Source organism: Brachyistius frenatus, unplaced genomic scaffold, assembly GCF_029030835.1.
Source record: "Brachyistius frenatus isolate BFR_SWC_R1_liver_20210118 unplaced genomic scaffold, ASM2903083v1 Contig_253, whole genome shotgun sequence".
Classification (NCBI taxonomy): Eukaryota; Metazoa; Chordata; class Actinopteri; family Embiotocidae; genus Brachyistius; species Brachyistius frenatus.
This window is the reverse complement of record NW_027210852.1, coordinates 376,854-504,849: the sequence shown is the minus strand read 5'-3', so window position 1 is coordinate 504,849 and position 127,996 is coordinate 376,854. Positions and strand designations below refer to the sequence as shown.

At 42.5% G+C, this 127,996-nt stretch overlaps 3 protein-coding genes across 7 annotated transcripts; all 3 read right to left on the bottom strand.

Moving 5' to 3' along the window:
* Positions 1-7,434: 7,434 nt before the first annotated feature.
* nfatc1 (nuclear factor of activated T cells 1) lies at positions 7,435-45,182 on the bottom strand. Its single transcript, XM_069720860.1, has 10 exons — positions 45,133-45,182; positions 42,610-43,633; positions 42,168-42,327; positions 37,012-37,214; positions 34,864-35,036; positions 33,078-33,218; positions 23,793-23,848; positions 20,815-20,947; positions 17,677-18,297; positions 7,435-7,806 (listed from the first exon to the last, which is right to left on the bottom strand). Exons 1-10 carry the CDS (start codon positions 45,149-45,151, stop codon positions 7,751-7,753), a joined length of 2,586 nt encoding a protein of 861 aa, XP_069576961.1. The 5' UTR covers positions 45,152-45,182; the 3' UTR covers positions 7,435-7,750.
* Positions 45,183-54,438: 9,256 nt separating this feature from the next.
* Positions 54,439-95,505, bottom strand: atp9b (ATPase phospholipid transporting 9B). 5 transcript variants are annotated; one of them, XM_069720843.1, is made up of 32 exons: positions 95,408-95,493; positions 94,911-94,984; positions 90,072-90,245; positions 87,011-87,161; positions 85,784-85,897; positions 84,599-84,707; positions 83,800-83,858; positions 82,986-83,037; positions 81,245-81,339; positions 78,800-78,880; positions 76,872-76,947; positions 75,257-75,333; positions 72,096-72,256; positions 71,680-71,822; positions 69,612-69,724; positions 69,368-69,412; positions 67,483-67,734; positions 64,245-64,406; positions 63,937-64,029; positions 62,565-62,648; positions 61,786-61,956; positions 61,408-61,506; positions 61,182-61,271; positions 60,696-60,840; positions 60,214-60,278; positions 59,652-59,807; positions 59,349-59,413; positions 59,122-59,230; positions 58,923-58,980; positions 57,644-57,847; positions 56,950-56,982; positions 54,439-56,348 (listed from the first exon to the last, which is right to left on the bottom strand). In XM_069720843.1, exons 2-32 carry the CDS (start codon positions 94,940-94,942, stop codon positions 56,212-56,214), a joined length of 3,405 nt encoding a protein of 1,134 aa, XP_069576944.1. In that variant the 5' UTR covers positions 94,943-94,984; positions 95,408-95,493; the 3' UTR covers positions 54,439-56,211. The 5 variants fall into 5 exon arrangements, with proteins under 5 accessions (XP_069576944.1, XP_069576941.1, XP_069576942.1 ...); XM_069720840.1 differs by lacking the exon at positions 94,911-94,984 and having other exon boundaries at positions 95,408-95,505; XM_069720841.1 differs by lacking the exons at positions 56,950-56,982; positions 94,911-94,984 and having other exon boundaries at positions 95,408-95,505.
* A 929-nt stretch (positions 95,506-96,434) lies between these two features.
* On the bottom strand, positions 96,435-106,356 carry sall3b (spalt-like transcription factor 3b). The gene is made up of 4 exons (XM_069720853.1): positions 105,473-106,356; positions 98,775-101,711; positions 98,377-98,690; positions 96,435-97,274 (listed from the first exon to the last, which is right to left on the bottom strand). The coding sequence occupies exons 1-4, from the start codon at positions 105,552-105,554 to the stop codon at positions 96,882-96,884; spliced, it is 3,726 nt and encodes a 1,241-aa protein (XP_069576954.1). The 5' UTR covers positions 105,555-106,356; the 3' UTR covers positions 96,435-96,881.
* Between the last annotated feature and the right edge of the window lie 21,640 nt (positions 106,357-127,996).

Here is a 127,996-nt window from a genome sequence, read left to right as displayed (position 1 = left end):
ACATGCTATAGTATGACTTTTTTGTCATAATATGGAAGACATGCTATAGTATGACTTTTTTGTCATAATTAAGGAAGACATGCTATAGTATGACTTTTTGTCATAATTTGGAAGACATGCTATAGTATGACTTTTTTGTCATAATTTGGAAGACATGCTATAGTATGACTTTTTTGTCATAATTTGGAAGACATGCTATAGTATGACTTTTTTGTCATAATTTGGAAGACATGCTATAGTATGACTTTTTTGTCATAATTTGGAAGACATGCTATAGTATGACTTTTTTGTCATAATTTGGAAGACATGCTATAGTATGACTTTTTTGTCATAATATGGAAGACATGCTATAGTATGACTTTTTTGTCATGCTATAGTATGACTTTTTTGTCATAATATGGAAGACATGCTATAGTATGACTTTTTTGTCATAATTTGGAAGACATGCTATAGTATGACTTTTTTGTCATAATTTGGAAGACATGCTATAGTATGACTTTTTTGTCATAATTTGGAAGACATGCTATAGTATGACTTTTTTGTCATAATTTGGAAGACATGCTATAGTATGACTTTTTTGTCATAATTTGGAAGACATGCTATAGTATGACTTTTTTGTCATAATTTGGAAGACATGCTATAGTATGACTTTTTTGTCATAATTTGGAAGACATGCTATAGTATGACTTTTTGTCATAATATGGAAGACATGCTATAGTATGACTTTTTTGTCATAATTTGGAAGACATGCTATAGTATGACTTTTTTGTCATATTTTGGAAGACATGCTATAGTATGACTTTTTTGTCATAATATGGAAGACATGCTATAGTATGACTTTTTGTCATAATTTAGAAGACATGCTATAGTATGACTTTTTGTCATAATATGGAAGACATGCTATAGTATGACTTTTTTGTCATAATTTGGAAGACATGCTATAGTATGACTTTTTTGTCATAATTAAGGAAGACATGCTATAGTATGACTTTTTTGTCATAATTTGGAAGACATGCTATAGTATGACTTTTTGGTCATAATATGGAAGACATGCTATAGTATGACTTTTTGGTCATATTTTAGACGACATGTTATAGTGTGACTTTTTTGTCATATTTCGGATGACATGCTATAGTATGACTTCCGTTCAAGTTATTGAGGCTAACACAGTGGTGCAGCTGTTAGAGGTGTTGCCTCTCAGTTGAAAGGTATTGAGTTCAACTCCTGCCTGTGACGTTCCACATGAATTCCTTGTTCCTGCTAAACTAATGACCGTAAAGTTTGTCGTCCATAACATGGATGACTAACTTATGCATGTTGTCCATAATGTAAAACATGACATTCAAGCAAGAACATGCAATCCTCCACACGATGTTCCAGACCCCCTATCGAACCCAGAAGCTCCTGTTTGTGAGAAGACAACGCTGGCTTGGAACTTCCACATTTTTGAAGACTTTCTTGCATGCTTGTCTGACTTATATAACTTTTAAACATGTTAGGGAAGAGAGTTCTACGGTGCAGTGGTTGGTGCTGTTGCCTCCCATTCAGAAGGTTCCAGGTTCGAGACTCTCCCGGGAAAGGATGACATTAACATCAACATCCTAGATGAAAAGCCACGGCAACGGCAAGAATTGAACCTGCAACCTTCTGACTCGGAGGCAACAACATTAACCATTACACCACCGTGCTTTCTTCAAGAAAATGTTTAAAAGTCATATAAGTAATATAAGTCAGACGAACATGCAATAGAGGCAGCACAACTTTGCAGTTGCTAGCGTTGTCATCTCACAGTCAGGAAGTACTGGGTTCGATCAGGGGCTTGGAACTCTGTCTGTGGAGGATTGCATGTTCTTGCTTGGAGTGTGACTTTGTCACAATTACGACTACATGATGTTTGTTTTACATCATGGACTATATGCATGATAACATGCATAAGTTAGCCATCCAAATTTTGGATGACATATTTAAATTTACTTATTACTATGCAGGAACATGCAAATTCCACATAGAAAGTCCCAGGCGGGGATCGAACCACGGACCTTTAGACTGTAAGACGACAACGCTGACAACTGCACTGTTGTGTTGCCTGAAATAATTTAAACGGAAGTCATATTTATAGCATGTCGTCTAAAATATGACAAAAAGTCACACTATAGCATGTGGTCCGAAATATGACCAAAATGTAAAACTATATCGTGTCCTCCGAAATATGACCAAAAAGTAAAGATTTCATTTTTCGGACGACATGTTAGAGAATGACTTTTTGAACATATTTTAGAAGACATTTTATAGAATGACTTTTTGATCATATTTTAGACGACATGCTATAGTATGACTTTTTGATCATATTTTAGACGACATGCTATAGTATGACTTTTTGGTCATATTTTAGACGACATGCTATAGTATGACTTTTTGATCATATTTTAGACGACATGCTATAGTATGACTTTTTGATCATATTTTAGACGACATGCTATAGTATGACTTTTTGATCATATTTTAGACGACATGCTATAGTATGACTTTTTGGTCATATTTTAGACGACATGCTATAGTATGACTTTTTTGTCATATTTTAGACGACATGCTATAGTATGACTTTTTGATCATATTTTAGACGACATGCTATAGTATGACTTTTTTTATCATATTTTAGACGACATGCTATAGTATGACTTTTTTGTCATATTTTAGACGACATGCTATAGTATGACTTTTTGATCATATTTTAGACGACATGCTATAGTATGACTTTTTTGTCATATTTTAGACGACATGCTATAGTATGACTTTTTTATCATATTTTAGACGACATGCTATAGTATGACTTTTTTATCATATTTTGGACGACATGCTATAGTATGACTTTTTTATCATATTTTGGACGACATGCTATAGTATGACTTTTTGATCATATTTTAGACGACATGCTATAGTATGACTTTTTTATCATATTTTAGACGACATGCTATAGTATGACTTTTTTATCATATTTTAGACGACATGCTATAGTATGACTTTTTGGTCATATTTTAGACGACATGCTATAGTATGACTTTTTTTTATCATATTTTAGACGACATGCTATAGTATGACTTTTTTTTCATATTTTAGACGACATGCTATAGTATGACTTTTTGGTCATATTTTTAGCGACATGCTATAGTATGACTTTTTTTTTTATCATATTTTAGACGACATGCTATAGTATGACTTTTTGGTCTTATTTTAGACGACATGCTATAGTATGACTTTTTGGTCTTATTTTAGACGACATGCTATAGTATGACTTTTTGGTCACATTTTTGTGACATTTTAGACAACATACTATAATGACATTTTTATGACATTTTGAACAACATAATATAGTGTGACATTTTTATTACATTTTTGACGACATACTACGGTATGACAGTTTTTGTGACAACTTAGACAACATACTATATAGTATGACAGTTTTTATGACATTTTGAATGACATACTGTCGTATGACTTTTTTTTTTTACATTTTTATCGACATATTTTGATTCATTGTTTTTTACAGTTTGGTAAACATACTTTAGTACATCTTTATTTTCACAAATGTTTGGAGAACAAACTTCTCCATGACTTTTTGGAGGACACATATCATGTTTATGACCTTGGAATTAAGTATAACTATGCAAGGCCATGATAATAGACAAAATACACCATATTGTTAAAAATTCGGGGGGGCGGGGGGGTTTCATGCACTTGTTCTATTATATCAAGCTGTCAATTTTAAACATAATCTTACTATGAAATAAGACTGAAATATTGAGTTAGAGCTTACCAGGTGTGTTCAGGTTCAGGTGTAACTGGATGTTGCCAAAGAATTAGCAGTGTAAAAGAGCAGAAACCCAAAAAAAATGACACCTGATTTTCCTAACGTGCTAAAACAGGTGCGAGGCAGCCGAGCAAAGTCAACAACACAGTCCTGATTTTCATGACAGAAGAGTTTCAGTGGCTGTGACATAACGAAAGATTGTCACTGAAAGTCCTGAGAATTTTTCTGTTAGATAAAGCAGAAATCCTTCAGACCACAAGGTGTCAGTGCACCGTAACCTAAAAGAAATCCTTCATACGCTCACTGCAGCGAAGAACTGCGCTAAACAGCACACAGTATATTACATAATGTAAAAACCAGCTACAACAATACATGTTTTCTAATCTCTGGAATTATCCATCATATAGACGAGTTTTTCTGTCGTGAAATTAATGGATTTTAGTTGTAATCAAACATCTTTATTGATGGAAGCCTTAATATCTGGAAATGTTGGTGAATGTAGAGATGTTAATGGATGTAGGACTGATTTCTGCTTTAGTTTTAGCACTGCAGACTAATCAAACAAATACAATACTTTTGTTTTTTTTCTCTCCTCCTGGAGTACTCTCTTTTCTCTTTATCTTTATCTACGTGTACATTTTGTGAGTAAGATTTTGTTGTTACATGTTGATGTCCCAGAACCCTCTGGGTTTTCCAGCCTTTCATTGCACACTGAAGTTTGCATAATTTAAACACTGCAAAATAAACACTGCGCTCTGTTGGTTAAACCTAAAATCACGTACGTGGGTTTGTTGGTAAGCAAGATCCAAAGCAAATACGCTAAAGAAGAATTCAGTTTATTTCAAATCAACTTTAAGTTGCATAAAATTAAACTACTGTTTAAACATTTAACATACTGAACTTACATTTTGTAGCACTACATCAGCATCTGTGATTGTAGCTTTGCTTTGAGAAAGTGCCCATGCACAGCTGTTTCTACTGCACTCTTTAATTTTGGGCTGAGGTTTCAACAAGATGATGTAATTTTAAAAGACCTCACCAGTATTCTCTGCGAGCTTTAGCTCTTTGCAAACCAAAAAAGTTTTGCGGGGTATTTCAAAATGTTTTTCATTTTTTTAAAATGTCATTTAAAAAAATATATTTTCATTAGTTCCAGGCCTTCATTTTCCATTCTTTTCTGTATGATATGGAAATAGATTAGGAGACTCTTGAGCCATGCTTTGAGCCATGATTTGTAACATGCAAATCCACTGGTACGGTCCTTCAGCTTAAAATCCTGCCCAGTGCACTAACTATGTCTGGAGATGATTATAAAGGCACATGGGACTTAAACTGCTAATGTGGTGTGTTTTTGTCCATATTAACTTAATCTAAAGGTATTACGCTTTAATATGATGACACACTGTACATTTACTGATTTCATGTCATGTTCACAGTGAGACAGAACATGCAAACGAAAGAGATGAAGGCATGTTTATTGACAAATACACAAAATATCACAAAGTAGAGTTATGAGTTTTTGACTGACATTAACTTGTGTGGTAAACATTTCAGTATGGCTTCTCTCATGCTCTTCAGTTACACAGATTAAGACTCATAAATACATAGAAAACTGGGAACAAAAGCCCATTTGATTTTTTTTTCTTTTTAACGCAAACAAATTACTACATAAACCACAGTATGCAGGTAACCATGTAAAAGGAACTGTATGATAAACATGAGTTAAGAGAGCACATGCGAAGAGAATAAATATAAAAAAATACAAAAAACAAACATTTAAAAATGTATATATTTGTATTGCTGTTCACCGTTGTGAAGTATTCTTTGGTTTACAGAGCTTCTCAGTGACGACGGTCATCGTTTACATTCTTCAAGACACTAATGCTACGTTCATGTTGCATAGCTTCCAGGGAGTAATAAAAGTCAAGCTTTGTCAAAACTGAGATGATTCCTTCTTTGATTACAGACAAACACGTTTTACTGCAGTCAACATTTTTACTCAAAGGTTCTTGTTCCATTCAAGGCAGTTTGTTTTATTTCTTTTTAGAAAATTACTCAAGAAAATCAATTTTAATGTTTAAAGATTAAAGGACTCAATTTGAATTTTTGCTATGGCTGTATGACTTCAGGTGACGATAATTTAATGCGGTGATTCTGAAACTGTGTTCGCGAGGCTCCCCTCTGCTGGTACACAAAAGCACTGCTGATGGGCAGAACAATTGTACTCCAACTGGGGCAAACATCATGTAATTTCATTTTATTACAGACACAAATGACGTTAAAAATTAGCTGTTAATCATTCAAATATTTAAGAAATAAAATGTGTCTGTAGGTGTAGGGTGATGTGATGTCAGATGATTCGACAGTTAAGCTGCCGAGTGGCGCCACTTCTGGCAGGAGATGTAAATGTGTTCTTTGGTTTTTAAATAGTGGCCATTTGTTGATGTTATTTTGCCTTTCTCAGGCTATTGCATGGTTAAATAAGTGAATTTTATTTAATGAAAAACAAATGACGGTAACTGCAGTGGGAAGTGGTGCATGATCTGAAAAGTTTGAAGAACCTGTGCACTAACGGAACAACAGCAATTAATACCACTAGTTTAACGGTTAAGTGCTTATTGTCGGTTGTGAATACAGAAAATGTATTCAGTTTCATTCATCTTTACTTAACCCCCCCCACCCCCCAAAACATTTTTCTTCTTTGTGATGTTTTTGAAAGAAGAAATAAAAACACTAACTTCCGTTTACACAAAAAAAGTTGAAATGAAACATCCTTAATCAATTCAGTACATTCAGGGCTTTTGGTGCTACAACCTCACTCGCTCTGGTTTGACCAGTAACTTCTGGTGTCAGCTTAAAGTTTGGATAGACGTCACTGTATAACCAACCCAGTGTAACATTGAAGTCATGTGTTACCACCTGTTAGTCCACTAGATGAAATCTACTTGGTTAGGTTTAGAAAAAGATTGAGTTAAAACAGCATTTTTTTTTCATGCGTAATATTGTGTAAGTAATGTGGGTTACTTAACGTACATTAAGCAACTTAAATATGCTACGCTCTGCATGTTCCTCAAAGAAATTTAGGTTTCTTGCTTTCTCCTTTGACTCAAACATCGGGTAAAAGTTCTGTGTTTGCTCCATTCAACATCCTTCCTATGCATAATATATTACTCGTTTCTTCAACCCTGGTCACTCGTGTGTGTGTACTTTTCAAGCACAGGCGAGGCAAAACATGACACTGACATCCTCTAGTGGACTGACGGGCGTACTACATGTTTTTGTGTGATAGTGGGCTCGTGAAAGAGACCACATAGTCAGTTTGCTGACTTCATGACTGTTACACTATCGTTTAGCTTTTACTGTAAAATTATTATTGTCACTTTTACCCACAGCAGTCGCTGTTCGGGAAAAGTGACATGACCTCACCCTATCTTCAATTTGAGGTTGAATACGTGAAACCAAACTCTTAATTTCCAGTCAAAAAGGCACTTCTCTTTAAAATGGTCTCTTTGCAAAGGCAGATATGCAAACTGAAGCGTGACACATACTGTATATACAAATTACATAATTCATAGGCACTGATTCATTTACAAACTGCAGCAAAAAAGACATAAAACAAATCTTGGTCCTCTAAAAGCACACTTTGTTGAAAGGGGTTGGAGATGGCAGGTTTAGTTGCTATATACTTAATTTACATGTCAGTCATGTGATCTACTCCTTTGGATAATTTCTACGTAAAGGCATTATATATGAAAAACAAGGCACATGTTGGACCCTGGTCATCTGGACAATACATTTACAATTGTTCTCCTTGCATTTCCTTCTGCTGCTTCCTGCATGCTGTAGTCCGAGCATGTGAAGCAAAGTGTCAGATTTATTTGGTGCTTCCTTTTTCTTTTTTCTTTTTAAATTTCCTGTGTCGGTTTTGGAGGCGACGGGAAACTACGCATGGCTGTGGACGGAGATGCTCGACAGGTCGTTCCTGATGATCTCGTTGACTGCAAAGGAAAAGAGAAAAAAAGGAAGGTCATTATTTGGAGTAAAGTCAACATGATGAAAGTAACATACAAAGGTGATAAAACAATTTCTTCAATTGTTTTTTTCACCTTTAACTCAGAGTAATAGGAGCTAACGAGCTTTTTTTGTGTGTGTGCTCTTCTCGCTGTTTTAAAGTGCAGGACTCGGTTGAAAAGGGCGTTGACAGTGTATTTTCATGCATCAAACAGAATTTAGAAACATTTACAGCCAACCATGATATCTGCTGCACTGGTAACTTATGTTGTAAGAAGCCGTCAATCAAAACTTATCAAAACACACCCAACAAAGTTTTAAACTGCTGAACTCTTTCTCTAAAGGATTCTTTTGGTTTTCAAAAAATTTAACTGAAGCCGAGTTTTTCACTATAAAAGAACCCCTTTCGCGTTACACATGGTTATTATATTTAGTACAACAGATTCAATGTGCTACTTCTGCAGATTCTCTGAGCCAAACAGGAGGTGTTGTTTCCTCGGCGTCGGCCAAATTAAATCACTTTATATCGACGATCCCCAGACATTTTTTGTCAAGAGAGATGATGCAACCTCTCGCTGTCTCGAAAGGATCCAGGTGCACTTGTTTATCTGTTTTTATCAGCTGTGTACTGATGGTGTGGGGTGATCCAGGAGCAGCTACGCAGGCTGACTGAAGCTAACGCTGAAGAATACATTAACATCAATGTGCTGATACCAGAGTAAAGGACACATTAGTCTTTTTTTCGTTTTCTTCCTAAAGGTGATTGAGATGGTTCCTTTTTTATTGCTTTTTGCTGTTTTTATCTGTAACTCATTTATCACTTTAAGGAGATAGTTTCCACAGTTTCTCCTCTTCAGCGTGCCTCTTTCTTTTGTTAATCAGCCTCTAGGTTCGGGCCCCTCTTGCCCCCTCTCACAAAGATCTGAAATGGGAGAGGGGAAGGGGAAGACCCCTGGAGCCGGCCTCGAGAAACCGAGCCAGAGGGCCGAGAGAGGAATTCCCTCTGACTCACTGGACGCTAAAAAAGCAGTCTCGGAACCTGAGGTTCCCCTCCATACAATTGAAGGAGTTTTTTTTTTCTTTTTTCATAAAAACATCTATTCTCATCGCAGGCAGTGGCGCAGCCCTTCCCATGGCACAGAAACTTCCTACCAGAAATACCACTCACTTCCTATCACAAAAAAGACGACGGGTTGTACGTGCCTCGCAAGAATTCTGCACCAAAAAACATCTGCCGACAGAAAAGAATTGTGTGGGAGGCTGCCATGGTGAAAAACAAAACAATAAAATGTGTGTGAGATAACAGACGAGGAACTGTGGATTAAAAACGTACAAAATAATTATCCAAATTCTGACTGAAGCTGTTCACAATTACAGAGCAAGATGTCGCACTCGTCTAGACACGAAGCGAACGTGTTTGGCTGGAGATCTTGTGACGGGTTTTATAACTAGAGCAGCGATATCACACGAGTGTGTCAAATAAACACACAGACACATTGAACCTATTATGAGACTACGAGAGTAAGATTCAAAGCAACGCGTCTATGTGAAGAACTTGGCAGAGCGGAGGACACTTGTCAAGACAGCAGCGATATTTATACTCAGGTTCTCTAAATCACTTCCTCTGGAGGACGCTGAAAGAATGAACCTCTCGTCCAGGCGAACATTTTTAAAGCTGAAGGACCGTACTCGTGTTTTCACATATTACTTTGTATTTTACTGACACTTTTCATGACACACCACACGTTTTTCCAACTGATTTCACACCATTAAGGCAACATTTGTTGGCATTCCTTCACCTCTGTATCAAAATCCACTTGCAGAGATTAAAACCTGCTTGAAGTTTGTTATGTCTGGTAATATTTTAGCACGTTAATTGTCAAAGATGTGCGATATTAACAGAGATGTCTGACCCAACACTTTTTTTTTTAAATGTACTACTTTCACAATTATTTGTTAAAAACAAGTTTCTCTGTGCACATGACAAATCAGGTTTTAAGGGGTGGGCCTACAAACAGGATTTGTGACATCACAAACAGTTTTAAAGACGATTCTGGTCCAATTCAACTTCGACAAATATGATGTGGAAACCTGAAGCCTCCAGTGCACAAACGCTGACTTTACTGTGAGGCCTGAGACATCCAGCAGTTCAACTTTATATTTGTGCATTGAGACAGCTGGAAAGTGGGAAAGTTTCTATTCGGCAGCACCCACCTTCAAGTTGGGAGCCCATTAAAAAAAAGTGTCAAATAACTCAGCATCGATAAAAAAAAACAACACTGATGAAATGAAGCTCAGGGGGTCAATATTATTTGTACAATACATATTTAAATGTTTTGATGTACAACGTTCTGTTCTTTCTTTCACTACAAACGCTGCCACCTCAGTTAACGTAAAACCTACTTCTCTGAACTCTCCAAAACCTCGGACTTTAGGAGGTCAGAGCTTTCCCACCTCTCAGTTGCTCATGAACGTACCATTTATTAGCATTTTCATAGAACGTAGAATCTTTAATGAGTAAGAAGGAGAACGATTTTAACGATTTTACAAGGTAATTGAATTTTTTTTTGTGAAAAAAACCAAACGGACACAATTGATTATTCAGAGTAAAGTATTTTATACACATCTTAAAAAGAAGGGGATCTTTAATTTGATCGTAGATAAGTAGGTAAATTCATCTCCTAGATATCCCTCATAACTTGTTATACAACAGCCCAGCTGTCCTGCAGCGGGGAAGATGAAACGTCCTTCCTAAATGAGCCGTGCCTGAATAAAACCTAAACTGTCCAGAATTTGGCTTCAGGTTCATCAAGATCAGCAGCAACTCTCTTACGGCACCACTGGGATAAGAATGATGTTTTTCTGTATATATGGTAAGGCAAGATGCTCTCTAACATACGTCATCGGGACAGTCATGTGAATGTGTGATGAGTATTACCAGAAGACATACTTGAACCTGAAGAAATAAACACTCCAACCTCATCTCCACCCTCCTACAGTCTGTGTCTGCCATGTGTGCTCCTCCCGGCACCGACTGAACCGACTGACCTTCTCGCCTCTATTTGATCTGGCCGTGACCTTCTGTGGGTAGCAGGATATGATAGCTGAGCACGGACCTTAAGGGGATGTGATTAGTCTGCCCTCTCAACGCGCACACACCGAGCCAGGATGCCGGCTGTAAATCTGGGACATCAAGACGTCGTCAGACCTCCACATCATGTCATCGCCTGTCCAGTAACTATCACAATCACAGATGAGTTACGGCGTTCAGACATTTTTCTTACGTGCCACATGCGGTGGAATAGCTTTCACATCATGATGCAGCGGTAAAAAGACAGAACTCGGTTGGATTCAGCTCCTTCTGATATAAAATGAAGGAAGACCAGGCAGTAAAAACTTTATCTTTCGCCTCACTCAGGCCACAACATTTACTGTTTATGCGTCTGTTGCCATGGCCCACTTTTCATTGTGCCGTCACATTTGAAGCGGAGGATCTAATTGAAAAAAAAAGAAAAGAAAAAAAAAGTCAATCTATTGATCTCTAAGTGTGTTTACACCAAAGTCCTAAAAATAGGCACAGCACCAGTGTGACATCTGTGTCATGTGGGTCACATTGATTCGCTCAAGAGAGGCAGCTGAGTGATAGAGATGGATTCAAACAAGTCAGCATCCGGAAACACAGAGAGGGAGATAATATCTGTCCACATTATCCGACTTCTAGTCTTTGTGGTTTCAATTGGACTTAGAGAACCAATAAATCGTGTTGTTTTTTTGTTTTTTTTTAGACCAAATGTAACCTTGAAATGGAGTAGTTTTGTGAAAATAAATAATTAAAAAAACAACAACATCAAATTAGAAACAGCAGTTGAGAAAACTTCCCCACCACAAGATCCATTCAGTAGCTGTTCTGGAGCTTTTAATCTTATCACATGGTCTTCATCAGCAGACTCAGTTTGCCCTCTTCTCATTGAATTTATTAATGTGTAAATTTTCATATTTCCTTCAAAGATTTGTGGTAAGACTGTTTTACCATCAATGTCTCCAAGGTCAAGAATGAACTTGGAAACATGCAGTAGAAAATTTTAACATCTCCAATTTGACAACAACTTCATCTGCTGATGAGCATCATCTGATACGATCAAAAGTTCACATCAAATGGGTGTTGAACTTCTGTTTTCAAAGGCAAGAATAAACTCTGAAGCTCCAGCCTGTAATACACCCATCAGTCCACTAGAGGATACCGTGTCAGTGTCACATTTTGACTTGTCTAAACGTGAAAAGTACACGCATGTGTGACCAACCCGTTAAGGAGGTCATGTGATAAAGTCCATGCGTGGAGGAGGTAACTTTTCCCCTTGAGACCGATATTCGAGTTTGTAAGAAAGCAAAAGCCAACATAGATTTCTGTCTTCGTAAAAAAAAGTAAGTTACTTACATAAACTATCATATCGTAACGTACATTAAGTAACTTCCGTAACATACGCTGTTACTTGTGAAAAATGATGTTTTTCATCCAGCTCTTTTACTAATCCTAACCACGTGGGTTTTCGTTGCGTAAACATAATGCACCCCACTTTTGATGCCCAGGCGATGTAAAACGTGACACTGACATGCTGTCCTCTAGTGGACTGACGGGTGTATTACATGCTTTGATGTGATACCGGGTTGGAAATTCAGACTAAATGGAACTCAGAACGAAAGGTTTAGGAAAGGTTACTTCTTTGTAACTGAATAATTTTTTTTTATAAATATGCACTATTAAATATACATTTTTGTGTTTATTTATACGGAATGACTCTGTGTTTAGTATAAGATCAGGCATGTAGTATTGAGACAAATAACTTGGATTAATCTGACTGTATTGCTGTTCATTTAACACCAGACGCTGCAGTATTACTGAGGTACTTTGTGTCCAACTGTACAGTTATTCAGGCGCAGGAAGGTGGGTTTGATATTGGAGTAATCCAGGAACTGGTTTCCTGTCCCAAGGAGGTTAAGGGCATCTGCAGCTGACTGATACAGCCTGGCTGTCCGAGCAGGAAACACCCGACAAATGAGGAACTCCCAAACAATTAGCAGGGCAGCCCTGTTTGAACTCATTAAGGACCGAAGCGCGTCAACATGATCCGGTCTGTAATAACACAATACTACAGAGGAACCGATCAGTAGGCGAGAGATTCAACGGCCTCTTGAACGCTGTGAATAAATCAGCTGAGAGAGCAGCATGAGACAATGAGAGAAAAAAAGCTGGGGGGCTGGGGGCAGAAAACTCCACAACCCCCCCTCACCCCTCCTCTAGTTTACTGCCACGTCAAGTCCCGGCCACAAGCCACGAGATGTTCTTGGCCCATTTTAAGAGGCTCCTACTGGGTTACTGCAAGTCGATCCCACAGAGCGGTTCTGTAGTTCACCACAGATTCAGCCAAATTTTTGATTTTTTTTTTTTTTTTTTTTTTTAAACCCAGGTATTATTTAAAAAGTAAATGTCTGAACAATAGCTCAGTGGAAACTTTGGCTGCTTCAAGAAAATAGAATCAAAGAAAAGGAGAAGACTTCAGCAAAATACCACCGTAAGGATAAAGCTGAGAAACCAGGAAAATGGAGACCAGTACAGTGATTCTGTAAAAACTAAAAACCCTTGTGAAATTTTTGTTGTCGACATTTTGTCTGAGCATTATTAAACTCATCTTTAGCCGTGCTAGGGGCGGGAACGCTGCTCCGCATGGTCTCTGGTCCAGACTGAAATATCTCAACAACTACTGGAAAGATTGTCACAAAATTTTGTGCAGACATTTATGGTCCTCGCTGGATGAATCCTTTTGATTCTGGTGATCTCCCGACTTTTCTCTCTTGCGCCACCATGACATTTACATTTGCTGTTTTCAGTGAATTGTCTCGACTATTATTGGATGGATTGTTGTGATATTTGGCACACACACGCACTTCTCAGGGTGAAACTTTTAATTTGTCGAGTGCTTTAATACTACTAAATACATGTAAAACTAATAACGCCCTCCTTCAACCGTAGCATTTAAGAAATGTTAAGAATGTGTCTCCATGAATTTAAATGAGGAAAAAACATCATTCCGTATAACTTGAATGAGTAGAGAGAGAAGAAAAACAAGCAATTACAGCTTTTAAGTACAAGTGAAGAAATCTCTATTTAAACTGAACATTATAAGTAAGGTAAATTTGTATTAACCTAGATAGCTCCGCCGTCTTATTGCTCACAGCTTCAGTCTTCCCTGCGAATACAGTCTGGGAAACACGCCTTGTATTAAGGTTTGTTCAGTCACTCTGAAGAGCAGCTCAATAAATGGCCAGTGGGGGGGACTAAGTGCAATGATTTTGGATTAGTCCCAACAATGGCGCCAGGAAAGCTGGGTGAAGTGATGTGAACAGTTATAGCAATGCTAGCAAATATCAGGGAATCGAAGCCGGAGCAAAGCAATGTTGATTTTTTTTTATTTTTTTTAAGTCTGCAATAGTCATTTACCGACATGCTGTTGCGCTCACAGTGGGGGAGGATCTCTGTTGTTTACAGTTTGGTGAGGTTCAGCATTCAACATATTCACAGCTAAAGGCTGCTCCAATAGTTTTAAAATTTGCCTGAAGACTACGTCCACGAGGGTGCAAACAATCCCAATAGAGCCATATATTCATGAGGTGAAATTTGATCTGGCAATATAGTCTAGTTTTTTTATTGCTGGCCTGTTGCATTACAACATACAAGTCTTCATTTCCCTCTCTGGCCACCTATGGTATTTAATAATGCATCACTAATTGGCAATAAATAGGCTAATACACAGCAGATGTGGATGAAGATGAATATATAGTAAACTAGTGATATATGTTTCTGAGCAAATCAATAAAAGGAGACGCTGGTAAGAAGCTGATCCAACCACAAAAGTAATGATACGTGTGCAGTTACATTTTGTTGTATGAAATCAGACAGTTTCAAAAGAGCCTTCTTTCAGGTATGACTCACAAATTTACGCTCGAATACTTTTCCGATGACCGTCTGAAGTCTCTGGTCATCAATTGTACTGTTCTGACATCTAACAAGGCCACAACACGCTGTAAAAAAGCATTTCATAATGCTCTGGCTCGGCTCGGACTTTCAAGACACACATGTTTTGCTCATGTTACCTCACCGCTGACAAAAAAGTCTTGGGCACACTACTGTGCAGTATAACGTATGGCTTTCGCCACCTCCTCCAGACTCAGTCCGGGCCAAAGGGAAGCATGCAAACCTCTCCAGTCAGCAAGTTTTATGGCAGCGTGGCCGGCCTCCATCTCCATCTCCCTCAGCCTCAGCAGCAGCGCAGTTCAGAGCGTGCACCCTGCAGCCTATACTGGAGCTCCGGCTCGGGGCCAGACACCACGATTCAGACTTTCCATGAGCAGACGTGTTTGTAACCTCTCAGGGGACGGTGTGAAGAAAATGTGCAACAGAAGGGGTTTCCTGATGGATATAAGAGCTCTGTGCAAACACCGATAAAAAGACGAAAACAGAACCGTTCAACGAGAGATGAGAACCGTTCAACGAGAGATGAGAACCGTCTAACTGCGCCACTTTCACTTCAAACTGAAGTACACTGCGGCTTTTAAACGGAGTAAGTGTTTAAATTGCTGTGAAATTAAATTAAATTAAATTGAGTTACATTGAATAAAAGAACGGCAAAGATTAATGCTTAGCTTCTGGGAATAATGTAAGAAACATTATATACCGAAAACAGCCCACAACCATACACATAATCGCATTTGAACTAATATGTCTGTGACCGTTTGCGCCACAGCTACTTAAAAGTCTCAGATATAGTGGTCTGAGTTTTAACGACACCACACCTGTGCGAGACCGTAAAGTCAAATCAAACTCTGCCAGAGGTTTTAATGAAGTGAAAAGCAAATTGAGTTTGGAATGTTTAGTGAAATTTCCTTCAATTTGCCAAAGAAAACAAGTGTGACTAGGGGCTCCTGCTCCTCGGGAGAATCCATTAAGGTTGTGGTGACGCACTGAAACACTTTGATATCGTTTACTGCACCTGGTTTGAACCTTACAGTCTGCAAGAGACACGAGAGGTGGTAGCGTTATTACGAGCATAATTATGAATCAAATCTCGACCTCGGACCAGCTTAATGTGACCGCAGACGGGACTGAGAAGTGTTAATGCATTTACCCAGACGGTTTGGAGGAAGTGGCACGGGAACAGTCTGCAGTCTGCGGCCCGACAACAGCGTCTCGCTCGCCGTCATCAGGAAGCCCGGCCAGATGATCCGACAGGGGCTCCGATGACGGATCAAAGCCCCGCCGCTCTGTCTGCTGATAGCTGCTGGTTAGTGTTTCTTCATCTACTCAACTCCTCTCCACCACTGACCTTACACACAGCCACAGACTGGTTTTTTTTGTTTTTTTTATTGTTTTTTTTGCCCCGAGGAGGATCATTTATCCAATTTATTTCAAATCACGGCAATCCAGAACACACAGCCACCGAAGCTCAGCGGTGAGGGCAGAGGGCCAGAGCAGTGAGATCATAGAGATGGTGCTGCTCAACTGCTGCTCTCGCTCAGATAAATAAAAGGGGGTCGCAAAAAAAACATTCACTTTCTCAAGGAGCTCTGAGCAGGCCTGTCTCCTTCGAGAGTTAAAGTCCAATGGATCAAACACTTGACCACCAGAAGTTAGACAACAAAGAAAGCAACACTTCTCACAGCTTCTTTTTGAATTGCAACAGCAGTGATAAACAACGTCAGTCCACAAATATCTGCTCCTCCGGTGGCCTTTAACTGACACAAACAGTGACACCTCAGACAAGCAACATAAAACACCAACTCAAGAGTTTAAATATGTCCGTGCTGAATTATGTACCAGTAAAACTAACAACATTTAATTAAATTTAACGAAAAGACGTTTTTCGAAACAAATTGGAAGTGCCTTAAACTGCAGTACCACAGACTGCCACCAGAGGTTGGCTCCAAAAAGCCTCACGCTCCATAGACTCCCATTCAACATCTCTTATGAAATACGAAGTCAACACATTTTGCCGACTAGTCGTTTTGGTGTTCCTCGCTAAAGTCACTCCTTCTTATTAGTTTTCTGACGGTCAGTATTTCTGCGGGCGTGTCTGTTTGATTGACAGGCCTGTGGTGCAGTCAGGTTACCGCTATCGGTAGGCGGGACGTAACGTCGTTAGGTTTCCAATCAGACCAGTCAGACCCACCGTTCACTCGCCCGCAGCTCGTCCAAATATGGTCACATCTGCCTCTAATCTGCTCCGAACGCTTGGTAAAACTATTCTGCGCAGAATGGGTTTTTTTTTTGTGTTTTTTTTATAAACCCCTGCACAAAACCACGTGTCATTTTCTCACTTTAATTTTGTACCGATAATACTGTACAAAGAAGATCAAATGTGCTAACTGGCGAGCTTGTTTCCAGTGTTTATGCTAAGCTAAGCTAACAGTGTGTGTGCTATAGCTTCCTATTTACCAAACTGAAATAGGAGTGGTAACATTCTTCTCTTTTAACTTTCGGCAAGATGTTGAACTTTTTCCTTTTAATGACAATGGTTGAGAGGATTTGAACAAAAAAAAAAAAAACAAAAAAATCCGAAATGAGATTAGAGGGCCATAAATTTCAGCTGTTGGCAAAGTGATTAATGAGACATATGATGCGAATCAAAACTGTTATCAGAACTTGCAGATATATTACGGTAATTTTTTAGCAGGAGGGCAATAAAAACCTTATTGTTTCTTTAATTAGGGGATTGGACGGCTACTTGGCTTCATAATTTTTTTCCATTCACTGGGTTAGAGAGTTAGCCATAACTTTGTAGAATAATAAAAACCTTTCTTCTCACCATCATCGAGGTACATCTGATCCAGCTCCTGTGGTTCCTGTTTGATGCTGACAGCCAGCGTCGGCGGGCTGCCGTCCTCCTGCAGCGAGGAGGGACCCCTCTCCGGGACCTTGGGGTGCTGCTGGGCGCCCGGGCTGCTGCTGCCGCTGACCGGCTGGGCGGGCGTCATGCAGTGGCTTGGAGAGAAGGGCGCGTCAGTCGGGGTGGAGGGCTGCGAGGTCGGGGAGGAGGAGGAGCTGCTGGGCGGGTAGAGGCCGGGCGGCGGGAAGCGGCCGGGATTCTCCTGGATGATGGAGACGTGAGGGATCGGGGACTGCGGACCCGGGTGTTGCACCGCCGGGCCGGCAGGGAGGCACTTGGAGAAGGGTGACGGTGACAGATCGTGCAGTTTGGGGCTGGTGCTCGGAGAGGAAGAGGAGGGAAGCGAGGAGGGCTTGGCTACCAGTCTCTGCTGGCTGACCGAGTAAGCCCCGCCGACGACACACGGCCTGAGGTCAGACATCGGGGTCATGGCCTGCGGGGGGTAGTATGGCTTTGGGTGCAAGGACAGGCCGGGGCCGTGCTGGGTGCAGACCAGCGGGGCGTCGTAGTCGTCGTGCGGCTCCGTCTTTATTGTGGGAACTGAGAGGAAAAGGAGAGGAAACAGAAGAAGGAAAAGCTAAATGAGTAAACACATAGTCCAGCCTTTCCTGTATGTGTGAGCGAGTGAGTGGGTTTGTGGCTAGGATACCCACTGCCAAACAAACACTCTCATCAATGAGTCTCTGTGTTTGGGCCCGAGCTCCCCCACCCTTCTGAAAATATTCACAAAAGTAGAAAAAAAGCAGAAAAAAAAAAAAAAAAGGGGGATGACTCATCAACACGAGAAAAATCTGGCTGCTTTTATAATAAAAGGCCTATTTTCTTTGGATGTTGCTCTGGTGCTAATATCCACTGAATGTGTGACATGAAATATGTCGCAGCAGCTTCATACTCAGCGGGGTCCAGTCATTTAAAATAAAATACCGCTCACTCTTTAATTCAAAGAGAAAAAGTTCAACTTGAAAGTAGCCGAAAGGACAAAATGGTGTCTTTATTTTGTGCTGATCGTGTGCGCGCCGACCAAACGCTGAGTTCAAATGAGGCAGGACTTGTTCTCATATCGCCGTGTTTTTGGACGTTCGTCCAGATTTCAGAGCTGAACATGTTGGACGCAGAGTTTGAAACGCGGGCCATCAATCGGCTGCAGCTCATGACACGACATCAATCTTATATAACAAGCGTTTCAGTCCAGTTACAAGCGAACGACAGCGTGGCTGCGACCCCGAGTTTCATCACCGCAGCACTGAACTGAATCTATTTTCTTATTTTCTTCATCGTGGAGCTGCTTTAGATTAAAATATGTGCTTGAAATTGAATCTCAAGCAGTAAATTACACAGACTTTGTGGCACGTTGCTGATTTTCAACTGATGACAAAATGTTTGGTTGTTAATCTGGTCTTTTTTTTCTTTCTTTTTTTTTTTTAAACCTTACCAGGCTAAATAAAAACGCTAATTTGACTAAGAGGAGTGAAACTAGGACGCACAGTGCCTGACAGAAGCCTCCACTGTCAACAAGTGTAAAAAAAGGAACTGCGATGAGATGGTTACGGCGACCGCAGGACTAAAATAGCAGAGGCACCCCTATTTCAGGCCTGTTCGGAGGAAGTGTGTGTGTCTGCCTGTGGAGGATAGACTCAGCGAGGAGCAGGAGAAGTGCGAATGTTTGTGTCGCCACAAAAGAGAGACTGCTGCTGGGTTTCCGGAGTGTAAAAATCCGCCGTGTATACTGTATGTCCCAAAATAAATCTGCTTTTTTTTTGTTGTTGTTGTATGAGCTGTGGTGTCACCTGCTGCTGCTGCTGCAAAAAAAAAAAAAAACCCGAATGAAAGTAAGTAAAAGTGAAATTTATTTGCATTCAATTACTGTAGAACTCAGTTTGATCCTTTACCACCTGTTTTCACTCAGTATGTGCGTTTATTTAAACCTCTCTGTGATTTTCTCCTTTTCCTTGCAGGCTGGCAGATCATTTTGTTGGTGGTTTGTTGCCTTAATACTTCTCACCCTTTAGGAGACACTGACCACGCTCGCTGTCCCGCGGTCTGTCCCCTCCCTCACACTCTGCGTCCCGAGGACAATGCTCCACTTTCACAGCGGGGCTCTCCGTCGCCTACGTACAGGGCTGGGCCCGTTCAGTTGAATCGCAGCTTTGAACCACCCACTGGATTTTCTGGTCCAAGCCCGGAGAGCAATTAGCAGTGGTTTTTTTTTACATTTCAGTTGGTGGGTCAGTGTTTATATTTAGCTTGGCAACAGGTTCCCTATTCAAATAACATGCCTTTCCCATGCCCCCTTTTTCTCCACCCTCGTGTGTCCAGTCGCTGCGGCGGTCACGAAGCTACAGGTACGGAAAAGAACACATTTTATAGATTTATTTTTACAATGGAGAAATAATAGCGTTGCTTTGTTCCTCCCAAACAAACCACCAGACAAGCGGGAATACAAACTATTTGTTCTCGTTTTCAGATGTTAAATCCTGCCTAAAGTGTTTCTCATTAGTCTGGGATGTGAAAAGCAAAGAGCAGACTCAGAGCGGTGAAGAAGTGCTCGGGTGATGACGAGAAAATCAAAAACCAAAAACCAAAAACCGAGCCTAAAGGTTGGAGGTTAATGGAGGGATATTTATTTTTACTTGCCTGTTAAGTTCGCTGCTGACAGTTTCTTGGAGTTTACCAAATGTCAGCCCACACCAAAGTCTAATGAAAGCAGCTGTTTGTTGGTCATTAACACAACAACGGGATTGTTTATGATCTACAACAGTAAAATGCTCAGTGATATTGCCGACCCCTCCCATGCCATATATCTAAACACTGTTTCTAATCATATTCAGATCCTTAATTAATAAAGTTAGACACTGTTCCTCCATACATATGTTTCAAGTTGCAAAATGAAAGCAAGTAGCAGCTAAAAATGTCTTTTATCGCTCTGAAAAGTGCTGAAAAATGATGCTTCAATACAACTTAAATACCTGCAACACAACTCAGCTTAGTTCTCCATAGTTCCACATCTTTTTAGAGAAATGGTGACTCCACCACAAGTGAGTAGAAAGAGAAGTTTACCGCTGGCCGGGACGTAGGTGAAGCGCTGGTACTGGCTTCTTTTCCTCTTGCCGTTGCAGACGTAGAAGTTGACGTGGACGGGAGTGGACAGTCTTTGGTTCCGATACGGAGGGATTTCAACGAGGAGCGAATTCTGCAACACACAAAATCAACAGCATCATAACATCATTCTCACCATAGAGACAGATAGTTTTTTCACTTAATGTATGCTTTGTTGTACTTACTTTTTATCTGTATAAACAGTGTCTAATCTAGTTCTAATATTTGACGCTCTTATTTTTCTGCTTTCCTTTTCACTTTGTTTAAGTTAAAGTAAAAGTTCAAGAAAAAAAAAGAAAAAATAACCAAAACTGATGTTTAGGATCTTGCGCTTATTCATCTCTTATTATAAATAAATAAATTACCTGTAATTATCTGAACCACAAGGGGCACAGAGTTGTGTTTGCAATATATGACTAATAAATCCACAGTAACTCTTGTGTTTTTTTAAGGTGGAGAAAGACTATTTATTCATGTTTTCTTGTTTTTAATTCCTTTCATTTTGTAAAGTTTCTGTCGTTGCTTGGTGGACATATGGGGCCAGCGAAACGTAGCAAAAAGAAAATTTCAGATACAGATTGAATCTGTACCCTTTAAGGCGGTATAGATTAAATCTGTAAATCAGGTTGTTATCCCAAACGAGGGAGCGAAGCCACAAAGAGACCGCGAGGAAAGGTTGGAGTAAACCCTGGTTGTTCGCACAACTCTGCCGATGTGAATAAATTGTACTCGGGAGTGTCCAGATAGTTTATTTCCCCGGCAGAGCTTCCTGCAGAGAGAGCGACCCACGTTCCCGGGTTCAGCCGGTGGACACGGCAGCACCACGTGCGTGTTTCTGTGCACACGTGTGTGAGTAGATATGACTGAGTGTGTTGTAGGTGCTGCTCGGTAGCGAGGGAGGAAGTCATCTGTCTACAAAAGTGCGCTTCGGAGGACGGCCGGCCCTGACATGTACAGGTGAGAGCTGACACACGTGGTATTAAATCACCGCGGTCGTAAAGCCAAGTGGAGCCAGATGAGGCTTTTCTTACTGCGATCCATCTGCCCTTCAAAAAATTAACTGATAAAATAAAGTCTGGAAACGTTTCACGGTGTGTGCCGGGCTAAACTCCAACTGTGTCCAGGTTGAACAGGAATATATGCAGCGTGTCACCGGTGTCGCTTTTGTCCAATAATTTACAATTATTACCAAAAAAAACCCCCTAAAAAACAAGCATGAATTTCAACACAAAACCAGGTGCAAGTGAAATCATTTGCTTGTTTCTGAGAGTTTTATGTGCGCACGTATTGCATTTTAAAACTACTCACTGAGGACTGAGTGGATCTTTTGTGTTTGTGTAAAAAGCACAAAGATTACCTTCTGAGATGTTTCACCTGACAGAAGTGATTTGTCTCATTCATACGTAGCAAGGTCAAAAAAATAAAAAAAACGACTAATTGAGCTCAGAGGAGCCTTTTCGGTCTCCCTCAGTGAGTGCTTCAGGACCATTTATCTTAATTGTATATGAGCGATGTGTATTAAATTGTAAATAACTTCGAAAAGGAAAATTAAGTCATCCCCCATTTCCCAAAATCCCCTCTCTTCTGGGAAAGGTCAGTCCGTGCAGGTGAGAGTGAGGTATTCTGAGTTCGCGGTTCCGTCTGTGTTGTGATTCAACAGCAGAGGTTAAACCTGGCCGAGGCAGCGTCACTGTTTGGTATGGGACCCATCCAGCAGACTGGGCTGAGAGGGGAGAGAAGGAGGGGAGTGGAGGCTCTTTGTCTATTCAAGCAGACAGATGTGTCCCAGCAGTCACTGTATGCGTGTGAGAGTGTGTGTGTGTGTGTGTGTGTGTGTGTGTGTGTGTGTGTGTGTGTGTGTGTGTGTGTGTGTGTGTGTGTGTGTGTGTGTGTGTGTGTGTGTGTGTGTGTGTGTGTGTGTGTGTGTGTTTTGCTCTGGGAAGACACTGGGAGCAGGTGCAGCGCCTCACATAGACGCCCTCTAATCCCCTCGTCTATCTCCCAGACTCCCACCACACCTCTTTCTCTCTCTCTTGCTCAGCTCGAACTCCCACAAGTTCAAGACTGAACTCTTCTCCACACATTTCAAACAAAACAGAGAGAAAATCCAGTCGTTTCACAGTCACAATTCTGGACGTGGGTGTCGTCTACTAAATACGTAGATGTATGTCTGTCTAATGTTCATGTATGATGTGGCTCGAGCGCACGGTTTGAATTCATCTGACCGCTGCTTTACGTTGACGTTTGTATGACTTCACTGTAATCTGGTAAAACAGAAAATTCAACCATTTGTGTTTTTATTGAGATACTGCGTCAGTGTCATGTTTTGCCTCCCGTAGGCGTGAAAAGTACACATATCTATTACTGGGGTTATTGAGGGTCATGCAACAAAATACTAATACAGTCAATACATTTTTTTCCACGAGTTATCTCGGTTTTGCGATTTGAAGTCGCTCCTTATTATTTGTTTTTCTGGCGGTTAATCGAAAAAATAATCCGGTCATCAACCAGAAAGGAGGCCTCAAAAAAAAAAGAAGCTGTTTTTGGGGGCGTGCCCGTTTGATTGACAGGCCTGTGGCGCAGTTTCGGCTATAGGCGGGCGGCACGTAGTATTGTCGGGTTTCCAATCGGATCAGTCAGATCCACCGCTCGCTCCGAACCAGCAAAATGGCGACGGCCAAATTCTGAACTCAAGGCTTCAAAACCCGCGTTAATAAACCACCGGGTGACGTCGCTGCTAGTTGCCGCTCGGTTTTAATTTAAGTTATCCCACACCAGGCTGAACGGAGCTCCATTCACTCTCAGCTCACTGATCTTTTTATAAATGTGAAGATAAACATTTTGGCGCCGAGTTCAGTTAAATGATCGAGAACAGCTGCTTCACACGCAGCACTTTAATCCTGAAATGAGACCGGATTGGTGTCACATGTATCACTTACAGGCTTTGAGGCATCCCTGTCGATCTTGGCCTCGGTCTCCCAGAGGTGGTGACCATCTGAAAAACAAACAAGAGACAGAGAGGGAGGGGGGGAAAAAAGAAAAGAAAAAGGATTAATTCACCGACTCGGCTCCCAACAGAAATGAAGAAATGGAACGAGTGTTGTTATTATTATCGGTTACATCAGTGATATATAAAACAGCCGCAGAGAGCCGAAGCTATCGCGAACGTCATGCCGTCTGACCCACAAGCTCATGAGCTCATATCTTCAGTCTCACAAACCTGAGACAGAAAGAGAGACGACAAACTCAGAGAGAGAAATCTGATGCAATCCTTTCAAAAAAAAAAAAAAAAAAAAAAAACGAAGTCATACCAAACAGATGAGCGACATCTTTGGTGGATGAGAGAAACCTTGACCTCATCACCGTGTGGAATCCCAACATGAGCAGCTGGTCGGCTCGTTAACACACGATGACGGGAAACTGACAACTCAACTTCTTATTTGTGTTCTCGGGAATCTTTCTGTTATAATGATTTTTCAGTGGCATTTTACTCTTTTTTTTTTTTTCTGGTAATGTGTTTTTATTTCTTCTTTTAGTTGGCACATTAAAGAGGATTTCCCATCAGGCAACGAAACAGGGCATCATACGAGCTTGCTGGAAACACAGAAAAAACAAAAACAAAAAAACAGGTTTGATTTGTAATTCTGCCTAATGAGGTGTGAGTAAAACCATATTTTTTTTTTAACCAATTTATTAGACACAAAGGGAAACCGTTGCGATTTCATTCGACCCCTGACTCATTAACAAGGCCTTAAAACGGACTGTGAAAATGAATTTACGTGGAAAAGGAGCAGCAGTTTAAAAAAAAAAAAAAGGGTCAGCTGTGGCCACATTTCTTGAAGAAAATGAACTGAGATATGTGCAGCGTTGCTCAACAGGCTGTCTGCAGTTTGACAAGTGGAGCGTTTGAATGGAGAAGACGGCAGCGTGCAGACGGACAGGACACTGCGTGTTTGTGCAGACAGGAGGAGTTGTGAGGTGGAGGAGATGGAGGAGGTGCAACTTGGCACTGACAGCTCCTATTATGTCTGAGAAGACACCGGAGAGCTGTTTACCTTTCTCTGCTCTGTTTTCATCTTAATTTGCTTTGAGTTTTTCCCCCAATGCCTGGCAGGTAAGGGTCGGAGAATCCACTGCTGCTCTCCAGGAAGAAGTAGATTTTAATGTTTAAAAAAAAAAAAGAAAAAAAAAAAGGGGGGCTTCAAACTGAGCTGTTTGTTCTGGAGGCTCACAAATAATCAAGAGGCTGATTTTTTTTTACAATGCAAACTTTGCAGATATTTAATTCTGTCAGCGCTCCAGTGCACCTGCTGTGAATTACGTTGCAGAACTGGGACACAGTTGTGGTTAAAGTATTCATTTTTGGTAATGCTAGATTTTCTCCAGACCTTCTTGATCCTGATATGACAGACTGAGCACAAGTTATTATTTTGTACTAAACGCCATGTGGCATGTCTGATTCCATTTTTCTGCATTATGGAACGGTAAAAGTAAGCGGTGGAAATGACTGCGGAGGATCGGAGAAAAGGTTTTCTGCTGAGGCGCAAACTTGAAATGAGGAAAATGAAACGATGCGTGTGGAGCCGCTAAACAATGAAGACACATCGACAGGTTTTATTAATTAATGGGATCTCTGGTGAAGATGGAAACGTCCCTTCTAGTATTACATACAACTCAATGCAATTTATCACATATCTCTGCTATCGTCGTAAATTTTTTTCCGTATTTAAATAAGCGTACGTGAAAAGAAACAGGTTCAAGGATGAGAGAGGAGATCATATGCAACCAATTGTCAAATCCAAAAAAACACCTAACAATGAATTTGTAACAACCTAATTTTGCAATTTTGCTGAATTTACAAAAAGTTAAAAATCCCCCCCACCTCCCAAAAAAAAAAAAAACAGAGCACGGCTCAAAGAAAGGCATTGTGGTGCACATGCAAGGTGCAGACATCTGGCAAACACACACACCAATGTGTGACATTATGAATTAAACGTAAGCTTTGTAAACAGTGTGGTGAGGAAACCTCCCTATAAACAGATATGAAAACAGCTTGTTGTACAGGAAGTCGTACAAGATCCTCGTTCTGGGCTGCAAGGCTGTCTCTACATGAGGAGCCCGCAACGTCCGGTGGATACTGGTTTTATGTTCTGATCTATGTGTAAGGAAGCTGTGTCTGTTGTCAAATGGAGAAAACATTTTTATTCTCCTTTCTGATATTAAAAAAAAAAAAAAAAAAAAAGCGCGCAGTAAAAAACAGAAGCAGAAACCTTTGAGTTCTTCCACACGTTTGAATTTAAGTCCAACAATGATATCTTCTTTCAAGCAGCTTCAAAGGTCTCATGTTGTATACATCTTTTTGATTATAAAGCAGGTTTAGGGAGTTTGTGCATGCTATAAAAGTGTCAAAACTCTCAGTTCACAAAGAAATGCACACAGCCCGTAATCAGAAACTCTGCCAATGGGACGCTGTAAATTTGTGATGTCACAAACTTGTGCTTATCATACGTCCACCCGCAGCCTGGCCCACTGTCCAACCTTTTATTAAGGAAGAAAATACTGAGTGGTCATTCTGTCACAGACCCAGAAAACTACAAGACCTAAAGAAAACCTGTCCTTGGCCACTAGGTGTGTCACTCAAAAAAGAGTCAGCCAATCAGAAGAGAGGATCACGGATGTCAATGCACCTTAAAGACACAGACACAAAACAGCCTGTTTGTGGTAGAGAGAGATGTAAAAATACAGTGAGAAGGTTTTAGGTACTTCAAATCATCTGTACTGCCAACTGATCATAAGGTTGGCGGTTCGATCCCCGGTTCCCCCTGTCTGTGTTCTTGGGCAAGACATTCAAACCCCAAGTTGCTCCTGATGGCATGTTGTAAAACGCTTTACGGACTGCCAAGGTTAAAGGGCACTCTATAAGTACAGACCATTCACCATTTAAAAACACAAATGTATCTTCTTATGGATATCAAGACGGCAAATAAAACACCAGAGACCTTTAACAATAGTTTGAAGGTCTAAAACTTCATTCTGAGAGTCTGTTTCTGTCCCACTGCGTCTCCTGCTGCCTCTTAACTTCAGGATTCTCTCCAGAAGGGAAGCCTTCGCTGTCCATGTCAGTCCGCAGGAGGTAAACGTGTTTTTCAGATCTCCCTCTCTGACTCTCCCTGTCTCCTTCTCTCCTGCTCTCTGACTCAAACACACATCATTTTTCAACTCACTATAGAGATAGAAATATTAAATTGAGCAATTTGTTTTCTGTGCCCATCTACCTTTTGCCAGGAAACTTCTCAAGAGCTGAAAGAAAAAAAAAAAAAAAAAAAAGAAGAAGTTTTGAGTAGTTGAATGCGTGGGATGCCTTTGTTTGAAAAGAGTGTAGCGGATAATTGATAACCACAGAATGTAATTGATAACCGCAGAATGTTCCAGAGTTATAGGGCAACATCTGCACAACGCCTGCGCCCGGCCAATGAAAAAACTTCAGCTGCAGTTGCTCTCCAGCTTCCCCTCCCTCCCCTCCTGTACCAAACTTCAGTGAGCACAATATGGTTCCTGACTCCCCGGCCCACTGTGCTGGATAATATCCAATATTAAGTTAAACAAAACCTCTCCTCCAAAGAAACCACCCCGACCGTATAAACCCAGCACCCCTCTCCAACTCTCACAACGCCCAGAGCCCCGGCGGCGTCCAAGCCCCTCAGAAATCTTATAATTCACATTTAGTTAGCGACGGCCTATACAAATCATTATTTTCTCAGGGACAGACATAACACAGAGCAGTGAATGACACGGCGGCAGTGTGCTGCACAGGGGGGGGGGGGGGGGGGGCGGGGAATCAAACAATATACAATAAGGTTATTTGTCATGTTGTGTTTATAAATGGAATCAAACAGTTCCTTGTGCTCCTTAATTGGGGCTGGGTGGAGTAAAAGTTCGGTGCCCAGAGCGAAACAGCGGGGTGGCATGTGCCCAAAGCCCTCATAACGTACAGTAAATATAAACACATGCTCTATCCAGCGCCCATGCGGCACACTGAAAGACTTCCCTTGTCCTCGGACTGATGACTGAAACGTCTTCCTTCCCGCCGCCCTGAAAACACGTGGATTTTGGAGGTTTGCATGCAAGCTGCTGCTGCTGCTGCGGTGTGGAAGCGGTGGCGACTGAGGCGAGCACCGAGCTGATAAATGACAGTCGGCCCTCAGCAGCAGCACCGCTCGCAGCTCCGGTGGCGCCTGTCACTGCACAACGTCATCCGCACGCAAGGGGAGCGCTTTCATCAAGAGATCAGTTCTCTGGAGTTTCTCTAAAGTCATTCTTTTTTTTTTTTTTTTCTTTTTCTTTTTTATGAATCGTACGCTGTAATTTATGAAAATATAATCCCCACTGTTTATGTGGCTGTAATTGATTTGTTTGTGAAAGCAGCCATTGTTCTCAGAAGTGTCAAAGGCAGCCAAAACCACCGAGCAGCTCCGAGTGGAAGTCATTGTTCTGTGAATGTAATGAAACTGAAGCCCGCTGACCACGTGCACCGCCGAGGAAAAAAAAAAAAAAAAAAAAAAAGCAACCCTCCCTCCCAAACAAAACCGCTGCTCAGAGTTTAACGGAGATGCCACGGTCCAAAAACAGCCTCCTTCCCTCCGCTGCTACATTACTGACATATTACTCACAGCTCTCAGGGGCTGACTTTCTAACTTCAATGAGAGAAAATTGTTAAGTTTGCTCCAGTCAGACGAGGGAAAGCTCGGCTTCTCTACCTGTCTGGAGCTCCAAGGACGATGGTTCAACATAAACAGAGCTAACCTGGAGGTTTGACAGATCAGGGAAACTGTTATTCACAGTGATTGTGACTGGAGCCGACCAGGCAGCCTTCCAGTGCAGCGGGCCAGATGTGAAAGTGCTCTTTTCATTTAGGGTTTAATTTTTTTTTTTCCCTCTGCAAGGATTTCCTCAAGGATCTCTTACTGAAATTACTCTTTTATCAATCATCGTAGGGAAACACAGAAAACTGCACTTTACTCTGAATACTGAGGGAAACTAACAAAGACAATCAGTGAATGTACTCAATGAAAAGCAAAAGGAGGAAGAACGCAACGTTTATCCATTAATTTTGTATTATAATAATAATACATTTCATACCGAGACCACAATATGAAGCGCTGATCAGAACTGGTTTCTGATTGGCTGGAGGACAATCATTATAACTGAATGGCTCTAAAACCGCAGTACCATTATGGTTCAGAATGGACTCATTTACTTTCGAAGAACATTTTAATTTTCTCGATAGAAAACATGGTCAAAACAAATAATTTATTTATGAACCCTTGACATCCTGCATCTACTGAAATCCCGTCAGTCAGGTGACAGCGTCTGGCCTGGAATCAGAGCGATGCAGGACACAGGAAGAGAAGTGAAAACCTTTTTAAACTTCTTAATGTTCATTCAACAATCAATTTACCAATATCAGGAAGCAATTGTTCAGAAGTGGCTATGGCATAAGTGCTATTGACAGAAGATGCTTTATTTCAGCTCCGGATGAGTAAAGACTAAGAATTTGTCTTAATTCGCATCCTTAACGTATTCCCACTCGCTATTTGAAGTGCATAAGTGAGTTTTTATGCTAAAAGCTTCATAAATTGACTTGAAGCTGAGTATTTTTTTTTTTTTTTTAAAGAAAACAAAGAACATTTGAACCCCTCATTGAGAATAAATGACATCTGAGGATTCTTCTGACACCAATCCACAAATAATCTGAGGTGAATAACAGACAGCGGGGCCTAATTTCCCAAATGGAGTGACTGAGACTTATCAGAGGCAGCATCTTCTGGGCAGAGCAGGTCAAATGAGAGCGAGGTAAGACTGAGTTAGGCTTAGATTACAGGCTGATGTCTGCAGCTCTGAGGCCGTGCAGTAATCTGTTATGACTGATTGGCTGTAACCAGGAGTGACAACCGAACTGATGCAATCGCTGGTATTTCTACTGGAGACGGAGTTGACGGGGAAGAAGCAGGCGGGCGAGATAAAGCAAAGCCGATGTGAAGTTACTGGTTTCAGGTCTGGTGCCGAGGGCCAGGTGACAGAGTGAGTGAGTGAGTGAGTGAGTGAGTGAGTGAGTGAGTGTGTGTGTGTGTGTGTGTGTGTGTGTGTGTGTGTGTGTGTGTGTGTGTGTGTGTGTGTGTGTGTGTGTGTGTGTGTGTGTGTGTGTGTGTGTGTGTGTGTAGGAAAAGGGATTTCCTTCAGCATGAGTCAACAAAAAAAACGTGAACATGAAACTGCACATGCAAAAAAAACGCTGACTCGAGGTCAGCCTCTTTTCCTCTTACACACACACACACACACACACACACACACACACACACACACACACACACACACACACGCACACACCAGTTTTTCCCTGATTTGTCAACATGACTTTAGCCATCGGACACTAAAACTAAAACCAAAATAAATGAAACTTTTAGCCTGTTGGCAGCTTCTTAAAGCACGGGCACCGATCCTGCCTTTAACTGCAAGGGAAACTCTCTCTCACACACACACACACACACACACACACACACACACACACACACACACACACACACACACACACACACACACACACACACACACACACACACACACACACACACAAACACATGCTTGTAAGCAGAGGATGCAAATGAGCAGCTCATGGGAACATTTGCATCTGTCAACGTGCACATGTTCTGTTACCGCAGCTTTGTGAAAGTTATTTTGCGAGAGTGCTTTATTGGAAAATTTCATCGGTAAAATTAAATGCTTAAGTTCTTTATGGCAACAAAATCCACCAATCGGGATTTACGAGTTTGATTGTTAAACGGTTTCTCGGTGCTCTGCTTTGGCACGAGTCAAATAACAATAAAAGCAAGATTACATTTCCAGAGTCTATCAGCTCTGCAGGACGATTTGAATTCAGAGTTTCATATTTTCAGGATATGCAAATCTGTTGTTTTTGCATCTTGCTTCATGTCACACTTTATTCTGCTGTATCTTATCGCATCAGTGACGGCGCTTCACCCCACGAGAGTAATGACGTCCCTGCTTGTCTACTGTGTCTATTGACCCATCTGTTTACACGGAGAGCAGCTGTAAAGACGATCCCGTGTGATCCGCGGGGAGCCCGCAGCTCATGGAGTTAATGAACTGAGAGCCGGTGGCACGGAGGCAGCTTTGGACGGAGAGGTGGAAGGGATGGAGGGAGGCGGGAGGGTGGAGGAGGCGAGGGGGAGGGGGAGGGGGAGGTGGGACAGTGTTGTGGAAGCCTGGCTTAAGGGTGTTTCCATGGTAGGATTGCCCAGGAATCTGATGCTGGTGCCAGACGCGGGGAAACCCTCATCAAAAACAAGCGAGCACACCCATCAACAGCAGTCCCAGAGCTGCACGTGTTCCCGAAGACGCTTCGATTCAGAACTCAGGACAGAACCTGGAGCAGCCGCTGACCCGAACACAGACCGAGTTTATGCTTCTTAAGCAAAGCAAATCGACTGATTGCCTGTCTTTAGATCCAAGTTTTAGTGAATCAAATATTTCCTGGAGGCAGAGCTACTCAGTGAATTCAAAATTATGGAGGCTGGTAAACGGGACATGCTTGATTGGGTGAAACCTGAAAGGGCGGGGCTAATATTTATCCGTTTTCCCCCCCCAAAAAATGCGAGTAGTATAAAACAGTAGTTTTTATATCGCTGTCTGGAACTTTCCACCACATCTCACCGTCTTCTTCGAATGTGGTCAGAGTTTCCTCGTATTAACATAATATAGCCGAAATTCAATGATTAATTCATTTTTGGCTATAGGGTATATTTTACAAAACATTTTAAATGATGGCACGTCAGAGAAAGAGAGAAAATAGTTTGTTTTATAAAATTCAAAAGCCAAAAAGTAGCACAAGGAAACTGTCATTTTAGCAAGTTAGCCTAGCTTAGCATCTTAGCTCAAACTAATCCAGTGACAATCCTAGGTTAGGTTAGGTAGGTAGTTACTTTATTCATCCCCAAGGGGAAATATTTTCGCTACAGCAGCATACAGAAGCAATAAAATAATAATAAAATAATAAAAAGCAATAAAATAAAAGTAAAAAATATTAAATATAAAATGCACAGTATATACAGTACAGTATATATATATATATTATATACAAACAACCAAGAAACACAGACTACAGTGTTACTGTTGTGTGATGGATTTTGCCAGAGGGGAGTTATTAAACGATTAACGGTGTCTAGTTGACCCTCCACATTTTGACATAGACGGGAAAATATCGGAAGCACATTTAAATTTGCGTTTAAAGTGGAGCTTCGTCTTTGCTGCTCGTCTAGCCAGCGCTACAGAAAGCGTTTCTGTGTCGTCAGCGCTGCCTGAGAAACGCTTAACGACTCTGATCTGATCTTTGGTCCTGAAGAGATTAAACAAAGAGGTCGTGAAGAGGGGAAAAGACCTTCGTCTTGTTTTGATAAACAATCTCACTTCTCCACTGTACTGTGTGTGTGTGGGGGGGGGGAGAGGTGGGAGGGGAGGGGGGGCATGAAGTCCTCCTTTCACAGGTGGAACAATGAAAAGGCTTCCCTCTTCTTGTGTTTTTTTTTTTTTTTTTTGAATGAGTCACGGGCCCGATAGGATCACACGTGTTTACGCTGCTCAGCCTCGGCACAAACTGGAGCTCACGTTGCTTTGCTCGAGCTAATCAAGGAAATTGCTGTTTGTAAACCTCCTCGCATCAACATCTGGGAGCGGTCGCTGCTGCCTCCAAACCAGAGCGGCAAGAAGTCAGAAGAACAGAAACAAACACTGAGGCATGGCACACGCACGCACACGCACACACACACACACACACACACACACACACACACACACACACACACACGCACACGCACACGCACACACACACACACACAACACATGCTGCATTTGTGAGCCATTCCTCTGCTGAACAGGCAATGGAAACTTCTGCAAATGTAAATCTGCTGGGTTAAAAATACAGCACATTAATGTGCACCACATGTGGCACTCTGGCAGAATGGAGGATATTTTGACGGCGGGGGGAGAGGAGGAAAGGGGGAGGAGGAGGAGGAGGAGGAGGAGGGGTGGAGAGGGAGGGAGGGAGGGAAGAAAAAGGAGACACACACACACAGCTGCACCGAGAGATCATCCCCCCCCCTCCCCCCTCCACTCCCACCCTTCTCTCCCCCACCCCTCTCCTCCTTTACCTTGAGCCTTCTCCACGAACACCACCTTGGAGTCGTGCTGGAAGTTGTGTCCGTCGAGGAGCATCCTCTCGCCGCCGGGGGCGGGGCTCGTCTCCAGGCTCTGCTTGTCCACCAGCGGCAGCTCCTGGGCCGATCTCTGGGCTGCGGGAGGGAAAAGAAAAGAGAGACGGGCCTCAACGCTCGGCTAATACACACCCACTCCCCATGCAGACCTGAGCATCCAGACCGAGGCTGACTCACTACCTCAGACAGCTTCAGCAGAGCTGTCAGCGAGGCCGTGAAAGCTCGACTTCTTCTCTTGTGAAATTAAGATCCCTCTTTGGCAGCAAGTAGGGAGACGCTTCATGTTGTATTTATTTGTGTTTTCTTTAAATTACAGAGGATGTTTTTCCTCTTAAATATGCTCGTCTCTCTATCTTTCTTACCTTCCGCGCTTCTCATTCTTTGCTCAGTTTTTCCAAAATGATCCGTTCCTCGCCATGAAATTCTTGCAAACCTTTTTCCTGTCTTGCGCTAAATATAATTCTGATGTCTTGTCCAGGTGTCTGCTGTGAGACATCTGTACTTTCATTGTCTGGGATACGTTAAAAAAAAAAAAAAAAAATCTTTCTCAGAGGACGATCGCCTTTTAGTAATTCCACGCCGCCGCTTTCTGATTTTGATAAAACTCATAATTCTCTGTCTTTGGAAACGATCAATCCTCCCCACATGCCCCTGCTTCCCCTCCGTCTGTCCGTCGTTCTGCCTCAGTCACACACAAAGTGAATTTTGGTTGAAAACAATTGCCTCGTGGCAGTCGTTCAGAAACTAACAATTGTCTATTTCAGGGGGTTGAGATCATGGTTTAACTACTGTCTTTCATTTACCTCATAAGACTTAATCTGCATGGCAGCTCTCGGTGCCAGAACCACATGAAGTGGTTGATCTGCTTGAGTTTAAGTCGCTCCGCCGAGAGGTCAACTGCAGTGCAGAGCAGGGAGTCAATGCAGTTTATCGAGCGAGGCCTGAAGATTCTTTAACACCGACAAATACTGTCAAATTAAACCAAAGTTTTATGGCTGCATTATCCTTATCAATGAATTCAAGGCTGACTTCCTTTTTTTGTTGTTGTTGTTGTTTTTATTAGGTGATCCAAAAAACAATATTGACTTTCCAATGATTAAAACAAACAGAGAAAAGCAGAAAATCTCTGATTCGAGAGGCCTGAACCCGCGTCTGCTTCATAACTCCATAAAAGTCTTTATGGATTCATGAATTGTCGCTGTTTCTGGATATTCACTAATTGATTAATCCGTTTCGCAAGCTTTTCGGTCTTGTGATCTTTTTGAACGGATGGAGCATCATCTGCTATCAACCCCTCAAGTCACATCATGTTAATACGCCCATGAGAAGTCTTGAAGCGGGATTTTGGTTTTTTTTGTTTTGTTTTCTTTCAAACTTCAAACTGTTTGATTTGAGAAATCATAATTTTTTTTTTTTAAAAAAAGCTTGAAACTGGAAAACAAGACTGTCTGCATCCGGTCCGCCGGTACCAAGCGGTGGATCGAGACACCGACCTACAGGCTGATGTGATAAAGGTACAAATTATATTTGAGGAAAGAAAAAAAAAAAAAAAAAATTCTCCAGAAATACTTTTTTTTTTTTCCTTCTTTTTGATGATCTTGTGACTCATAAAATACGACCACCGTGTTGGTCATCCACTAATCGAACTAATCACGCGGTATTTAAGCAGCTGCAGCTGCAGGTGACTGATGAGTGCAGGGTCGACATCTGCAGATGTACTTACAGCACTCTATGGGGTTGGATGCAGCCTGCAGAGACACCGTCCTCCCCGTGGCCTGGTTGATGTGAACTCTGTAAACCATCCGCACGCGCGTGTTCTTCCGGCCGATGTCGGTCTCCCCCTTCCTCAGCTCGATGTCCGAGTTACGCAGCTTCAATATTCCCGCGCAGTCGATTCTGTGTTCGGGGGGGGGAAGAAGAGAGAGTCGGTCACGAGTATTCTTTAAGGACATATATAATCTCACGGTCGATCAGGCTGCGACTTATGCAGCACTGCAGCCAAATAGAAAAAAGTCGATTTTCACTCTGGAATCCATCAGTACGGTCCTGACGGAGGAAGCTGTCCCGTCAACAGGAGATTAACACCGCCAACCTCAGCAGAGCTTCTTTCTTTTTTTCCCCACCTCGGTGCATCTGCTCTAAAACAAATGCCTGGGAACATTAATAACAGCGTCACCATGTTTGTTATCATCCACACGAGATGGCTCCTAAAATGCTGCACAGATCTCACCACCAGGCATTCACCATAAAATATATTTTCATCAGGCACTTATTAAACGGCCTGCTCTCTCTCTCTCTCTCTCTCTCTCTCTCGTCTAACTTTTCCAAAACGGTTTCTGGCTTTTCCATCGCCGTGCTACTTGATGCCGCATTCCTCAAAGCCTAGTTAATGTCAACTTTTACACACATTCGAACACTCCCTAAACATTCTTCTGGGCAGTCTGCTGCGCTGGTGAAGCAATCAGGTGTCGATGCTGAGGACCCCAGCTGCTCGGCGCTCCCGCCTACGCAGACAGGCCGAGTGAAAGATCGCACACCGAGGTTCCCGTTCAGTTCCTGTATCTCTAGAAGGAAAGACGATACCGAGAAGCGGGGCTGTACTTCAGGAAGAACTGTTATCGTTCAATTTATTAAGAGTTAATTGGAGTCGTACCAAGCTGAATGATGTTGCTTCACTAAAATCTGAACTGATGTTGCTTAACAATTTAATTTGAGACTTCTCCCCCTTAAATCATCCTGATGAACTATTTCAGAAATATAATATTGCCTGTAGTCTATACACCACGCCGTAAAACATCTAGATGTCACATGTCAAAAGGAATAAATCCCCCGGCCCGCACCGTCCGAGCCGTGTCCTACGTGAGAGAAGAGAAACCGTATCCCGAGGAGAAGTCGTTGTATAAGAGGAGCTTATGTGTTACATCCATTAAAGAAAACTCAAGAGAGAAAGTGCTGACGCGAGCAGGATGCTGCAGCCTGCAGCTCAGACACAAACCCCAGGTCCCTGTTAGCAGCTCCAAGCTTCCCCCCAGTAATCTGATCTCTGAGGCTTATAAAAAGGGAAAGCAAAGCCACCGTCTGTGTGCAGAGAGCAACACTTTTTTTTATAAAACTCCAGGTCCTGAAGGAGGCCCGCATGCGCTCAGTCATACACGGATAAATCAAAAGCTTTTTTTTCCTTGTTTAGAAAAGCAGCAAGCTAGCATGAGTTCGTTGGAGTTTGAAAAGCACAAAACAAACATAATTCCCTCCGGTAGATGGGGAGAGGGACGTAAATACCCTAAATTTGAGTAAAAGCAACAGTGAAAGACAAGTCTCGTGGTAAAAGAGAATGTTTCATGAGAGTTAAGTAACAAAGATGTGAACTTGATCATCCTAAGACTCAGCGCTGAAATATTAAAGTCTCAAAACAAGTCAAAGGACGTGTTATGGACTTCAGGAAATTTTGAAGGAAGATGGTCGACATCTTCTTGGGTTTGTGTCAACTGACTCAAGACTTGATGTGGACTCGTCCGGAAAGACTTGAGACTTGGTGTGGAGTTGTTTCAGCGAGCTCAGGACTCAGGGTCTGAAATGACTTGACATTTTAGTTGGACTCGGTTTGAATGACTCAAAACTTGACACGAACTTGACGTCAAGTTTCTTGTCATTTCTTGGGCGTTAAGCCTCAAATAATTCAAGACTTGGCGGGAATTGTCAGTGTGAAAACAGGTTTACATTTTTCCGACCAGATTTATCCTATTTTATGTCTAAAGTCTCTTAAGTCAGACTCGTTTAAGAATGCGTGCACGTTCTTTAAAGATTGGAGATGTGACGTCCAAGTCGGGTCTTGAGCTGCATTTTGACACTTGGAGCCTCTGGTTGCACTCACATGGCCCGCATGTTGTTCTCCGGCAGCAGCGGGATCTCCAGCACCTTGGTGTTGTTGTGCAGGGCCTCGTGGCTCGGCGTGGACACCGTCTTGCCCGTGATGCGGTGGACCTGGTAGAAAGCGTGGGGCCTCAGCAGCCTGTCGTCGGCCGTGCCGATGAACAGCTGCAGGGTCAGCGGCTCGCTCTCCATGTAGCCGTTGAGCTAAGAGACGAGACAGAAAGACACGCTGCCGGTTAAAACCCTCAAAAAGCATCCACTTGTGTGCAGTGCAAAACAAACATAGATCTTTCAGAGGTTCAAACAAAGAGCCCTTTTAGGATCTTGTAATCATCACCCTCTCGTCTTCTTTAATTTACGAGCGATGGCCTGTGTACATTTCCTCCATCCGTTCATGTCGGGCCTGCCAAGATGTTGATCCTACAGTAGCCGAGTCTCAGCCGCTGCCAGAGAGCAGTGAAACCACCTCCAGCGAGCGGCGCTGTGATTTGCGAGCTCCGCGCTCGACAACACTGAGGCAGTATTTCTGAAGAGTCGGGGTCACGTCAGTTCCCGACCGCCCCGGCCAATCAGGGTCAAGCAAAACTCCTGACGTGACCTTGCTCGGATGTGTATCAGTAAAAAGATCCCGGTGTGAGGCGGCACGGACGTGCTCGCTGGCTGTAGCCGGTGGGCTCGACCCACAGCTTCCAAAGTAATCCCAGACCTCCGTAGGTGTTGCTTGACAGGAGGCCTCCTGCCAAGATGACCTCAACCACCCAGACTGCAGGGTGCAGGCAGGGAGCCCGAACCCGCAGGCTACTACTGACACACTGTCTGAGAGCTATGTATGTTATCCATACAGCGTGACGGCGGAGGAATGAGGGCAGAATACTTCACATGCTGAAGTCAAAACGTTGACATTTTTCAGGTTTAAACCTACGCAAATATGGAGGAACATTTCACGGTTGTTGTTTTTTAAAAAAAATATTTTTTTTTAACCCCATTGTTGCTGTTTTCGTGCAGTTCTTACATTAGAGGTCTTACAAGATTTACAAATATTGGAATAGTCGTTACGATAATATAAAAATGAATTCGTATGCGCGACTATCATCTTTATTTCCCCTGTTTTTACCAGCGCCCGGTTGTAATACATTACTCCCGTCAGAAGGTGGCGGTAATGCACCTAAAGCCGTTTGCCGGCCGCCATCAAACAACGAAGGCAGAAGAAGAACACGTAGCTACAGAGGCTCCGGACATTTACGGGTAAAACTGTAAGATTAGATGCCGCAGTGTAAAACAAGAGAAACACGCAAATACAAACACAAACAGTTCTGTGTGGAATAAATGGAAGATGAGGCGCAGTTCAAACTCTGCAGGTAACGGGAGAATAGTCCGTTTCTAGTCAAATAGCTCCCAGCAAATTTCAAATATTATTTTAGCTTGAAAAGCATGTCGCTCGTTTACGTAGGAGAAACCAAATTATCAACATCTTCATCATCTCAACATACCGATGCATTTAATTATGATCTAATAATTGAATTTTCATGCTTGCATTTCTGCCCAGTTTAGCCGAAGAATCAAAACGGGACTTTTTCCTGTTTGGCTGAACTGTCTTCAAGTCTTTCCATACTTTTCACTTACGTTAGGCAATTTTGTGGCTTGAAATACCTCCAATTATCAGGTTTCAATGAGGGCATTGTGTATTGTTTCCCAGTCGGGATCAAGTATTATTACTGTTTTCTGTACGGGGGAGTTCATATTCAAATGTACAACATTTAACGAAATGCATCTGATTGCGTAATATCGTAGAGAATAATGTTTTATCTGACAACTTAAGACAAGGAAAATATCTCAAACCGAACGTTACATGCCCGTCACCATCCTCGGACTGTGACAGAGCGTCATGGAGGCAGACACTCGACCCCGCCTAACAGTGTCAGTCGAAACAATCAGCGTGGAGATGTTGAAACGAAGACCGCAGTTTTCACTTACATAAGGGGAGCACTCGAGGCGAGCGGCGGCCGCAATGAGAGCGAAAGGCTCAGACCGGGGAGGCACAACATGTGATTTGGAGGAGGATCCCTGTCAGGGTTAAGAGCCTGCAAAAGCCCTGTATATTTGTGTAAGGAAATGGGTTGCTGCCTAGCAATGCTGTTTATTCAGGCAGCAGGAAGGAGTGTGATGAAGTGAGGTGAGGTAGCCTGCTCGCAAGGTTGCTCTCAAGAAGTAATTACTAACAGATTACTGATTATCTGCTTTGAATTATTATCGGCAACAAAGTCTAGACAAACAGAAATAATCAAAACTCCACAATATCGTCAGACTGCTTTCAGCTGTTTTCGGTTGCTTTGATTCGAAAAGCTCACAAAGCACGCGTTTGTAGAAAGATTCATAATTCACGTCACCAATCGTCAGTCATCATTTTAAGACATAACATTTTATAAGCAGCAATTTTGAAATCAAGAAATCTTTCTGGCTGTTTTTTTTTTTCCCTCCTCTCCGATGCGGATCATATGTTGTATAAAGCAGCTGCATGAGACAACGGATATGATTTGTTGATGCAATTAAATCGCTTGCGATACAACTTCATGTAAACCCACCGCTTCCCCGCCCGGGCAGCTTGACATTGACAACACAGCCGCCCCTCCCCAGTTCGCATTATCACCCACAAGAGGAATGTCGAGACTGCCGACTGCACAAGGCAACATAAGAGAGGGGAGAGAGGGGCGAGGGCGGCCGGGCGACCCTCCGTTTCCCTGAGACCATGATCGCACAAACAAACAGAGAGGGAAAGCCCAGTGTGACGAGCATTTCATCCTGTCACATGATATTTGTTCATTACTCTTTGTTTAGAAATCCAAATTTGATCACAAGGACGAAGGCCAATAGAAGACACACGATTCTTGAAATAATAACAGTTCAATCTACAAAAAATGGTTTCAAAACAGCGAGTTTGGTGAGTTTTCAGGCAGTACTGAAAGAGAGGACCTCACAGACTTGAAGAGGGAGTATTTCCTCTCCACTGAAGTACAGCAAGAAACCCTGAGCATTAACTGCGGTGAGGGCTGCACACAGCACTTCAGAGGGGCATACTTCAGTCTGCTGCTGGCGTAAGGGCGGGTGTGGTTGAGGCAGGCAGCGGCGATGGCATTGAAAAAGAACAGAAAACAGCCGGCTTAACTGTGCTGATGCGGGCTGGGGAGGAGAAAGAAAAAGAAAAAAGGAAAAAAGAAAAAGGGCACCGCACAGAACGGGGCCGTCCAGAATAAACTCTGAGCGGGGTTTTGAGTCGGAGGAGCGACGGGACGAGCCGCCGAGGCCTCGCCAGCCGGCGTCCGCGGCGTGAAGCTGCAGCGCCGCGTGCACCGTGTAATCAGGAAGTCGGAGAGATGGGGCTGCCTCGTCTTAGGCTCCCTCCGACATCTCCATCACGGGCTGCCAGAAACGTGTGTGGTTTTAGTCGGCTGCCGCCTCCGCAAGACGCAGCTGATGATGTCAGCCGTACACACGGGAACTTTCCTAAACAAAGGGAAGTCTGTGTGGTTGGGGCGGTAGCTGGCAGAGAAGCAGGGGGGGAGGTCTGGGTTTAGGTTTTAAAGAGAACACACTCTTTATTTCAGCTGAGGTGAACCCAGACCCCTGTCATTAAATCATTAGCACCTTCTCATGGACAAAAACAAGAGCCCCGTGCAGATGTGTGGCTGAAGTTGCGACGCACTGAACGGTGCAAAATGTTTTGGTTTCCAGATTTTTTTTTTTTTTTATTCCACTGCTCCTTACAAATATAATATTTCTGTTTCCTTATTCTGCTGTTGTCTGTCAACAAAAAACAAGAAGTTCCATCCAAACGCTAATAACTTGAACCGTTTTGAGGTTTAATTATGATGAATGCTACATACTCTTAGCATACAGTGTGTACAGTGTACTAATCGTCATATTATACTGTCTTTGCGGTAATTATACGTTAAATTAGTACATGAAATGTATTTTCTACAGACCATTAAACTTGCTAAACTCTCAAATTAAACTTTAACCGCAGAAAACATTGAACGCTAACTTTTGAGGGTCTTTGAGCCAAAATTATTGGTCCAATCTTACACATATCATAATAGATATGTCAGCTGATGAGTAACTCGAAACTGACGTACAGAAATGCCATTAAATGCCTGTAGTTAATTTAGAAGCTAAGCTGCCATTACATAACTTGTCCACCAGATGGCACTGACAGGTTCGTTTTCTTTTTTAATTCTTAACTCCAAAAATTCTGGGAAGCGAAAACAGCGTTTCATCAAAACTGAAAGTCAAACACAGAAAACTCTGCTCCGTATGTGATGAATGTCTGGTAAACTTGTAGATTCATCGTAATGTATTCATAAAACGTCAAAAGGTTTAAAAGTGAAACTGACGGCTCCGCTTCCCACTCACTTTCCTCAACCCCTCGCTGGAGACCCTTTATTTATTCTGAAAGTGAGGTCAGCGGTGTGGAGTAATGCTTGGGGGGACCAGATGGGGTTATAACCAAAACATCTGCAGTCGTCCACATTTTTTTTTTTTTTTTTTGCTGCTTTAGACTCGACCACCAGAGCTACTGTGGTTAAAGCTCATGACTAAGCTCTTACTGGCCATGCTACATTACTTTGTAACCGTCTGCGCTGCACTCGAGAACGCAATGGAAAAGTCTGAGTCACTCTTGTCTGGACAGGAAGTGACTGAGTGGACCGGTCTGTCTAATAACATACCTTCGGTATTCCATTCAGAAATGTGACATCTCTGAATAACATAACGACCAAGTCATGAAACACACGTCGGCCCGATCCTTCTTAACACATGGGGTAAATGACAGATGGGGGGGAAAGGGGGGAGGGGGTGTTGAGGTGAGAAATGACGAGGTAAGGAGCGGGAAAATAAGCCTAATGGCCGCGCCATGTGTTGGTCTAATCGTTACAGGAAACTGAAGCGTCTAGCTGGTGGTTCAAAGTGAGGTTCAGCCCTCAGAGGAAGTCCAGAGATGATAAATAGGGAAAATGATGTTGCTATTTTTAAAGAAATCTGGAATTATTCTACCAACTAAAATACTCGGTCTCACAATCTAAGAAATGGGAAATGGGGCAGATACCGGTTTGCTTAAAGTCGTCACGTGCCAAAGAAAGTTAAGAAGCTCTAACTTGATCAGACCTGAACGATGGGGTGCCCTCCTGCCAGAGCCTTCACCGCTCCCCTGCTGCCCTCCGTCTCGTAGTGGGCTCGGTGGTGGGACTTGGGCTGCACTTCGATCTGCAGGCTGTACGGCCCCGAGCTGGACGGCAGCTGCCAGTCGAGAGCTGGCAGAGATGGGCTGTCGAGACACGAACACGTCCAACGCGTCAACTTAACAAAGGAGGCAGGACGGTTTATTTCAGGTGCACGTACGGAGGTAGAACGGGCAGCGTGTGGAGACGCCGAGATGCCGGACTTCGTCATAAAGCCGATAAAGGAAATGTGCTTTAATTCAGCGCAAGTCCACGGATATTAAACTCCTCACGTCGTTTGCCAAAAACACCGAAACAATTCTAGATTTATTTGCAGCGTAATGCTTTGATAAACCTCCAGCACACACAAACAGTCGCCCCTTCCTTACCTGACATATTGCTTTGGCTTGGACCAGGAGTACAGGTGTTGAGGCACATCCAGAAACCCCCCGGAGTAGCCCTCCTTCTTCAAGAGCAGGCGGTGTTCGTCCTGACAGAGCTCCCCGGGACTCAGCTCCTCACCTCCGGGCTCCACCTTCAGGCTGTGCTCCAGGGTGGTTTTTCGGGCCTTCATGGGGATTCCCTCTCCGAGGTCGGTCACGCCGTCTGTGGTCAGGGCGTTGATGGCCGCCAGGATGGCAGAGTTGGTGTACTGGTTGGTGTTCGGCAGCCAGGTCTCCTCCGTCACGCTGAGGCGAGGGGAGGTCTGCGGGGACGGTCCAGGCGAGTGGTTGGGGGAATAAGGGAAGTGCTTGTGTGACGCACCGCTGCCGTTGAAGCTGTACTTCCTCTTCGCGCCGTAGGGCGAGTTGGGCCGGGAGCCTCGCTGACCCATCCAGGTGTCGTCTGTTACGCTCGTACGAGGGGAGGTGGAGGGGGAGTGGCGAGGAGAGCCGCCGGAGGCGCAGCCGTCTCCGGGCAGGGCGAGGGTGGAGCCCTTGGGGGAAACCGAGGGAGACTGCCAGGGGGAGTTCTGGGGGGAGTTGTCGTAGTTGTAGGAGTAGCCCGACTCGTAGGAAACGTCGGAGAGGCCGCTGCGAGATGAGACGCTGCTGGCCGGACTCAGGCAGCTGGGGTCACGGTAACCGTCGGCACTCGGGAGGGTCAGTGTCACTATGGAGTTGACTCGCTTGGCAATAGGGAGGCTGCTCTCCTCCACCTCTTCCTCAGGAAACTGACCGTAGGCGGTGATCTCGATACGAGGGCTCTCCAAGGTCGGGGCTCCGTTGGGCCGGACGCTCGAGGATGAATAGTAGCCGGCTCTTCTCATGTCGTCCTGGGAGTCATAACTGTGAGGCTCGCTGACAGAGACAGAGATGGTGGGGCTGGACTGGAGGCTGTGGTACTGGGAGGGAAGACACGGGGTGCCCAGTGGGAGGGAGAGACTGACGTTTGGCGTGTAGCCATATGCATCTGGAAGGCAAACAGAGTGACTTTGTTAGCATGATAATCAAACACACATTCCCTGGCTCGCTCACCGAGAGGGACGCCACATGCCAAGTTAAGTTGTAAGAGAGCTGCTGCAGAGGCGTTGCCTATAATGGCAAGAGAACAACTTGCCTACCGGATTTGGCCTCGGCCGTTTCCCGAGGAAGAAAGGTATGCGAGTTCAAACGCGCCGGGATCCTCAAACACACCGAGGCCGGTGATATAAACCGTCTCTGAATGGATCAAATTGTACAAAGCAAATTGGGTGGGAGACCCGGATAAAAGGAGCCAAAAATAACTCCAGTCTAAAAATAACCAAAGGCAGCACCTGGTCGCTTTTTTTTGTTGTTGTTGTTTTGTGTTTTTTTTTTTTTTTTTCCACCGCACTTTGCCAGATTTATACCGCTTAATGCACACGGCGCCCATAAACTGTAACATTATGAAAACACACCGACGCTTTCGTTGGCCGGCTCCTCGTCCGTTCAGCCATCGAACAAATTAAGACGCAGGCGGGACGCGATTCCTTTATTTGCACGCTGCTAGGGTGCAGGCCGTAACCCGGGGGGGGGGGGGGTGGGCAGGTGGGGAGCTGTGCCAACGCTCCCTGCCGGGACATATGAAACTCTGCCCATCTGTGGGGATGGCTGAGGTCACAATTAGGGGTTCGTGGAAGAGGGGGCGTGGGAGGGGGAGGAGGAGGAGGAGGAGGAGGGGGGGGGTGTATGGGAATGGGAGCTGCGGTTATACGGTGCACGAGGCTGGGCGACTTGCGACCGCACTGATACGGATGGAGACGGCTGCCGCAGACGAGACGCACGCAGTCACCGCAGCTGCTGTGTGCCGTAAATTAGAGAGAATTAGGGGCCCTGCCGTAAAGACGATGACATCAGCGCAGCGCCACATGACTCCTTGCAATAAAAGAAAAATGATGCCTGCATTTAAAAAAAAAAAAAAAAACACAAAAAAACCCCGCTGCTTGCGTGATACAGTAGCTCTGAAATGTTTGTTTTCTAAAATGACCACGGCGTGCTCACAGGTAGCCCGAGGGGGGCCATCACGTGACCCCACTCAATACTGCCCTCTGACTCGCTGGCAAGGTTACCCCACAATGCCATGTCAATCCTTATTATTGCAGCGGCTTCAATTCGAGACTATTTTGGGGCACACGTTGTCAGTCATGAGAGTCACAGCAGCGGCGGAGCCACGCCCACCTCGTCACGCAGGGAGGGGCGCAGTGCGAAATATCCACAGCGCTGCTTTAACGCTGCCGTTAACCGGAATACACCGAAGCTCAATACAAACAAGTCCGAGACCGGTAATTCAAAACAACATCCCCAGCTCAACGTGTCACATCCGGGTGTGAAGTGTCAAACCCTCATGAGAAGTTGAATAAATGCCACGTCGGAGCGGTGTAATGAAAAAGAGAAGAAGAAGAAGAAGAAGAAAAGAGAGTTATGATAAAAGTCATTAAAAGTCAAGCTCACCCTCTTCAGCGGATTTCATTTTGTCCTTTGAGCAGAACAACTTGAGATCAAACTCTGAGTAAAGTTGCACTCGGGCACGACTCCTTATCCATATATTAAAGTGAACTATATTCCTCCAGCTGCTGCAGGTCCTCTGTCGCTGTATCACCGCAACAAAAAAAACAACAACAACAACAACCAAAAAAACAAGAACGAGAAATAATAATTAAAAAAAAAAAGAGGCAAATTTCGCGTAGTTGGAAAAACAGCTCAATACCGAAAAAGCGCACTTAATAAAAGAGAGAGGGGAAAAAAAAAAAAAAAAAGGCAAGACGCGTCAAAATGTTAACACGTGTAGAATAAGACCATGACTGGGATGCAGTCGTCCGCCCTCGGAACAAAACCTAATTTTGGTCGCGGTGCTGAGGTGTCTGACTGTTGGGGGGAGGAGGGGGGATCCTTTCGCTCTCCGCTGGGTCGCTGTGACGCACTGCTGCGGCGCACAGACAACTTCTGCGCTTTTAAACTCGGGGATCACCTCGACGGCGACGCACCGCCCCGCTGCGCTCTGACGCATCCGCAAAGTCCGACCACCAGACGGGTCCAGTGGAGATCCTCACTCACTCGCTCTGTCTCTCTCTCTCACGCACGCACGCACACACACACACACACACACACACACACACACACACACACACACACACACACACACACACACAGGGGTTTCCAGAGGCAAGGGATGACAATTAGCGAAGCTGGCAGAGATTGCTGAAGGAATGTGAGTAAAATGGCTCGTCATGTGAGAGCCAACCCTCTCCGGTGATTGGGGAAGGAAAGAAAGAAAAAAACAAAAAACTAACTCACCCCCCAAACAGCTCCTGCTAAACTTAATTCAGCATAACGCGAGCCAGGCTGAACATCCCTCTGCGGAATAACTCGGGAGTCGGAGTGACACAAACGCAGCAGGAAACTCGGGCGAAGTGTTGCGTAACCGACGTTAAAAGAAAGCCAAGCTGCGTCCTCATCATCCATCACTGACTTAACGAGCACGAACAGCGTCCATCTGCGGTCCCCGCCCACCTTTGATCTCCACTATCTGTTCCCCCCCTTTTTTTTTGGCATCGTTCGCAAAGGAGTCGTCAGCGCGCTGCACGTGGAAGCTCCCAAATCGAGATTTATGCGCACGCTAATCCTCGCGAGCGTTTTACATTAAACTGCTGCCATTTCCACCCAGAAGGAGCCATCCATCAACCGGGCTCCTGCAGGATGTTCGCTTAAAGGCCGCGAGGTTGTCGGATCCGCAGCAGGAGCAGCAGCAGCAGCAGGAGCAGGAGGAGCAGGAGCAGGAGCAGAAACACGCGTGGAGCTCGAAACGTGTCGGGACACACGGCTGAAGCGCTGCTTTTTACGAGACGCACATGAAGCACCGAGAACTCTCTCAGATCTTGTTCGGGCGTCTCACTGTGGGTTTTTTTTTTTTTTTTGTGTGTGTTTTTTTTTTTGTTGAAGTTATTGCATTTGAAAAGGCAAATAATTGCTTTTCCACTTCCTCCTGACTGTCTGTCTGCAGGTCTGCGGGGGCGTAAAACACATAATTATCCAGAAGTACTATATAAAAAATCAGGTCCCGTACCCGGTCATTTGACATGCCGAGCCGAGAATCTTCACAGAGCTTTCCGTCGGCCGCTCTCTCTGCGGTCGCCGTGTGCTTATTGGGCTTGCTATCTTTGGAAGGTCCGGACCTTCCAGCAGCTGGCAGCCGGCCCGCCGTGTCTGTGATGGCAATAGTCACATGAAGGCTCTCGAGGAGTCTGTCCATTTCTGTGGTGGTGGTGGTGGTGGTGGGGGGAGCCGTGTTGGATCTTATCAGCTGGCCCCATTTCTGTGGTGGTGGTGGTGGTGGTGGTGGTGGTGTCGTCATGCCTCCGCCACTCTCAGCTGAGGAGTGTTTAAGGCGAGTCTTCATTTCAAGGTCATTCTTTGAACCCCGCCTTTGCCCAAAGCCGGTAAATCGGGTGTAGAAAATGGATGGACGGATAGTTGTTGAGACTTTCGCCCCCCCCCCAAAAAAAAACAACAACAACAACAAACAAACAAACAAACAAAACAAACAAACGGTAACCTCGCGGTGTCACAAGAGCAAAAAAAAAAAAAACCCAGAGGATCGTCAGAGGCTTTATCCTCTGGAGACCACGAACCACGGCGCGACGTTTGATAGAAACCCATCAAATAGTTGTTGAGATGTTTAAGTCTGAACCGAAGGACCAACCGTTTACTCACAATAACAAATGGCTAATCACTACGTTGGAAAACATCCTGCACATTAAGCATTCGCCTGCTTCATAAAGGCCGTTAACGTGCGCAGCAGTGCGTTTGCTTCTGAGCGTCTCCCCCTTTTAGGATTTCTCATGCCGGACAATATTGAAAAAGCTGCGGAGAAGAACACCTGCAAAGTAAGAAAGGGGGAGTTTTGTCGGGCGAGACGTAAACCACCTTGTTTATAAAATACAAAACACTCCAAGCGAACTGCTTCCCGTTTGCGGGCTTGCGACCCTTTCGCTGCAGGACTGCGTCCTGTGTCCCGAGTGTCCCGACAGCACAACATGCCTTCGGAGTCCAACTCCTTCCCTCCTCTCTTGCGGGGCTCGCGCCGATTGGCTGTCGAGAAACGGCTGAAGAAATCGGCTCTTAATTCGCATCTCCGTTGCGCAACGACGTGGCACGCACGCCCCACGTCCGAAGCAATCTTCCCTCCTCACTTACTGGGTATCTCGTTCTGGCCGAGCTCTCCCCCCCCCCCCCCCCATCTCCCTCGGCAGGATATCTGAGGGAGTGACGGCACTTGTGAAACCGTAGCCGTCCGTTTCATCACGGGGACGCGGCCCGGCGGCTCTCCAGTCATTTAAAGAGACCCCCCCCCCCCCCCCCCGCTCGTTTCTTTGACCTCATGGAAATCTCTCATGGTGGCTGAGGGGAGGGGGAAGTGAAAGATGGGAAGGGGGAGAGGGGGGAGGAGGAGGAGGAGGATGGAGGCGGTTGCCACTCCACAGCTATGTGTAACTGAAACATGTGCTGCAGTAAACACTTCCCCGCAAGTCTGCAGTTAATAAATAGCGCCGCCGCTGATTGACTCGCGGACTCCTCTGCGTCAGCGAGGTGCCGGGGTGCCACGTGGTGTTTCCGGCCGCGGCCTGCTGCTGGTTAGCGGACACCACCCCCCCCCTCGCAGGCCGGATTGGATCCGGAGCCACAACCGAGAGAAGAGCAATCTCAGATAATGAGGAACGAGGCTGAAACATCCTGCGCTGATAGCGGAGGAGAACAGAAGAGCCCTCTTTGATACCGACGGAGCTGCTCGTCACGGCTGATGCAAAGCGACACGACAGACGCCGGACTGATTGAATACCGGAGCTGCGTTCAAGTCCTACGGGGGGGTGGGGGGGGAGGGGGGGGGTCGAAATTAAGCGGAGACCACATCAGAGTCCGCTTTAAATCCCGAGGCTTGCAAAGACGAGACTCAAACGGTCTCAAGCGCTCGAGAGGAAGCAAAGACATCGCTCGCAAGTCTTCATTATTAAACTGCAAGTCTGTCGGGTCTGACATTTAAACGCCCTCCTTTACGAGACGCGGTTAACGTCGTGAAACGAGCGCAGTTTGGCCCGCGCTCTAAAACGACTTCATCGGCTCGGCGCGTTCGTCACGCGAGCTGCGTTCCGTTCACGACGTACGTTCAAACGACGAAACGAGTCGAAACGAGCCCGCGGTGACTTTTGGTTTCGCGACAGCGGCCGGCGGTCGCAATGAACTCGGGACCACGAGTCGTTCCCATCGGCCCTCGACGGCCGGCCGGCCGGCCGACCGCCGCCGTCGTCTTCGGCGTGAAGCACGGGCGGGCAAAAACCGCACGTCGCCTTTCGAGCGCCGAACGTCAAACAAGAGTTCGCAAACCGCTGCCAAACGCAGCTTTTCATTCAGCGCTTCAGAAGACACACATTTCCACAAACAAAACTAAAAAAGAGAAAATAGACATTTGATGCTCGGCCAGAAATGAAGGCCCGCGTCGCTCCATATCGGCTGCATGTGTAAAAAAAAAAAAGGATTCTCCATCTGTCAATAATACCATTTGGAAACGCGACGTTTCACGCGAGTCTTCTCTGTGATTGTAGCACGAAAACAAAGATCTTCAGCTGCTCTCCGGTCGCTCTTTGTTACCGAAGGCCGACTTTCACACACAAAGCATCGAGGCTTTAGGGCAGTGAACCAGAGGGCAGCTGTTGGGCAACTCGGGAGAGGCGGCAACCAACTGGCTCAGATTGTCACTTCAATCCCACGCGGACATCTTCTTTTTTTTTTTTTAAACCGAGGAGACGAGCGAGCGGTCCCTTCGGCCGTTTGTCCGAAAGGCATCGAGGCAGTTGGAAGTCTCTCGCGCGTGCGGAGACATGACGGGATTGTCGCGTCGTTACTGCCGGCGGCGTTTCGGGCTGCGTTTACAGCGTGAACTCAGTGAGGACGACACGCCGCTTTCTTTACGGTGCAACAATCTTTTGGGCTGATGAGTGACGCAATCACATCGCCAATTTAATAATCAGACTGTCGATCATGTTGTGTCCAGGAAGCTTCTAAATACATGTTTGACCCCCCCACCCCGCGTCTCTCTGTGGGAGCGATGCCCAGCTGCTTTTCCCAGAGGTTTTTTTTTTTTTTTTTGCTCTGGTATATCTTCATTTCAAGAGTCTGGGAGGGGTGGAGGGGTGGTGTGGGGGAGGGATGGGGTGGTGGTGGTGGTGAGGGGGAGGAGGGTTGGTCTCCCTGTCACAAACCCACACATTTTTGTCGTCCGCCTCCCCGTCCTGCCAAACTCTGCGAGCACTCTGCCCGGTATGACGCGGTTTGGACGGCAGCAAGGTGGAAAAGACCTCGACTCGCTTTTCTTTCCACAGTTCGAACCCCGAAAAGAAATCCAGAGCCGGACTTTATTTGGGTCCGGACAAAAAACACGAAGGAACATTGGACGGCGTTGCGAGTTATTCCTAAACTGAGAAACAAACTGGCTCGAGGAAACGACTGGCTTCCCCGCTGCCGAATCACCTGTTTGTTTTGGAAAAATGATTTGAGACGAAACAGGGAAAAAAAAAAAAAAAAAAAAAAAAAAAGGAATATATATTACTGTACTGCCTTTGTGTTTTGTTTTTTTGGAGCCTCTCACCATATGTGCACTCGTGACTGCTGTTTTATTAAGTGTTTCCCGACGTAGAATAATAAAACATTGAAAATAGTCTCCTTCGGCACAAGTCGAGTTCAAACCGTCACCAGAAAAACTGGCCTCGGGGGGGACGTTCAGTAATCGGCGACTGGCCACGGCTCACGGTGACCTGACGGGACACGAGGGAGGAGAAGAGAAAAGGTACTTCAGACACAAAAATGCGCAATGATTGAAGTATTACATTACCGCGAAAAACACGACATGACTAAATCTGCGTTTGTCACTGCTTGAGAATGAAATGACGAAGAAGCAGAAGCCAGAAATCTCACCAGCCACTGATGTCATTTTTGAGTCATTCGTATCGATAAACCCAGTCTGAGGAAAAGAAAGTTCATTTCTCTCTTTTTGCACTGTTATAAATTCCTGTTTGTTTTTGGTTAAATATTTCACTCAGCCCCGTCAGAGGAGCGCTGACCCCTTCACCGCACCGCACCCCGAGCCATCCCCGCTCTTTCTTACAGTCAGACTTCCTGTCTCCCATCAATGTTCTCCTTTTTTTTTTTCTCCTCGGCCGCTGTGACGGAATCCCCTGCTCTTGTTTCCTGTTGTGAGGGCCCGTTGCTTGGTTACGGGCGAGGGAGGACTGTTTCGGAGCCCGGGGAGCGTTTTTAGCTGGAGGCCGGGAGGTTAATTTTCTCCGAGGCCTCCTCGGCTTACAACCCTGAGCAACGAGCTCCCCGAGGCAACACAGCACTTTACTGTCTCCCGACTGTTGGGTCGTGGTTGCCGAGGCTCTACGGGCCCCCGAAGGTCGTTTACATAAATGAAGAATGGGGCTAGTGTAACTGCAGGGTAGTGTGGTCGCCGGTGACTGGGTTGTTGCTGGGGTGTACGCACCGAGGTGGGCCCGGGGAGAAGTTTGTTGGCACTTTAGGAAATTTGCACTCGGACCGATTCTGGTCCGAAAACATCCTCCTTTTTGTGATTGTAAGAACTGACGTGAATGTAAGGAGATTTATCTTTTTTTTTCTTCTCTGGTTTGAAAAACGAATTTACATTTGAAGTGAAAGTGACAAAAATGAGCATAAGCACAAAAAAACCACACAAAAAAAACCACAAAAAAAAAACATGAAGAAACACAGAGCATGACTCAGAAAGTAAATAGCAGGATAATCACAAAAAGAAAATGGGTGTCCATGAGTCATTAAACAACTATCTAGTGGGAGCAAACAAAGCTTTTGTCACGATAATGATCAGTATGAATAAGAATCTGTTGTAATAAACACATTAGAAAAGGTTACATGTGCTCTCTTATTCTGAAAATCACAGGCAGAAACGGGTTGAAATTTCTGACCGTGTCAATTTCAGGCACGCGAGATGCTGCACTGTAGAGAAAGGTAACGAAGCACTGAAGGGGTTTGAAGCGTCTATTAAAGGTCCAGTGCGCAGGATTTTCATCTTAAATGTTTTCATTCGTTTATAATCCCCTGACGCTAAGAATCATCCTGGTTTTTCTACACCTCAGAATGAGGACTTCATATTTACATGTTTCTACGGTGGCTCAGAGGGTCCAAAGCAAACACCGGCTCTGGAGAAGTACGGGCTGCACTTTTTTGCGGCTCTTTTTGGACGCTTGGAAACGAGGACGGTGAGGCGAGCGACATTCAGTCCGTTGCAACCTGCAACTTAACTGCGAGACGCCACTAAATGCTGCGCACTGCTCCTTTAACTAGTACCAAAAAAAACACCCGGTTGAAAGTGTAAATGCTAAACGCTTCGAGCCCGACAGGCTTCCGAGTTGCCTTTTTGTATGCGAGCGCTGAAAGCAGTTGAAGAGCGAGAGCTGAAAACGTGAATCGTCCGCCGAGTCGTAAAATGAAAGCGGCTGAAACGCTCGTTGACTTCGGAGTCAAATTCAGTCTGCAGTTTGGACATTTCAGTAGCTGATATTGCAAATATTTTGTTTATGGGAAAATAATTAAATGCTGGAGATGTTTTCCCAGTTGGACCGCCGGAATCTCGTCCTCCCTCAAGACATCCGAACTCTTCTCCCCCCAATCGAGCCAGTCGGGGAATATCATTAACGGTAACTTTATCTCTGCTGGTCGCTGTTTCTTAATTCAAACAGGGTGCTGTGGACTTTTATAACCGGCCCAGTCGGAGGGAATATGGCTACAGAAGCCACTTAGCCGCTTCGTAACAAGATAGCATAATGGCATAATGGCAGGTCTTCCCCCCGCCCCCCTCCACCCCGCTCCCCTCCGGCATATAAAAAAAAAGCAGCAAAAATGTGAAAAAGAAATATACTAATTTGACAAATGTTCCACGCATCAGAAATTTCTGCTGTGTAAGTGTTTTGTATCCCACTTATGGGTCGGATAAAATCGAGTTTAGCCGAGAAGTGTTTTCGCAAAAAAAACGCCTCGTCCTGGAGGCCTTCGAATTAACTTATGGAGTCTTTTTTTATTTTTTGTTTTTTTGAATGACACGAGACAAGAGATGAAACATTAAGAGTATTAACTTCCCTTCTGACCACGTTAACAGATCCACCGTCGTGTTCTGCAGTAAAGAGACGGTGGATTTGCTGTCCAGGATTTTTTTGTTTTTTTTGTTCTCTCCTGTATATTTTTACATACCGGGTGAACTCAATGTAAACCATATTTGACTGAGGAAGTGCTGCAGGTGCTGGAAATAGAAAACGTGAGCCGAGTGTACGTTACACAGCCAAACCTGCATCTGATCTCTCGGTTTATGTCCATTTTTACAGTGGAGTATTCTCGGGGGGGAGAGGGGGTGGGGGGTTGTTGTTGTTGTTGTTGATTTGAGCACCTGACTCCACGTGTTAAATGCACAATGTTTGTTTTAGAAAAACGCAGGTCTGAAATGAAAAGATATATTCTAAACCTTTTTTCCACACACAATCCTTAAATGAACTTATTATTGGAACTAAATCGTACTCGGTGTCATTATGTCCCATTCTCGTGATCGCAATATCTCAAGAACGCCTGGAGCTAATTTCTTCAAATTTGGCGCGAACATTCATTTGGACTCCACGGCGAACTGATCAGGTTTCAGGGGGTCGAAGTTCACCACAATAACCCACCGTACACGCTGGAGGAACACATAAACGTAACCCGCACGTAGCGCGGCGCTTCCTTCCCTCCCGTGGACGCGCAGCTACGAAGTGAAAAACGTGGAGATGAAAGAGAACATTTATGAACATGTTGAAGCCATCGGACCATCACATTCATCACTGGGTCACCCTCCATCCGCAAAGTACTTCCTGCTCCGCGGGGAGAAATTGATAACACATTGTCTGTTTGCTTAATGACCGCCTTAAATTACACGGTAAAACATATCCTTTTTTCTTTCTTTTTACAGAATACATTAAATCTTCCTCTTTACTGCTCGCATGTAAAAGCACAACCTGTAATTACGGCATGGTTGGGCTTGTTTACTCTGTATATACAGTGAGGCTTCATGGCGTTACTCGGGTAACAGACATTTTCATTTAAAAAGGGTTTGTATATGAAAATTACAAATATTGAAAAGTAATTTGAGAGCTTCAAGTTGTTTAAAACATTTGTGTGTTGTTAATCTCATGTTGTTTGTACTTATTGCTCAAAATCTTGGCCTGGACACTCTTGAAAAGTAGATTGTTAATCTCAATTAGACTATCCCCGTCATATAAAAGTTAAATAATTGCTAAAACTGAAAATGGAAGTTACAAAAACAAAGGTTTTGCTAGTTTCAAAAGTAAAAAAAAAAAAAGTTATACCTGCAAGTTTGACAATATCAGAGGTAGCATCCAAACTTAATGTGATTATATCCATTCGACACGTTACTGCTGAAGAGGAAGTGAATACTTTTCTTTGAGAATGTCAACAACAATATGTCGTAGTTGTCATCTCTGACAAATCAACATTACTTTCATAAAGGCTCAACAAGAAACTTCAGTGAAATGTACCTTTACTTTAAGCCACAACCTCATTCTGTTCAGTGTTCAGTCTCTGTCGCCATCTAGTGGCCACAACATAAATCTTTCAATAAAAAATACATTTAAAAAAAACCTCAATTGAATTCGGCTCCTGTCAGACATCAAAACAGGCAACTTTTTGGCATTAGTTCTCTCTTTTTATTATTCATTAATCAAGAACAATTTTATAAATAACAGACATATTGTTAGAAATCGCAGTGTTGGACACAGAGCGCAAGTTCACAAGAAAGAAAAATGAATACGACAACAAACACAGACCTCAACAGAAAACACAGGATTCAACATTTAGAATTGCTCTTCGCAAAGAACGTAAATCACAAATTCAAACCCGAAATGCAATTTGCACTAAAGTGTCGCAGCTCTCAAAAAACAACCGCTATTTTCCTTGTTTTGCTTTTTTTTCATTCTTAAACTGGAACTACATTTTAAAATAGGTTTGCCACAGTTTAAACAAAATAATGAAACTATATTTAGGAATGATCAACTCAAGTATAACTCATTTGTGATTCAGAGAAGAAAAGACAACCCGACTAATAAACGAAGCAAAACTACATCCTGTTTTCTCAACTTTAAACTTTTAAAAGATCAGTTTAACTTTCTTCTCCCCGTTTTCTTTAAACTCACGAGTGCACGTGGAGTGAATGATAAAACTCATCCCTCCTTAAAAAGAGCTGAATGTCAAAGTCCACTACAGATCAAAGTCACACAGAAGGGAGTCATAGTGTAAAAAAAAAAAGGCCTACGAATATTCAGCCATCAACGGCTTCTTCAATGTGACTTTTTCAGTAGTTTTCCATCAGAAAAATGTTTTCTAAGGAAAGCAGCAGGATTCAAGTTCATAGAGGTGTTTAAAAAAAAACAACAACAACAACAACAACCTCTGACTTGACTGCTTGACATCCGATGCTGTGAGATGTGGCTTCAGCACATTAACATACGTGGTAATGAGGCACAGAGCGAGCTGCCGTCGTCCCGCCGAGAGGACTGGCGGCCACTAACAGACATCATACATGTAAAATATTGCAGTATAATCAAGGCCAAATATGGAAACATTTAACGTTGCTAAGGAGTGCTGGTTTTATACGACAAAGATGAAGGACTGACGATGTGCGTCGCCGTGACGGGACGCGTGACAGCAAATGTCCAAAAACTCTGATTGAAGTTCGTCCCAGGAAGTTTCTGCCCAGAACAAACAAACAGCATTTTTTTTTATTTTGTTCTTCTTTTTGTTCTTCGTTCAGATTTTTTTTTTGTTTTTTTTGGTTAATGCACGTTTGTACAGGATTTCGACACGGTGAGGTTTTCATTGTCAGCAGCGGCAATCGAAGCTGCATGTATTCATTTATTTACAGGAACACGTTGAAGCAAATGATCGTTTTTACTCCTTTAACTCAACGCTGTTCAGAGACGCGGGCCGGCAACTGCAATTAATACCTTCCATAAAAAAAATAACACTTAAAAAAATCCTGAACACCACGTATAAAAGTTGAAACAATGAAGGTAAATGCATTCGACCGGTATAAAATGACACTTGAAGCCGATTTGTTTAAATGCTTTAAAACAACCGAAGGCAGATTTGACCCTTTCTGGAAAAAAGACGGGATCAAGTGTTTCAGACCTTCTAAGGTCACTGCAGACGTTTTATTCGTCGTCCGAGTGACATAAATCCATCCTGTTAAAGTCTTCTATTATGTGCTCCATCTTTTCAAGTAATCCCAAGTCTCAGAGATGTAAAAAACAAACAAATCATTTCTCTCTGTTTCTGATTGTTCCAGTGGTTCCTTGTAACATCACCGAGGATCAGTGAGTTCATAAAAAAAAAAAAAAAAAAAAAAAAAAAAAAAAACATCGAAGCGCAGAACTACATACCAAAAACCAGAAGTAGTCCGAGTTTGGCTCACGAGGACAGTTTGGAGTAGCTCGGAGGTGAGAACTTGCGCTTCAGGTATTTGATTATGTAGAGAGGAAGACAGCTGACCAGCGTGATGGCGGACACCTTCCACAGGAAAGGCCAAGTCGTGATGAAAGACAGGTCTGCGGGGATTAAACGGTAAACGTCACGGCTTCAGAGGATTTCAGTCAATCTGAGGATATGAAGGCCGATCGGAAAAGTTCCTGTTGCACACGAATGGGGTGCGTCCCAGTAAGGCGCAAAGCAACGCCTTTCATGAGTAGCTCGAGCTGCCTTTTACGTGTGCATTTGCGATTCCACCCGGATCAGAGAAAGCTCATCAAATTGTGTCGCGCTCCACAAATCGACAACAAAGATTTGACCCAAACTTTGATCAAACGACCCACCGTGGAGTCCCCACTCATGAAAGTCATGACGTGAACTTTCTGATCGGCCTTCACTTAAAAAGCAACAACGAGCGGTCAAAACAAAAGCTTAAAGAGTCTAAATCGGATGCTGTTCTCGATGCGTTGAATCCATTCACAACATGTTGGCGTTCGTGTATTTGTGACAGCAACGACAATGAAAACTTAACAGTGGAATGAGTGGCAAGACACTAGCAAAGATCAAGTGCACACAATGTGAAAGAAAAAAAAAAAAACAACATGATATCATGAAATAAAAAGGATGGCTCGTGGTGATGAGGAGGGAGCGAGGAGATGAATTCACAAGCTGCAAACCTACCAAGGAAAGCTCCAAAGGACACCCTGCCTATCCCTGTCGCCAACGTACAGAAGCAAAAGAAGTGCAGCAGAAACAGTGAGTGCAGGACAACAAGGTTAGCGGCTACGTAGGAGGACAGAGAGGGACCAGAAATAAAAGCACACAGCCGACGGTTGAGCTACAGAACAACACCGGAGGTGCCAAGTGGCGTCGAACTAAACCGAGAGCAGGAGCAGTGAAGGAGGAGACAGCGGCGCCTTCAAAGCACTCGGTTCATTCAGTCCTCCGCTTGTCAAAGTAAAAACGTAAAAGTCCTCTTTCTCACAGCTACACTACGAGTTCATTAATATCTGCAGTAAGAAACCAGAGAAAACAGGTTGAAATGATGAGCTGATGAACTCAGCAGCTATTTTCAAGCACAATATTTACCCACATGTGGAAAACTGAATTTCGATTTGCTTTGGATAATTGTTCAGACAAAAAAGAAAAAGGAAAAAAAAAAAAAAGAGACATTTTATAAAGGAAATATGTCACAAAATGCATTATTTAGAAAATATTTAGCAGCTTAATGGATAAAAATGACTAAACTGACATTTTCTTGTGTAATTTTTTTCTCATATTTATTTCAGACTCAGACTGAAACCTTATTTTCGGTAGATTTCAAAGATCAAAGGTCAACACGTGAAAAAAAATAAAACAACAACCCGATACCTACCGAAGTATTCGTTGAGGAAGGCGAGCGAAGCGAGGTAGCAGCCGAGGCTGAAGAACTCCGCCACCACCATGAGCCAGTGCCAGGTGCGAATGGTCAGCGCCACCATCAGCAGCTCGGTGACGATGAGCGCTGTGAAGGAGATGGCGACCACGTGCACGAACTCCGACTCGAACAGCACCAGCGCGCCGTACATGAGGATGCCACCTGGTGGCGCCAGAGGAAACATTTGCGTTTGTTTCGCGTGGAAAACGTCTGAATGAAGTCAATGTTCGAGTTTCGTTTCTGGTCTGACTGACGAGTTTCCTGCAGGATTTCACTTTTTCTACCAGAGAGTTGTTTGTTTTTAACCCAGTTGAAAGAAGGAATCATCTTCAACGCAACAACGAAATAATAATTATTCTAAATACTTTGTTATAACCGTCACATTTTGTTGTCGCACCAAAGTAGCCTGAGAACTATATTAAAAGGACACGTGACGAAACATTTTCAAAATGATAATTTTTGGCCGAGTCAGCTCTCCTCAGGATAAACAGCAGAGCAGCACATCGAGTTCAGGATTCATGTTTGCACATAAGGACCGACTTAATAACTTTATTTATGATGGTGAAAGATGCACTCTGTGTTCCAGTGTGTCTCTTCAAGTGTCCAGACACTCACTCATCTTCAGGCGCCTCCTGTATCTTGATAGCCCTTCGTTTTATCACTACACTTCACAAATGGAGCTTAATAGCCTATAACTGATCACATAATTGCTTCTTCATACAGTCTTCAGCATTCCAGCGGCTCAAACTCTGGACTAAATTAAGTCAGATTGGAGCCTAATATTTTCGTCCCCTCATATCGTCTTTATGTTTCGTTCTTTTTTTTTTTTTTTTCTTTTCTCAACGGACCCGGTACCGACCCTTTTAATTAAAAACCTCGAGCTGTCAGGAAGTCACGCTCGAGGAAGAACATAGATCTTTCTCACACGCTGCATGGCTTAGCGATTACAGAAATATCGATTTACTGGACGGACAAAAGGCTGCATGTAAAAGCGGACGGCGGTTGGAAACCTAAGATACTGAGAAACGGAGCGTCTGAGAGTTTGAAGGGGGCCCGAGGACCGCGGTATTAAGACACAGCACCAATGATGAAACGGTGGGTGAAGAGTTGCTTTGACAGGCGGCTCATTAGTTAATAGAGTTAAAAAAATAAAATAAAAAAAAGAAGTTATTTTTAAAGCGAAATCCCAGTGAATGATGATCAAACACGACTTTCAGAAGGAGTCTGTGCGCCTTACCTTGATAGACACTGATCAAAACCCAGATGAGGAATGTCTTGAAAGATAATGATCGTCCCTGAAAGAGAGAAACGTCGTACATAAGTGCAACATACTCAACTTTCACGCGGAACGACCGGGGAAAAGTTGAAATGAAATGAAGACGCAGGGAATTTGTGAAGCAATGAGCATTTTTTTTTTTTTAAATGGGACACTATACCTTGGTGAGGTCTTTGTAAAGCTCGGGGTAGAGCAGAGCCATCTCCGGCTTCACGTCTTGGTCCAGAACCAAGGAGAACACAGGGAACATGGTGTAGATGGTGGCGTACCTGCACAGGACAGACAGAGACATCAAGCAAAGATGGAGGCAGCAAAACAACAAGCTGACATCACCAGATATATCGTCTGTGCTGTGCTGTAGTGAGGCCGTCATGATATGGCACGTACCCAACCATGAGGAAACCCTGGTACAACGGCACAGAGGCAAAGAAGAAGACGGAGGAGAAGACGGCCTGAGGAGACAAAAACAAAAACGGGTGTCAGAAAGTCAGCGAGTTACCGACTTTACCGGCAAAATGTAGAACAAACGTAAATCACAAACAGATGAAGAAAAACAATCAAGAACAAAACACGAACAAAGAAAAAGTCATCTTATGAACAAACATTGAAAATATCCCCCAAAGTGTTGTTCATTAACGAGTTGACACGCGTCACATTGTACTTTGCTTCGTCCGTTGAGTCCCCGCGTACCTGCATGGTGGAGATGATCATCCCTCTGTGCATGACGAACTGGCCGAGCGCTGCCGAGCGCTTGTAGCTGTTCCTGCCGTGGACCATGAGCAGCCGCCCGATGTGCTTAAACTGAGTGATGGAGAAATCTGCGGCCAGCGACGCCTGCTTCCCCTCCTGTTTAAAGAAAGAAAGAAAGAAAGAAAGAAAGAAAGAAAGAAAGAAAGAAAGAAAGAAAGAAAGAAAGAAAGAAAGAAAGAAAGAAAAAAAAAAGACAAGTATGAAGATGCTGTGCTGCAGCTGGGTTGTAAAGCCTCTAAAAGACAACAACACACAAACCTGTAACTTGAGACGTCTCTTCATGCTTTAATTGTTGTTTCAGTGTCTCGAAAGTTCTTTTAGTTTAGTAAGACATCACCAAAAAAGGTTCTAAAAGTTAAACAACCTAAAGAATTGAGTGCTTTGTAAGTTAAGTCATGATTTTCAGAGTTTATCCGACTAAGTTAAGTTTCAGGATCTCACGCTGGAGGTGTTAATGAGAAGGTTTGAGGTCAGCGTTTCTGCTGTTTATGAAGGCTTTTACCTTTCCTTCGATCCCAATACCACAATCTGCAGCCTGGATCATACTGACATCATTTCCTCCATCACCTGACACAAAATAGACATTAAAAGCACGTTAAAGAAAACAGATGTTTTGTATGCTTTTATACGTTTTAAAAGTGGCCGCTGATGGAAGTGATTCTCTCTGTGTTGTGACTGCCATCTTGTGGACACGTGCGGTAATAATCTGAAACTGTGTGCATTTTCTTCAACCGGCAGTTATGTAATTACAGTTGGGATAAAGCAGGTCGGCGACAGGACTTTAGCGTCCAAAATAAAAATAATCTCCACCGGACATCCGACAAAGTAAGAAACAGGTCTGGTTATTTAATCAGCTTCGTACATTGTCTAACGGTTTCCCCCCTGAGGGACTGAGGTGAAGCCACGACAGACTTTCCCAGGCTGTTTATGGACCGGAGCCAAACCGCATTTTCAGGCTGCTGCCCTTCACCTGTCAACACTCACCTATAGCACAGGTTCTGTTGGCCGTGTGCTGCTGGAGGAGTGTGACGATGTGGGCCTTCTGAGTCGGAGAGCAGCGACAGCAAACCACCGCCGGACACTGACATGCCAGCTCCACGAACTCATGCTCGTAATACCGCAAACACACCTGCAACACCACGAAGGAAGCGACACCAGACCTCAGACGCTGGACACTGAACGCAAGAGATGTATGTGCAATGTTTTTTCTTTCAAAGTACAATCGGCGTGACTTTTAGAGAACCGGTGAGAAAAAGTGGAAAAACACGGATCTCTTTCCTTTTAAAGATGCAATATTCTTGTTGATTTTCAGATTTATTTTTCTATCCAAGTCCTCGAGTCCTTGGGTGAACTCCAAAGTATTAGTTTTGGCAGAGAGGTACTTTTTGTATTCACTCTTGGCTTGTTTGGCTGCATCCTCATCATCATCTGCTGTGCATGGAAATGTCACCGTGCGCTGCGCTGTAGTACCTCTAAGGAGTCTCCAGAGATGACCAGAGCACAGTCATGTTTCCTTCTGAAGGCGTTGAGCTCCAGATGGGCCTCTCCTCGGTTCGAGACCTGCTCGAGAGCCACATAATGCAATTAACCATGAGAACATTTAGACTTTTTTTTTCTTTTTCTTTTTCTTTATTAAATCTCCTATTAAGTAGGCGCATTATGTTTACGACACACGAGGGGAAATAAAACGGCGTACCGGTCTGAAGACGTGGATGTCCTGGTTTCTGGAAACCAAATGGGAGCTTTTGGCGATGCATGTAGCCGTCTCAAGCTTGTCGCCAGTCAGCATCCAGATCTGAGCAGAAAACAAGGCAAGAAAAAAAAAAAAGTTTCAGATGCAATGTTAAAAGGAACAGAGTGAAATCCAACTCATGTGAGCTGAATGTTTTCTTTAATACTTTCTGGCTTATGGGGGCATAAATAAAATGAATTTTCTAGCTGTAAATATACTTTTCTTTTCCTTTCTGTGCATCCCAAATCACTGCTGAGATGTCTGGGGTTTTCATTGCTTTTTCTCCACAGGCTGATATGACCAGTACGAGTCCGGCGGCCTCGGTTACATTTCACCTCTCACCTTAATGCCAGCGTTTCTGAGCAGCTCCAGCGTCGGCCTGACGTCCGCCTGCAGCTGGTCCTCCACGCCGGTCAGACACAGAAGCTCCATCTCCCTCTCGAGACTCTCCACCACCGCTGCCACCTTCAGGCCTCGGTCGTGGATGCTCAGCTTCGCCTGGTTGTAGCGATTCTGCGCAGAGCAGGGGTGCGGAAAAGTGGAGGGACAAATTCAGGAGGAAATAACGGGATAAAGAACGACTTTGAAACTAACACTGAGCAGAGCGGTTGAATAATGCGGCTATTTTCTCAACTTTAGAGGAAGAAACAAGACGAGGATGCTGGCGATGCTAACTGAACAAATCAAGTGTTTTTCCAGTCAAATGTGAAAGCACTTATGAACAACCACAAATGAGAAATATCAAAACCAACAAAACATTTCGAGACAGTAATATTTATAATGCAGATATTCATGACCTGTTGCCATGGTGACCCGACACCAGATAAGCAGAAGAAAATGGATGAATTATCCTACACTGTTGTCTTTTACAATTTACTTAGTAGAAAATGTTTTAATTATCTACACGAAAAATAACTACATTTATTCCGATGCTGGACAAAATTTCTTTTAACAAGTTGTACCTATTACTTAATAAACTGGCAACTGAGTGCGAGTTACTGTACGCTGTAAAACAGGAAGACAACAAGAGACAAAACAAAAAAGACAACATGAGATCTGGTGAAGGATCAGATTGTACCAACAGCAGAATGACAGGCATGTACATTCGAGTTCATCCAAACCTCAAAGTCCTGATACTGCTCCTCAGACAGAGACTTCTTGGCCACCACCAGAGTCCTCAGGCCCTCCCTGGCCATGTTCCCACACTGACAGAAGAGAGGGTGACGTCAGTAAACACATGCACACAGTACCTTTTATTTAGAAAAGATTTATTTCGTGTCTGAATTCAAACTTCTGGTGTAATAATATAACCGTGTATGCTCAATGATGTCATGCCCCCCCACCACCACCTTCCCTCCCTCCAAGATGCATTTCAATCAAATATAGGGCAGATGATCGGTTCTGTTAGAGCAGCTGCTGTATACGTACACCATGTACAGTGCTGTCAATAACAGCATATTGTTACCAACACCAAAAGAAATCAATATTGAATAACAAACCCTCCGGTGAAATTCAGAGGACACAGTAAAACAAAGGGATGCATGGCGGTTTATTTTTGATATGAAACACCGATAGGGCAAATCTGCCCTGTTGATTGGTTATTGACGAGCAGAGTTACTGCGGCGCCGGCTGATTTGACAGCGGGATATTACAGCCAACAGGACATCATTAGCACCATTGTTCAAGAATATGACATACTGTAATTACTTCAACTTTATCTAGGTCACTAATTAAATCAAAAGCTGCCCCCGGTGCTAAATGACTCAATAATGCCAATATAATTATGAACACGAGACTTTCGACCACCGAACCGGTGCAGAAGGCCTGTTGGTGCCTTCGTGAAACGTCCTGATTTAGAGAGAGGATTTGAACTTAAAATGAACCCTACGAGCAGCTATTTTCACATTTATCTGTTGTTTACGTGTTTGTCATTATGCTAACGCTCTTATTTAAAATGGCTCATTTTACGTGAGCAGATAAACGTCCCTCGTTTTACTTCCAGGAGAAATGGCTGCTTACAGACACACGGGTGACACCGAGTTGCTTGTTTTAAGATACTTTTTTTTTCTTATAATATATGTGTAATAATCTTTATTTCAGACATTTTTTTTTTTTACCATATTTAGTATATATGAAAACATTAAACTGACAGGAAATGAAACCATACAGTGTGTGCACTGTGCAAAGCCAATCAAACTGTAATTTCAGAATTAAAGAGCTGAAGGTTTTTACAAAAATTCAAGTTGTGTTTCTGTTTTTTGACTGAGCCGTTTCACCCAATATACAACTTTTTTTTTAAAGCTTTTATGAAGCTACTAATCTTTGTACATTGTTTTGTGTGTGAATGGTGTACATTCACAGTGCAAGCAAAAAAACCAAATGTGTTCTGTGACTCTTCCCTCGTTAACTGCCTGTAATTATGTTGCATTTACGTCATATTATATAAATCTGTCTATAAACAACCAAGTCGGAAATGTTTTTCAAATTTCTCACCTCTTCTTCCAACCAGTCGTTATACTGGACGATGCTCGCCATGGCAACATCAGCACCCTTCATGTAGAAAGTGATGTCTCCTGTAGACTCCTCCTAAAGCAAATTGGAAATTAAAATTTAACATTTACTGTATTGATAAATGCACAAATGGGAAAAAATAAAAAACAGCAGTAGATTTTTTTCGAGACCGAAAAGCGGTGAGCAGTTCGACAGGAAACTGCACAAATCGTCACGGTAACAAAGAGTTTGACACCACGACACGCACGATTCGGACCACACAAAAAGAAGACACAACATATGGTTCAGACCCGGACGATGATGCCCATCCTTTTGCTCTCGGAGGTGAAGGGGAAGATCTGCAGGATGTAGAAGGAGAGAATCTGTCCAGAAGGAGTCTTCAGCTGCAGAGAGGTCAGGTCTCTGTTGACCAGAGTCAGGCCGACGCTCTCCGTCCACCGCACCAGCGCCACCTGAGGAGAGACATGATACAAATCATAACAGATCCACACGGGTATGGATGACCATAAACGCTAACATTTTGACCCTTTGACGGTAGAAAATAAATATAAATATGCTGATAAAAAAAAACGTGTCAAAGATTCCATTAAACACAAAAGGAAACGTATTTAGATATAATGTTTTTAATGCATTTCTTCAGAGCGTTTTTAGCATTTATTATAATTACTTAAGATCAAGAAAGCGAAAGAACATTCATTCGTGAATGATGAGTTAAACTAACAGGTTTTAGGATGATCAGTCTTTACCGAAATTAAACAAGGAAATGAGTTTATGTAGAAAATATAATGACAGATTTAGACTTGTGAGCAGATGAAGCGTAACTTCGCTGGCAGCTGAAAGACAAACGAGAGTTACGGTATCTCTGTGCTGCTGAGCTCTCCTCATTCAGCTCCACATAAGTGTTTTTCTGTTTCTCTTTCCTCTTTCTCTCCTCAGCAGGAACTGCGGCCCCCGAGTGAGCGTTCAGCTGCACACGACTCAATTCTCAATGGGTTCATTTTCAATTTGCTCACTCAAAGGTTGTTATTATACTCTGACCTACAAATTGGAACTTCCTGTTAATACCCCATCATTTCTCCTGCTCCCCCTTTGAGCTCCGTAAAAAGGGTTGCCTATATTTACTTAACACACATCTGTGTGTCATTATCCTGGTGTTGGTGTGTGTGTGTGTGTGTGTGTGTGTGTGTGTGTGTGTGTGTGTGTGTGTGTGTGTGTGTGTGTGTGTGTGTGTCCACTGCTACACACACACACACACGGACACACATGAACCGACACACACAACATGTGCCGAGGATCCTGAACGGAGCCCTTCGGTCGACTTCACCGGCTCTGCAGGAACTATTTAAAGCTTTGTCAACTTTGATACAAGCTGCATGTGAATCATGTGTTAAAGCACTGATAGAAAAGACTGCTGCTGACTACTTTACAACGACGGCAGTCCGGCTTAAACAACCCCATCAATCATTTCAGCCGAGTTCACAGCGTTTCAGCGGTAATGTAAATCACAACGGCGGCAAATGGACCCTTAACAGTTAAATTCTTTTGATGTAATGTCAGCAACACTTTAATTGGTGAATGAATTTTGGGGTCATTTGACACAGTTTAACAATCGATGTTGAAGGAGTCATACGATCTCGAGACAAAACAGAAATTGTGTGTCTGGATTCGTGAGAAAACGTGGAATCTTTGACTCGCTTTGCTTTTTCTTGCCGTATTAATCTAATCTAAACAAGTCAAATCCATCTGGAATCAAACGTTTTTGCATGAACACTTTAGCATTTGATTGTTGTAACTATGGTAACTATTATTGACACGCTTGTGTATGTTCACATACAAACATGACCAAACAAACAAAATCGGGGGTTATCGGCAAGGAGAGAACGACATCCTTATATTTTTAAAAAAACAACCTAAATTAAGATATTTTTTCCATCCATACACTCTCCATTGTTCTTCAGTACATATAAAATACCGATATCAGCCCATAAACATCCCACTTTTTCATTACACATTATGGTACATATGCCTTGGACACTCAATGAGACCGCCAGCAGCCCAACTGGAAATGACAGAGCACCCACTTTCCTGAACATGGCACTAATTAAGGGCTGCACTCAAATGTTCATGTCTGATATTATGGGGGTCAAAGGTTACAGGATGACCCGGCAAACCGGCAGGTCTGACCCATGTTCTGACCTCCGCGGCCGATCCACTTCATCTCCCTTAACGACGGCTCATTACATCAGAGGAGCTGAGCAGAGAGCCGGAGCCACACAAACTATCAGTAACACGGGTACGGTGGGCCGAGATCTGAAGCCGAGGAGCCACAAGAAGAGAACGAGGGAAATAAAAAGGACGGAGGCAGAACAAAGAGCAGAGTAGAAGGGGAAGGGAGAGCTCCACCAACGATCACAGACCTCCACCTCTCATCGTCTCTAAGAGAAAATTAAATATTGATCAATCCAAGCAGTGTGACACAACGGCGAGGAGGAGGAGGAGGAGGAGGTAGAGCAGAGTGAGGAGGAAGACAAATAAATAAACACATCAACTCAGAGGAGGAGAAAATGGAAAACTGAGATTTATCTTTCCCTGGTTTTTTGTTTTGTTTTGTTTGTTTAACCTTAATTTTGATTGCTACACTCGCCTGGGGGTTCAACAGTAAGTCTCAGAAAGGCTTTACGAAGCATCACACGTCAGGGGTGATGAACATGTCAATGATGTCGAAGTGGGTGCGTATGGGAAGATTAACTCCTCCTTCAATCTACATTAAAACCGCTCTCAAACAAACACCAACTGGAACGTTTCCTGATAGCATTCCTCCCCGCGTTTAATTATCATCATTATCATCATCATCATCATCATCACTCTCCTCGGATTTCTCCACTGATAAATTCTGTAGCATAATAAGAAGGGTTATATTTATATATATATATATATATATTATACTATATTATATTATATGTTTGCGTGCACCCCTCAGTCATAAAAGCTCCAACTCTTAGGTTACACGGAGGAACGACCAGCTTCAGAGGTGCCTTTGGGGGTTTGGGCTGCATTCTTCCTTCGGTCGGGACAGTAAATTCTCAGGAAGCAAATACAGATAATAAAATAGCTTAACCTCGACAAGGAGTTCACGACCTCTGACTTTCTGCCCATGAAATGACTATTCTGACAAACCAGGGTTATTTAGGATCGCTAATAAACGTTGAGACGGAGAGGAAACTGTGGAGAACGTCAGAGAGGGTTTGCTCCTGATAATTTCACAAATTTATTCCTGCCAGGATGGTTTAAAAAAAAAAAAAAAAAAAAAGGAAACAAAGCTTTTAATGAATGAAAAATAGATGTGAATGATCAGCAGGCTCTAAGCAGCTGATCCTCAACAAAACTCATCTGAAACCTCAAAGTCCTGGGGCTCTGACCCCATTAGATATCATATTTCTTTTTTTTTTTTTTTTTTTTTAAATCAGTCCATTTTCCATCTAATCTATGTTTTGGTGCTCAATCCGTTTCCGTGTGTTGGATGTTTACCTCGTCTGGACTGGAGGCCTGGTACGTGCGGTTATCGTCGCTGAAGTCCTGGTCGGCCTCCGCAGACTCCGTCTCTCCGTTCACGCAGGCGTGGGACTCGTAGACGGGCGTGACGTTGTGGCACAGGGCGATGGCCTTCACGGCCTCGTGGATGCGGCTGCTGACGCTCTTACGGACTTTCGGGCCCGGAGGCTGGGTCTTCCGCGACGGCGTGGCGCCGCCGGCGCTGCCAGTGGACGGCTGGGAAGTCCCCTGAAAAGAGCAATGAACAGAGTGAGCGGATGAGCGAGTTAGCCCGGGTGTCCCTCGCCCCAGGGATGTTTTCCAGCTCCTCCAGTTTCCAGATGTACGTGTGCAGAAAAACCTCCAATACACGGTGAGCATTGGGTTCCATCCATGTCCTTACACTTAAAAACAAAACATATTCGTGACTCGTGAGTGCAATTGAACTGTAATTATTCTGAAGGCTTGTGTACCAAATCCGGAAGCAACAATTAGTGTTGTCTAATAACTACCATTACCAAGCTATCGTCTGGTCTGACAAAAAGCACCGAGAGAAACAAACCCGCTCGAGTTTCTGAAATATAAATATATTACACAGCCTCTAAAAAAAAAAAAAAAACAACAGTTCTTCAAATCTTTCCAGTTATTTTGTAACTACAGGATCTCCGAATCCAGTCGACATCTGATCCCACAACTGCAGCCGATCCACTCCGACACCCCTTTTTCAAGCCAAATGACACCCTGGAGGGGAAGTGCTACATCGCAGTCTTTATCATGTTATATCAGATTTGAGGGCCTTTCATGGGTGCCGCTGTTTTGATGTGAGCCTTCAGATTAACTGTGCGGTGACTGGCGAGCGTGCCGACAGCCCGCCGTGCCAGCTCCGCCTGACAGGTGCGCTCCACTGAAGCATTAAACATCGGCTTATTATGATTAACCTTCGGTGCTTCCCGGGCAGCAAAGGGAGGGCCGATGGCGAGTACAGTAGATGCAAGCTTCATCGAGAGTGACTGAAAGATCTATGGAGACATCACGAGGTCATTTTGTCAGACAAACTCGCCGTCCGATGAGTCACACGTAAAAGATGTTCTCCAACACATCAAATACTTAACAACCGTTGTTGTTCATTGCGGTCTCATATCAGCTGTTCTTTAACTTAAATTCTTCAATTCAAATATACATATGTTACACACGAGAAGTTTGTACAAATTAGCAGGATTATATTTTGTTAAATTTACGATTAATCGATAGATAACCGAACGCTTGGCCCAGCACTACATGATAAATGATTTTAAAAAAAAATCGTGCTATAAGCAAAATCATTTTAAGATTAAAATAAACCCCGCATGTGGGCTTTTTCAGCAAATCTCTGTAAGTAACCAACTTCAAATTTTACAGTACAATTGGTAGATTACGGTACAAATCAGCTGGACTGAAGCATCGCCGCTCTGCGCCGCGTCGGCTGTTCGGCGCTAAAAAGACGAGTCATTTTTCATTAGCTGAGATCACACATAAGGGTGTGGGGCAGATGGTTTCGGCCTCAACCAGCTGTTTGGAGCTGGCTGAGAGTGAACAATATCATTCTGTCAAGACTGCAGCCAGATCTGAGCCACCCAGCGAGGAAAACACTCGCTTACAGTACGGGGAGGCTCTCGGGGACGCCACGTGATGAATGAACAATATGGGCTTCTTTCCTGGAAAATGTTTCCTTCGCTAAATATAAATATTGATTAAACGGATCTACAGAGAGAGGAGGGGGAATGAGCGGGAAAAACACAGAGTGAAATATGGGTATATATTTGTATTTCTATGCTCCCTCACGGGGCACAAATTTTCATAATGTAATTGACAAGTTGTGTCACTGATGTGCAGTTTTACTTACCAGACAATCTGTGTTTTTAATTTCAGGGGACTTATTAATGCCATACTGTAAAAAAAACAATAAAATAAGAAGCACTCACAGTAAGCACAACCCCAAAAAATGTTCTTGTTTTGCGATAAAGTTATGAAGTTAAAAAGTCTCATTAGGATAATTCAAACCAACACTGACTGGAATAAAAGGGTTAAACAGGTGAATCATCATGAGTGTCCTTTTTTTTTAACCATTTATCAGTCAGGTTGCTCACCTGTGCGTACGACCGGACTATGTGGCTCTGGATCTCGTCCATGGTGTCCGTGCCGTAGGACACTGTTCCCAGGTGCAGCCGCTTGAAAATCATTTCATTTTGTGTCAGAGTGCCTGCGGTTCAGAGAATCATGTTAGACATTAATAATCATACAGAAAAGATATCAGCTCTACACTTTATTGGATACCGGAATAAAGGAGCAAGCATCAAAAGTATGAAGCAAACAATGCTGTGTTGAGGTGAATACTAATATTGATATTTCTGAGTCTGATAACAATAAACTAGCAGCTAGTCACTTTTTTTTTTTTTTTTTTTTTTTTACTTAAATGCATAACGTAAACAACAACTTTGTGACAATTTGTTTTTTGGTCACAATTATTACCAAGATACACATTGAGTGGGACAATTTATAGTTGGAAAATCAACTTGACAGTGTTCTCTGGTTTCAGAAAAAATTAAGTAACTATTTCTGAACTGCAGCTCTTCTTACTACTTATCAGACATACACACAAATACTGATATACTTGATATATCAACTGATATATCGGTCAGTCCTCTTGCACAAAACAAGCCGTCATTAAAGGATGTATGTACAGTCTATAATACTGTCCACCACCCTGACAGTAACATTCAAACTCCTAATTCAGTTGCTCTTTTGTTTTTGTGTGCTCTCAAACTCAAACGAAAATTAAATCACTGTAAAAAGAAAAAACACCCTGACTAACATGAAGCTCCGAGTAAGATTAAATCATGGCAAAAACAAACATATCCAAAGATAACTAGCTTCTCTGAAAGCCAACTCGCACTGAAAGCAGTGTTTGTCCTTGGAGGACTGCCCACAATGCATCATGGGACCTGCAGGGTGGTGTGACTGCCTTCTCATTGACCTAATCTCATTACCAATATGGACTGCATGTCCTCTCTAACTAACGGACAAGACACAACGTCGCATACAAAAAGACTGAGTGAATGTTCGGACGCTAAAAGAAGAAAAAACAAAACATCAACAAACTGAAAACGGGGGCAATGGCCTCGTTTAATGGATGCCGGGTGCCAGAGTGTGTGCTGATAGAGCGCAAAGCTGATTAGAGGGCATCTAACTTCCAAAAACATTAGAGCCACAGGGTTAACCAATTCTAATGGATTGATCGTTTGTTCTTCTCTCCATGTGCTTCAACTACCAACCTGGATAAATAGGCTCTGAAGCTAATCTGTTCCTACCTAGATCAGTAAGACAAAGAAGCATGTTAGGCCCATCGCAGGAGTTTATCACAGTGTCTAGAATTAGTAAAGAGCAGCTATTTGTTGTTAGAGAATCAGGCTGCGAGAGCGAAATGAAAGAAGTTGAAGAAGGACTAAAGATTTCATCCTCACTTCTTTCTGCTAACCTCCTCAGAAAGTTTCAGAATTTCGCCTGTCAGTTTTAATCACAGCATTAAATTGGCTTAATTTATAGGTTAAATAATAATAGCGCATTTAAAACTTTGGATTTTTCAGTGATGTGTCACTGACTCGAGGTGTTATTACCGGAGATGTTTGTTTTCTACAGTTTACGGGAAATGTAATTGGGCTTATTACATTTTGTATTTTATCATGTGTTCTTTCTTTTTTTTAACAGAATATTACTTTCTTTGTTGGATGATGTTGCAGCTCTTTGAGTCTTTTGAAAAAAAAAAAAAATGAAAAAAAATCTAATAAGCATGTGAAGCTGATACAGAGTAAAATATTTGTGTGCTGCACTTCCTCAAAGGCAAAGTTTCTGATGGAAAACTTGGGTTTCAGTTTTCTAAAGTCTTTATTGAACATCAAACCTACAAAGTTACAGCACACATTCATTATTGTCACCTTGAGCATTCAAAGATTTTTCATGTTTTCAACTTTTTCTGTTTAATTTCATTCACGTGGTGCCAAATCACAACCGAAATCAACTCTTAGCAGCACTTAACGGTTCCCAGCATTACAGAAATCAATGAGGACTTTTACCATGAATGTCGGCTTGAATAGACGCCCGTGTTAAATACCAACGGTGACCTGGAGATATAATGTTTCTTTATGTGTGGAGTCTCACCCGTCTTGTCTGTCAGCAGGTAGACCAGCCGGCCCAGTTCTTCAGGGATGGTGCTGGTTCTGACTACGGTGCCCGGTATGTTTTCGTCTTTCATGATCATCCAGCCGTAAGCCGACTTCCCCATGTCCAGGTTTACACGCAAGCTACACAGCAAAATAACAATGAGTTTATATCAAAAACTCAATTCAATATCTGTTATGTTATAAAAAAATTTTTTTAAAAAGATCTTTGTCAGGGAAAATGGCTGAAACAGAAGCAGGCGGGGAGCTTGTACATTTAATTTTTTTATTAATTCTTTGCACAAATTTTTAAATCAAATGCTCTGCTTGGAAAAAAGACATCACTGTACAGCTATATTTATTTGATTGGGGTAAAAAAAAAAAACATTTCAAAGACTGAGGAGAATCACAGAGTACCTGATGGGGATGATGTACGAGAACAGCACGACGAAGCGGAAAAGGTTGCGGAACCAAGGACCCACGAACCCTTGCAGCGCTATCATGACGACGGCGAGAACCACCTGGGCCAGGAACAGCGCTTTGGTGAGGCGGTTCAGCTCCAGGTCCAGCAGGCCAACCTTTGAGGGCGAGAGGTCAGAGGTCAAACAAACAAAAACAAACAATATAAAACTCATCCTGCTTGCTTCCTCCAAGCCGGTGAGAGAGAATGATTTGTAAGTAAAAAAAAAAAAAAATCCGATTTATTTATTATGTTTTTATCCACTATTGCTCGAGAACTATTATGTTTCCATTGAAAAGTCCTGACTGAGAATTAGTAAACATGTTATTCCTTTTCTGATGAGTTAAACTTGAGTAGAGTCTTTGTGACTCTCCCATCTGCTCCCACAACTTTACAATATGCTTCAACAGGGGCAGAAACAAAGGCAAAGAAAGAGATTCTTCACTGCAGGCTTTTATCATGCAAACTGTGTGTACGGCATAAACAACTTTATTGGTGGCACTATTTTGTGGCAAACTACAAACTGCATTATTGCCGTGCTGAAGTATTATCCGTCAATGCAACCGAACATCAAAAGGCCTAAAAAAAAATTGAGAAAAGTTCCCATATTGAGATGGTTTCTTGAAAAAAATAAAAAAAAATAAAAAAAAAGGGGGTCAGAATTGTCTTTTATTTTTTGAGTGCATCTCCCAGCCAATGGAGCATGTGGGAAAAAGATGTCAAATAAAGAAGTGCCCTTCCCCTTTCTGGCAGTGCTCACAGCAGAGCCCTGTACACAGAGGGCTTTCATCTGACGCACCACGCTTACAAAAACAGCAGAACATAACATCTCTCCTCCCTCAAATAAAGGAACTGCTCTGAAAAGGAGGGGAGGGTGAGGGAGGGGGTGCAAGCACATATAAAAAGCAGCAAAATTCCTCCAGTGCCTAAACCCCCACCAAACCCATTCCCCTGAGGGACTGGGAGAGCTGGGAGACCGGTGTGACTGATTTATCAGTTGCTGTTAAAACTCCCAGTAGCAGAGAGTGCAGAAAAGGGAAGGGTTAGGGGAGCGGGCGGGCGGGCGGGCGGGTTTGCATCTCCCCACCCCGGTGCCTCACTACATGGTTCATGGTTGAGCTATTGAGAAAAATAGCAGGTTTGGGTGGATTAAAAAGAGGAAAAATTAAGACGGAGAGCAAAGTGCATGCCTGAAAAGCAAAGGGATCCCCTTCTGTTCGAACAATGGCTAGTCGAAATTTTCCAAGCCTTGCCGGGGATCAGATGAAGTCATTATTCATTCAGTCAAGGGGAGAAGAAAAAAAAAAAGAAAAAAGGACTCAATTACCTCAACCTAAAGATACTATCAATGAATAAAAGTGCATATTTTACCCCATTCATCTCCAAGCCATTAAAAGTGAAAAGGAATGATTCGATCTGCCTGTGTGGCTTGTATTTTAGCATGTGTGTGAAATCTGATGAAGGATCACAGCCGGGGAACATGAATATTCATCGGATGAAAAGCAAAGAATATCAGGACTTCAGTCGGTTGGTGTATTGTTAACGCTTGTGACACTGGCAAATCAAGAAAATACAACGAAATTGATCCGCGAGACGGTCGTAAACAACTTTTCCATTTATTCAGAGAGGCACGTGACGAGAGCCGAGTATTGGATGTACACTTCAAAACAATCTTTACAGAAAAGCGGGCCTCTCGTCAAATGACATTGTTCCGTCTCTTTCCTCGGACTCTACAACGCCGCAACAAAGAGTGAATCTGTGTCTGACGTCCTGTCAGATTGATCAAGTGCAAGCATTGTCCTGGCCGGTGTCACAACAGATTATATGAGGCCACAACGTTCCTGCGACTTTAGCCGCAGCGTATCGACTTTCTCCCCCAATCTCCAGTCCCCATATTGGCACTTCTGACATCATCTCCTTGAAATATTGAATTCCTCTCAGCTGTCAAGCCTACACAAAACACTGACCCGCCGTTCGACCGGCCGCATCAGCGTTCTTAATAAAAGATACTGGTGTCAAAACGGCGCTGCGGCAGGAAGGGGCTCCGCGATGCTGCAGAGAGGTTTACAGGTGCAGACGGCCGTAGGGGACAACTTTGGGTGTTAAAGTCGCCGCATGGCAGACGCACCGTAGCAAAAAAAAAATATCACCTCTTCAGTTCCTGCCTCTATCAGCTGACCCGTGTCAACCATCTTGCAGGTGAAATCTTATATTTAGCATAAAAGTTTCATTTATCTCCTCAAACTGGGGGACAAAAGGCTCAACGGGGATTCTGCGGGATTAACTTTCTGCTGAAAATGTCATTTAAATCCTCGGTTAATTTACCTTTTGGTTAATTAGCAACTGGTGCTGACCTTTAGCATTGACAGGTCCAACTTTATCTGGAAAGTCGAGGTTAAAAAAAAAAAAAAAAAAAAAAAAAAAAGCCCCTTGCCTTAGTGATTGATTGGTGATCAGGGATGAGAGGAGGAGGGATGGCACGATGGGAGTTTAGGACAGATGTTGCTTTGTGTGAGGCGTCTCACCCTCTGCAGCTTTTACAAAACATTTACATTTATGTTGGCGTCACCTCACAAGGCGGTTCATGTTTTTGGGGAAATGCGAACGAATCTCTCATAAAGCTCAGGTATCCTGAGAAAAAAAATTTTGTAAGGATTTTACTGCATTTTACTGTCGTCAATGATGTCGTTTAAATAAAGCCGTCGATTGACAAAATTGACCAGTAAACACAGCATTTTCTTGTTTTCGCATAAATCTGAAACATTACGAAATCGCAGCTGGAGAAATCGCAATGATTCGCTGCTTTTCCTGCTGTGTCTTATTTTTATTTATAAAATAAAATAACAGAAAACCAGACATTTTAAGACGTCGACTTGGCTATTAGTTTGTTACACAAAACAATGAATTGATATGGCAATAAATTAGTTGACAATTTAATTGGATAAGGAAAATAATAGCATATTATCATAGTATGCTTTCGTCCAAATTACATCACTTATAATAGAAAACACGTTACATTCAAAGTATCTGCAACCAAAAACGCTCCAAAAATCTCCTAAAACGTCTTTTCTGAAGAAAAAAAAAAATACAAAATACAAAAACAGAATTAAATATTCACCTTGTTCTTGGGATAGGACGTGTTCAGTACGCTTCTGGTCTCTTTGCCTGTGTAGATCACCACCCCTATCACGGTGCCTGCCAAGGACAGAGACAAGGAAAGTAATGCTGCTCATTAACTGAACCTCACCCCCACCATCTCACACTCACACACACACACACACTCATCTTGGTCAAGTAAGATGAACTGCATGAGAGGAAACACAATAAGGCTGAGCAGAGGCAGTTTTGTCTCATTGCCACGCAAGCCAACCGACAGGAGTTTAATACGCTTAGACTCTCAGGGCCTTCAGCCACCCTACGAGAGCTCATAAAACCTGATCAATACTCTGCCATCTTTATTTGCCAATTCATTACGGTGGCCTTATTACAAAGGATTAATGAGTCATTAATATTAAATGAGCTTAATGGGGGTGCAAAGGCACTAATAAACCTAAATACAGTCCCTGAAATCCGCAAACTATAAAAATGGCAAGAAAGTTTAAATGGGTACAAAAACGAAAAACAAGAAAAGGGAAGTGCAGGAAGAGAAAAGGAGAAAGGTGATGAATGGTTCTTGTTGACTTCTAACTCCAGAAATATTGAGCGGGGTGAAAAATGGTGTGTGTGTGTGTGTGTGTGTGTGTGTGTGTGTGTGTGTGTGTGTGTGTGTGTGTGTGTGTGTGTGTGTGTGTGTGTGTGTGTGTGTGTGTGTGTGTGTGTGTGTGTGCGTGCGTCTCAGCATGCAGAGGGGCTTCAATTTGAATATGCGAGCAGCTAATTCTCTCGTCTCAGCTGGACGGGGTCCCGTTACGGAGTGAATCCGAGGTGATCCGGGTCGGTTCGAGTGCCCAGAATGACGCCGTGGAGGAGCGAAGTGTCCGTCAACGGGACAATGACATTCCTGAGCAGAGATGATGTAAGGGGTCTAAGTCAGGCTTTGTGTGTGTGTGTGTGTGTGTGTGTGTGTGTGTGTGTGTGTGTGTGTGTGTGTGTGTGTGTGTGTGTGTGTGTGTGTGTGTGTGTGTGTGTGTGTGTGTTTGTTCTTCTGGTCAAGGTCAGGCCAGAGGGGGAGAGCGACGCCGCAGATCAATAGCGCGGCCATCGCTGCGAGCGCCACAAACACTCTCGACTGACACGAGCGTTTCTGTGGGGAATCGCTTCAGTCGGAGCGATGGAGGGAGGATTACGCCAACCGTGGGTTTTTCTCAGAGTTCCACAAACACGCAGAGCGGTGTTGAATCCAACTCTTTCTTTATCGGTTTACCGCCGGGAATCCGTTGTGCAACTAAGCTCGTGTAGAAGAACGGGCATAAATCACGTAAATCAAGTCAGCATGACCAACAGATTCTGGTCCTGGTTTAGGTTTTAGACATCAGCGGAAAATAATATGAATCAGTGATTTCATTTGAGAAAGTAATCCGTGTTTACCTTGATGTTTGCCGGTGTAGTGGGTGCATTGTGATGACCAGTCCAACTGCTTTTTAATTATATGTTGTTGATTTTTTTTTCTGGCACTTCTAGGTTGTTGTTGTTTTTTTTAATATATTGAAAATAGCTTTGAGACGAGAGAATGGAGACCCTTTGATGACATACAAGTTTTGAATGTCTTGAAATAATAGTTATCGTAAACTTACCAGATGCAACAACTGTGCTGGCCCAGAGAGTGTTTTCAATGCTCAGACTCTCGTGGATCTGCGGGTCTGCGTCTTCCTACAGGAGAAGAAATAAAGAAAATCATGACTCCACAATTTCTTCAACTTTGCAAAATGACCAGTTGGCAGGTGTAGCGACTCTGACTGAGACCCAACAAACTACAAGCTGTGTAGTTTAAAACCTCCAAAAACGGTGGAAAAGAAACTCCAATATGAATGCGGTTGGACACCAAAATTAAATCCATGTATAACTGTAAAATATACAGTAAATGTTATGAATAATGTGTTTTGTTTCAAAGAAAAAAAATCCAACAGACACGAAAAACTCAAACTACTTCCATCCCAAGGAGAGATACCAGCTTGAAAGAAATACCTCAACGCAGTGAATTTATTTCTGCAATTAGCCAACTTCTAATTAGTATCGCTCAGTGGAGCCCTGGAGCAGACAAGAAAAACAAAACTAGGAGGAGGAGGACATGAATTTCACTTTCATTACTTTCACAGTGAAAAGATCATTTATGTGGTGAAAATTCTCAAAAGAAAAAAGAAAAAAATAGTGAAGCTGAAATTAATTTGAGCTTTTCACGTGAACTAATTTAATACATTCAATGACTTTTTTTTGTTTAGTGACGGACTTGTTTGCGTACAATATCATTTTAGTATTAGTTTAATGCTGATGACCAGTATTTTGAGGGTTTTAAACCCTATTTAAAAAACCTAAACTTTGCTCAAAACTGTAAAATCCCACAGTGAAATTGTATTCGTCTTTTTACAAAGATTTCGTCAAGGGTTAAAAAGAAAAACCTCCTGAAATACTTTAACTGGCATAAACAGAGCTCAGCTGAGACCGTGTTGTACAGCCTGCACAGACTGGTCGGGCTCTGCTGTGCCATTAATTTTCACAAGCACCTTACACAGTTGTGCAGACGGAAGCAATACAGTAGTCCTTTTATCAATACCTTCACTAGATTTGGCATGGCGATAGAGGCTCCTTTTAAGAACAGTATAGAGCGCACGTAGATGAGATTTTAGTGATAAATAAGCCCCGGGAGAGCCTCCTGTTTCACCCCCCCCTCCCCCGTTCACCCCTCTTGCTTAAATAAAGACAAATGCTGAAAAAATGCCTTGAGTCAGGAGTGCAGAGTCAAGGCTCCAGTTTCGGCTCAAATTGCCTGCCTGATATGATAATTATGATACCTAAGCACCCACATCCTGTCAATCCACTCAAACATGGGAAGGGGTGCATGAAAAATAAATGGCTGGTTGCAGAAAACACTTGACCGCTCTGACATTGGCATCGCACTACGGTGTTCATAACTGCAGAGGGTCTCAATGAAGACCACAGAAACAAAGCCACCATATCCGTCTCAAGCAAAAAAAAAAAAAAAAAAAACAGAAAAAAAGAAACCCTCATAAATAGGTAAGTTCATTTGCTGCGGATCTGTGGGAACCCATTTTTTTCCCATCCTGCTCAGACTAAAAGCACACGCTATGCAAAGGAAGGCCGCGGAGGATGAATGAGCGCAGGAAGTGCTCGCTCACTAAGCCTGGTGTGTGGCCAAGAGTGAAGACGGACCACAAAGCCCCCCTTTGTACTGGAGCTCTCCTCTCTGTGGGGGCTGCACTAATCTGCTATTAATAAAAAAAAAAAAAAAATCACTGAGCAACAAGCAAGACGGGATGGATGGAGCTGGAGCTGCAAGAAACCTGCCTGTGATGTAAGAGGCATGCCTGCTGGAGATAACAACGGGCCCAGATGGACACACACAAGACCTCATTGTTGCCACTTGTCAACACATGGCGGTGATACACATCTTCTATGTCAATCTGGCTTCTATAGAAAAAAATAAAATCTGCATGTGTTTGAGATTTGTTTTAGAGGTTGTAAATATGTCAGCGAGCTACTGTACCCTCGTGAAATTCCCCTCGAAGCTGTGGATGTCCAGCTGAGGCTTCTGGGCGTAGACGTAGGCGCTGATGGAGAAGAGGTCCTGAGACAAGGAGACATGACAGACAGACAGAACGGCTTCAGTACCGCTCAATTAATTCAACATTTAAACACAGTCTCCTTTAACCGAGTTTCCGCGGTGAGTAATTGTAAAAGCTGGTTGTGAGTGACGACGAGCCGTGCTGTTCTAAAGAATAAAGGCCGGAGTTAAAACCAACAATGTATTCGGCTTTCCGTCACTACGTCCCAACTTAACTACGTATTCTGTGGCGCTCGACCTCTAAACCACTACTGCCTTCGTTCTGAAGATGCAAAGCTTTGCAATGAAGTGGTGAAATTTTACTTACATTTTTAAACTAAAAGTCATTTTATCCAGCTGGATAGTTCAGCAAATGTTAATTACAACGGAGTACATTGTGCAAGAAGGAGACTGTTCGAGTGCAGATTATTGTGCGCTTGATGCGTTAGCCGCACCACAACGCCGTAAAAACACACACTTTGCATTGTATTCAAAGAAAATAGCGCCGCGGTGTGGCTTGCTGAAGTGTCTTTGATATTTTTGGACAATAACGGAGAAATAACTTCACGCTGTAGAAGCAATACCGGTTAGTGAGATAATTCATGGTTGGTTTTCAGTGAGATTTGTCGACATAAAGAAAGAGACCGTGTCGGCAGACCTTAAAATAAATCCTGGGCACTAATAGAACTCGCATAAATTTAGCTTTTGGATTAATCACAAAAAAAAAAAAAAATAAACTCAAGAAGTCACACAAATAAACATTGAACCATCAGCCTTCAATCATCTGTTTCACTTCCTGACGAGAAAGGCTGCAGCCGGCCTGTCAAGCACCAAACACCAGCCTTTGCCCCCCAAAGTGGAACAAAATTGATTGTAAATATTAAATTATTCAGGCGAGCGTGCATGCAGCCACTGCAGCGACCCGGCAGCCCTCAGTCATGCTCAGATAGTCTTCTGCTGGTGAGAACATGGGCAGAGCGGGTAAAGAGGAGCAGGGAAGATTATTTAACCCCACCCTCCCCCCTCCGGAGGGATAAAATAAATCAGTGCAGCTGATGAACCTATGACCGACGAGAGCTACAAGCTGAAACGTCTCATTATAAAAGTTGTTATTTATACTAGAAGTGTTGCTGCAGGAGAGCAAACAGAACACATAAAATAGGTTGGCAGGAGTTTCTATGAAGGGCCTTAAAAACTTCAGAAGCTGCAAAGTGTTTTTTTTTTTTTTTTATGATTACATCTATGTTTTTTCAATGAATTTGGACTTTTGGATTTTGCATTGCTGTTGGTGTGTTGGGTTTGCATCATATCAGCTGTGCCGGTGAGAGACTGACACAGCCTTACCATCTTCAAAAAAATACATGTGTCCATGGATTTCTTTTTTTTCAGCAGATATCTTGGTTACAACGAAGACTGAGCTAGCTGAGCAGTTTTTGTGTTTCCATGCGTCGTATTTATTCAGATTGAGAAATCCCACGATCTCCAGAAAGCATTAAAACAAAGAAGAAATCCTCTCCGTTGCTAGGGTCGTTGCTAAGGGTCGGCCTACTTGCTGGAGTAGTAAACACTGCATACGAGTCTACTGACATGACTGATTGACTTCCAGTTATTAGTCATATCCCATGTATTGCCATGGAAACGGAGAACACACTCACAAAAGATTTTACATTTTGAGAGTGAACTGACCCTCAATATCAATACCTTTTTTCTTACAAATTTTATTTAGTTGGTTGTATATTTGCAATATTAAATTAATTGCTACCCAATACATAAAATAGTCCCGGTCCTTTACGTTTCACAATCACCGGACTTTGACTAATAATCAGGGCTCGTGTGTGTGTGTGTGTGTGTGTGTGTGTGTGTGTGTGTGTGTGTGTGTGTGTGTGTGTGTGTGTGTGTGTGTGTGTGTGTGTGTGTGTGTGTGTGTTTCAAAGTGCATCAAACTTGACAAAAACACTAAAAGGTTGGAAAAATTCTCAACAGCTCACCTGCAAACCAACAGACCTTTATGCCACATAAACATATGGCCTGTTAACAAGGTAAATACTGTCAAAAACAAAGACAACTCCAACCACCTTCAGGTCTCTTGATACCCGATACGGAAGCTGCAGCTCCATCATCAAATGACTCGCTGAAACTTTAATTCTCTGATCACTTTAAGTGGCAAAAAAAAAAAAAAAAAACTTAAATCTGAAGTGTTGAGTGTCACCTCCAGTTAAAGGAAGCTGCTGTCAGGTTCAGATTGTTCCTGCTGTCTGTCATCAGTGATTAGGTTTCCATCACAGCACAGACATTCGATGAGCGGCGCTTAAGGAGATAACGCAACACGCTCGTTCGCAGACGGTTTGTCTGTTACCAGAGAGACACGACATCGTAATGTATCCATACCCCCACCGCTGGCAGTCGCTGTGTGCAGCCAACGCCGACTTTCAGTTTCCAGTCTGTTTCTCCGTCCAGCTGATCCGTTCTGATGAAACACGATCCTGCAAAAAAAAAAAAAAAAAAAAAAAAAAAAGTGCTGTCAAGACCTGTCGTGTCGTGTCGGTGTGTTTAATGTCACCTGTGGACATCCATTAATCAACAAAAGTGTTCTATGATTCAATCACAATGAATGATTTAGCGTCATTTTATATATATTTCAATAATATTATCAGCAATTAATATTTGCATTCCTGGTAACTCCGCGTAGAGCCTGAGTAATACTGGATTTTTGGGGTCGATACAGATACTGATATTAGGGAGTAAAAATGTCAATATCGATATATCTGTTGTTAGTCTGCATAAATATAAACTGTATGTACATTATAGGATAATATAGTGTGATCCCCATTGAGAACAATGAGAAAGAGATGTAATGGAGGAAGGATACATCACAGATTATTGTCTACAATGTGCACTGACACCGTAACCTTCACTGGGAATTTAATAATTGTAAATGACTACGTATCTATTAAAAAGATAGAACAATTTCTAATTAACGCCAAGCATATATTTGTGTATAATGTTCTGTAAAAAAATTAAAGTTTCATTCAGGAAATTCTGCAGCTTTAAACAACGAGCAGCCAAAAACAGGAGACTGTTTTGACCACGTGCTTGAAGAAGTTCAACATATGAAACAATGATTAAAATGCACATTTCCACGTGACCACGTACTGTAGAACTAAAACACGTTGACTGCATATCGTAAATGCCTGAGTGTAATATCTCAGCGTACCGTTACCAACGGTGCAGTAACACGGTGAGAAGCATCCGCGGCTGTCGCCGACACCACAGGGCCTGATAGAATTTGAGCAGTGGTGACCTGTATTGATCTGAGGTAATATTACATATGAAGCTGATGGATGAGAGCAACTATTTGACAGAGAGGGTAAAGGCCAACCGTAAACTATCCCTGGAGGGTTAAGTATGATGGAAAACATTAACACAAGGAGGATGATTCATGCTTTTCCTTCTGCTGCAGCTCCGCACATAACACCAGCGACCTGTGTGACAGTGTGTGTGTGTGAGTATGTGAAAGACTAAATATACGAGCCTGTGTGTATGTGTGTGTGTGTGTGTGTGTGTGTGTGTGTGTGTGTGTGTGTGTGTGTGTGTGTGTGTGTGTGTGTGTGTGGTGTGTGTGTGTGTGTGTGTGTGTGTGTGTGTGTGTGTGTGTGTGTGTGTGTGTGTGTGTGTGTTAAAGACAAAGACATCAACAACTCCCTGCCAAGCATATTGACAATTTAAAGATTGATGGAAAGGATGTCCTCAGAACATTTCCTCCTGATGCCCCCCAGAAAAAAGCCAGGATCTGACGCAGCTCATTGATTAATTGGAATTTGCATCATCAGTCACTCGAACCATGAAAGATAAATCATATGAATTGGGGGGGGGGGTTGATCGGATGATGTCAAAGGACAGGAAGCGTGCGGGAAAGTCACATTTCTCACCCAGATGATCTTGATAGTTTATCCAAGTGCCACAGGGCACACAAAGGGCCACCGTAAGACACTCTGTTTTTTGTATTATTTTTGACTTCTACTGATATTTGTCTTTTTCACTCCAATTTTCTTTAATTTTGCTGAGCAGACATTGTCATCTCTGTCCTGCTTCACATTGATACAGATACACCAACAGTTTGCCTGCTCACCATTTTTCTCAGATGTTCTCAGGAATATCATGTCTGCAGGAATCCTTTGGTTCTGCAAAAACAAAGAGAGGAAAAAAAACAACAAGAATGCAAATGGTGGTGTGTTATTGAGCAGTGTGACAAAAGCCCTTTGAATCTTCCTGAATAATTAAACAAGGTCAATACCTTGACAAGAGGCTGAGGGAGAAACCCTTTTTTTTTTAAAGTCAGTCTGATACACTAATGAAAATTTTACTTTCCAGCAGCAGATGGATTTCATGTTTCAAGATCAGAGGCTGAACAGCTGTGTGGTAATTTTATAATATCTGCCAAGTGAATTATAAGATTCAGCATCCCAGAAAAAGAAAACTATGCTTAAGAAAATAATTTAAAAAATCCCTAAAAATAAGTTTTCTTCTTCCAGAGTTGGGGATTTTGACTGCTGAAAACCTTCACAACAATAAGAAGAAGAATAAGGAAAGAGACAAATACTCCTTGATTTAACTCAAACCCAACAAGCCAGTGAAATAATGCAGAGTAAATGTTCAGTGGTTCTGTATCACAGCCATTAACTGTTTTGTACCGAGTATGGTACCAGAACACTTTAGTAGGATTTATGCAGAAATGTGTTAAAGTCTAAATATAGAACCTAATTCTCCTTCTTTAGAAGTATAATTTCATAGTGCTTGGCTTTCAACAAGAAACCAAAAATGGTAGCTACTAAATATTAAACTACCCAAAAGCTTAAAGCTTTATTCACATAAATACCCCAAACTGCTCCCTTTAAAATCCTTGCATGCAAAAACATCTACAGGAAGTGAGAGGAAAGGTTTACCTTCTCAACGATGATCAGATCTCCAACTTGTATGTCTGAACTTTTTACTTGAATTTTACCTGAAATTTAAAAAAAAAAAAGACAGTGGATGAAGAAAAAATGTGAAAGAAAACCGTCAGAAATCTTAAAATAACTTCAAATTAAAATGAAACCTCTAATGTGCTCTGAAATAAAACGCAAGTATTGATTTGTGGCCCCTGAAAATGACGCTGACTCGTAAAACCACAGCCTACTTTTTTTTTTTTTTTTGCCATTGTTCTTCTCTTTCTCTCTCACCTTCTAACAGATTGATTACCTCCAGCATGATAATGTAATACCCTTCTGTTTTCATCTCTGGTCTGAGGCACAGACAAAAACAATGGCACAAAGGGTCACTCTCAATTATACCGCCCCAATATCCACTGTGACCCTCCTTCTTCTTCTTCTTAGTCTTCTCCTCCTCCTCCTCCTCTTCGTCTACTGTGCTCACAAGCAAACATAAGTGTGTACACGCACATCAACACACACGGGTTGTGAGAAGCTGCAACCTTGGCCGTGGTCATAGATACCACACGAGGGGATTTTAACCGCACATTCAACAAAGGGACAGATCTTAGATCATACAGTCCGGAGAAATGTGGAGAGAAAAATCAATGCAATTACAGTGGGAAGAATGACTCCTGTTGCAAGTGTAGATCCAGCAGAGTGCCGTCTCTAAATTGCACGGGGAGCGCTCGACTGTACACTGGAGTATCCGTTATCATAATGTCAGTTACAGGACTGAGGAAGAGGAGGGTGGACAGGTTTTCCGCTCACTAACCTCTCACTGTGAGCTTGCTGTAGAGTTGAGAGTTCATCTCTTTGTCCCGCTGACAGCGTCGCACTTCATCCACAGCCTCCCGCACCATTGTAACAGCTAACACAAAACCCTGAGTGACAAAAGAGTGTTTTTTTTAAAAAATTTATTAATACAACAATTTATTAACCTAGCCTGTCCAGCATCAAATTAAAGGTCCCATACGGTTTTAATTCAGATTTCCATTTCTTTTATGATCATTAAGCCAGTTTGGGTGCTAAATACAGTAAATAATGTGACGGTGATAAAACACACAGACAAATGCACACAGCCCGTACTCAGCGTCGGTGCTGTTTGGACTTCCGTAAGTGTGTGATGTCACAAACTCGCACTCGTGTCACATGTCGGCATGGCCCACTGTCGAAACATTTAGGCGGAAAAATAAGGCAAATGGTGCTTTTATCGGTGGAGCTAGGACGCTACAAGACTAAAGAAAAGCAGTGATTGGCCTGGGCATTCAGAAAAGTGTCAGCCAATCAGAAGTGTCCCTTAAAGAGACAGAAACAAAACAGCCTGTTCTCGATAGAGCTCCAGAGAGAAGCTTAAAAGACCACATACAAAACTATGTTGACCTGGTTTTTAGTGCTTAAACCCACAAAAATATATTTTTCTGGATATCAACACAGCAAATAAAACACCAGAAAAGTGTAAAACATGGTACCTTTAACATTAACAAACATTAGAGCAGGTTCTCACTGAACTGGAAGCAACACTGTCACAGTTAGATAATAAACAAGGCTGGGTCAAAAAAGGAGTGTATGACTGGACTTTGCATGAAACACTAGGAGCTTTTAATTTGAAATGGATACAGGAAGTTGCTGCATTCGGCCGACCAATGATATGACTTCAATCATTCAGTCAGTGACAGACACTCAGGCTTATAGGGCTGTCCTGGCTGCTGCAATAAAGTTTATTTTCTTTACCAGTTAACCTGCAGATTATCTTATGAGTTTATCTATTTATTGTTTTTACGTATGATATAAAAAAAAATCACAACTTCTCAAAGCCCAAATTTATGACCAAACAGTCATAAAATGTTGCTACAAACATACAGAAATAGCATTTTTTTTTTTTTTTTGTATATTCTGGTGTGGATCAAGATGTGTTTTCTACAAATAAACTACCCAATAAAAACTGAAGTGCATTTACCAGAGGCGCCCAGTACGTGTACAAATATCCAATTTTCAGCGATGGCACAAACTGGGAACAGGCCACCACCAGAAAATAGAGATTGAGGAAGAACTTGAACTGCTGGTAGAGAACCTGAGACGGGACAGAAGACAAAGATTCGGTGAGGTGAGCGAACATGTCGGCAAGGTGAGTCAAAGATGACGACAGCTGCAAACAAGACAAAAGAGGATGCGGCAGGAACAAATCAGACGGGATGGGTTACTGTACATGTTCCAGGAGGCGGGGGGAATAAGATACACGTTAATGCTGTTAACTTTACATTAACCTAATGGAAACTCGGACACTTTGAGAACGTGCGCTTCAAGTGGCGTTCAGGGTTACGGATCTCTCATGGTAACTCGGTACACTGTCAAGTTGGCAGAATAATCCGACCGTACGTGACCACGGTAACAAACCAAGAAGGAAAAACAGGCCGATTCTGCTGATAAAATCCCAAAGAGCTGGACTCGGTCAGATCTCGTTTCAGGTGGAATTCACCAGAGACTCTCTTATATTACACAAGCAGCACCTGTGACTTAACGAGGCCCTCTTTGCTAATGGGCTATCCATCCACGGGGAGCCCTTGGTATCCTATCCATCTAAGGTCAAATTTTGAATAATGTTTGCAATAATGAGAGTGTAGTGTCTAGTCACAGATTATCAGAGACAATGGAATCAATGGACGATCCTCTGCAGTTAATGAACCCGCTGACCTTTAGAGGAAAATGCATACTGCTGAACTCAATTTGTGTGTATTTAATAATTCAAAGTGGAGGGAGGAAAAACAGCCGTTTTGTTCGCCGTCGATGAGAATACCTACGTCTCGAATAGACAGTTGACATTTTATGGCCCCGGCCGAAGGCGGCTCTCTTAATCATGGAAACCATTTGCTTTTTAATAAGTAACTCTGATGGATCTCTGATGTCCCCTACAGTGTAAACCCGTCACTTAATGACAGAATAGTTAACAATTAGATGCAGTGAATGCTCCCGCGCTTTACATATTGTTAATCTGTGGAAAGAAACAGTGTACGTCAGCCTAAAGGTTGGACTGCCACAGTGGGAACTACCATAAAAAAAATTTAAAAAAAAATTTAAAAAAAAGGGAGGGAATGTAGACTCAATAAAAAGAGCATGAAATGTGAATTCTGTTACACAAGGAACTCAGGTAATTTGACACAGACTGAAGAGCGGATGTGCAACTCACCCCAGGCACGAAGGTGACGATGTTGTACTTCTGGTTTTTGATGGCGTTTTTGGGGTACTTCTCTTCGCATTTCTCCGGGCAGCCGAGCCAAACGGTCCTGGCCTTCAGCTCCTTCTTCCTCCGGCATATATGGGCCAGACAGTCACAGCAGCTGAGAAAGGAAGATATCAGCGGGATTTAAGCAAAAGTTGTTAAACGCATGAGCGGAGTTTAATTTGGCCGTTTGTACCAGTGGTTTCCGCTCTCGGGTTTGGGAAAAACCAAGAGGTAACTGTTACTTTTGTCATGACACCTTAAATTTATCCAGGGCAGGTAGAAACCATAAAACATATTCGCTATAGAAAAATGTGAATTTTTAAGCCGTTCCTCTTCAGGCCTTTAAAAAACAAAATACAGAAAATAAATCATCCGTTGGTTGAAGTTTTATAGGATTTAGTGAACATCTGTCTTACACCAGTACATGCCTTTAAGTTATGTAATTAAAGATTTATCGTAACTGATGGCTGTGAACTTGGGTATATACCAAATACTTTTTCAGGCTGCAGCCTAAATCTTCTTTTATCACTTCATAGTGATGTAAAAATTCTGTATTAAAGAAGAAAGTTGCACAAAAAGGGTGTCCAAGTTAAAAAAAAAAAAAAAAAACAGTGTTTAGTTGAAGTTTTAATAGTTTAAACCAACTTTCACTGAAAAATACCAACATTTTTAATAAAAGGAGTCGATCGCCTGGAACTGATTTCCACATTCTATCAATGGGAATTAAAACATTCAAATCTGATTGGTCTCTTCAATACACTCTTTACTACAAGTTATCCAGAACGGCCTTCTAACCAGCTCAGAATATGTGTTCATGTATGTAAAGCTAGACATTTAGAAAATGGAGAGAACAACTGAAAACCAACAAACTATCAAGCTTTTCAGCCAGAGTGAATCATATTTTACACTTTCTTATATTTCCGTATCATTCTGTATTTGTGTTAGAGATATCTTAAGAGTTTGATGATCAGATTTGCAACATTTGTGCCAATAAACTGTTGGATTTTTTTTTTTTTTTTATGACCCAACAGGCAATGTTTTTAACAAATAGCAATACTTCACAATTAAACAGCCTCAATTCTCTTTAAATTTCTCAGCTGTTAAATCATTTAATCCACAGCTGTTCCCCCGCTACTTCCTACAGTCCGAGTGTTATTTATATCTCTGGTCTTGTCAATGTTAATTAAATTTTAAAGGCTTTCTTTTGACGCAATTTTATAAAGAAGTCCTTTCGGTGAGTGATCTGGAAAAGGTCAGCATCGCCGCAGGCGGGAATTCCCCTTTGAACACTGCGGGGGTCAGACACTTTCAGAGCTGGATACGCCATTCGACCTCAAACCAAACACGCTACATGTCCTGTAGGAAGTCAAACTACTGTATGACGGAAGATGACTCATATCATTCACGTGTTAGTTTTACCTCTAGCTCACAGCTGCTTTCCAGTGGACCATCACTATTATTACTGTGACATTATCAAAACTCTAAGAAGAGATTAGAGACGAGATTCAGACTGACATTTACTTTTCAAAAAGTATGTGACTTTCTCTCAACCTGGCAATGACTACAATGGGGGCTTATCTCCCATATCTGATATCAAATACAAACAGTGGCATGATGTGGGGATACATTTCAATGAGAGCGGCTCGATGCGAGCATGACCTAAACTGGCACCTGGGGGGAACGAGGCTAGAGTGTCAGTGTATACCGTCATGCTGAACGACTTGGCTTTTCCACTTTTTAAGCAAGTTGGCAAAACATGAAACTAAATAAATCAACTTTGGTAAAAAGTCTTGTTTGTATTGGCCTCGACTTTGCCCGTCTCTGTGCACTCTGAGTCCAGATTCATAAGAGCGATTATTTGAGCAAATGAATGCTATCCAAATAATATGCCATTTGAACAGTCGGGGCTTATTCAGTGTGAATTATTTGTGTTTTATAATCCCACACTATGCACACATAAAATTACTGGAAAGCATCAAACTGGTCAGCTGTGAAAAATCCGATTTGTTCATTAGTGGGGGGATGGGGAGGGGGATCAATATGCAGCTTCAATTGGAGATGCACCACGAACAACAAAACCACACGGAGAGCTCAACATCCTGTGAAATTCCTGCATCAGTCAGTGTTACTTTTTGGGCACTAAAGCACAGCACAAACAATTGTTGTTGTTTTTTCATAAATGTTGCACGATGTTGTTGTTCTGGAATAAACAAACACTCCTCTTAGCCAGAAAGGAGCGTCGTTAGAGGGCAAAACCTGTCAAATTAATCATTAGCGGGATAAACCGCCATGTGCTGTTTGACCTGAAAATCTTTTTGGACTGATGGTGCGCATCGAGGAACTCGACCAAAATCACCGCCCTGATCCTATCTTTGCACTTCATGCACAGCTACCGGTGCGTTCGAAATCCAAACTGTTCATCACAGGCATACTTACTGACATTATACACTATGCATGTATTTACAGAACGATAAAACAACTATCAAGAGTGGGTAAAGGTCCACATGGAAGTACAATGGATGAATCTACGGATAGAACATTTATTTATTTTTTTTTAAATCACACGACTTTGCAGTGCAGCATTTAATTAAGCTTAAAAGCAACACGTATACATATTTCATAAAAAATACCAGACCTGGCAACCCTTCTCAGACTATGAGTAATAACAGTTTTATAGGTGAACCTGAACTGGCAACCTGTCCCCCTTCATGCTCAGATATAAGTCACACTGCAGATAGGTTGCAATGTATACCTATTAAACAATTAAATAAGAGGAAGAGCATAATGTTGACGTAAACACACAAGAACACTCTGTGTTGGAGAAGGTAAACAATATGTGGGAGAAGCAGCGTGTAGAAACAGAAACATGTTATCTGCCATTTTTTTCGATATAAATGGTTTATTCTGAAAAAGAAGCAGGACTCAACTGAGACGAGGAAAAGAGGCATCATGCACAGATCACTAATCAGCCATTTAAAAAAAGAAAGACCCGACTAACAACATTATCGTAGCGGTGCAGACGTACCTGCCGCAGAGGACCTTCCAGCCTCCCAGCAGGAACCAGCAGAGGCCTCTCTGCCTCTGATTGACTCTGGCCCGCGGCAGCGTCTGGTAGTCGCTCTCATCGTTCTCAAAGGCTTCCTCCGACATCATCAGAGGCATCTCATCCAAGTTAGACGGTTCATCTTCTAAAGAGTATCTGCAAGAGCAGTTTAAAAAAAAAAAAAAAAAAAAAAAATGTAAAGGAAACTTCACTCGGAATTGTTTTTACATTGAGTTCAGCAGGATCCACTACTTTGCATTAGAGATAATACTTTGTGCTTCAGAAGCCGTTGCAGCCTCGTACATTTTAGATGCCACTCTTTTTGGAACATTGAATGAATGAAGATAAGGATACATGGAAAAAAAAAAAAAAAAAAAAAAGGAAATTTTTAAGAATGGAAATGATTATGAACACTCAGTTACATTATTTGCTGCGTGACGTAAAGAATAATCTTTATTTTAATCTACATGAGCAACACTGTGTAGATCTAAACAGAGGCTGTGTGGCATCCCTGGACTTTCTGGAGTGAGCTGACTGTCAAGGTTCAAGATTGAGAGAATGCTCTTCAGATGTGCAACATTCAGCGAAGCACAGAAGAAAAGCTGAGAATAAAAGCCGGTTGGAGCGGTCGGCTCAATTCCTCCATCAGCGAGTACTGTAGAGTGCGTCTCCCATTCACAACGTAAAGAAACACCCTTGAGAGGACCATATTGTCTCATTCATGAGGCCCCCTCTGACAAATTGAGAAAGTCTGGATCCCTACAAGAAAACCCTACATGGCCACAACACAGGAGAAGTCACTGTAAACCACATAACCAATAACGCAGGGATTTAATAAAGATTACTGGAAAAGAAGAAACACACCGATCTACAGAAGTAAACACCAAAAACAAATGGTTTTCCTGTAATATATTTGATATTTAGGTCAATTCTAGTACATCACAGTACGTCCCACGTACCACGGAGGATATCAGCTTCACTACAGTAGCTCCTTTGGATACTACAGTATAAAGTCAAGGCATTTCCCCACTTCAAAAAACAACTACCTGTGATATATCGCCATAAATATGAAACACTCTATAAAACCTCCTTTTAAAACAATCATGAATTCTCAATCACATCTGCTGAACGTCACCATGCAGACCAACTTTACTTTGTTTGGCGAGACAAACCTATTATCAAAAGAAACACAAGAATTCATCCCCCAGCTTTGAAATATTTTCTGTCTATTAACTATGGTCTAAAAGGAAATCTGGTGACTACTTTTTAAGAGCCACAGTTAATCAAACTGATCCAGCAAATGAGACATTTTAGACACCAAAACATCCACATTTCTATGGTAGAAATCCCAACAGACAACATTGGAAGAACACCACAACCAAAGTGCTGATGCCACGTCATAGAGGACACTACCAACAGCTTTCATTACTGACAACCACTTCCTCAGTGAAACACCCACTTCAACATCCCCCAAAAAAATTAAAAAAAATAAAAAGCAGCTGGGGACCATTTACCTGCCTGATTACATTAGTTTCTATATTGAAACAATTGCGTCTTGCTTTTGAAAAGCCTGAAATGAGAGCCGGAGAGAGTTTTAACTGCAGGTGTGAATATTTGCTGATTTGTTGTTTCTGTTTTCTGTTCACAGACTGAGGACAAAAATAAAAGCGAGTTTTAAATATAGAAAACTGCCACAAATGAAAATGAATTAACTGAACAACAAAGGTTTCCATTGTTTTTACACTTAAGTTGAAACAGAAGTGAAAGAATATCTAACTTCTGTGTGAATATAATGTTCCTGGCAGGCTGGTTATCTACGGTGAGCAACAGTTGAAAACTAACCAATCAGTCTGCACTTTAAAACCAATTTCCAGACTTCTACAGAAAGACATACGGAAAACCTTTTTTTGGGGGTCGAGGTAAATCTATTTGCCCCCCCAAGAAAGAAAGAAATCAAAAGATGGAAAACTCCACCGTAAATGAATGAGTGTCATGTACCTTGGACTTGTGAACAAGCATAAATCAGTGGGATTATGAGCTTAACATCAACCATCCACACTGGTTCTCACTGAGCTGCTCACCACGCCACAGCAGAGCTTGCAGGAGCTGCTGCAGCCCGACTTTCTGTTTCAGCGCAGAGCTCCTGCAATTTTAGTTAAAGAAGCCGGGAGATAAAGACCCCCCAGTGATTAAGAGTCGTTTCAGTTATGAGTATGAAGACTTCCAAAGCTCTGGCTGTGAGGACGGGGACGCATCGTCAGCACTACTAGAAAAAGGCTTGGATAGTTCACAGTTCTTTCATGTCTTAAACACAATTCAGTGGATATGAAATGATGTTGTGAGAGTAGCGGAGGTGTTTTCTATAAAATGGAAACCAATCTATTTATTCAGTCTCATCCCGAAGTTCAACCAAACCCTGCTGACTTTTAAAACGCACATGTTCAGTCATCTGCAGTGCTACTTACAGCACAGATCCCTCTGGCCAGCTTACTTTATCTTAAGTAATTAATTACTTCATTAATGTAAATTCATTTATTAGCTTGGTTCAGCACCTCTGAATGTCCAGGTCACAGTTTTTCTGGGAATTGAGATGAAGTTAAATAAATTATCAGGTGAAAAGAAATGGCAATTCAGGTTAATTATCAGGTTAAATTTAACACAAGATGTACACCGACTATTGTTCAATGTAAGTCCTGATTTCACAAATTCAATTTAGAATTAGATGATAAGTTTTTACCGAGTTGAATTTCTATAAAGTTGGTCAAATCAAATTATTACCTAATCATCGTTTCCACCATTAAACTGCCTGAAACAATCCAGATCAAAGAGTTGAATCAGTTCTCTGATCTGCATTACACAAAAGATTTTACATTCATCAGATGAACAATCATTTGCAAAAACTTTGCAGGAAATAAACCTACTTTTTTTTTTAAGTGTTACTATATGCCTATATTCTTAATCCGTCATTTTGAATCCATTTTATTTGTCCATGTAAATAATTCTGTTGTGATTTTTGGTGTAGGCGTAGCTGGTGGGCTGAAAACTTAAAGAATAAGTCACGTTATTGTGACCGTATTACTTTTCCTGTGGGAGCGTGTCATTATGGGGATCATGTGATTTACTTTCTTAAAACATAACCACATACAAAACAATAAAACCACACGGTACACACCGCTTTAGATGACAAGCAACTTTATGAACCAACTCGCACTAAATCAAATAAACTAGCTGAGACAACAGTGCTGAGTATGCAGTTTGTGGTGCTGTGCAGTTGTATCATATTGAACTGCTGCTACTGTTTTGTCAACCCCATTTCTACCAATAAGTGTAAGCCTGTTCAGCTGCACACACTCTGTGCTTTAATACAATCTTAAAGTTGAATCAACCAACAAAATAAATGTTCAACTGAGTGGGAATAAATGGAGAGAGGATTTTGTTTAAAAATAAAAATAAAAAAAGACATGGTACAACTCTAGTGCTCGAGAACATCTAAGAGTAAAATGATGGTAAGAATGATTTTGTTGTTGCTAAAAAAAAATTTTTTTAAATAATGTTTACACGCCGCTGAAACTTGCCATCAAAGTACATTATTATCTTCAGCGTTTCTTGCTGTGGAACACCCACATCTGATTATATAACAATTCAACTCTCCGTCCTGCAGGAACGTGGGCTGGTTTGTAAAAACATTTCCAGGCTCTCCGGTGCACCATTGACATCGCTGCCAACAGCTGTTTTCAGGGTCAGCGGAAAGAAAAAAAAAAGAAGCTCTCTCAGTGACTCTCCACCAGCTTCAGCACCAAAACGCTGGAGCAGTCCGACCTCCAAAGTGAGATCATTTCCTATCAGGGATCAATACAGTGCCATGTTAACTTCATCACCGACGGCATGAGAGAGGAGTTCAGTGGGGCAGACGTGAAATCCCCATGAAGTCTTACTTCAAATGTTACTTTGGCGAAGTGGACAGGGACGTAAACATGCCGTCTTTGTGCAAAGCCGTTTGCAGGAGCTGCACTTGAAGGACTCTAGGTACAAATATTTTCTTGAACAATCATAAAGAGGAGTGGAAGAAGTGTTTAGATCTTTTACTTCAGTAAAAGCAACAACGCAGCATTGTAAAAAAAAAAAAATTTTTTAAATACACGGTTACAAGTAGAAGTCCTGCATGAGAAAGTCTAGTTAAGTAAAAGTGCAGAAGTATTAACAGTAAAATGTTATTTTAGATGTAGTATTAAAGTCAAAGTACTGGTTCAGTCCCCTTTGACTGACAGATTATTATGTGTGACATCATTAAATTACTAATACTGAAGCACGAGTGCGTGAGCAGCATGTTTTTGCTGACCCTGCTGCAGGTGGAGCTAGTTTGAGCTGGTTTATATCCAGTTTTATATCGAGGGACAGCAGATAAATGGGAGGGGTTGTCAGTCAGATGATTACCGGGAGAGGAAAGAAGAAAAGCAAAGCTCTGACGGCCTACACAATTCTGTTTTTTTTAGTTTTTAATCTAATCTGTAAGCTTTGATTTTTGTTGTTGTTGTTGTTGTTGTTTGTTTGTGAGGTATCAGATCATTTAAATGTATTGAAATGAAACCATGTGAGAAGGAAAAAAAAAAATCCAAACAAATCATAGAACAAGAGAAATGTGACCTCTGACCACACGTTGATTTTTGTTTTGTAAGACGTCGGGAGCCAAACAGATTACGAAACACTGGTTTAATCTTTAACAAACGTGTGGAGCTATAAAAAAAAAAAAATAATAATAATAATAATTTTTTTTTAAAAGTACAAAGCTTTCAAATACATGAAGTGGAGAAGAAAGTATACCTGCTCACGTGCCTATAAGGCTGCCTGTCCATCCCTCACCCTGAGGGCTTTTATTTAGATCATCCTCTTCCAGTCTGAAAAATTAACAAGCTGGTTGAATGATGACTGCAGTCACGTGACAACACAGAGAAAACTATCACGTGACTAGAAATTAAAAAAAGAAAGAAACGCCAGAGGGGACGAAGCGGTCGGCGGGTAATCTGACAACTAACTAAGAAGTTAAAGAGGGGTTTTTTTTTTTTTAATTATTATTATTTTACACAGGACTTGTAAAGGTGGAGGAGTTATTTAGGCGGGTTTTGGGGGTGGTGGTGCAGCTGTCAACGGAGAGGGAGCTGTCAGCTAGCACAAGCTAACAACTACGGAGACCCCGGGAAGCGAGCGAGGCGGCCAAACGTACACATTTCACGCAAACGGCTGTTTCTGAAGTACGCGACCGAAGAAACAGAGAAACCCTCCCCCTCACCCTCACCCAACCCTCTCTCCCCTCTCCGTACCTTGAATGTCTGGCTGAGTTGTAATACTGAGTTCCCTTCGAGTTCTTCCGCACTGGATTTAGTAGGATGCTGTCAGCCATCTTGGCTGGGCAGTACGCAGCCTGACGTCACACACACACACACAAAAAAAACAACCGTTGGGGATTTACGTCGCATTCACGTACAGGTCAGAAATGTCGTAACTGGGGAAACTCGCGCGCAAATCAGCAGCGGTGAAGTTTCATTTATAGTCCAGAGAGCACAAGGAGCGTATTGTGTACTTATTGCGCAACGTTGTTTTTGAGGGACAGATTTATTTATTTATTTATTTATTTATTTATTTTTAAACCCGAGCATTTAAACAAAGATTGTTTTGCGTGAATGAAAGTTGTGTTACAGTTCGCAGTAGGCGGTTTCTAGGAGCCTCGAAGGCAGCACAGGTGATCTCAAATTTGCTTTGGTCACGGTGAACGAGTAAAAATGTGTTTATGATCAAATGACACCCTGAGCATCTTTAATGAAATTAATATTTTTTGCATAGCACATGGTATCATCCAAGTTCAAATTAAATCTGAAAAAAACAACTGTTCTGATTCGGATAAAAAAAAAAAAAAAAAAACTATTCACCGATAAGATGCGTTGAGCTTTTTAATTGAGACTGTAAATTGGATGCTGTATAAATGTTTTATGTGATTGATAACCTCTTGTTTTTTTTTTAAGTAATCCAACTCCCAAGGAATTCTCAATCAATCAAAAAACAGTGTACACTGACAAATAAAAAAAAAACTCAATGCAGAACTATATTATTATTGACATTGTTATTGTTGTTGTTGTTTTTTTTATAAAATTACAGAATTTCCCCACTGTGGGATTAATAAAGTCTAAATCTAATCTATAAATAAACATTTGAACAGACTTTCTCTCCTGTTTTATATCATACAGACGTTTTCTGTTTGCAGGAAACTAAATGATCCAAGTTGAACTGTTTGTGTAATTTCTATGAATGAACCTGTGAAATGAAATTAAGACAAGCGTTTACGTACAGATGGTGTGTTCTGGTTTTTATTTCGGTCCAACTGTTGTTTAAGAATAACAAGTTCTCACCGTAACAATGACAACAGATCTTCGCAGTTCATATTTGTGGGTACTTATGAGCATATTTTGTGCTTTGCACCAGCTAGCAGCAGTGGGCAGCTGTCCAGAGGAGAGAGCAGACTCTTTGCATTATTGATTTGAACACATGTTCCCTTCTTCAGAGCGACCGTACATCGGAGCACCGAAGGATTTCTCAGGTGCGAGTTTTCTTAACGGTATAGAAAAAAACATCCACAAATGACTGCAAAGTAAAATAGCAAAATGTGAATATCCTACTATTCTCTGTCAATTGATAAAAAGTTCTTTTTGAAGTCTATATATATAATACATAAGAACAAACAAGATGTTTTACAAATATTTTAATAATTTGCATAAGAATTTCATCAACATTCAGCTTTGTTCAATTGATACCGATTTCTTTGCTGTCGTCGATCAGCATAGAAAAATGTCTGTTATTCCCCAGGTCGATGGCTGTCTTGGTCAGACCGGTCATTGGACCTCCTGCGGTGCTCACTCTGTCCATGCCTGCAGTCAGAGGGTGCAGCTGAGAGATGCCTCTGTTCTGAATCACTGAGATCTCGTTGTTCTTCATGGCCAGGCTGTTGGTGATGGCCGTCGCGTAACGGTTCCAAAATCCGGGGTCGACGTTCATCGCTCGAGCTGCCAGGTCCTTCTGAAACATCTCCCCGAACTTCATGGCCTCGCCACCCAGCAGGGCCATGGGGTTCTCCACCGACAGACGCCGGCCCCTCCTGGCTGGTGCGTTGTTCCACATGTGAGTTCCCATATGAACCTGAGAAAGACGTTTAAGGCATTAGATGCGTTGGATGCTTTTACTGCAAAACACAAAGTTATCAAGCCCCCTCCAATAAAAGTTGGTACTTTATTCTTCCTAATGAACTACAGAATGATCACCCATAATGCAACATTTCTCCGACACACTTTAAGCGCGTTGAATCTTTTAATATTTTATGGGAAACTATAAAGTTGGACTAGAATGGGTGTTTTCTTTAGACTTGTTGATTAACCGATTACTCAGCAACTATTTTGATTGTTCAGTAATGACTGAAGTCATTTTTCACACCCAAATGCCAAATATGTCCTTTTCCAGCTTCTCAAATGTGACAGATTACTGTACAGCTTTTATTTGTCTTATGTGACAGAAAAATTCAATATTTTGGGGCGTCAGTAGCAGTTTGAAGGTGCCCCTTTGGGATCTGGGTAATTGTGATTGACGTATGTTTTAAAATTGGCTGACATTTTATAAACAAAGGGATTACAATTGTTCATAAAAAAAAGTTTGTGATGATGATAACAATTGTTAGTTGCAGCCTAATGCTGAGTAGTCAGTAGCAGAGATTTTGCCAAAGCATCCACTCTCCTGATGAACAGGACATAAATCCTGCAGAATCCTGTGGATTCAGCAGAGACTTTTATTTTGAAAGGTTTACGTTCCCAGTGTTATGTTTCATCATGTTCTCACTTTTTTCTTGGGTGTTAAAGTATTCTTTTGAGTGTAACTATACTGTAAAGGTGGAATTCACACATTTTTGGACAAAAAAAAGAAACAATCTGACTTTACATTCTCTCTTTACTCAGGATTTTTTTTTCCTGCGAAACAAAACACCTTTATGCAAAAGAACCTGTTTATCTTTAGTTTTTTCTACTCGTGCAAGTAGGTTACGTTGCTGCTATGCTTGGTGCCTTGCACTAGAACAGTGAAACACAGTCCCAGGAAGTGGTGTCTTAATCACTATCCAACAAAACGGTGTCAAACATAAATCACTCGGAGTCTAAAGACAATAAGTTGACTGATTATACATGTCCTTTTTCTGTTCCCCAAAAGACACTTCAACCAATCAGACAGCACAACGGAAGAGGAACTCTTTGTCTACCTTCAGGTTGCCTTTCGTGGTGAACGCTCTGCCGCAGATGGAGCAGACGAACGGCTTCTCCCCGGTGTGTGTGCGCTCGTGGATCTGCAGGGCGCTGGCCGACGAGAAGTTCTTCCCGCAGGCGTTGCAGTTGTGCTGCTTCGGCGTCCGTCGAGGCGGCGCGGGGCCGAGCAGCGAGGTCATACCGGGGCTGCAGACCGACGGGTAAGCCGGAGCGATGTGGACGCCGAAGGGCGGGTGGAGGCCCTCCATCAGGCCGTTGGGCTGACTGTGACCGTTCACCTCCGCCTTTATCAGGCCGGGGACGCTCTGACCTGCGGGGGAAATGAAGAATGAAGTGATCTGCCCAACGCTGAACTCATTCTGGTGGAATTTTACACATGGCGTTTCATCTTCACCTCGGTCTCTGCTCAGCTGGAACGACATATTGTAAGGAGTCTCCTCTTTCACGGCGAGTCTGCCGGGCTGCGCTCCTCTCAGCTCTTGGCCGGCTGCCGATGCGGAGGTCGGAGACTCAGATTGCTCTCTCTTCACCGAGGCTGCCAAAGGCTCCTGGGACTCGGGCCTGCTGTTGTCCGCCGCCGGTGATTTGATCGTCATGCCTTCTGAGTTGCTTTGATAGGGAGACGCCGACACGCGAGGAGAACGGGAGGATTCGGACACATGCGGGCTGTTTTCACGACAACTCTCCACCCTTTTATCTGATCGAGCAGCGTCGATACTGAGCAGGCTGCTGTCTTTAAAACCGTTCGTCAGGGGTTTGATACCGAAGGAGTGGTTGAGGCTCACGGTGGAGTCAATCATCCTCATTTGGTGCTCCAGAGCTGCTATACTTGACATAACGGCGAAGGACTTCGGAGGAGAGTCACCAACAGAGATGAAGGGTTTAGATGGATTCACACCTTCCTCCATATGTTCTACCTCCTCTTCCTCTTCCTCATGATCATCCTCCATTGAAATATCATCGGTGAAGTCGTTGCCGTTGCTGCTGAGACTGTCAAAGTTGCTCTCGTTGACAGACACGTCCCCGTCCACCTCCTGCAGCCCGTCCACCGGAGTCGAGTCTGAAACCGGACCGACCATGTGCATTCGGATGTGCTGCTGCAGAACGACGGCGTTGGTGAACTTCTTCTGGCAGATGGGACACGAGTGCTGCACCTGAACCGGAGGATTCTCTCTGTGCACGCCGACGTGCGTCTTCAGGTTTCCTTTGGTGGTGAAAGCTCTGCCGCACACTTTGCACTTGAAGGGCCTCTCGCCCGTGTGGATGCGGTAGTGCATCTTCAGCGCGCTCTGACAGCTGAGGACGCGGTGGCAGAGCACGCACTGGTTGGGGTCCGTGATCTTTTTCTCGATGTTCTCCACCAGCTGCTGAAGCTTTGAGGTTTCGGACGTTTGCATAGAATCCAGGAAGCCGCCGGATGGGAATCTAGTATCTTCTGAGTGCAACGAGAGGGGAGGGGAGTCGGAGACGGGAGACGCCGAGGGTTCGGGCGTGGTGGCCACAGACGAGATGCTGTTGGGCTCGGTGACCGGGTTGGCTCTCAGTCTCAGGGTGCAGCTTTGGGGCAGGTGAACCCCTTCTGTTTTCAGTACGTTGGAGGCCTCTGTCTCACGGTTAGACTCTGAAACAGGAGAGAAACGAGCCTCACTGCTTCTGTGGTTAGGCGACACGGACACACATTCACCGGTAGCCGGCTGATAGGGAGATTTGACAGACGCCGTGACACCTATAGGGTCATTCGAGCCTCCCAAGCTGGTAATAGTGGAGGAAAGCGGAAGACCCATAGAGGCCGGCAGAGCTGCTACGACAGGTTTGCTGTCCAACCACGAGGAGACAGGTTTTTCCGGAGGGATGGACATGCCGTAGGGAATCCCAGAACTCGTTGGCACGTTGTCGAGATATTCTGGCACGGGGAAGGGGTTCATCTGAACATGAGGATACTTCTCTTTATGCCTCTGAAAGTGCACCTTTAAGTTCCCCTTTGTGGAGAAGCGATTGCCGCAGATGTTGCACTTGAAGGGCCGCTCTCCTGTATGGGAGCGCAGGTGGATCTGCAGAGCGCTGTCGCTGCCAAACACTTTGGCACAGAACCTGCATTTATGCTTGAAGAAGGGCTCCTCTGGGCTGGGCTTGGTTTCGAACAAGGACACGTTTGGCAGTTTCCCCTTCCTGTGCTTCATCAAGGCTGCGAGCGGGTCAAGTGCATTAGCTGTGGCTGCGATACTAGCCAAGGGATTGGGGAAGATGACGCTGCTGGGGGGGCTCTGAGGTAGAAATGGCAGGCTGGAGGAGGAGCTGAGGAGGCCGTTCTGCGCCAGAGGCAGCGGACTGGAGGAGCTCTGAGTGCTGCTGATGCTGCTGGTGTGTGAGCCTGTGTACGGAGGCAGCAGCGTGGAGATGCTGTTGCTGCTGGAGAGAGACGGGGTGGGGTTTTCTGAGGAGGCTGAGGTACACGTAACGTCTCTAAATGTGGACTGTCCACATATAGTCTGTGAGGGGAGGCTTTGCGACTTCTCGAGCATAGACGACAAAGACACGGCAGCCTGTCCGTTAATGGTGGAGGGCATCGTTCCTGACAGAGGCAGGATGGGAGGAGGGATGACGCCCTGGGAGGGGAACGGGTTAGGAGCCAGAGACAGGGACCTGGAGACCGGGTTTAATGCTGCTTGAGTTGGTTGTCTGTTCATGACAGCTACCTGGCTGCAGATCTGCTCAATAAGCTGCAGCTGGTGGACCTGTTGCTGCTGCAGAGCCAGCAGGTGCTCCAGGATCACCGGGATGGCGGCCGACGCCGCCTTCCCTCCCGAACCAATGCCGCCGATCCCCTGGGAGAACTGGGCGACGGCCACCCGGGTGCTGTGAAGGATCTCCAGCGTCACGTTTGTGCTCGGCAGGCTGCAGCTGCCAGCTGCTGACATCTGGGGGGGAGTGGACTCGGCTGAGTCCGGATGCCGAGGGCTGGAAGCCGCAGCGTATTTGTCCGGTGGGCAATGCTCGAGCTCCATGGCTTCGTCCCGCTCCCTCCCTTCGTCTAAATTATCCAGACTGTCGCTGTCATTCAGCAGCGCCTCTCCCAGCTCGAAGCCGGCATCCGCGGACTCCGCCGCAGACGAGTCGCTGGACGCCGTGCTGGGAACCGGAGAGGGCCCGGCGGGGGACTCCTCGGGAGCGGGCAGCCCCTCATTGTCCTTCACTATCAGAACCAAGGGATCCTCGGTGCAGACTCTCTGATGTTCGCTCAGTTCGGTCCGAGAGAAGAACTGAGCGCAGCATTTGTCACAGATGTGCGTTTCCTCGCTGCCTCCGCTGGTCTCCTCGCTCGCCACGACGTCTGAAAAAGGAAGCAAAAAATAAGAATAAGGATGTGAAATTTATCATTTAAGGTTCTGATGTTTCAGCAAAAAGGACACGTTTTCCTTTATCACACAGTATAACCCCCCCGCCCCCACCCCCACCCCCCACCCATCTTTACAAACTCATGTTGTGTGGACAGACATTGTTCAAACCCACTGAACTTTGAAATCCACAAGATGCCCCACAGTGTCCAAACATAACAAACCTGTCAGGCTGAAATAGAACTTTTTTTTTTAATACAATTATACAAAACACATCTAGAATACATTTGCCCAACAGAAACATGGTGAGAATACAGTACGTATACTGAAGTCATCTGACCTCTCAACTGCGCATTCAAACAGATAATGAAATTCGATACCGTTCTTAGATTTTTCTGTGCATTTGTATAATTCTGTTCAGCTAAAAAAACAAGTGGGTTTAACGTGTTGGTCAAAATACAAGTTCAGATCATTTGAATTCAACTGAAAAGCACTGATTTCATCTTTTTTCTGGTGACGAGTTTTATAGAAACATTCAATTCAAGCGGTTTGAAACATATGATATGAACGTGATAACAGAACATGATAATTATGTTCTCATGATACATTTAATGGTTTTCCTCCATTTCCAGAAGAACACAAGTTGTGATTCTACACCAACAACACCAGTCAATCGATTGTAGATTAATCTCACTGATTGACATCAATCTACAATATCACAGCTTCAATAAACACCTTGGAGCTGCTTTATTACAAATATTTCACTTCCACACTTGAAATAAATGCAAAGGAAACTAATAAAAGGATGTCACATTTTAGATGTGTTATTTTCCTTCCTAACTTGTGTGGCTTTGTAAAAATCAATCCTCAAAACTTGCCGTCTAAAAACACATCTCACACATTTTACTGCAACTCTTCTTCCTTCGTCTTTCAGCTCACATCTTAGTTTCTTTTTGTTTCCTGCTGTAGCTGACACGTGACCTTCTTTGCGACGAGATTTCACACTTTACACTCTCTGTTGCATCTGTTCAGGTTTTGCCCCATTAGGAAACAGACAGTAATACCAGCTGGAAAGATCTGAGGAAATCAGTAAATTAGTGTCACACACACACACACACACACACACACAAACACACACTCGGGCTTCCCTGCGCCGATTTAAGAAATACAATTAAAAGAGGAGCAAATGTAGAAAACCGGTGACTTTGAGGTTTAGATATGATTCTGCTATTTAATTTTCTTTTTTTTTTTCCAAACCCTATTTTTTACAAATATTTTACTGTCACAACTTCCTGCCACATGATGAGCCATGAAATAAGACACTGACATGCAGCATAGATACAGTAAACACACTAAATGTGGACTTTAAAGCCATTTAAACTTGCATGTGTGTTAGCACAAAATTTAACATGAATGTGTGTGTGTGTGTGCCTCCATGTGTGTACATATTTTGTGTACGTGTGTGTAAGTGTGTTCATGTTTCCCAGTGCAGTCGTACAATCCAGTTATCACCACATTTCACCACCTAAAAGAATCAGCCCCAGTGTGCTCAAAGCTAAACACAGGCTGAGACATCTGGTATATTTACAATTACACACTCAACAAATCCTCATGCAAACACAAAGCACAATGTCTGTATTAATGAGGAAATTAGTTAACACATCATAGACTTCGGCTTCCAACTGTCGCACATCTGAGATAATAAAAACTGATCTGAACTTTTTTCCTCAGTTTAGAAAGTAAGACTGTAACCAGAGTGGAGTCGTGAAATCCATTTGAAAGTCAAACTCGTCAGAGGTAAATAATCAGAGTCCTCGGCCCACCGAGTGGGTGGTCTGAAGATCACCAAGGCGATTCAGCAAACACAGGAGTGAAAACACTTTGACTGTTTTAGCTTGGGATTTTGTCTTTCACTTTGTAAGATTTACTCCCAAGCAAAACAAAGAGAAGATCAGATTTGATTTAAACCTTTAAATATATCTCCAAATATAATAACACTGATAGGAATTTATTTTAAAATGTCACCCTCACTCAATCCATAACATCAGGAACAGAAAACAGATTTATGTCTGTCTCTTGTGTGGTTTGGCGATGAGGGAAGTAAAAGAAAAGAGTAATGGTGAAGCTGCAGCTGAAAAGCAAACAAGACTCTCAGCCCAGCATTAATGCCTCTCTGCTTCCCTTGCGCGACCTCTGGGCTTCAGAGGTCAGCGGTTCACATGTACTAATTGTATTATGATCCAGACATGGACCACTTGCCCCTCGCAGGGTGAGGCTGACAAAGGTTAAGTCAGCAGGCTCAATCAAAGCCCATCGCAGAGTGGCGGAGCCCCCTGCCTGGCTGCAGGGCTGTGGGAGGGCCCGAGTGACGAGGGCCTCCTCCACACTCCACACCTTTTCACAACCACAAATAAATAATACAGCCACGTTTGATTTTACTGAAAAACATGAAAGAAAAACTTCAACGACGATGTTGGTGAAAATCTGAATTATTGAGTTCAACTGGTTATTTACAGGCCTATTTTCTTTTGACAACAAAACAGAAGATGGAGCAATAAAAGATTAACAAAGTTAACACTAATGTAAAATATGAACGATATTAAGTCAGTGATATTACATTAGAATAATTTAAATTAATTTATATTTATAGGCTGTCAAATCATGCCTGGTGGGTTGTAAAACTATTTGCTGAGATTCTGGACACAATCTGAAGGTCGAATTAAATTCAAAATTATATCAATTTTAGATAAACATTTAAATCTGATCAGATTAATTTAGGGTTAAAATACTACAGTTGAAATGAGTTTGTGCTCAGCTGCTGTGTTGATTAAAAGGTTCAAATAACATGCAGGCTATCCTGCAGGTACACCAAGAGAAAATGATCAATTAAATATTAAAGCTTCTGGTGTATCACAACATTGGCTGGCAATATGATTTGGGATCTGGTAACAAATTATATTAGAAATGTTGCATTCATAATATTTGTATACAGTCCTGTTGAGGTTTAACATATAGAGGTGCTTACATACATGTAGGCTAAATAATACGGTTGTGATTATTAACATAATTAAAAATCTCCTACTTTCAGATTATTTTAATTTGGTTTATAATATAAATGTTTATCATTAAAAGTGTGAAAATAGGCAAGAAAGCCTCGAGCTAAAAAATATAATTAATAAATGTTAAAAAAAAAAAAAGAAAGAAAAAAAAGACAACACTCGGCAGAAATCAAACCTGACAATATAACATCACTGGGGGGATTTTCCCGTATGTTTGTTTGAATTTTGCCGGTGCTGTCGTTGTTCCTATAACAGGAGACATTAATGAAGTAAAACAATATAATGTTCTTGAAAAAAAAATTCAATTGTTTTGTTATGTATGGAGTCTTCAGTTTGTCAATAACACCTTCAGTTATTAAATGTAGATCTGATTCTTTATAAAGCATTAAAAAACTAAATATAATTTCCCTTTTGTGACCAGATCAAGAACTTTTTCGACTTTTAACACAAACAAGGTTTCTTTTGGCACACTTCAAACTAAAAAGTAAATAAATAAGCTTAATAATTAAGCTTCACGCAGAAAAAGTAAAGTAATCCAACCTAAATTTGTTCGTCTTCCATTTAAAACGTTCCTCGCAATAAAAGCTTTTGGTGAAACTGCTCTTGGACGCCAGCTGTTCTTGTTTGAACCGGCGGGTCCATCGACAGCAGCTGGAGAAAACCCAGTGAAAGTGGTTGAAAGCCTCCCGGACACCTACCGTTTCTGCGGAGGAGTCCGGTCTGCGTCGCCTCTTCATCTGACTTGAGGTGCTGCGGTTTGGCTTGCTTGCGGCGGGACATGTTGATCTGGCTGCGCGACTCGCTGCTGCCTTTCGCAGAATCATCTACGAGCAGCGAATGGGAGCCTTCAGGGGGAGCGGGGACGGTGAAATAAGCGATCGGTGGCTGGTGTCGATGCCCGTGTGCAGATTGCGCATGTCAGTGTAATTATGATGGAGGAAGGATAATGCTTTCACGACTCGAGCTGCCCTTCGATGGGTGATTGGCTGCAGTCCAGCCAACTCACGCTAGATATGGAAATGAGGGATGGCGTTTAATAATAATTAGTTCACTTCCTGTCCGGTACTTTTACGCACAACTCCGAGCGGCGCCGACATGGTTTAGTCCGACCTGAACTCCTGAGAGAGTCTCATGCGTTTTGGAGCGGTCTTGGGTTCAACTCTGTGGCCAAACGTCGCATCTTCGCCTCTTTCAGTATGACGTGTTTCCTTTCTGCGCTCTTGGATGAGCTGCTGTCAAAAAAGGAAGCTGCAGTTTGAGCTGACTCTTCCGGCATTGGATGGTTGGATGTCCCGGCTGAATCTCTCGCGCACACAGCAGCGCAGCACAAGCAGGAGCTTCCACGGGAAAATAGGTTGAACGCCGAGTCTCCTGAAACTGCGTTAAGCCCAGAATCGACACGTTGGGAGAGATAATTCCCCCCACAAAAAAAAAAAAAATCGGATTTCGCCGCAATAAATACGTGCGTAAAGCCAAACTTTGTGCGTAAAAAATCTCGCTCAGGTCGCGCACGTCGATCCGGTCTCAAAGTGGTGGCTGTCGGAAGTGAGACTCCCTGGTCAGTCAGAGGCACCGGCGCTCTCCTTGTTGCCTCCGCCTCCGGTCCATCATTAGATGCCCTTCAGCCGGCTGCGATAGGCTACTGCCAGGATACCACAGGAGGTGTTGGAGCCTTTGCTTCATTTGTTACGACCTCCCACAATTTGGCGCCATAATAGACTGAAAAATATCTCAATGTTGGAGAGGAAATCTCCCCTCCAGTGACGATCAGGGATGTGTGGAGAGTAAACCCGGCTGACTTCAGTTTAGAAATAAAACTAGGCTTCAAGGAACCTCCTATTTTTTGAAAAGGTTTTTGGTGGTTGTTTGACGTGAAAACCTCCTACCACAGGTCCGAGTTTTAACTTTAAACTCACCATTACTATAAATAAATAATAATAAAAATGTTAGATGAAGCCAAATATCAGAGTATGAAGTGTATAATAAAATATTTTGATGGTGTTGATCCTCCCTTTCCTCAGCCTATAGCTATTTCAAAGCAGAGAGAAGAATGAAACATACTTCACCAAAGCTGTAATCCCCTTTCAGCGAGCATTGTCCCCAAACTTGTAATTATGTGGTATTAAAAGATGCAGCTGGGGGAGGACAGAATCAGCTGTTGATAATTGCAAGTACTACACAACGGCCTGGTATTGATCGGCATGTCTCCTGTTCCCCTGCTATGGGGAGATAAGGAGGCCCCACTCCTGCTGGAATATAATTTCTTCTGACCTATCAGGTTTCTACAGACTTATGATGAATAGCCAGAGTGGCCGAGAGCGCTTATCTGGGAATTCAACCCTCCTTGATTCGATATTGATTCTTTGTAACCGGTGTCAGCACACAAAATCAAACTAGCAACTACTTGACCATGATCTCTTCCAGATTCTAAACTTGGCCTCCACCAATGCAGGCTCCACTCTGGGCGTGAAGCACCACTTGATTCTAATTATTGTGTACATCTGTTAGAGGAAAACGTACCTGAAACAGGCCAATTCAGGTTCAATAAATCATATTTAAGAAGCACACGAAGAACGTAATTATCTGAAACGGCACCGAATATAGACACATAAAAACTGAGAAAAGAAGTGCTTTACTTCTGTCAACGGCATGCCAGAGACATGTCGGTTCAACTCTCCAGTTAATGTCAGGGCAGTAATTAGTTCAGCCTGAATTTTTGAAATAATGAGGTCCTGAATCCTGGATGAGGCCGTTATAGATAAGATTTCAATGGGACTTTTGTTTTCACTGCTGAACCAGGGGCCTTGCAAACATAGTATTTAATCCTCTCCAGGCAAGTCTTAAAAAGGGGTTAAGTGTCTTATTTTAATGCAAATATTTCAAAAATGCAAGCATGTCGGCTGATATTATGTAACGTTCGTTTTCCTTGTACGAATCAAATATGAGACTATTTTCTTTTAACTACACCTCCAAAATATGATTTAGATTTGTAGCAAGAGGCCTAAATTTCAATGTAGTCGGTGATAATCAACTAAATCTTCCATATCTTCCAAAATATCGGCAAAGTGACCTCAGTGGCAGCATAAAAGGTTTCCTTACAATTTTTCCAGTTGATTGAGAAAACAATGCAAACGCCAGGATTTATTGTTGTGTTTGAACTATTAACTGTTTCTATTATTTTGACCACACTCTGGACGCAATTACAGATATAATTCAGTTCAATAAAACTGAAGCAGCAAAATAAACTCTTGCCTGTCTGAACAAAAATGTATTAAAATCCCTCAAAAAGTGCCAGGCCATCAGATCATAGAGGTGCGTGTGGTGTTTTGTGAACAAACTTACACGGCGCATATTAATATGAACACTTTAAAAAAAAAAAATCTGTTATTTCTTGATACGGCCTTGTAAATTCAAAGTTAGCTCTTGTAAAACAAGTGACAAAATAGGTAAGACTCACTTATATTCCAATATTTAGGTTTAGAAACTTAGTCAAAGTTGAAATTTGCGTGTGCGCATGTGTGTGCGTGTTTCATTTCTGAGCAAGAGGTTGTCCACCAGGATGATGAACCGTCCACATAAAACTGAAAACGGCAGAATTGAGAAGATTCCCTGCCACCACTTTCCGTCCATATGAAGATTACGGCGGGCAGTGATTTACTAGCAGCTGAACGGAGGAGCAGGTCGAGCGGCGGCTCGTCAGCCGGTGCCGACTGAGGAATGTGAGCGTCGCCGCACGGAGCCGGAGGCCTCAGATAGAGATATGACAAGCTAATAGCCCCCTGACCCGCCGCTCAGAGGAGACAGCGATCAGCCAGATATATCAGGCTGAGAGACATGACAGGACTGTGGGTGAGGACTGCGGTCATACTGAGGAATCTACAGAGGAACAGGAAGGACGGATTAATAGGAAAGTTTAAGAACAGATTTTACACTTATAAAGTCAGCTCAGCTACAACGTGCTTTTAAACCTTGTTGACCTCCCAGCGGCTCATTATAAACTCATGCTGTGCAGAAAAACATTGTTCAAACGCTCAATTTAATTCAAAGTCAAGTTCAAAGTTTCCAAATAGAACAAAAAATGTGTAGTTTAAACGAGCAGAAATGTGTATAAAGGGAGTTTTAAAGCGATCTAGAACATCTTCAGAATATTTAATTCCTGACTTTTGGGTTGATAGGTTGTTAAGACAATGTGGAATAAAATATTTCTTTTAAATCCTAAAGAAAATTAAGGATAAATAAAATTGGTGTTGACTTCTTCAGATGTCATTTTAAAGTGCTTTGAGTGAAGCCCATATGTCAAGATGTTCATATTACACAAATCTGCAGCACAAATTAAATGCAGGAAGTGTGAAAGCCCTCCATGTGATGAGGTAGAATAGGTGTGACCGTAGACTGTATATAAAAAGGAGCCGTAGCTTTCGGGTCTGAAAAATGAAGCTGATGCGGAAGTGCCTTAAGCTGCAATACCACCGAGTGCCACTAGAGGTCGGCTCCAAAAAAACCTCAACCAGTCTCATCAAATTCTACGTCTATAAAATTTCTCCACGAGTTATCTTGGTTTTGCTAGCGAAAGTTGCTCCTTCTTATTGGTTCCATCTGAAAACAATAACAACAATCAGTTAATTAGAAAATAAGCTTCAAAAAGCAGTGTTTTTGGGGGTGTGTCTGTTTGATTGACAGGCCTGTGGTGCAGTCAGGTTACGGCTATCGGTGGGCGGGACGTGGCATCGTCGCGTTTCCAATCAGGTCAGTCAGATCCCCCGCTCGCTCCCCCCGCCGATCGTCCAAATACGGTCACTTCCTGCTCCAAACCGCTCCGAACTAACATGTTGGCGCCGGCCAAATTCCGAACCTCATAACGGCCATTCAGAAACCAACGCGTGATGTCACCACTGGTTGCTGCTTGCATGTGACCCATCTGACTTTCATTTGGGCAGCCAGAATTTCGTAATGTTTGCTTTTCAATAATATAAATGTAAACAGTAGAAATAAGAAATAATTGTTTAAAGCGTATTTTAAGGATTCAGTGAAATTATCAGTGGGGTAGAATTTCTAAGTTGCCAATATTAAAATAATCCATGAAGTGCCAGGTTGAAAGCAAAAGCCTGCAGCCACAGTTTGTGACCTATGAGTCCGCAGAGCCTGCTGCTTCCTTTGATTTACTGCTCAGTGAAACCAACAGCATCATAACAATTTTTTAGTTGAAAATATCCTTCCTCTTAGGGGGGCTTCAGGGTGGCGGTCTGTTTAGCCCTCCACCACTGGCACGCTGCTATATAATAGATCTGAAAGAATTGCACTCACTCAGGCTCTATTTCCTCATATAATCACACAAAAGGATTTTTCTTGAAAATGATCGTAAATCACAGGCCGGATCAATACAGCTGGCCCGGGCTGCACTAGCCTGATAACACAATCAATACGGGGTATTTGGATTTTAATTAATACATGACAGCGCCTCAGCCCCGAAACGGTGAAATATGACCTCAACCCCTTTTGAAATACACCCTGCAGAGCGTCACATACAACCCTGATATCTGCTACAACTCATCAGATGTCGATGTGATCCGGTACCTGAGGAGGAAGAGAGGAAGGGAGAGCTGGGAGACGAGAGGGGGAGAAGGAGGAGGAGGGAGAGAAGAGACAGAGGGACACATCTGTGTACAAGTAAACAAGAGGAGTCAGGCGAGCAGATGTGACGCACAGTGGTGCTTTGATTTAAATGCTATTAGCACAGTAACACTGACAATAACAACAGGCTGTTTTATAGAGTTGCAGTCTAAGTACTTTTAATTCTTTAACCCAAATTAATACCAACATAATGAAATTGTGATGGAGAATTTAGACACCTTATTAAAATCGGCCTCAGATTTGCTACGCGCTGTGGACTTGTTTAAATGTATTTGATAATCACGACCATTTGGGAGTGACTGAGATACAATATCATGCTGATGTTTACAGATCAAATCGTATCTAAAAATGAATGTAAAAGTGCAATACCACTGAGGGCCACTAGGGTCTGACATCAAAAAAGCTCTGGCTCCAAAAGACCTCCATTCAAAAAGAGTCAACTTCGCTCATGAAATACAAAGTCAATACATTTTTTCCATTAGTCATTATTGTGTCATTCGCTATAATCACCGTTTCTGATCAGTGTTCTGTTGGTCCTTCTGAAAATAATTCCATAATTAATTAGATATTAGGTCTCAACGAGAGGTCTTTTAGTGGTGTGCCTGGTTTGATTGACATTTGTAGTGCAGTTGGGTTTCCAATTAAGGTGGGCGGGGCGTAGTGTCCTGGGGTTGTCAGTCAGCTCCACCGCTTGCTCCTCCCCAGCTCGTCCAAATATGGGCACAAAAACTTGAGATAGCGACGGCCAAAATGCCAGACTGACGGCTTCAAGTTGGGTGACATCACAGTGGGTCGCCATGTGGTTGTAAACTAAAGTAAATGTTGTCAAATGTCTAAAGATCACCAACGTTATCGTATTTCATCCTCAAGGGTGCATTAACGTGTGAACAAATTTTATGGCAATGCATCTAATGGTTGTTGACTCATTTTACTCAAAACCATAAATGTCCACCTCCTGGTGACGGTGAAAGAAAACTCAAAGTATCATCGAGGTCAGATGGATTCATCCTCTGTCACTTATAAAGGTCTCTACCAAATTTCATGGATTTCTATTCAATTGTCATCAAGATGTCTAAAAACCCCAAAAAATGTCAACCTGATTCTAGAAGAAAAGTCAGGGACCATGAATGTCTGTTTAAAAGTTCGTGGCAATTCATCCAGTAGATGTTAAGATATAGTCTGGATCACAGCGGTGGGCTTGACCGATCAACACCGCCATCCCCAACAGCGTGCGCGGCTAAAAACAATTGGCTGATCACTCCAACTTTCACGCTCCTCCAGAGAGACTAACAATTGTCAAAGGCGATATGGAAGCTGAGAACCAGACAGGCTTCCTCGCAATATCCAAAACCTTCACTCAGCAGTTATTGCAGGTGAATGGGAGCAGGTTCTTCATCCCAAAACACAAAGCAAACGGAGAATAGACCAAAAAGAAATCAAAAGTGAACAAAGAGGGATTGAACGGAGAGCAGAGAGTGATAGACAGCGCCAAGACAGGGCTGTTAGGTTATGTAGACGGAGGGCTGAGTGGCCGGGAAATTTCTGATCGCTTTAATTCACTACACCCAACTTGGCTCTCTCCCCCCTCTCCGCTTTTATCTAACACTGTGTTTCTGTATTGATTTTTTTTCTTTATCTTCAGGGCTGGATAAGAGGACTACGGGAGCGAGAGTGAATGGAGAACTTTACTGAAGATTGCTGCTATTCTCCGGCTTATTGCCTCCTGTCCTTCATGGCTTCACATGACGTCCCGGGTGTCAGGATCGCCTTCAAGCTGGAAATGAGGAAGGTGATGATACCAGTGGACTGGGATCAAAAAGGAGGAAATTGGCTGTGGTAGAAAAAAAAAAAAAAAAATGACAAAATTAAATGAATCAGTACAAGTGTGGGAATTGGTGTAGATATTTTCCGGAGGACACGAAGGCAACAACAACAAAAATGGATATTTATTTTGCCGTGTGAGGAAGCTCAAAAGGTGTTGAGACAATCTCTCCATTTAGAGCCGCATAGGAGGAACAGCAGCTCAGATGAAAACACCACCTCAGCTGCTGTTTTCTTATGAAAAGCTTCATAATTACATGTTTGGAACTTTGTTGACATGCAAACCTACTTTACAACCACCTAACGGCGAAAAAAGCTGCAAATTTCAGAAAAAAAAGGGGGAAATTATTCCTTCTCACAAACTTGCATGCCAAGTACAACAATAGGTGCAATAAAACAGTTGTTAATTACAACCTTTGAGCACATAACATCTAAGGCAGCTCGAGAAAGAGTCAGAGTACAATAGGATAGAGTTTCCTTTCAACACATCAGACCAGTTCAGAACAGGAAAAACCTCGCGTGGAATAAATTATTTACTGGGAATATTTGAGCAAATTTCAAATGAAGAGAACGTGTTTTAGGTAGTCCTCAAAACAAAGAGATGTTCTTGAATGTACCAGCAGCATGCCTCTTTCTTGTCCCAGAAACAATCGGAAAACACAGTTGTTTTGAATAAGAATAGATTGTTCCAGAGCAAAGAAAAAGCAAGAAGCTGACTAACAAAGCAGATGACCTGCAGGTCGTCCTTTGTTTCAATTAGCATCGGAAGAGACACATTCTCATATCAGCTTTAACAAATAATCCAGTTGGCCGTCTCTTAATCTGACAAACACGGAGAAATTGGTTTATATTATTAATGCAATTTAGGTATTAAGCTACAGCGTGTAATACACCCGTCAGTCCACTACGATGCCGTGGCAGTGTCACGTTTTGCCTCGTCTACCCGTGAAAACTAAGGTTTGGCTATGTAGGTTTAAAAAACAAAAACGACATGGTTAGGGTAAAAATTTAAAAAAAAAAAGATAATGTTTCGTCTTAAATGTGACATGGTTGTAATTTGGTTAGTTAAATGTCAATGGTTAGTTAAAGAGTCAAACTGTGTGGTTAGGTGTCGGAAAAGCTCACGGTGCAAGTGAAAATAAATAGTTTTATGGAAGTGAAATACTTTACGTTGTGTTCGTTACTTCCTCATTAAATCTACGTCCACTTCTGTTTTTCACAGACTCAACCAGCTGTCTCCAGAGTGAATGTGCTGTATGTTTGTTTGTTTTTTTAACCTAAATTTGAATTTATACAACAATCAGTGGTGGAAAGGAACTTAAAAAAAAAAAAAAAAAAAAAAAAGGTTACACTTTTTTTTTGCCACTGCAAGACTTGAAATTATATAGATGCAGTGTAAATGCCAACAGGTTTACACTGTACAAAATGTCCACTAATAAGAATACATCACATCAAATGACATGTCCCTAAAGTCAAACTAGGTTCAAAAGAGCCCAACAAGTTAAAAATTGTACATTTGAAACAGAAGTCTATTTAAAATTACTTTTAAGATCCCTGAAGAAAAAAAACAAGATTTAGTCAAATTTCGTACAAAAAACGAAGTTAAAACAAAAATTCAGGAAAATCCCCTTAAAGGCCTAAATCTTTTTTAAAAGACTTGAAAATTCCACCCAAGAATACATGAAAACACGATTTTTATATGATATTTCCATTTTCTGTTATTTCTACCTGACGACTATTTTAAAGAGGGAAAGGAAGAACTTATTTGTTGAACATGTGATAAATTTGTTCTTTCACTGTTGTAAAGAAAGCAGCCCAACAGCATTAAAAACGTGTGAAATCCACTCCACCTTTACAAGCTGCGACGCTCCTCACATGTTAACGTGTCAGTATTAATAAACAATACAAACAAAGTGTATTTACTGAACGTTTACTTTTGACTTCATTGCATTTTCCCCCGACTTCTTATAGGTGAAACTTTTAATGCGAGGCTGTTGTTGGAACGGCGTTCTTTTATATTTCCGCATGGCTTCCGTTCCTGACGTTAAAGTCGTGATTACTTCTTCCACTATATACTGGCACGAACACATACTGAAGCAGTAAGAGGAGCCCTGTGGGCTTCTTTGACACGTTAAAGCAACATATGCGCAGATTGTTTTCAGCCTCCTCCTTCGGCGTGGCTCCCAGTAGGAGACAAACAGAGGGCAGAATAATGATTAGGAAAGTCATCCTAAAGCACACCAGGAGAAACTCACAGTGTCCTCATAACTCAGACCAAAAGCCCAATAAATGCTGGTAGCCACAGCCTCAATTTTGTTATGCCACATCATCATTACAGTTCGGCGCACGCAAGGGGAGAAAAAAAAAAAATATGATAACAGCCTCAGAGAACTGCGTCACTGCAGAGTTTTAACTCCCAGATGGGATTCAAATTTTCTGACTTCATGAATGATGAGTTCAGGCTTACTCACGTCCCTGTGAAGTTGCATATCCTCGGGAGATTTTAAAGTTAAAACCACACAAAGATCCTGCAAACAAATAAAAAGGCGTCTGTCTTCCACCCTGGTCAAACAGTAAATCTCCGCCACTGTCCACATACAATGAAAAGGAGGCGAGAAGAACAGAGAAAAGGGAAACTCAAAAAAAAAAAAGGGCCTAGACAGATTTTTATGTGAATGTTGACTAAGAATGGTCTCCATCTGTGTAAACCCACTCAAACAGTCACTTCCTGTGAGTCACAGTCTGAAGCCTGGAGCAAATCACTGATATTTATCATGCAAGATGGCACACATTCCCAGAGTTACAGTTTGAGTGCCGCTGGTCTGCCGTTCGGGCTCGGGCCTGCCGAGAGAAGCGTCTTCTTAACTGTACGAGGAGCTGATTTACAAAGTTGTAGGTACGATTTTATTTGCCAAAAGCCGTAAGCGAACTTCCAGGCTTACTGCAGACATGACGGACACTGCAAAGATGTTCTAGTCTATCGTGTGGAAGCGGATCAACAGGAAGGTAACTCAACTTGGCTCCAGACGTGGGTCCACTCAGTGGTCAAACAGCCATTTTTAGCCTCTGTTAGTCCCAATCACACTAAAACTGCCGTCATTTTTTTTTTTTTTTTTTTTTTTTTAAACTCTTTTTTGCCGGCTTAAGTTGAAATTTGAAACAATCCTCAAAATTTTGATGGTTTAAGATCTACAAATATCAATTCATGGATCACTTCTGGAGTCGAGAATGTGCTTAAGCTTTTAGCAACATGCTATTTAAAAGGAAGAACACTTTAAATTAACTTCATGAAAGTTTGCTTTTTAGTGATTTATGGTAAACTTTTAAATTATGTTTAACCGGTTACACACAAGACATGTTTTGTTGACCAATGATATTAAACTTGGACAAAAGTGAGCTGAACAGATAATGAATTTGTAAAATACTTTTCTTCTTTATCTTGAAAATGTGTTTTCTTTTCAACCTCATGCACAAAATTTTCTAAAACAGCACTCGGAACATCTTTTCTCACAGCTGTCTGTTCATCATTATCTAAAAAAAGAGATGTCTTGGCATCAAAATCTCTGTGGAGCTTGGAGTTAAGTCAGACAGAAACTTTGTCACTTGTTCGCATTATTTTGGGGTTTTTTGTGGTAAAATCTGTTGTTTTTGCTGCATTTCAACATTTTTCCCCTCCTCGTCAGTAAATGAAAGTAAACACACCGTACAGTGTTTTTCACAGTTGCCATCGCCCTCAGTTGTCAAGTCGGCTTCCCACGTCTTAATGATGCAATAAAAGGCACGACAGGAGGAGCAAGTTACGGATAATTGCAAAGTCATGCTCCGTGAGGCCGGTGTGGTTTATTTGATTAACCTCTCGTGACAGGTCAGATGTTGAGAATATGTTTTTTCAGCCAGATGATCGTGGGTCATTTATGACCTCTTACTGAAAGATAATCAATAGCTGGATAGACAGCTTGGCAGGCAGCTGACAAAATGTGTCATCAAAGTGGTGTTTGTGTTATGTCTGGTCCAGAGGCAAAACAACTGGCGATATCGTGACACTGCCAAGGCTCGTCAACACATTTTGATGGGGCCGGGTGTTTACAGAGAAATGAAAAAAGGAGAGAAAAAGAAAACGACGGGAGAGAAAGAAAGAAAAACAAGGACAACATTTTCTGACTATGACCTCATTCAAGCTCTGCGAGTGCTATTGTTTCTACCTGCCTCACACCCTCGTCCTCGTCGGCGGACACGACACAGCCGGACCTTGCCACAAAATGGCAGGCAGCGTGTGCGTCAAACAAGGCCGTTCAAAGAGAGGGGGGAGGAGGAGGGGAGGCGGGACGGGGAGAAAGGGGAAAAACAAATGTCAGGCAGCGCAAACAGTTAAAAAAAAAAAAAAAAAAAAAAAGAGTCCAATCTGCTTTACAACAGTTTTACAGCACATCCTGGGCTGAGCTTCACCAGACAAACCCTCTCTCATATCCGGGCCTGCTCGCTGCAGCCTCTTCAACTCTGTCGTCCTCCACCGGCCTGCTGCACTTTTAAACCGCCACCCCGGCTTTGAGCTCCGAGCGGCTGTAAACAATGTAGTTTTGCATTTCCTGTAGTCTAGACACAACTGGGGCACAAGTTGCAGCTCGTCGGGTCATCCGTTCGAGAAAAGAAAAGTTTTGGTAATAAAACACCTGAAAAGGATAAAGATCAATCTGAGTTGGTGAAGAGATTTTCCATTTGGAATCGGTGAGGTTGTTTTTGTTTTTTTTGTTGTTGTTGTTTTTTAAGAGAATTCGAAAAGTCCATTAAAGTTCCTGAAATATAAAACTACAAATTCTTAAAATTCTTACAAAACACAATTTACATCCCCAGAATCTCAATAATCCATTAAAAGGGATTGAATGAAATTCCTTAGAAAATTCCTCGTCTTAAAATCCACTAAAAACCTGCATATAAATAAGATTTTTTTTAATTTTTTTTTAATTTGTGAAATCCTAATATTCTCCAAAAAAAATCTAAGCGAAAAAGAAAAACTGAAAAAAATGCTTAACAATCTCAACGGCTGGCCTAAAAAAATATATGCCCAAAACCATCCCCTAAACCTAAAAAAAAACATCTTTTTTTTTTTTTTTTTACCTTTTGAAAATACTAAGAATTAAAAATATCTAAAACCTTAAAAAAAAATCTTCTTATAAAAGTCACACACACACACACACACACACACACACACACACACACACACACACACACACACACACACACACAGTTTTGCACACTCAGTGGATTTTGTCCTTTTAAACTAATGTTACTTTTTACATAATCAATTCATACTCCTTCAAAAAACAACAACAACAACAACAACAAAAAAGGACAATGCATTTTTCCAGCCTCGTGTTTGGACAGTGAACGTGTCATGCCTTTGAAGTGCAGCCGGTGTAATTTGTCCCTCAGCTGCTGAGACACTCGGGTCTGTTCTGCTGTTCAGCCACACGAAAAGGAATCAAAGAGCCTTCGGAGAGATGATCATTGATTTAATCACATCATCGAATGCAGCCACTTCAGGGCGCAAAGTAGCTAATCCATAACCAGCCAAACAGATTCACGCCAACGCCTGCAATCATAGCTAAATGGGGATCAGGAGGTGTCGCGCGAGATATCAGCTTCTATCACGCTCAGATGTGTTATGAAGTGTCTCGATATTGATCAGGGATAACAACTACATGTCCATCGACCACATAAGACATAACTGTATCGACAAGAGAATTAGAGGGATAATTGTTCCTCTGTCATCAGACTCTAACATGACAGTCCTTCTCTTTCTGTGTGGGACGTTCAAAGACTGATGGTAAGACTTGGAGTCAAAGGGTCCTCTATTGTCAGAGAGCCTCTCTTAAACTGAACTCTGTCAGACCAGCAAATTCATACGTGTGTAATTATAGTTTATTTATATATGAATGGAGGTGTGTTATTTTTAGAGCCAGACGTGCAGCAGTGGAAGAAGTGCTCGGCTCTTTTGTTTAAGTTAAAGTACCACAAGACTATTGAAAAGATATTCTGTTACAAACCCTGGATGAAAAAGCAGCAAAATATACAGAAAAAATAAGTACTTGTGTGGCAGAAAATTCCCCTTTGACTCATTTATTATCAGACCATTAAATTGTCCAAGCAGGATTTTACAATTATAATAACTTTTTTCAGAGTTATAGATCTTAGCACACGTTTCACAACCAAAGGGCCACAAGATCCATTTTCAGGTCATGGAGTACAAAAGAAGAAAAGAGAAAGTTCTGCACACATGTTTTTATACAAAAGTTGGACAAAAGTCCCAAGTTTCGTGTGAAATATTTAATAATTTCAACCCTTTGGGTTAATTTCAATAAAACAACTTAAGACATTTTGAGGGGAAATGTCCCTTTGTCACTCAGTACCTGAAGAACTCGGCCTAGTTAACTCGGTACCTTCTTTTAAATCCCTTTTAGGATGTCAGATGAATGCAGTGGAGTAAAAACTACAATATTTGCCTCTGGAAAGCTGCACAGTACAAGTAGAAAGTAGAGGAAAATAGAAGTACTCAAGTGAACTACAAATACTTCAAATGATGCTTAAGTACAGTGCTTTAAATGTCCTGTCCACCATTTTAAATGTCAAATGTTGACACTGTTCTGCTTCCCAGAGTCTCATTCGAAGTTTAAAGTACCAAATATCATTCCTCTCATTTAATTTCAAATGCTCAACATCTCATTAGTTTCTCAGGATGTCTCGCAAAGCAAAATCAGAAAGAAAGAAAAGAACATTAGAGGAAAAAAAAAAAAAAAAAGCAGCCCACTTCCTTTTTATCTTGATATCTGGGCAGAAAAGACTTCTTTCGTTCCTCCTCTTGGGTGTAAATACAGCCCTGGGAAAGCTGTGGTTTATTATTGGATGTCCACTCTAAAAGTATTTTCTAACAATCCAATGTTGTGCTCTAATAGAAATCTATGAATGCTTCTCAGGGGCAGAAGGACAAAGCTACGGCGGGGCTGTACATCTGTGAGTTTAGAAACAAAGCTTTGTTTGTGAGCCTCAATCACTTGTGCTCATGAAAGCAGACACTTACTTGAAAAACTTTCTTTTTCTTTCAGGGGAGGAGGGGGATGGGGGGGGGAGAACACTCTAAACCTACATCCTGGTATAAATTTGCAAAACGCAATACAGGCCTGATTGTGTGTGGAGTAGACGCAGGATGCATACAAATAGAATCCCTTCTGAAATGTCCTCTTCCTTGCATGGCTCAGTGGCTAATGTACAATAAATCAACAAAAGGGGGCTTTAATACCAGCAACGGGCCGGTCCAGGTTACTGTTATTTTATCTTTTTACAGTATTTAATTGGAAGTTTTCCCTGAAACATTACACCGTGCTTTCAAATGACTTTGCCCAAATCTAAGAGGAGATTGATAAGAATTTGTCTCCCTCCCTCAGCCCCACTCTCCCTCCTCTCTTAAGGTTTTTTTTTTTTTTTTTTTTTTTTTTGGGTTTTTTTTTTTTCCACCCCTTTGCCTTTCAGGAGAGAGCAAGTTTTTTTGCTGAAGGGAGACTAAAGTTACAAGTGTGTGGCATTTGGTGGAGGGAGAATGAAATTGGAGGCTCGGAGGGACGGATAAGGACAGGCTGGGAAAAAGGGAAGTTGGCAGTGGTAGCGGGTCAACAGCGCGCCTCAGAGCCTTACCCACTGCACCAGGTGTCCACTTAATTCAAATGATACTATTATTCATAGACAGAGGAAGAGTATTGAAACGACCCCCCCCTCCAAATCATTTGCAACTGAATACAGATATAATCCTGGAAATATAAGTCTCCATTAAGGCTATCCCATTTAGCAAACAAGGCTCCCATTGTGCAACATGTTGTGTGTATAAATCACAGTCTCAGAGAGGAGGAGGAAAAAAAAAAAAAAAAAAAAAAAGGACGAGGGGGGAAAGTAAAACATTCAATCCGAGACGAGATTTGAGAATGTCACCTAGTCACACATGACAATTAGGAGTGTGTTTAACTTTCTGATTTTATGGTGCCATTTGTCCTCTCTTCAGTGCCTGATTTTATTCCTCATTTTATTTTCCTTTAGGAAAGAAAAAATAAGAGTTAATAGAGGATTTCTGCTTTAATTGTTTAGTTGTTAAATTTCACCAGAGCAGACTATTGGAAACAAACTGTATTACTGACACTGATTATGTCTAATTATATCAAGTGTTAAAGAAAAGTTAACTGTCTGTCCTTCTTTCTCTTAAATGTGATTTTTTTTTTTTTAACTACTAAGTGCAATCCTGTGACTTCCCGTGTTGTAAATATGATCTGCACTCCCAGATTACCTTTGACCTCGCATTTTTACAAGAGTTAATGCCTCCAGGAAGAAAACCTCACAGCCCCAAATCTCAATGACAACAACATGCTTTTAAGGGGGGGAAAAAGAGAAAAAAGAGGCTTAAAAAGGAATTAAAAGCTACTTACAAACATTTTTTTTTAGAGCGGTGCTGTTAGAAATGAAATGTAATAATTCGATGGATGTCCACATCCTTTCTTGTCCTGAACATGTTTTTTTTTTTTTTTCAACCACTAAGCACTTCCTGTTCATTCAAATTGACGAGCACTCAAAGATTAGCGACAGGCATTTTTACTTTAGATATATATGCCGCAGGAGAAAAGCGTCGCACCATCAAAACATCAACACTGCAGGGGTTTAAAAAAAATATTCACCTGTCCTCTGATCCGCAACATAGACCAAGCAGAAACACAAAATGTGCGTTGAAGAGGCCCAAACAAGTTCACTCGAACCAAAATATAATCCGGGGGTCATAATGTCAATGTTGTGGTTATTGGATGATTTTTATACATAATTTTTCATATTATCAGATCCAAACTGGGAAAATACATTGTTTTATACCAGCTTTAATCTTTTCTGGCATCACTATACAGACGAAATGTCTCTTTTTGTTTAATATTTCATTTCACATAAAAGCCTTTAACTTCTCTGGACACTTGAGCCCTTTACTCGGCTTTGCACCTTCACCCCTCCACATGTTAAACGATCAGCTTTCAGGGTTGAAGAGGTGAAGAAAGCAACTTAATAACACACAAAAATGATTTTCAAGCTTAAAAAAAAAAAAACGGAAGATTATTCCTGGTCGCAGTAACAGAAAGAGACAAAAAGCAGCTTTACGACCACCTCCTGTTTTTGTGTGGTTTTTTTTCCCCCTGACTACAGTACAGACACGCGGAGTTCATCTTCAGTCAGTGGATCAATCTAATCCTCCGGGAAGCGTGTGATGGAGCAGTGCAATCACGCCCAACAATGGCCCCGCAGAGGTCTATTCCCTCCACCCAGGAACTCAAAAGGTGAAAAGAGCAGCTACTTTATAAAAGCAGACAATATCGAGCTCCTGATAACTTTTCTCTTCTGATTTCAGGCACCACAGAAGAAGAGTTTTCACTGAGGGACAATTACAGTTCAATCTCCAACTCGCGTGTGTAACTATCCAATGAACACAGCTCATTTTGACATAGTCGTACATACACACACACACACACACACACACACACACACACACACACACACACACACACACACACACACACACACACACACACACACACACACACACACAGGAGGATTAAGTCCTCACTCCACTGCATAAAATACTTCATGTCATTTCGTTCATGCCTACAACACGATCATGTTTGCTGTTCATGAGATGAACTGTAGTTTCAGTCCGTCTTGTTTTTGTCTGCGGACCTTCGAGTCATTTCAGCAGGAGCTGCAGTCACAGGCTGGACTTAAAGTCATTATGAACGAGCTAATCCTCTGGTTTTAACTTGAACTCTTTTCATTAAAATCTCTTTTTAGTTACTTCTATGTTTTGAGAATCGACTTATATCCATCAGAGTACTTCGAGACTTTAATCTAAGCCATGTGAAAAGGGTCGCACCTTTCAATCCTCACTTAAAAAGCAGCATCAGGTGCGTGAAGTTCTGTCAGCTTGTAACGCTGGAAAAAAAAATCCCGTACAAACTAGATGTACAGTACTATAAAGTATTTCTTTACATGCGAGGACACTATCATAGTTATTTATTCTCATAAACTTATTTATCAGTGCAGTTTTTTCCCCCTGGGATTCTTATTATTGTCTCAGATCGCTTCACTCAGGGAAAGATAACCTGAAAGTGATTTTTTTTTTCTCATCCTTGACTGACATTTTCTTTCTCTTTTAATGTGGTATCTAATCTGATAATGTGCTGAAAAGACCAGTCGATTAATCAAGACTGACCACAAATGTGCATATAATCAATTAACTGTTGCCAAACGTGCGTTGCTCTCTCTGTTTTGGACAGTTATTTTAATTTAAGCAATTTGAAAACATCACTTTAGCCTCATATGGGGGGAAACTTTTATCATTTTATAATGCATCATAGATTAAACAGTTTATTGATTTCATCGGAAAACAATGAAATTATTAACAGAAGTTAATTGTAATCATCGCGAGTTGCAGCCTTAATATTAAACATATTTGTAAGCTGAAATCTTGTGTTTTGTTGTCTAAAATAACTTTCACAACATAAAGAACTAATTCTGCATAAATGTAAAAAGTGTACGCAGTGTATGGATCCACACATTGAGTGGTAATAGCGCTCTTATTTTGACAGTCTCAGGGGGTTACTCCTGACTTTTTATGCCCATTTTTTTGGACATGGTAGTGCTTTTTTTCTCAACACTCGTTCCCAAATGAACTCCGTCACAGTGCGAGTCGTTGCAGGTGCTGCCTCCATTTTAACAGTCAGGTGTACATGTGTCTCTTTGATTTAAAAATGACTGCCGACTTAAACGTAATGTAAAAAGCGAACTGCTAAATGAAAGAGAAGTAAAAATTTGTCCTGTAATAATAAAGGTTATTAAATCGGTCAGGCAATCAACCGGTTCAGCTCAGGTTTCTCCCGCTCTTCCGTACCTCGTCCGCAGATTTGCGCGTGTATCTTGAATTACGTCGGTTTCACATTAACATAAAAATGCTCGTCATACGTCGACATCATCTTTATGGCATCTACATAAACCCTTATAAATTCCTCATTCAGTTCGGGGCTTCTCATTATCAGTTTTCTAGACCTCTCTGTGTCTCCCGTCTCCATCCCTCTGTCTCGAAGCTGAAGTTCCCATGACCCGTCACAATACAGTGATGATGTATTCAAGCAGTGATGTATGAAATTCGGGCAAATAAAAACCTTTGTCCTCCCACACTGGCTAATTATTTGACAGATTGGAGCCCTGTTGTGTGTGGATACTGTGAAGGAGCCCTCCGTCGCCCATCCCCCACCCAATAAAGAGGCCACTTGCAGAAAAAAAAATTCCTCTATAGCCTCCCTTTTCTATTCTTTGTAAGAAGATTACATTTTTTCACCACATTTTGGAATGACAAAATGGGGGAGAGCTGTGTTTTTTTTGGAGGGGGACCCTGTGTGCTCAGGCAGTGACAGAGGGGGCCAGGACAGCAGTCAGTGGAGGTTTAAAAAGATTTTCTCAAGCAGAAATATTTAATCTTCTCAGGGAAAATAAAGCAGAGAAAAAAACAGAGGACAAAAAGAAGCTAATCATCCACAGGTCCCCCCCCCCCCACCCGCCCCCCAACCCCTGCTCCTCCACCCCCCACCCCCACTCCCTCCCACTCCCTATAGTCATCTGTAAAAAAAAAACCCCGAAAAAACAAGAGAGAGAGAAAGATTATGTAAGATTGATAGAATAAATCTGCATGTATAATTATGACGGGTTCCCACATTTGTGCGCCGTGCCTCCATTCATGAGACAGCTTTTCTGTCCGTTTTACACCGAGGCAGATTCAGAGCCAAAGAAAAGCAGCTCAGATGAAATTGCCAAGAGAACAAAAAAAACAAAAAAAAGTTTAAACAACCAGGTTTTTGTGCATGAAATTATTTTAATGATAACACTTCTTAGATATTCAGTATCCTATATTTGCCGTTTGACATTTTTACTCCACGATTTCTCCCCAAAGACGACACAGCAGCTACTTTTTTTGGGCAGACTCCAGTAATCGGCTAATTAGCGAAGCTGGAAGCTTCCAATTACTCTCTTCTGTCTGAGTCGTGTTTGTACGCGGTGAAGGAGCATAATTATAAGCCCACGTCACGCGCAGGTGCAAGCCTATTGTACGGCAGCACCGCGGAGAAAATCGACACCTGCACACTTATTGCAGCAGACATTTTGGTCTCGGGTCAGTCTTCGTCTATGGCTGCTGCTCTGTCGTGACAGGTGTGGTTAAGGTGCGGTGGTGATGGTGTTCACCTGTTCCCACAGGTGTCTAAACATTTGAATGTGAAAGGATCCATCTGCAACAGAGATACTGTAAATAAATTTGGGTTCAGAAGTGCAGTTTTTTTTTTTTTTCTACGAAAACACATCAAACAGTTGCATTAAAAAAAAAACACATATTCTCCTGCCAAGCTAGTAGCCTTAGTCTAATTATGAGTTGAACCATTTAGCTTGGTAGTAGCTTAGCATATGTTCCTTTTGGCTTTATGTCAGCTACTTGTTGGCTAACTGAAGCAAAGAAATTGACTTGTTCTTTTAACGCATCCAAAAGCTCTGTGAACGCCGCAACTCCAATGCTAGTCAGAGAAGTAAAAACACACTCGCCCGACTATCATCCAACACTGAATTAGTTTAAATCAAGATTGATTAATTAAGACACTACGGAATTGTTTTGGGGTGTTTGATTTGGAAACATAATGTAGCCTAATGCGTAACTGAATGCTAACACTGTGGTATTTTCTAGAATACATGTTGAGCTTTTGTATTTTTTTTTTTTTTTTTAGTTTAACGGGAGACAGTCAAACGCTTTGGCGCGCTCTCCCTCTCTTAATTACCTCAAATGAATTGTTAGCGCATCTCTATTGTTTTGTGTTGTGATTCAGATGTTGTTGAGCCAGAACACAAACTGGCATCATACATCATTGCCCTCCCCGTGACTAATATCACAGGCTCCGGTTTTGGACACAACCTTGATGTTGCGGTCCTAAAGCTACCGGAGTTTATCCTCTCGGCATCTGGCTGCGAGGTAGAGGGGACCAAGAGAAAGCATCTGTGGGGTCTCGTCCTCCCCCCCTCATAGAGCCGAGGCTGGAGGAACACTTGGCACCAGCCCAGTGAAGAGGTGGCAAGAGTATTAACTGCACAACTTCCCCCAAGTAGAAGGTTAAAACCCTTTCACAGTTCCCTCCCTCCCTCCCTCCCTCAGCTGCAGCAGCAGCTCCGAACATATGCTCTTTAAAACCATATGGTCAGCAACAAAACTTCAACTCCTTCAACAATAAAAACACTGAAAATGCTCACTTTGAAACAAAAGTGGTGACTATAAAGATGCTTAGAAAAAAAAAAAAAACGTGATTAGAGGATCCGGTGCCAGGCTGAAGTGATTTATCAGGCACATATTGTCCCAATTAGCACGATTATGGCGATGTCGCAGGCGGCTTGACCTTCTAGCATCATCCTCATTTGTATCGTGTCAAGGCGAGAACAGCTCCTAAATCACTGCTCCTCAATCCCTGGTCAAATTACCTCACACTATTTAAATCTGTGATCCCAAAGACACGGAAAAGAGACGCATTTAGGAGGGAACTTTGCAAAAAAGAAAAGTCTGTTTTTGTCCTGATGCAGAACAACTGACAGATAATCTGGAGCAGTCATAACAAAGAAGAGAACATAAGTTGCATTTGATCCCAAATTACATCTATAATATATACATAAATGAAGCTTTCTCGTACATGACTACGTTTTCATGTTCTAGAGAAATAATGGCTTTTCAAATGGTAGTCATCTAATTTTGATAATATATATTTTATGTCTGACATTTTCTCACTTTAGTCCACACTGATAAACTACTATACTTCCAATTAAATTTGGTTATTTTCTTTCCTCCGAACTCTGTCAGAATAAAGATACCATAAAAATTATATAAAAAGTAGAAACATAGAAAGTATAGTTTGTATGAGGCGGATGCAAAATAGATCAAAATGTAGAAAGTAAATACAAAATACAAACTGAGTGAACACAGAATAGATTTAAAGTAGAGGCAAAATAGATCAACTTTATACAAAGTAGAAAACTGATACAAAGTACCTCTAATTTAAATGTGAATACAGAAGTACATCAAAAAAATTACATATAAAGTAGACACAAGATAGCCAGAGTAGAAATTAGACAGAAAATAGATCAACTATACGCAAAGTAGAAAACTGATACAAAGAGATGAAAGTGAACAAAAAAGTATACAAAAAAAGATACAAAGTAGAAAGTAGATTAAAAAAAAAAGTTAACACCTACAGTAAGAAAGAAAAGGATTACACAAAGTACATACAAATTGAATCTAAAAGTAGAAACAGATACAAACAGTTGATACAAAATAGACACAAAGCATGAAAGGGAAGAACAGAAAAGCATCTCTAAGAGAGATATCGTGAATGCATTTGATAATTCAGGGCTGAGCTGAGTTGTTGAAGGAGACCCAACTCAAATCTCTTGACGAGGCGCTGAGAAAAAGACCCTCAGAGTGAAGAGTGTACAGTATGTGTTGCACCGCTGACTCGGCCGACTGCAGGCAGAGAGCGATCGGCGGGGGCAACGGCGCTCCTCTAGGCCGGCCCGTGGATTGAAATGAATCTCTGGATGTTTTGTTTTGGCTAATGGCTGATGTGTCAGCTCGTATGTCTGTGTCACACCACTGGCCAAGGCAGCCTCCCGACTGGGTTCTGGGGTGTGTGTGTGTGTGTGTGTGTGTGTGTGTGTGTGTGTGTGTGTGTGTGTGTGTGTGTGTGTGTGTGTGTGTGTGTGTGTGTGTGTGTGTGTGTGTGTGTGTGTGTGGTGACAGAGTTTGGAGTAGGGCAGTTTTGGGAGGGGAGGGGAGGGAGGAAGGATGGAGGGAGGGAGGGAGGGGGCAGTCTTCGAAGGGACCACATGGAAATGAGACCCATTCATCCCTCCACCCATAACCCCCCCGATTGGCATATGGCATGGCATTGTCCTTGGCCACTGAGCCAGAAGTGATGCAATTTGTTGGCATGTCCTGTCATTTCACAAACTACCCATCCCATTGAGGCCTCCAGAAAACAACAACAGAAGACATGGAAGGGCAGCCAACAGCTCCGCTTCGACGGATGCCCTGCCAAACTCAGTCAAGAGGGAAATGAAAAATAACTTGGGCTCAGACACTCAAAACATTTACCAATATTCATTTAGGCTTTCATATGAAATTTAAAAAAATTAAATGCTGCTGAAAATTTGTTGTTTGAAATAGTATTTTCGTTTGTTGCAATAAAGTTCAAGTAGTGATTAAAGTGACATTTAACTTGCAAATATTGAAAAAGGTGGAAATACCAGTTGAAATGCTTTAAAGTAGTAGTAGTTTATTCTGAGAGTAGTTGAAGTGTCAATTTGAATGTACACCAAAGTGCAGAAAGTAGTGAACGATTGAGATGAAGTTTAAACCCTGAAAGGAGTTGAAGTGCCGCATGAAGTGTCGGTGATGAATTGAGCTGGAAGTGCCAACTGAAGAGGGAATCCTGAAATTAGCAAGTGTCTGTAGAAGTGAGTGAATTAAAAGATAAAGTCAATTAAATTGTCATCTTAAGTGGAAGCACTGAAAATTCAGAGTTTTTTTTTTCCATTGTTGTTCAAATATGAAGATCTACTAATTGAAAAGATCTGAAGCGTCAATTGAAATGTAAAAACTAAAAGGAGATGAAATGTCAGTAAAA

Coding starts and splice junctions, on each gene's coding strand:
- sall3b (XM_069720853.1), bottom strand. CDS start 105,554: ATGTCCCGCCGCAAGCAAGCCAAACCGCAGCACCTCAAGTCAGATGAA. Junction 101,712..105,472: donor CGGACTCCTCCGCAGAAACG/GTAGGTGTCCGG, acceptor TTCCTTTTTCAG/ACGTCGTGGCGAGCGAGGAG. Junction 97,275..98,376: donor CCACGAAAGGCAACCTGAAG/GTAGACAAAGAG, acceptor CGTCTTTCTCAG/GTTCATATGGGAACTCACAT.
- nfatc1 (XM_069720860.1), bottom strand. Junction 42,328..42,609: donor AAGCCAAAGCAATATGTCAG/GTAAGGAAGGGG, acceptor GTGTCTCGACAG/CCCATCTCTGCCAGCTCTCG. Junction 20,948..23,792: donor ACAGGGATGCCTCAAAGCCT/GTAAGTGATACA, acceptor TGTGTGTTGCAG/AATTCGCTCCTCGTTGAAAT.
- atp9b (XM_069720840.1), bottom strand. CDS start 95,487: ATGGCTGACAGCATCCTACTAAATCCAGTGCGGAAGAACTCGAAGGGA. Junction 87,162..90,071: donor TGGAAGGTCCTCTGCGGCAG/GTACGTCTGCAC, acceptor TTCCTTTCTCAG/CTGCTGTGACTGTCTGGCCC. Junction 61,507..61,785: donor TCAGAAACGCTGGCATTAAG/GTGAGAGGTGAA, acceptor TTTTCTGCTCAG/ATCTGGATGCTGACTGGCGA.